Raw genomic sequence first — 144179 nt, forward strand, 5'->3', positions numbered from 1 at the left:
ATAGACTAACACTACTCATAGACTCAACACTACCCACAGACTCAACACTACCCATAGACTAAACACTGCACCATAGACTCAGCACTGCACCATAGATTCAACACTGCACCATAGACTCAACACTGCACCATAGACTCAACACTACACCATATACTCAACACTGCTACACCATAGACTCAGCACTGCACCATAGACTGAGCACTGCAACATAGACTCACCACTGCACCATAGACTCAACACTATACCATAGACTCAACACTGCACCATAGACTCAGCACTGCACCATAGACTCAACACTGCACCATAGACTCAACACAGCACCATAGACTCAACACTGCTACACCATAGACTCAGCACTGCTACACCACAGACTCAACACTGCTACACCATAGACTCAGCACTGCTACACCGCAGACTCAACACTGCTACACCATAGACTCAGCACTGCTACACCATAGACTCAGCACTGCTACACCATAGACTCAGCACTGCTACACCACAGACTCAACACTGCTACACCATAGACTCAACACTGCTACACCACAGACTCAGCACTGCTACACCATAGACTCAGCACTGCTACACCATAGACTCAGCACTGCTACACCACAGACTCAACACTGCTACACCACAGACTCAGCACTGCTACACCATAGCCTCAGCACTGCTACACCATAGACTCAGCCCTGCTACACCATAGACTCAGCACTGCTACACCACAGACTCAGCACTGCTACACCATAGACTCAGCACTGCTACACCATAGACTCAACACTGCCACACCATAGACTCAACACTGCTACACCATAGACTCAGCACTGCTACACCATAGATTCAGCACTGCTACACCATAGACTCAGCACCGCTACACCATAGACTCAGCACTGCTGCACCATAGACTCAGCACTGCTACACCATAGACTCAGCACTGCTATACCACAGACTCAACACTGCTACACCATAGTCTCAGCACTGCTACACCACAGACTCCACACTGCACCATAGACTCAGCACTGCTACACCATAGACTCAGCACTGCTACACCACAGACTCTGCACTGCTACACCATAGACTCAACACTGCTACACCATAGACTCAACACTGCTACACCATAGACTCAGTACTGCTACACCATAGACTCAGCACTGCTACACCATAGACTCAGCACTGCTACACCATAGACTCAGCACTGCTACACCACAGACTCAACACTGCTACACCACAGACTCAACACTGCACCATAGACTCAGCACTGCACCATAGACTCAACACTGCTATACCATAGACTCAGCACTGCTACACCATAGACTCAGCACTGCACCATAGACTCAGCACTGCACCATAGACTCAACACTGCTATACCATAGACTCAGCACTGCTACACCATAGACTCAGCACTGCACCATAGACTCAGCACTGCACCATAGACTCAACACTGCTACACCATAGACTCAGCACTGCTATACCATAGACTCAGCACTGCTACACCATAGACTCAACACTGCACCATAGACTCAGCACTGCACCATAGACTCAGCGCTACACAATAGACTCAACACTGCACCATAGGCTCAACACTGCACCATAGACTCAGCACTGCCCATAGACTCAACACTGCACCATAGTCTCAACACTGCACCATAGACTCAACACTGCACCATAGACTCAACACAGCACCATAGACTCAGCACTGCCCCATAGACTAACACTACTCATAGACTCAACACTACCCACAGACTCAACACTACCCATAGACTAAACACTGCACCATAGACTCAGCACTGCACCATAGATTCAACACTGCACCATAGACTCAACACTGCACCATAGACTCAACACTACACCATATACTCAACACTGCTACACCATAGACTCAGCACTGCACCATAGACTGAGCACTGCAACATAGACTCAGCACTGCACCATAGACTCAACACTATACCATAGACTCAACACTGCACCATAGACTCAGCACTGCACCATAGACTCAACACTGCACCATAGACTCAACACAGCACCATAGACTCAACACTGCTACACCATAGACTCAGCACTGCTACACCACAGACTCAACACTGCTACACCATAGACTCAGCACTGCTACACCACAGACTCAACACTGCTACACCATAGACTCAGCACTGCTACACCATAGACTCAGCACTGCTACACCATAGACTCAGCACTGCTACACCACAGACTCAGCACTGCTACACCATAGACTCAACACTGCTACACCACAGACTCAGCACTGCTACACCATAGACTCAGCACTGCTACACCATAGACTCAGCACTGCTACAACACAGACTCAACACTGCTACACCACAGACTCAGCACTGCTACACCATAGCCTCAGCACTGCTACACCATAGACTCAGCCCTGCTACACCATAGACTCAGCACTGCTACACCACAGACTCAGCACTGCTACACCATAGACTCAGCACTGCTACACCATAGACTCAACACTGCCACACCATAGACTCAACACTGCTACACCATAGACTCAGCACTGCTACACCATAGATTCAGCACTGCTACACCATAGACTCAGCACCGCTACACCATAGACTCAGCACTGCTGCACCATAGACTCAGCACTGCTACACCATAGACTCAGCACTGCTACACCACAGACTCAACACTGCTACACCATAGACTCAGCACTAGTACACCATAGACTCAACACTGCTACACCATAGACTCAACACTGCTACACCACAGACTCAGCACTGCTACACCACAGACTCAGCACTGCTACACCATAGACTCAACACTGCTACACCACAGACTCAGCACTGCTACACCATAGACTCAACACTGCTACACCATAGACTCAGCACTGCTACACCACAGACTCAACACTGCTACACCATAGACTCAGCACTGCTATACCACAGACTCAACACTGCTACACCATAGACTCAGCACTGCTACACCATAGACTCAACACTGCTACACCATAGACTCAGCACTGCTACACCACAGACTCAACACTGCTACACCATAGACTCAGCACTGCTACACCATAGACTCAGCACTGCTACACCATAGACTCAGCACTGCTACACCATAGACACAGCACTGCTACACCACAGACTCCACACTGCACCATAGACTCAGCACTGCTACACCATAGACTCAGCACTGCTACACCACAGACTCAGCACTGCTACACCATAGACTCAACACTGCTACACCATAGACTCAACACTGCTACACCATAGACTCAGTACTGCTACACCATAGACTCAGCACTGCTACACCATAGACTCAGCACTGCTACACCATAGACTCAGCACTGCTACACAACAGACTCAACACTGCTACACCACAGACTCAACACTGCACCATAGACTCAGCACTGCACCATAGACTCAACACTGCTATACCATAGACTCAGCACTGCTACACCATAGACTCAGCACTGCACCATAGACTCAGCACTGCACCATAGACTCAACACTGCTATACCATAGACTCAGCACTGCTACACCATAGACTCAGCACTGCACCATAGACTCAGCACTGCACCATAGACTCAACACTGCTACACCATAGACTCAGCACTGCTATACCATAGACTCAGCACTGCTACACCATAGACTCAACACTGCACCATAGACTCAGCACTGCACCATAGACTCAGCGCTACACAATAGACTCAACACTGCACCATAGACTCAACACTGCACCATAGACTCAGCATTGCCCATAGACTCAACACTGCACCATAGTCTCAACACTGCACCATAGACTCAACACTGCACCATAGACTCAACACAGCACCATAGACTCAGCACTGCCCCATAGACTAACACTACTCATAGACTCAACACTACCCACAGACTCAACACTACCCATAGACTAAACACTGCACCATAGACTCAGCACTGCACCATAGATTCAACACTGCACCATAGACTCAACACTGCACCATAGACTCAACACTACACCATATACTCAACACTGCTACACCATAGACTCAGCACTGCACCATAGACTGAGCACTGCAACATAGACTCAGCACTGCACCATAGACTCAACACAGCACCATAGACTCAACACTGCTACACCATAGACTCAGCACTGCTACACCACAGACTCAACACTGCTACACCATAGACTCAGCACTGCTACACCACAGACTCAACACTGCTACACCATAGACTCAGCACTGCTACACCATAGACTCAGCACTGCTACACCATAGACTCAGCACTGCTACACCACAGACTCAGCACTGCTACACCATAGACTCAACACTGCTACACCACAGACTCAGCACTGCTACACCATAGACTAAGCACTGCTACACCACAGACTCAGCACTGCTACACCATAGACTCAACACTGCTACACCACAGACTCAGCACTGCTACACCATAGACTAAGCACTGCTACACCACAGACTCAGCACTGCTACACCATAGACTCAACACTGCTACACCACAGACTCAGCACTGCTACACCATAGACTCAGCACTGCTACACCACAGACTCAGCACTGCTACACCATAGACTCAGCACTGCTACACCACAGACTCAGCACTGCTACACCATAGACTCAACACTGCCACACCATAGACTCAACACTGCTACACCATAGACTCAGCACTGCTACAGCACAGACTCAACACTGCTACACCATAGACTCAGCACTGCTACACCACAGACTCAACACTGCTACACCATAGACTCAGCACTGCTACACCACAGACTCAACACTGCTACACCACAGACTCAGCACTGCTACACCATAGCCTCAGCACTGCTACACCATAGACTCAGCCCTGCTACACCATAGACTCAGCACTGCTACACCACAGACTCAGCACTGCTACACCATAGACTCAGCACTGCTACACCATAGACTCAACACTGCCACACCATAGACTCAACACTGCTACACCATAGACTCAGCACTGCTACACCATAGATTCAGCACTGCTACACCATAGACTCAGCACCGCTACACCATAGACTCAGCACTGCTGCACCATAGACTCAGCACTGCTACACCATAGACTCAGCACTGCTACACCACAGACTCAAAACTGCTACACCATAGACTCAGCACTAGTACACCATAGACTCAACACTGCTACACCATAGACTCAACACTGCTACACCACAGACTCAGCACTGCTACACCACAGACTCAGCACTGCTACACCATAGACTCAACACTGCTACACCACAGACTCAGCACTGCTACACCATAGACTCAACACTGCTACACCATAGACTCAGCACTGCTACACCACAGACTCAACACTGCTACACCATAGACTCAGCACTGCTATACCACAGACTCAACACTGCTACACCATAGACTCAGCACTGCTACACCATAGACTCAACACTGCTACACCATAGACTCAGCACTGCTACACCACAGACTCAACACTGCTACACCATAGACTCAGCACTGCTACACCATAGACTCAACACTGCTACACCATAGACTCAGCACTGCTATACCACAGACTCAACACTGCTACACCATAGACTCAGCGCTGCTACACCACAGACTCAACACTGCTACACCATAGACTCAGCACTGCTACACCATAGACTCAGCACTGCTACACCATAGACTCAGCACTGCTACACCACAGACTCCACACTGCACCATAGACTCAGCACTGTTACACCATAGACTCAGCACTGCTACACCACAGACTCAGCACTGCTACACCATAGACTCAACACTGCTACACCATAGACTCAGCACTGCTACACCATAGATTCAGCACTGCTACACCATAGACTCAGAACTGCTACACCACAGACTCAACACTGCTACACCACAGACTCAACACTGCACCATAGACTCAGCACTGCACCATAGACTCAACACTGCTATACCATAGACTCAGCACTGCTACACCATAGACTCAGAACTGCTACACCACAGACTCAACACTGCTACACCACAGACTCAACACTGCACCATAGACTCAGCACTGCACCATAGACTCAACACTGCTATACCATAGACTCAGCACTGCTACACCATAGACTCAGCACTGCACCATAGACTCAGCACTGCACCATAGACTCAACACTGCTACACCATAGACTCAGCACTGCTATACCATAGACTCAGCACTGCTACACCATAGACTCAACACTGCACCATAGACTCAGCACTGCACCATAGACTCAGCGCTACACAATAGACTCAACACTGCACCATAGACTCAACACTGCACCATAGACTCAGCACTGCCCATAGACTCAACACTGCACCATAGTCTCAACACTGCACCATAGACTCAACACTGCACCATAGACTCAACACAGCACCATAGACTCAGCACTGCCCCATAGACTAACACTACTCATAGACTCAACACTACCCACAGACTCAACACTACCCATAGACTAAACACTGCACCATAGACTCAGCACTGCACCATAGATTCAACACTGCACCATAGACTCAACACTGCACCATAGACTCAACACTACACCATATACTCAACACTGCTACACCATAGACTCAGCACTGCACCATAGACTGAGCACTGCAACATAGACTCACCACTGCACCATAGACTCAACACTATACCATAGACTCAACACTGCACCATAGACTCAGCACTGCACCATAGACTCAACACTGCACCATAGACTCAACACAGCACCATAGACTCAACACTGCTACACCATAGACTCAGCACTGCTACACCACAGACTCAACACTGCTACACCATAGACTCAGCACTGCTACACCGCAGACTCAACACTGCTACACCATAGACTCAGCACTGCTACACCATAGACTCAGCACTGCTACACCATAGACTCAGCACTGCTACACCACAGACTCAACACTGCTACACCATAGACTCAACACTGCTACACCACAGACTCAGCACTGCTACACCATAGACTCAGCACTGCTACACCATAGACTCAGCACTGCTACACCACAGACTCAACACTGCTACACCACAGACTCAGCACTGCTACACCATAGCCTCAGCACTGCTACACCATAGACTCAGCCCTGCTACACCATAGACTCAGCACTGCTACACCACAGACTCAGCACTGCTACACCATAGACTCAGCACTGCTACACCATAGACTCAACACTGCCACACCATAGACTCAACACTGCTACACCATAGACTCAGCACTGCTACACCATAGATTCAGCACTGCTACACCATAGACTCAGCACCGCTACACCATAGACTCAGCACTGCTGCACCATAGACTCAGCACTGCTACACCATAGACTCAGCACTGCTATACCACAGACTCAACACTGCTACACCATAGTCTCAGCACTGCTACACCACAGACTCCACACTGCACCATAGACTCAGCACTGCTACACCATAGACTCAGCACTGCTACACCACAGACTCTGCACTGCTACACCATAGACTCAACACTGCTACACCATAGACTCAACACTGCTACACCATAGACTCAGTACTGCTACACCATAGACTCAGCACTGCTACACCATAGACTCAGCACTGCTACACCATAGACTCAGCACTGCTACACCACAGACTCAACACTGCTACACCACAGACTCAACACTGCACCATAGACTCAGCACTGCACCATAGACTCAACACTGCTATACCATAGACTCAGCACTGCTACACCATAGACTCAGCACTGCACCATAGACTCAGCACTGCACCATAGACTCAACACTGCTATACCATAGACTCAGCACTGCTACACCATAGACTCAGCACTGCACCATAGACTCAGCACTGCACCATAGACTCAACACTGCTACACCATAGACTCAGCACTGCTATACCATAGACTCAGCACTGCTACACCATAGACTCAACACTGCACCATAGACTCAGCACTGCACCATAGACTCAGCGCTACACAATAGACTCAACACTGCACCATAGGCTCAACACTGCACCATAGACTCAGCACTGCCCATAGACTCAACACTGCACCATAGTCTCAACACTGCACCATAGACTCAACACTGCACCATAGACTCAACACAGCACCATAGACTCAGCACTGCCCCATAGACTAACACTACTCATAGACTCAACACTACCCACAGACTCAACACTACCCATAGACTAAACACTGCACCATAGACTCAGCACTGCACCATAGATTCAACACTGCACCATAGACTCAACACTGCACCATAGACTCAACACTACACCATATACTCAACACTGCTACACCATAGACTCAGCACTGCACCATAGACTGAGCACTGCAACATAGACTCAGCACTGCACCATAGACTCAACACTATACCATAGACTCAACACTGCACCATAGACTCAGCACTGCACCATAGACTCAACACTGCACCATAGACTCAACACAGCACCATAGACTCAACACTGCTACACCATAGACTCAGCACTGCTACACCACAGACTCAACACTGCTACACCATAGACTCAGCACTGCTACACCACAGACTCAACACTGCTACACCATAGACTCAGCACTGCTACACCATAGACTCAGCACTGCTACACCATAGACTCAGCACTGCTACACCACAGACTCAGCACTGCTACACCATAGACTCAACACTGCTACACCACAGACTCAGCACTGCTACACCATAGACTCAGCACTGCTACACCATAGACTCAGCACTGCTACAACACAGACTCAACACTGCTACACCACAGACTCAGCACTGCTACACCATAGCCTCAGCACTGCTACACCATAGACTCAGCCCTGCTACACCATAGACTCAGCACTGCTACACCACAGACTCAGCACTGCTACACCATAGACTCAGCACTGCTACACCATAGACTCAACACTGCCACACCATAGACTCAACACTGCTACACCATAGACTCAGCACTGCTACACCATAGATTCAGCACTGCTACACCATAGACTCAGCACCGCTACACCATAGACTCAGCACTGCTGCACCATAGACTCAGCACTGCTACACCATAGACTCAGCACTGCTACACCACAGACTCAACACTGCTACACCATAGACTCAGCACTAGTACACCATAGACTCAACACTGCTACACCATAGACTCAACACTGCTACACCACAGACTCAGCACTGCTACACCACAGACTCAGCACTGCTACACCATAGACTCAACACTGCTACACCACAGACTCAGCACTGCTACACCATAGACTCAACACTGCTACACCATAGACTCAGCACTGCTACACCACAGACTCAACACTGCTACACCATAGACTCAGCACTGCTATACCACAGACTCAACACTGCTACACCATAGACTCAGCACTGCTACACCATAGACTCAACACTGCTACACCATAGACTCAGCACTGCTACACCACAGACTCAACACTGCTACACCATAGACTCAGCACTGCTACACCATAGACTCAGCACTGCTACACCATAGACTCAGCACTGCTACACCATAGACACAGCACTGCTACACCACAGACTCCACACTGCACCATAGACTCAGCACTGCTACACCATAGACTCAGCACTGCTACACCACAGACTCAGCACTGCTACACCATAGACTCAACACTGCTACACCATAGACTCAACACTGCTACACCATAGACTCAGTACTGCTACACCATAGACTCAGCACTGCTACACCATAGACTCAGCACTGCTACACCATAGACTCAGCACTGCTACACAACAGACTCAACACTGCTACACCACAGACTCAACACTGCACCATAGACTCAGCACTGCACCATAGACTCAACACTGCTATACCATAGACTCAGCACTGCTACACCATAGACTCAGCACTGCACCATAGACTCAGCACTGCACCATAGACTCAACACTGCTATACCATAGACTCAGCACTGCTACACCATAGACTCAGCACTGCACCATAGACTCAGCACTGCACCATAGACTCAACACTGCTACACCATAGACTCAGCACTGCTATACCATAGACTCAGCACTGCTACACCATAGACTCAACACTGCACCATAGACTCAGCACTGCACCATAGACTCAGCGCTACACAATAGACTCAACACTGCACCATAGACTCAACACTGCACCATAGACTCAGCATTGCCCATAGACTCAACACTGCACCATAGTCTCAACACTGCACCATAGACTCAACACTGCACCATAGACTCAACACAGCACCATAGACTCAGCACTGCCCCATAGACTAACACTACTCATAGACTCAACACTACCCACAGACTCAACACTACCCATAGACTAAACACTGCACCATAGACTCAGCACTGCACCATAGATTCAACACTGCACCATAGACTCAACACTGCACCATAGACTCAACACTACACCATATACTCAACACTGCTACACCATAGACTCAGCACTGCACCATAGACTGAGCACTGCAACATAGACTCAGCACTGCACCATAGACTCAACACTATACCATAGACTCAACACTGCACCATAGACTCAGCACTGCACCATAGACTCAACACTGCACCATAGACTCAACACAGCACCATAGACTCAACACTGCTACACCATAGACTCAGCACTGCTACACCACAGACTCAACACTGCTACACCATAGACTCAGCACTGCTACACCACAGACTCAACACTGCTACACCATAGACTCAGCACTGCTACACCATAGACTCAGCACTGCTACACCATAGACTCAGCACTGCTACACCACAGACTCAGCACTGCTACACCATAGACTCAACACTGCTACACCACAGACTCAGCACTGCTACACCATAGACTAAGCACTGCTACACCACAGACTCAGCACTGCTACACCATAGACTCAACACTGCTACACCACAGACTCAGCACTGCTACACCATAGACTCAACACTGCTACACCACAGACTCAGCACTGCTACACCATAGACTCAACACTGCTACACCATAGACTCAGCACTGCTACACCACAGACTCAACACTGCTACACCATAGACTCAGCACTGCTATACCACAGACTCAACACTGCTACACCATAGACTCAGCACTGCTACACCATAGACTCAACACTGCTACACCATAGACTCAGCACTGCTACACCACAGACTCAACACTGCTACACCATAGACTCAGCACTGCTACACCATAGACTCAGCACTGCTACACCATAGACTCAGCACTGCTACACCATAGACACAGCACTGCTACACCACAGACTCCACACTGCACCATAGACTCAGCACTGCTACACCATAGACTCAGCACTGCTACACCACAGACTCAGCACTGCTACACCATAGACTCAACACTGCTACACCATAGACTCAACACTGCTACACCATAGACTCAGTACTGCTACACCATAGACTCAGCACTGCTACACCATAGACTCAGCACTGCTACACCATAGACTCAGCACTGCTACACAACAGACTCAACACTGCTACACCACAGACTCAACACTGCACCATAGACTCAGCACTGCACCATAGACTCAACACTGCTATACCATAGACTCAGCACTGCTACACCATAGACTCAGCACTGCACCATAGACTCAGCACTGCACCATAGACTCAACACTGCTATACCATAGACTCAGCACTGCTACACCATAGACTCAGCACTGCACCATAGACTCAGCACTGCACCATAGACTCAACACTGCTACACCATAGACTCAGCACTGCTATACCATAGACTCAGCACTGCTACACCATAGACTCAACACTGCACCATAGACTCAGCACTGCACCATAGACTCAGCGCTACACAATAGACTCAACACTGCACCATAGACTCAACACTGCACCATAGACTCAGCATTGCCCATAGACTCAACACTGCACCATAGTCTCAACACTGCACCATAGACTCAACACTGCACCATAGACTCAACACAGCACCATAGACTCAGCACTGCCCCATAGACTAACACTACTCATAGACTCAACACTACCCACAGACTCAACACTACCCATAGACTAAACACTGCACCATAGACTCAGCACTGCACCATAGATTCAACACTGCACCATAGACTCAACACTGCACCATAGACTCAACACTACACCATATACTCAACACTGCTACACCATAGACTCAGCACTGCACCATAGACTGAGCACTGCAACATAGACTCAGCACTGCACCATAGACTCAACACTATACCATAGACTCAACACTGCACCATAGACTCAGCACTGCACCATAGACTCAACACTGCACCATAGACTCAACACAGCACCATAGACTCAACACTGCTACACCATAGACTCAGCACTGCTACACCACAGACTCAACACTGCTACACCATAGACTCAGCACTGCTACACCACAGACTCAACACTGCTACACCATAGACTCAGCACTGCTACACCATAGACTCAGCACTGCTACACCATAGACTCAGCACTGCTACACCACAGACTCAGCACTGCTACACCATAGACTCAACACTGCTACACCACAGACTCAGCACTGCTACACCATAGACTAAGCACTGCTACACCACAGACTCAGCACTGCTACACCATAGACTCAACACTGCTACACCACAGACTCAGCACTGCTACACCATAGACTCAGCACTGCTACACCATAGACTCAGCACTGCTACACCACAGACTCAACACTGCTACACCATAGACTCAGCACTGCTACACCATAGACTCAACACTGCTACACCATAGACTCAGCACTGCTACACCATAGACTCAACACTGCTACACCATAGACTCAGCACTGCTATACCACAGACTCAACACTGCTACACCATAGACTCAGCGCTGGTACACCACAGACTCAACACTGCTACACCATAGACTCAGCACTGCTACACCATAGACTCAGCACTGCTACACCATAGACTCAGCACTGCTACACCACAGACTCCACACTGCACCATAGACTCAGCACTGCTACACCATAGACTCAGCACTGCTACACCACAGACTCAGCACTGCTACACCATAGACTCAACACTGCTACACCATAGACTCAACACTGCTACACCATAGACTCAGTACTGCTACACCATAGACTCAGCACTGCTACACCATAGACTCAGCACTGCTACACCATAGACTCAGCACTGCTACACCACAGACTCAACACTGCTACACCACAGACTCAACACTGCACCATAGACTCAGCACTGCACCATAGACTCAACACTGCTATACCATAGACTCAGCACTGCTACACCATAGACTCAGCACTGCACCATAGACTCAGCACTGCACCATAGACTCAACACTGCTATACCATAGACTCAGCACTGCTACACCATAGACTCAGCACTGCACCATAGACTCAGCACTGCACCATAGACTCAACACTGCTACACCATAGACTCAGCACTGCTATACCATAGACTCAGCACTGCTACACCATAGACTCAACACTGCACCATAGACTCAGCACTACACCATAGACTCAGCGCTACACAATAGACTCAACACTGCACCATAGACTCAACACTGCACCATAGACTCAGCACTGCCCATAGACTCAACACTGCACCATAGTCTCAACACTGCACCATAGACTCAACACTGCACCATAGACTCAACACAGCACCATAGACTCAGCACTGCCCCATAGACTAACACTACTCATAGACTCAACACTACCCACAGACTCAACACTACACCATATACTCAACACTGCTACACCATAGACTCAGCACTGCACCATAGACTGAGCACTGCAACATAGACTCAGCACTGCACCATAGACTCAACACTATACCATAGACTCAACACTGCACCATAGACTCAGCACTGCACCATAGACTCAACACTGCACCATAGACTCAACACAGCACCATAGACTCAACACTGCTACACCATAGACTCAGCACTGCTACACCACAGACTCAACACTGCTACACCATAGACTCAGCACTGCTACACCATAGACTCAGCACTGCTACACCATAGACTCAGCACTGCTACACCACAGACTCAGCACTGCTACACCATAGACTCAACACTGCTACACCACAGACTCAGCACTGCTACACCATAGACTAAGCACTGCTACACCACAGACTCAGCACTGCTACACCATAGACTCAACACTGCTACACCACAGACTCAGCACTGCTACACCATAGACTCAGCACTGCTACACCACAGACTCAGCACTGCTACACCATAGACTCAGCACTGCTACACCACAGACTCAGCACTGCTACACCATAGACTCAACACTGCCACACCATAGACTCAACACTGCTACACCATAGACTCAGCACTGCTACAGCACAGACTCAACACTGCTACACCAAAGACTCAGCACTGCTACACCACAGACTCAACACTGCTACACCATAGACTCAGCACTGCTACACCATAGACTCAGCACTGCTACACCATAGACTCAGCACTGCTACACCATAGACTCAGCACTGCTACACCACAGACTCCACACTGCACCATAGACTCAGCACTGCTACACCATAGACTCAGCACTGCTACACCACAGACTCAGCACTGCTACACCATAGACTCAACACTGCTACACCATAGACTCAACACTGCTACACCATAGACTCAGTACTGCTACACCATAGACTCAGCACTGCTACACCATAGACTCAGCACTGCTACACCACAGACTCCACACTGCACCATAGACTCAGCACTGCTACACCATAGACTCAGCACTGCTACACCACAGACTCAGCACTGCTACACCATAGACTCAACACTGCTACACCATAGACTCAACACTGCTACACCATAGACTCAGTACTGCTACACCATAGACTCAGCACTGCTACACCATAGACTCAGCACTGCTGCACCATAGACTCAGCACTGCTACACCACAGACTCAACACTGCTACACCACAGACTCAACACTGCACCATAGACTCAGCACTGCACCATAGACTCAACACTGCTATACCATAGACTCAGCACTGCTACACCATAGACTCAGCACTGCACCATAGACTCAGCACTGCACCATAGACTCAACACTGCTATACCATAGACTCAGCACTGCTACACCATAGACTCAGCACTGCACCATAGACTCAGCACTGCACCATAGACTCACCACTGCTACACCATAGACTCAGCACTGCACCATAGACTCAGCGCTACACAATAGACTCAACACTGCACCATAGACTCAGCACTGCACAATAGACTCAACACTGCACCATAGACTCAACACTGCACCATAGACTCAGCCCTGCCCATAGACTCAATACTGCACCATAGTCTCAACACTGCACCATAGACTCAACACTGAACCATAGACTCAGCACTGCACCATAGACTCAACACTGCACCATAGACTCAACACAGCACCATAGACTCAGCACTGCCCCATAGACTAACACTACTCATAGACTCAACACTACCCACAGACTCAACACTACCCATAGACTAAACACTGCACCATAGACTCAGCACTGCACCATAGATTCAACACTGCACCATAGACTCAACACTGCACCATAGACTCAACATTACACCATATACTCAACACTGCTACACCATAGACTCAGCACTGCACCATAGACTGAGCACTGCAACATAGACTCAGCACTGCACCATCGACTCAACACTATACCATAGACTCAACACTGCACCATAGACTCAGCACTGCACCATAGACTCAACACTGCACCATAGACTCAGCACTGCACCATAGACTCAACACTGCACCATAGACTCAACACTGCACCATAGACTCAACACTGCACCATAGACTCAGCACTGCTACACCACAGACTCAACACTGCTACACTATAGACTCAGCACTGCTACACCACAGACTCAACACTGCTACACCATAGACTCAGCACTGCTACACCATAGACTCAGCACTGCTACACCATAGACTCAGCACTGATACACCACAGACTCCACATTACACCACAGACTCAGCACTGCTACACCATAGACTCAACACTGCTACACCATAGACTCAACACTGCTACACCATAGACTCAACACTGCTACACCATAGACTCAGTACTGCTACACCATAGACTCAGCACTGCTACACCATAGACTCAGCACTGCTACACCATAGACTCAGCACTGCTACACCATAGACTCAGCACTGCTACACCACAGACTCCACACTGCACCATAGACTCAGCACTGCTACACCATAGACTCAGCACTGCTACACCACAGACTCAGCACTGCTACACCACAGACTCAACACTGCTACACCACAGACTCAACACTGCACCATAGACTCAGCACTGCACCATAGACTCAACACTGCTATACCATAGACTCAGCACTGCTACACCATAGACTCAGCACTGCACCATAGACTCAGCACTGCACCACAGACTCAACACTGCTACACCATAGACTCAGCACTGCTATACCATAGACTCAGCACTGCTACACCATAGACTCAACACTGCACCATAGACTCAGCACTGCACCATAGACTCAGCGCTACACAATAGACTCAACACTGCACCATAGACTCAGCACTGCACAATAGACTCAACACTACACCATAGACTCAACACTGCACCATAGACTCAGCACTGCCCATAGACTCAACACTGCACCATAGACTCAACACAGCACCATAGACTCAGCACTGCCCATAGACTCAACACTGCACCATAGTCTCAACACTGCACCATAGACTCAACACTGAACCATAGACTCAGCACTGCACCATAGACTCAACACTGCACCATAGACTCAACACAGCACCATAGACTCAGCACTGCCCCATAGACTAACACTACTCATAGACTCAACACTACCCACAGACTCAACACTACCCATAGACTAAACACTGCACCATAGACTCAGCACTGCACCATAGATTCAACACTGCACCATAGACTCAACACTGCACCATAGACTCAACACTACACCATATACTCAACACTGCTACACCATAGACTCAGCACTGCACCATAGACTGAGCACTGCAACATAGACTCAGCACTGCACCATAGACTCAACACTGCACCATAGACTCAGCACTGCACCATAGACTCAACACTGCACCATAGACTCAACACAGCACCATAGACTCAACACTGCTACACCATAGACTCAGCACTGCTACACCACAGACTCAACACTGCTACACCATAGACTCAGCACTGCTACACCACAGACTCAACACTGCTACACCATAGACTCAGCACTGCTACACCATAGACTCAGCACTGCTACACCATAGACTCAGCACTGCTACACCACAGACTCAGCACTGCTACACCATAGACTCAACACTGCTACACCACAGACTCAGCACTGCTACACCATAGACTAAGCACTGCTACACCACAGACTCAGCACTGCTACACCATAGACTCAACACTGCTACACCACAGACTCAGCACTGCTACACCATAGACTCAGCACTGCTACACCATAGACTCAGCACTGCTACACCACAGACTCAACACTGCTACACCATAGACTCAGCACTGCTACACCATAGACTCAACACTGCTACACCATAGACTCAGCACTGCTATACCACAGACTCAACACTGCTACACCATAGACTCAGCGCTGGTACACCACAGACTCAACACTGCTACACCATAGACTCAGCACTGCTACACCATAGACTCAGCACTGCTACACCATAGACTCAGCACTGCTACACCACAGACTCCACACTGCACCATAGACTCAGCACTGCTACACCATAGACTCAGCACTGCTACACCACAGACTCAGCACTGCTACACCATAGACTCAACACTGCTACACCATAGACTCAACACTGCTACACCATAGACTCAGTACTGCTACACCATAGACTCAGCACTGCTACACCATAGACTCAGCACTGCTACACCATAGACTCAGCACTGCTACACCACAGACTCAACACTGCTACACCACAGACTCAACACTGCACCATAGACTCAGCACTGCACCATAGACTCAACACTGCTATACCATAGACTCAGCACTGCTACACCATAGACTCAGCACTGCACCATAGACTCAGCACTGCACCATAGACTCAACACTGCTATACCATAGACTCAGCACTGCTACACCATAGACTCAGCACTGCACCATAGACTCAGCACTGCACCATAGACTCAACACTGCTACACCATAGACTCAGCACTGCTATACCATAGACTCAGCACTGCTACACCATAGACTCAACACTGCACCATAGACTCAGCACTACACCATAGACTCAGCGCTACACAATAGACTCAACACTGCACCATAGACTCAACACTGCACCATAGACTCAGCACTGCCCATAGACTCAACACTGCACCATAGTCTCAACACTGCACCATAGACTCAACACTGCACCATAGACTCAACACAGCACCATAGACTCAGCACTGCCCCATAGACTAACACTACTCATAGACTCAACACTACCCACAGACTCAACACTACACCATATACTCAACACTGCTACACCATAGACTCAGCACTGCACCATAGACTGAGCACTGCAACATAGACTCAGCACTGCACCATAGACTCAACACTATACCATAGACTCAACACTGCACCATAGACTCAGCACTGCACCATAGACTCAACACTGCACCATAGACTCAACACAGCACCATAGACTCAACACTGCTACACCATAGACTCAGCACTGCTACACCACAGACTCAACACTGCTACACCATAGACTCAGCACTGCTACACCATAGACTCAGCACTGCTACACCATAGACTCAGCACTGCTACACCACAGACTCAGCACTGCTACACCATAGACTCAACACTGCTACACCACAGACTCAGCACTGCTACACCATAGACTCAACACTGCTACACCACAGACTCAGCACTGCTACACCATAGACTCAGCACTGCTACACCACAGACTCAGCACTGCTACACCATAGACTCAACACTGCCACACCATAGACTCAACACTGCTACACCATAGACTCAGCACTGCTACAGCACAGACTCAACACTGCTACACCATAGACTCAGCACTGCTACACCACAGACTCAACACTGCTACACCATAGACTCAGCACTGCTACACCATAGACTCAGCACTGCTACACCATAGACTCAGCACTGCTACACCATAGACTCAGCACTGCTACACCACAGACTCCACACTGCACCATAGACTCAGCACTGCTACACCATAGACTCAGCACTGCTACACCACAGACTCAGCACTGCTACACCATAGACTCAACACTGCTACACCATAGACTCAACACTGCTACACCATAGACTCAGTACTGCTACACCATAGACTCAGCACTGCTACACCATAGACTCAGCACTGCTACACCACAGACTCCACACTGCACCATAGACTCAGCACTGCTACACCATAGACTCAGCACTGCTACACCACAGACTCAGCACTGCTACACCATAGACTCAACACTGCTACACCATAGACTCAACACTGCTACACCATAGACTCAGTACTGCTACACCATAGACTCAGCACTGCTACACCATAGACTCAGCACTGCTGCACCATAGACTCAGCACTGCTACACCACAGACTCAACACTGCTACACCACAGACTCAACACTGCACCATAGACTCAGCACTGCACCATAGACTCAACACTGCTATACCATAGACTCAGCACTGCTACACCATAGACTCAGCACTGCACCATAGACTCAGCACTGCACCATAGACTCAACACTGCTATACCATAGACTCAGCACTGCTACACCATAGACTCAGCACTGCACCATAGACTCAGCACTGCACCATAGACTCACCACTGCTACACCATAGACTCAGCACTGCACCATAGACTCAGCGCTACACAATAGACTCAACACTGCACCATAGACTCAGCACTGCACAATAGACTCAACACTGCACCATAGACTCAACACTGCACCATAGACTCAGCCCTGCCCATAGACTCAATACTGCACCATAGTCTCAACACTGCACCATAGACTCAACACTGAACCATAGACTCAGCACTGCACCATAGACTCAACACTGCACCATAGACTCAACACAGCACCATAGACTCAGCACTGCCCCATAGACTAACACTACTCATAGACTCAACACTACCCACAGACTCAACACTACCCATAGACTAAACACTGCACCATAGACTCAGCACTGCACCATAGATTCAACACTGCACCATAGACTCAACACTGCACCATAGACTCAACATTACACCATATACTCAACACTGCTACACCATAGACTCAGCACTGCACCATAGACTGAGCACTGCAACATAGACTCAGCACTGCACCATCGACTCAACACTATACCATAGACTCAACACTGCACCATAGACTCAGCACTGCACCATAGACTCAACACTGCACCATAGACTCAGCACTGCACCATAGACTCAACACTGCACCATAGACTCAACACTGCACCATAGACTCAACACTGCACCATAGACTCAGCACTGCTACACCACAGACTCAACACTGCTACACTATAGACTCAGCACTGCTACACCACAGACTCAACACTGCTACACCATAGACTCAGCACTGCTACACCATAGACTCAGCACTGCTACACCATAGACTCAGCACTGATACACCACAGACTCCACATTACACCACAGACTCAGCACTGCTACACCATAGACTCAACACTGCTACACCATAGACTCAACACTGCTACACCATAGACTCAACACTGCTACACCATAGACTCAGTACTGCTACACCATAGACTCAGCACTGCTACAACATAGACTCAGCACTGCTACACCATAGACTCAGCACTGCTACACCATAGACTCAGCACTGCTACACCACAGACTCCACACTGCACCATAGACTCAGCACTGCACCATAGACTCAACACTGCACCATAGACTCAACACAGCACCATAGACTCAACACTGCTACACCATAGACTCAGCACTGCTACACCACAGACTCAACACTGCTACACCATAGACTCAGCACTGCTACACCACAGACTCAACACTGCTACACCATAGACTCAGCACTGCTACACCATAGACTCAGCACTGCTACACCATAGACTCAGCACTGCTACACCACAGACTCAGCACTGCTACACCATAGACTCAACACTGCTACACCACAGACTCAGCACTGCTACACCATAGACTAAGCACTGCTACACCACAGACTCAGCACTGCTACACCATAGACTCAACACTGCTACACCACAGACTCAGCACTGCTACACCATAGACTCAGCACTGCTACACCATAGACTCAGCACTGCTACACCACAGACTCAACACTGCTACACCATAGACTCAGCACTGCTACACCATAGACTCAACACTGCTACACCATAGACTCAGCACTGCTATACCACAGACTCAACACTGCTACACCATAGACTCAGCGCTGGTACACCACAGACTCAACACTGCTACACCATAGACTCAGCACTGCTACACCATAGACTCAGCACTGCTACACCATAGACTCAGCACTGCTACACCACAGACTCCACACTGCACCATAGACTCAGCACTGCTACACCATAGACTCAGCACTGCTACACCACAGACTCAGCACTGCTACACCATAGACTCAACACTGCTACACCATAGACTCAACACTGCTACACCATAGACTCAGTACTGCTACACCATAGACTCAGCACTGCTACACCATAGACTCAGCACTGCTACACCATAGACTCAGCACTGCTACACCACAGACTCAACACTGCTACACCACAGACTCAACACTGCACCATAGACTCAGCACTGCACCATAGACTCAACACTGCTATACCATAGACTCAGCACTGCTACACCATAGACTCAGCACTGCACCATAGACTCAGCACTGCACCATAGACTCAACACTGCTATACCATAGACTCAGCACTGCTACACCATAGACTCAGCACTGCACCATAGACTCAGCACTGCACCATAGACTCAACACTGCTACACCATAGACTCAGCACTGCTATACCATAGACTCAGCACTGCTACACCATAGACTCAACACTGCACCATAGACTCAGCACTACACCATAGACTCAGCGCTACACAATAGACTCAACACTGCACCATAGACTCAACACTGCACCATAGACTCAGCACTGCCCATAGACTCAACACTGCACCATAGTCTCAACACTGCACCATAGACTCAACACTGCACCATAGACTCAACACAGCACCATAGACTCAGCACTGCCCCATAGACTAACACTACTCATAGACTCAACACTACCCACAGACTCAACACTACACCATATACTCAACACTGCTACACCATAGACTCAGCACTGCACCATAGACTGAGCACTGCAACATAGACTCAGCACTGCACCATAGACTCAACACTATACCATAGACTCAACACTGCACCATAGACTCAGCACTGCACCATAGACTCAACACTGCACCATAGACTCAACACAGCACCATAGACTCAACACTGCTACACCATAGACTCAGCACTGCTACACCACAGACTCAACACTGCTACACCATAGACTCAGCACTGCTACACCATAGACTCAGCACTGCTACACCATAGACTCAGCACTGCTACACCACAGACTCAGCACTGCTACACCATAGACTCAACACTGCTACACCACAGACTCAGCACTGCTACACCATAGACTCAACACTGCTACACCACAGACTCAGCACTGCTACACCATAGACTCAGCACTGCTACACCACAGACTCAGCACTGCTACACCATAGACTCAACACTGCCACACCATAGACTCAACACTGCTACACCATAGACTCAGCACTGCTACAGCACAGACTCAACACTGCTACACCATAGACTCAGCACTGCTACACCACAGACTCAACACTGCTACACCATAGACTCAGCACTGCTACACCATAGACTCAGCACTGCTACACCATAGACTCAGCACTGCTACACCATAGACTCAGCACTGCTACACCACAGACTCCACACTGCACCATAGACTCAGCACTGCTACACCATAGACTCAGCACTGCTACACCACAGACTCAGCACTGCTACACCATAGACTCAACACTGCTACACCATAGACTCAACACTGCTACACCATAGACTCAGTACTGCTACACCATAGACTCAGCACTGCTACACCATAGACTCAGCACTGCTACACCACAGACTCCACACTGCACCATAGACTCAGCACTGCTACACCATAGACTCAGCACTGCTACACCACAGACTCAGCACTGCTACACCATAGACTCAACACTGCTACACTATAGACTCAACACTGCTACACCATAGACTCAGTACTGCTACACCATAGACTCAGCACTGCTACACCATAGACTCAGCACTGCTGCACCATAGACTCAGCACTGCTACACCACAGACTCAACACTGCTACACCACAGACTCAACACTGCACCATAGACTCAGCACTGCACCATAGACTCAACACTGCTATACCATAGACTCAGCACTGCTACACCATAGACTCAGCACTGCACCATAGACTCAGCACTGCACCATAGACTCAACACTGCTATACCATAGACTCAGCACTGCTACACCATAGACTCAGCACTGCACCATAGACTCAGCACTGCACCATAGACTCACCACTGCTACACCATAGACTCAGCACTGCACCATAGACTCAGCGCTACACAATAGACTCAACACTGCACCATAGACTCAGCACTGCACAATAGACTCAACACTGCACCATAGACTCAACACTGCACCATAGACTCAGCCCTGCCCATAGACTCAATACTGCACCATAGTCTCAACACTGCACCATAGACTCAACACTGAACCATAGACTCAGCACTGCACCATAGACTCAACACTGCACCATAGACTCAACACAGCACCATAGACTCAGCACTGCCCCATAGACTAACACTACTCATAGACTCAACACTACCCACAGACTCAACACTACCCATAGACTAAACACTGCACCATAGACTCAGCACTGCACCATAGATTCAACACTGCACCATAGACTCAACACTGCACCATAGACTCAACATTACACCATATACTCAACACTGCTACACCATAGACTCAGCACTGCACCATAGACTGAGCACTGCAACATAGACTCAGCACTGCACCATCGACTCAACACTATACCATAGACTCAACACTGCACCATAGACTCAGCACTGCACCATAGACTCAACACTGCACCATAGACTCAGCACTGCACCATAGACTCAACACTGCACCATAGACTCAACACTGCACCATAGACTCAACACTGCACCATAGACTCAGCACTGCTACACCACAGACTCAACACTGCTACACTATAGACTCAGCACTGCTACACCACAGACTCAACACTGCTACACCATAGACTCAGCACTGCTACACCATAGACTCAGCACTGCTACACCATAGACTCAGCACTGATACACCACAGACTCCACATTACACCACAGACTCAGCACTGCTACACCATAGACTCAACACTGCTACACCATAGACTCAACACTGCTACACCATAGACTCAACACTGCTACACCATAGACTCAGTACTGCTACACCATAGACTCAGCACTGCTACACCATAGACTCAGCACTGCTACACCATAGACTCAGCACTGCTACACCATAGACTCAGCACTGCTACACCACAGACTCCACACTGCACCATAGACTCAGCACTGCTACACCATAGACTCAGCACTGCTACACCACAGACTCAGCACTGCTACACCATAGACTCAACACTGCTACACCATAGACTCAACACTGCTACACCATAGACTCAGTACTGCTACACCATAGACTCAGCGCTGCTACACCATAGACTCAGCACTGCTACACCATAGACTCAGCACTGCTACACCACAGACTCAACACTGCTACACCACAGACTCAACACTGCACCATAGACTCAGCACTGCACCATAGACTCAACACTGCTATACCATAGACTCAGCACTGCTACACCATAGACTCAGCACTGCACCATAGACTCAGCACTGCACCACAGACTCAACACTGCTACACCATAGACTCAGCACTGCTATACCATAGACTCAGCACTGCTACACCATAGACTCAACACTGCACCATAGACTCAGCACTGCACCATAGACTCAGCGCTACACAATAGACTCAACACTGCACCATAGACTCAGCACTGCACAATAGACTCAACACTACACCATAGACTCAACACTGCACCATAGACTCAGCACTGCCCATAGACTCAACACTGCACCATAGACTCAACACAGCACCATAGACTCAGCACTGCCCATAGACTCAACACTGCACCATAGTCTCAACACTGCACCATAGACTCAACACTGAACCATAGACTCAGCACTGCACCATAGACTCAACACTGCACCATAGACTCAACACAGCACCATAGACTCAGCACTGCCCCATAGACTAACACTACTCATAGACTCAACACTACCCACAGACTCAACACTACCCATAGACTAAACACTGCACCATAGACTCAGCACTGCACCATAGATTCAACACTGCACCATAGACTCAACACTGCACCATAGACTCAACACTACACCATATACTCAACACTGCTACACCATAGACTCAGCACTGCACCATAGACTGAGCACTGCAACATAGACTCAGCACTGCACCATAGACTCAGCACTGCATCATAGACTCAACACTGCACCATAGACTGAACACTGCACCATAGACTCAACATTGCCACCCTTAGACTCAACACTGCACCATAGACTCAACACTGCACCATATACTCAACACTGCATCATAGACTCAACACTGCATCATAGACTCAACACTGCCCATAGACTCAACACTGCACCATAGACTCAACATTGCCACCCATAGACTCAACACTGCACCATAGACTCAACACTGCACCATAGACTCAACACTGCACCATAGACTCAACACTGCCCATCGACTCAACACTACCCATAGACTCAACACTACCCATAGACTCAACACTGCCCCATAGACTCAACACTATCCATAGACTCAACACTACCCATAGACTCAACACTGCCCCATAGACTCAACACTATCCATAGACTCAACACTCCCCATAGACTCAACACTACTCATAGACTCCACACTACCCATAGACTCAACACTGCCCCATAGACTCAACACTATCCATAGACTCAACACTCCCCATAGACTCAACACTACTCATAGACTCCACACTACCCATAGACTCAACACTGCCCCATAGACTCAACACTGCCCATCGACTCAACACTACCCATAGACTCAACACTACCCATAGACTCAACACTGCCCCATAGACTCAACACTATCCATAGACTCCACTCTACCCATAGACTCAACACTACCCATAGACTCAACACTACCCATAGACTCAACACTGCACCATAGACTAAACATTGCCACCCATAGACTCAGCACTGCCCCATAGACTCGACACTCCACCATAGACTGAACAGCTCAGTGGGGCCTTACCACCTGGGATCAAACCCGCGGGATGAGTGCGCGCACGACTCTCCGAGTGTCGTGTGCCCAGGGTTCGAGCGAGCGAGCGCGTGGGTGGGTGAGGCTCCTCCGGCCTCGAGACTCCGGCCTCACGGAGCGACGGAGGCTCTAGGAGGAGATCATCCCGGCCGTGAGATGTCGCGTCATAGAGGGGCCGACGAGCCGCGGGGACACCCTGCTGCCGCTACCGGTGAGCAGTCCTCGAGGTGCACCTAGCCTGGCACTAGCGGCCGTGGTGGTGGCGGTGACGGTCCCCCCTAGCGAGCGGCGGTTGTTGCTGGATACTGTCTCTGCGTTTGCTTGCTTCACGCCGCAATTTCACGGAGAGTGGTAGCAGGAGCAGCAGCAGGAGTAGTAGCAGCAGCGTCAGCAGCATCAGCAACTAGCAGCAGTAGTTGCAGCAGCAGCATCAGCAGCATCAGCAGCTAGCAGCAGTAGTTGCAGCAGCAGCAGCATCAGCAGCAGCATCAACAGCAGCAATAGCAACAGTGGCGGCAGCATCGTCTTGAGCCTCTCGCACCGCTGGGTTTCCGCTCGGGACAGAAGGCGTGGAGGTGGAGTCCCCTTCTCTGCCCATGGAGCCGCTGGTGAAGCGAGAGGAGGAGGAGCCGGGCGGTGAGATGTGGCCGCCCGTGAAGGCGGAGAGAGAAGACGCCGGTGGTGAGTGGCGGCGGTCCTTGGTGGTGACAGCGGTGGTGAGTCCGGCGAAATGACCCTCGACCTCCTCGGTGGTGCCGGATGGTGACGCTGCGGTGAACGATGCCATGGGGGGAGGGCCGATTTCCATTCGGCTGCACCCCTCATGGCATTCATAGCCACCACAGTGGCCGATGTGGGCTCTGGATAGGCTCGAGAGGCTGGTAACCCCTCCGCCTTCAATTCAATGACCACTGAACTATGTGGGGAAAAAAAAAAATTGAACGAAGCTTGTGCATGGAGGCTGCGGGGGCACAGGTGTCTGTGGCGTCTCCTGGCCAAACCCCATTTGGCGGAGCCAGGAGACTGAATCCCGACGCCCTCAGGGTGCCTTTGGAAATGGCAGAAAGCCACTGCGGGTGGCCACGTGGAAAATTTGAATGCTCACCGTGGAGGAGAGGCTGCCACTCCTCTGTCGGGAGCTGGACTTGTACCACCCTGGATCTCTGCGGTATATAGGAGGCCCGGTAGACCGGCTCTGGCTCCTGCCACCATGAGGGGTGGACAGTCCTCTTCTCGGGGCAGGCGACTGCCGAACAACAGGGAATGGCTCTTCTTCTGAACAAAATAATGAAGGGGGTGTGGGAGTGTGGAGGTGAGGTGTGGGAAGCTGTAAACCCCAGGTTACTTTGGGCTCGCCTTCCCATCAAACGGAGGCGAGGAGTGGTGGTCGTGGTTACTTATGCCCCCTATAAAGATGAACATCAGTGGAGGAATGCAGGCAAGGCCGATGAGTCAGATGCCTTCTATGACCTCCTGTCACAGGTGCTAGCTAAAGTGGCCCCTCGGGATAGTCATCCTGTTGGGCAACTTTAATGCCCGAGTGGGTCGTGATGCTGGCACCTTGGCTGGAGTGATAGGAAGGCATGGGCCATGTAAGTTAAATAACAACAGTAGGAGGCTGCTAGACTTTTGTCCAGCCCATGGGCACGTAATTGCCAACATGATGTTCTGGTATTGGCGTATCCACACAACATCATGGATGCACACCGGGTCCAAGCAAGAACATCTGCTGGACTATATACCGATGGAACAGCGGATGCAAGTCCATGTCCTTGATGCCAGGACCTACCGTGGAGCTGATCTGCCCACTGTCCATCGGCTTGTCATCTCTGAAATTCACCGGCTATTCTTCCACTCAGGTGGTCGGTGTCCATCTAGGATCCCATTCAAACCTACAGTGGCCTGGTCTCTGTTTAGGCATGTGGTGGCTGGGCATGCAGGCTATGTGACCCAGCCAACACAGCCTTGCCTGCCAGAGGAGCTCACCAATGGGACTTTGTCCAGATCTTTCAAGGATTTTTGAGCTCCTCACACAATCCAGCCTGGTTAAACCCAGGATGGATCGTAGGTAAGCCAGCCTAAATGTTTCTAACCGGCGAAAATTTTTCATTAGGGAGGTCCACGTTTCGCAAGCGTAGAGAAGGGAGGGCATGACTGTGGCCGAGAAGACCTGAAGTTTCGTGTGGAGCGACAGACCACGTAGCTTCCACGCGGCGTTACGCAACCAATGAAAAGATAATGCCGCTCAACTCATTTGGAGTGAGACCTCTGCTGTCAAACCGGAGCCGGTCATGAGCACACTGCCCAGGTATAGGCAACTCAGGCAGGTGCTTAGTTTTGGTGCGGCTGATGGTAAGGCCCCACCTCTTAGTGGCACGCTCCAGGTTCAGCAGCAGCACCTTCAACTCCTCCTCTGAATGAGCAGCAATTACCAAATCATCGGTATACATAACGTGGTTGACCAATATGGAGCCATCCCTTGACCGCACCCGGGCATCGATCAGCCTCCCATTGTATCTGTACCAGATGGAAATTCCTCTGGTACAGCTATCAAAGGCTTCACCAACTACGTGGTCGAAAAATATGTTAAATAATGTGGGAGCCACAGGACATCCCTGTCGTACCCCAAGGTGAACAGGGAATGGCTCCGACTCCCGGCCACGTAGTTTTACCCGGGCCCGCTCACCATCATGAAGGTCCTTAATGATCGTGAGCAGAGGGTCAGGGACTCCGAAAGTACGAAGAACAACCCACAGCTCAGGCCTACTGATGGTATCATAGGCCTTGACCAGGTCAATAAAGCAGAGATGTGGGTCTTGTTGGAATTCCCTACACCTCTGCTGTAGCAAACGGACGCAAAATATGGCATCTGTGCAGGACCGCCCTTTCCTGAAACCACATTGGGGCTCTGCAAGCCTCTCCTCAGAGCATGCCTGACAAGGCGATGTTGAATAATACTCTTGTCAGGACCTTTTCCGGCACATTGAGGAGTGAGATGCCCCTGTGGTTGTTACAGTCTGTGCGGTCCACCTTCTTAAAGAGGGGGACCACAAGGGCATCTTTCCAATCCTGTGGAACCCGTCCAGTGTTCCAGATTGTTGTTATGATGTCATGTAGGGCAGTCTGTGCATAAACGCCACCCTCCCTCAGCATTTCGCTTGGGAGATCGTCTCTACCCGGTGCCTTTCCTGGTCTCAGACTTTGGATTGCGTTTAGTACTTCCTCAACAGATAGCACCTCATCCAGCCACTCACAGGGGGTGACTTCTTCCTCCGATATTTGAGGCACCGCAGCCTCAGCAGGGTTATCCCCACTTTATCCCACGATGTTTTCCATGTCGAGGGATTTCACCTCTCCCAGGACTTCACAGAAATGCTCAGAAAATCTGCAAACCTGTTCCTGCGGGTCGGAGATTGGATCACCGTTTTTTTCTCTAATGATGGTCATAGGTGTGGCACTGCAGGTCACTTTTTTGATGGAGTTAAACAAGGATTTGTGATCGCGGGCCATTGAGGCAGACTCCATCTCCTCAGCAACCCGCGACCACCACCCATCCTTGCAGCGCCCCACGGCTCTCCGAACCTCCGAGTGAAGACTGCGGTAAGCCTCCTCATTTTCTGACGTGGGATGCGGTAGATGATTAGAGTGGGCCTATCGCTTTTTCTTAGCCATCCTGAACAGCTCCTCTGTCAGCCAGGGTCTCTTGGGGAGGTCTGGACCGCATACCGAAAGCAGCCATTGCAGCTGCATGAGTCACAGTCCTAAACCTCGCCCATTTACCCTCGACATCTGGAGGAGTGGGGAACGATGCCAACCCCAGCCGCAAGCGATGATGAAATTCTCGCTTGCAACTTTCATCAGCTAGCTGAGACCAGGCCACCTTAGGTGTGAATGGGGTCCTGGGTGTACACCCACCACCAGAGTAGAAAAATGGCAGGTGCATCTTACAGATGACAAGTCGATGGTCAGAGGGCAGATCAGCTCCCCGGTAGGTCCTGGTGTCAAGGACATGGGCTCGCATCCGCTGGTCCGTCACTATGTAGTCCAGCAGATGTTCTTGCTTGGACCCGGCATGCATCCATGATGTTGTGTGGATGCACCGATGCCGGAACAGCGTGTTGGTAATTACAAGCCCATGGGCTGCACAAAAATCTAGCAGCCTCCTACCGTTGTTATTGAGCTGATCTGGCCCATGCTTTCCAATCACTCCAGATCAGGTGCCAGCATCATGACCAACTCGGGCATTGAAGTCACCCAACAAGATGATTCTATCCCGAGGGGCCACTTTAACTAGCACCTGTGACAGGAGGTCATAGAAGGCATCTTACTCATTGGCCTTGCCTGCATCCCTCGACGGATGTTCGTCTTCTGTGGGGGCATAAGTAACCACGACCACCACTCCTCGCCTCCGGTTGATGGGAAGGCGAGCCCAAAGTAGCCTGGGGTTTACAGCTTCCCACACCTCACCGCCTCGCTCCCACGCCCCCTTCATTCTTTTGTTCAGAAGAAGAGCCACTCCCTGTTGTTTGGTATTCTCCTGCCCCGAGTAGAGGACTGTCCACCCCTCATGGTGGCAGGAGCCAGAGCCGGTCCACCGGACCTCCTGAATACCACAGAGATCCAGGCAGTACCATTCCAGCTCCCGACAGAGGAGTGGTAGCATCTCCTCCGCAGTGAGCGTTCGAACATTCCACGTGGCCATCCGTAGTGGCTTTTTGTTGTTCCTTGAGGAGCCCCGAGGGTAAAGATTGAATCTCCTGGCTCCGCCAAATGGGGGTTGGCCAGGAGACGTCATAGATGTCTGTCCCTCCAGGGCCTCCGGCACAAGCTTATTAGATATTTTTCACGTGGTTTTGTGGTAATTTATTGAAGGTGGAGGGGTTACCAGCCCCCCGCACACGTCCAGAGCCCCCATTTAGCCGCTGTGGTGGTTACAAACGCCTTGAGGGGAAAGGCCAATCGGAATTGGCCCTCCCCCCCCCACAGCACTCTCCACGACAATGTTGCCCGTCCGGAACCACGAGGTGGTGGGGGGTTGTTTTTGCCGGACACGCACACAGACACACACACACATATACACACAAACACACACAAACATACACACACAGACACACACCCACATAGAAACACGGACCAATACAGACACACACATACATACACACATAAATAGACACAGACATACACACACACACACAGAAACAGAGACCAACACAGACACACACAGACAAACAGACACACACAATCACCCAGACACACACAGAATCAAACACTAAACCATCCCCCATCCAACCAGAAAAATCCCCCATCTGAGGGCATCAACTGATTATTCCAGAAGCCACTCGGCCATCGTGAAGGCCATCGCAAACACAGGTGGCCGATATCACGTGGACATTTTACATTGGCGGAAATAATCTCAAATTTTCTCAAATAATCTCTCTGAAATAATCTCAAATAATCTCTCAAATGATCTCTCTCAAATAATCTCTCAAATGATCTCAAATAATCTCCAGTAATCTCTCTCAAATTATCTCAAGTAATTTCTCAAATAATTTTAAATAGTTTCTCTCAAATAATTTATCTCAAATTATCTCAAATAATCTTTCCAATGATCTCTCTCAAATAATCTCTGAAATAGTCTCAAATAATCTCTTTCAACTAATATCTCTCAAATTATCTCAAATAGTCTCCAATTATCTCTCTCAAATAATCTCTCAAATTCTCTCGAATCATCTCAAATAACCCCTCTCAATCTCTAACATGCGGCACCTCCCAATAGGCCCCCAGGCCTCTCCTTCTGCCTCCCCTTCCCCAGACCACAGGGAGCCCCTCCGCATTATCAAGGTCAAGCCGGAGGAGCTCGAAGTGCGAGGATGGGGCACCGCCGACCCCGCCGACCCCGCCGACCCCAACGGGTGGGGCTCTGACGCCCGTGGCCACGCCCCCGCCGGGTGGGGCCCTGACGCCCGTGGCCACGCCCCCGCCGTGACGCGCCACCGGGAGGAGACGCAGCGACCGCGCGGAGGCCGGGCGGGAGATGTGGCGGAGATCGAGGTCGAGGTGGAGGAGGAGGAGCGAGGTGGGCACCGTGGCTAGGGAGATGTTGACTACCTCGCCTGGTGTGCAGGAGGGCGTGGGTTCGATCCCGACCCTGACCATGCCTGCTGCTGTCTATTTGGAGTCTGCGTCTCTCTGACACTATACACTACACTACTATACTATACACCACACTACACACTACACTATACACTACACTACTATACACTACACTATACACTACACTATACACTACACTATACACTACACTACACGATACACTACACTACACACTACACTACTATACACTACACTATACACTACACTACACACTACACTACTATACACTATACACTACACACTACACTACTACACACTACTATACACTACACTATACACTACACACTACACTATACACTACATACTACACTACACTACACACTAAACTATACACTACACTACTATACACTACACTACACACTACACTACACACTACACTACACACTACACTACACACTACACACTACACTACACTATACACTACACTATACACTACACTATACACTACACACTAAACTATACACTACACTATACACTACACTATACACTACACTATACACTACACTATACACTACACTATACACTACACTATACACTACACTATACACTACACTATACACTACACTATACACTACACTATACACTACACTATACACTACACTATACACTACACTACTACACGATACTTTGCAACCCTCGCAGGGCGGCCGCGTCCCCCCAGGCCTCGGGCCAAGCGAGTCTTCCTCAGCCTCGGGCAGAAGATGGAGGTGCTGCGGGCGATGGCGTCTCCGGGCGGACGGCCGCTCCAGAGCATCGCCGCCGACTTCAACGTCGGCTACACCACGGTGCGGGACATCCGCGACAGCGCGCCCAAGATCGCGAGGCTCTTCGGCGAGCTGCAGGGCGCCGGGGCGGCGAGGCGCCGTGTGGCCGGCGGCCGCGGCACCGCCGCCCCGAGCGAGGCCGTCGACCGCGAGCTGCACGCCTGGCTCCTCGAGCGGCTCGCCAGGGGGCACCCCGTCAGCGGCCCCATGCTGTGCCACAAGGCCAGGGCCCTGCACCAGAGGCTCCGGGCCGCCGCCGCTGTTGTCGCTGGGGGAGGGGGCGGTGGAGGAGGTGGAGGAGGAGGGGGAGGAGGAGGAGGAGGGGGAGGAGGAGCGTCCGAAGAGCCTTTCGTGGCCAACCAGGGGTGGCTGCGCTCCTTCAAGGAGCGCCACGGCGTCCGCCGGCTCTCGGCGGCCGCCGGCGACGGGGCGCCCGGCGCCGACGCGGAGGCCGCCGGGGCCTACGCGGCGCGCTTCCGGGCCCTGGTGGAGGCCCGGGGCCTGGGCCCGTCGCAGGTGTACGACGCAGACGAGACGGGCCTCCTGTGGAAGGCGCCGCCCCCCAAGGTCCTTGCCCGCCGGGGCGGCGGCGCCGGCGGGCGCAAGGGGCGCCTCGCCCTCCTGGCCTGCGCGAACGCTTCGGGCACGCACCGCCTGAGGCTCGCCTGCGTGGGCGAGTCGCGGCGGCCGCGGGCCCCGAGGGACGCGGCCGCGGCCCCCCTGCCGCCCGTCCGCTACTACGGGCGGCGGGGGGCGCGGCTGGACGGCGCCACGCTCGGCCGCTGGTTCTTCGGCCGCTTCGTGCCCGAGGTCCGCCGGCGCCTCCGCCGTCGGGGCCTCCCCGAGCGCGCCCTCCTCCTCCTCCTCGACGACGGCCGGGCCGGGCGGGCCCCGCTGCGCACCGCCGACGGGGCCTTCGCCGCCGAGCTCCTGCCGCCGGGCGTCGCCCCGCCGATGCGCCGGGGCGGGGCGCTGGCGCTGCTCAAGCGGCGGTACCGGAGGGACCTGCTGGGGAAGCTGCGCGCGGCGGCCGCGGCCGCGGTCGCCGGCGACGGCGGCCGCGGCGGGGACCCCCGCGATGTCGCCGGCCGCTTCTGGGGCGGCCTCACGGTCGGGGACGCCCTCGTCGGCGTCGCCGCCGCCTGGCGCTCGCTGCGGAGCGACGGCCTCCGGCGCTGCTGGCGGGCGCTGTGGCCGGACGGGTTCCACGACCCTCCGGCTCCGCCCGCTGCCGCCGCCGCGTCGGAGGCGCGGGGGGGCGGAGACGGCGGCGGAGACGTTAGAGATGACTACGGCGGAGACGTTAGAGACGACTACAGCGGAGACGTTATAGACGGTGGCGGAGACGACTACGGCGGAGACGTTAGAGACGACGACGGAGACGTTATAGACGGTGGCGGAGACGTTAGAGACAGTGGCGGAGACGTTAGAGATGACTACGGCGGAGACGTTAGAGATGGCGGGGGAGACGACTACAGCGGAGACGTTAGAGATGACTACGGCGGAGACGTTAGAGATGGCGGGGGAGACGACTACAGCGGAGACGTTAGAGACGACTACGACGGGGGAGACGACTACGGCGGAGACCGGTCCCAGGCTGCGGAGCTCGGGCGTTTGGCCCTCGAATGCCTGGAGCTCCTCCGCGCCGTGCCGGGCTGCGACGGCGCCAGCCTCGAGGACGTCACCGATTGGCTCTCGTCGAGGGACTCGTCGGTCCGCGCGTGGCACGAGCGGACCGACGACGAGGAGGAGGATGAGGAGGATGAGGAGGATGAGGATGAGGAGGAGCTGACCGACGGAGGCCACGGAGGCCCCGCGGCGGCGTGGAGGCGCGTGGCGGCCACGAGGGCCTGCGACACTCTCCTCGACTACCTGGACAAGGATCCGCTGCCCGAGTTGGAGCAGAGGAAGCTCCTCCTGCAGATCATGCGGAACGAGATTCAGCAGACGCCAAGCGCCGCCAACGGCGTTTAGCGGGGACGGGGCCCCCGGGGCCTGGCCCCGGTGGATCGTGGGTCAGAGATGGCCGGGCCTGAAACGAGGCTCAAAAGAAAGCTGCCTCTGGTGTGGACCAATCAGTTTCAAAGGCAATGCATCATCATCGTGTACTACCAGAGTGTGTGTGTAGTGTGTAGCGTATAGTGTAGTGTATAGTGTAGTGTATGGTGTAGTGTATAGTGTAGTGTAATAGTGTATAGTGTAGTGTGTAGTGTATAGTGTAGTGTATGGTGTAGTGTATAGTGTAGTGTATAGTGTGGAGTGTATAGTGTGTGGTGTATAGTGTATAGTGTGTGGTGTATAGTGTATAGTGTGTGGTGTATAGTATAGTAGTGTATAGTGTAGTGTATAGTGTAGTGTTGTGTGAAGCATAGTGTATAGCGTAGTGTAGAGTGTAGTGTAGTGTATAGTGTAGTGTATAGTGTGTAGTATATAGTGTAGTGTATAGTGTAGTGATAAGCGTAGTGTATAGTGTAGTGTATAGCGTAGTGTATAGTGTAGTGTAGTCTGTAGTGTAGTGTATAGTGTAGTGTAGCATATAGTGTAGTGTATAGTGTAGTGATAAGTGTAGTGATAAGCATAGTGTATAGCGTTGTGTATAGTGTAGTGTATAGCGTAGTGTAGAGTGTAGTGTAGAGTGTAGTGTAGTAGTGTACAGTATAGTATATAGTGTAGTGTATAGTGTAGTGTATATTGTAGTATATAGTGTATTGTATAGTGTAGTGTATAGTGTAGTGTATAGTGTAGTGTATAGTGTGTAGTGTATAGTGTAGTGTATAGTGTAATGTATAGTGTAGTGTATAGTGTGTAGTGTATCGTGTAGTGTAGTGTATAGTGTAGTATATAGTGTAGTGTAGGGTGTAGTGAAGTATAGTGTAGTGTATAGTGTAGTGTATAGTGTAATATATAGTGTAGTGTATAGTGTAGTGTAGAGTGTAGTGAAGTAGTGTATAGTGTAGTGTATAGTGTAGTGTATAGTGTAGTAGTGGAGTGTTTTTTGTTTGCATGTTCACCACAAAGTACCGTTTGTGGCTAATGTAGTAACTTAATTCCATGCAACAGGTTTCTGTTTGGTGATTTAACATCATAATATAACTCGTGTTGTATTACCGCCAGAAAGGGTCAAACCACTGAACACATTGAGGCATTGGCAAGGGTGGGGGGAGGGGAGTCCCCATGATGTACCTGTCATGGCCGTTTGGAAAATAAACATGCTCCAAATCGCTGTAAACCATCGTCATTGTAGCAGTGTGCTGCTGCTGTGGTTCAAAGTTGCACATTTTGACGTGACGTCATATTCCCCCCCCCCTCCTCGTCACATATCGTCACTAATGTCTGACCCTCCCCACCCACCCCTAGGTGCGTGACGTCATTCATGGGCGGCCTCTAAACTTATTTCTTTCGGTAAAGTCACCACCACGTAGAATGAGATTAAAATAATAAAATAAAACTATAAAATTCTCACGACGTTTCGGCCACAACACAGGTTTGTTCCTTTCACCTGAAGAAGGCCACTTGTGTTGTGGCCGAAACGTCGCGAGAATTTTATTGTGTTATTTTATTATTTTATTCTCATTCTACGTGGTGGTGACTTTACCGAAAGAACCAAAGAAGATGAATCCCTGCAGTCACGAAAGGTTTAAATCGACAATTTACCAGCCCCTAAACTGTAACAAGATACAGCCCACTACGTCATCGTGACAACCCCTTTGTCTAAATGTGACGGTGAACTTTAGCCACGGCTACTCTACATGTGGCCTGTCTCGTTGCATTCGTTGCGATATATCGTAGTATCGCCATATCGCACGATATATCGTGGTATCGTCATATCGTGCGATATATCGTAGTATCGTCACGCACGCTATATCGTAGTATCGTCATATCGCACGATATATCGTAGTATCGTCACGCACGATATATGGTAGTATCGCCACACCGCACGATATATCGTAGTATCGTCATATCGCACGATATATCGTAGTATCGTCACATCGCACGATATATCGTAGTATCGTCATCGCACGATATATCTTAGTATCGTCACATCGCACGATATATTGCAGTATCGTCACATCGCACGATATATCGTAGTATCGTCACAGCTCACGATATATCGTAGTATCGCCACGTACGATATATCGTAGTATCGTCATATCGTACGATATATCGTAATAGCGTCATATCGCACGATATATCGTAGTATCGTCATATCGCACGATATATCGTAGTATCGTCATATCGCACGATATATCGTAATATCGTCATATCGCACGATATATCGTAGTATCGTCATATCGCACGATATATCGTAGTATCGTCATATCGCACGATATATCGTAGTATCGCCACGTACGATATATCGTAGTATCGTCATATCGTACGATATATCGTAATAGCGTCATATCGCACGATATATCGTAGTATCGTCACATCGCACGATATATCGTAGTATCGTCATATCGCACGATATATCGTAATATCGTCATATCGCACGATATATCGTAGTATCGTCATATCGCACGATATATCGTAGTATCGTCATATCGCACGATATATCGTAGTATCGTCATATCGCACGATATATCGTAGTATCGTCATATCGCACGATATATCGTAGTATCGTCATATCGCACGATATATCGTAGTATCGTCATATCGCACGATATATCGTAGTATCGTCATATCGCACGATATATCGTAGTATCGTCATATCGCACGATATATCGTAGTATCGTCATATCGCACGATATATCGTAGTATCGTCACGCACGATATATCGTAGTATCGTCATATCGCGCGATATATCGTAGTATCGTCACATCTCACGATATATCGTAGTATCGTCATATCGCGCGATATATCGTAGTATCGTCATATCGCACGATATATCGTAGTATCGCCACACCGCACGATATATCGTAGTATCGTCATATCGCACGATATATCGTAGTATCGTCATATCGCACGATATATTGTAGTATCGCCACGTACGATATATCGTAGTATCGTCACGTACGATATATCGTAGTATCGTCACATCGTACGATATATCGTAGTATCGTCACATCGCACGTTATATCGTAGTATCGTCACATCTCACGATATATCGTAGTATCGCCACTTACGATATATCGTAGTATCGCCATATTGCACGATATATCGTAATATCGTCATATCGTGCGATATATCGTAGTATCGTCACGTTTGATATATCGCAGTATCGTCACATCTCACGATATATCGTAGTATCGACATATCGTGCGATATATCGTAGTATCGTCACATCTCACGATATATCGTAGTATCGTCATATCGTGCGATATATCGCAGCGTCGTTATAATCGTGCTATGTATCTCGGCATCGGGTACGATCCCGCGATATATCGGAGTATCGTCATATCGCGCACATGTATCGTACGATACATATCGTGGTATCGTATGATACATATCGTGGTATCGTACGATACATATCGTGGTATCGTACGATATATATCGTGGTATCGTACGATACATATCGTGGTATCGTACGATACATATCGTGGTATCGTACGATATATATCGTGGTATCGTACGACATATATCGTGGTATCGTACGATATATATCGTGATATCGTACGATACATAACGTAGTATCGTACGATATATATCGTGTATCGTACGATATATATCGTAGTATCGTACGATATATATCGTGGTATCGTACGATACATATCGTAGTATCGTACGATATATATCGTGTATCGTATGATATATATCGTAGTATCGTACGATATATCGTGGTATCGTACGATATATATCGTGGTATCGTACAATATATATATCGTAGTATCGTACGATATATATCGTAGTATCGTATGATATATCGTAGTATCGTACGATATATAGTAGTATCGTACGATATATATCGTGGTATCGTACGATACATATCGTAGTATCGTAGTATCGTACGATATATAGTAGTATCGTACGATATATATCGTGGTATCGTACAATATATATCGTAGTATCGTACGATATATATCGTAGTATCGTACGATATATATCGTAGTATCGTACGATATATATCGTGGTATCGTACGATACATATCGTAGTATCGTACGATATATACAGTAGTATCGTACGATACATATCGTGGTATCGTACGATATATATTGTGGTATCGTACGATATATATCGTAGTATCGTACGATATATATCGTGGTATCGTACGATATATATCGTGGTGTTGCGATAATCGTGAGCCAGACACGAGGACCCGGATCCACGAGGACCCGGTTCCCTCCCCCCTCCTCCTGGGAGACTTCAAACAACAAAACTCGTCCAGACACAGCGAGGGCGGAGAGAGACGAGGTGGTGAGGAGGAGACGAGGTGGTGAGGAGGTGGTGAGGAGGTGGTGAGGAGGTGGTGAGGAGGTGGTGAGGAGGAGAAGGAGGAGACGAGGTGGTGAGGAGGTGGTGAGGAGGTGAAGAGCACGACGAAGTGGTGAGGAGAGGACGAGGTGGTGAGGAGGGAACGAGGTGGTGAGGACGAGACGAGGTGGTGAGGAGGGGACGAGGTGGTGAGGAGGGAACGAGGTGGTGAGGAGGAGCAGGAGGAGAGTGAAGAGATTGCGGCGAGGAGCACAGCGAGCCCCAGGGAGCAGCAGCAGCAGCGTGGTGGTGGTGGTGGGGCGAAGACTAAAAGAGGTACGAGGTGGAGAAGAAGACGACGACGAGGAGACGACGAGGAGGAGGAGGGGAGGAGGTCCTCGTGCTACCATGGTCAACCATCTCCACCTCCTCCCGGTCGTGTCGCTTCTTCTGTCGGTGCTCGCCGTGGAGTGCTCCGTGAACATCTTCATGAGCGAAGACGAGGTGAAGAAGCTGTTGGGTGAGTCGCCGCCTCCACCTCATCATCGTCTTCTTCATCATCATCGTCTTCATCATCATCGTCTTCATCATCATCATCGTCTTCGTCGTCATCATCATCAGGCCCGCCTCGTTAATCACCGTCCCCGCTATTCGGGCCGCTACGTAGGCCGCGATGAGACCACGGCGCTCGGATAGCGCCTCGTGCCGGGCAGGGCGCGCCTCGGCCGGTAGGGGCCGGAACGCCGAGCCGGGGTCTCAAAGTCGCGGTTCTGTGCGTGCGTCTGTGCGCGTGTGTACACCCCGGTGGGTCTTCGCGATTATTTTTAATGTTGTGTTTTGTTTATGGGGTTTACATTTAGTTGTTGTTGTTGCGGGTTGTTCGTCTTGCCTCTGTGAGCGCGCCGTGCGTGGCTGTGTGTGCGACTCGGTCTCCCCTAGGTCGACTCAGCCTCAAATTAGTACCCGGGGCGGTGCGTAGTAAACATCGCCACTGGGGAGACAAAGGCGGCCGGGCGTGGTGCTGGCCACCCACCCCCTCGTGTGCCGTGCCGGCCTTCATAACTGCTGCTGCTACTCGCTAACAGCACTTGCCCCTACAGCCTGTCAAGGCTACACGGGGGACATTTGTCTTTGTTTTCACGTGTGCACGTAGATATGTGTAGACATTGTGCGTGTACGTGTCTGTATACGTGTAGTACGTGTGTGTGTACTTGTGTGTACCTGTGCGTGTATTTACGTATGTGTATGTGTACTTGTGTGTGTACCTGTGTGTGTACCTGTGTGTGTATTTGTGTATGTATGTACCTGTTTGTGTGTGTCTACCTGTTTGTGTGTGTGTACCTGTGTGTGTATTCGTGTGTATTCGTGTGTACCTGTGTGTGTGTGTGTACCTGTGTGTGTGTACCTGTGTGTGTATTCGTGTGTACCTGTGCGTGTGTTCGCATGTGTGTGTATGTACCTGTGTGTGTGTACCTATTTGTGTGTGTGTACCTGTGTGTGTATTCGTGTGTACCTGTGTGTGTCTGTGTGTGTATTCGTGTGTGTGTGCATTCGTGTGTTTATTCCTGTGTGTGTACTTCTGTGTGTGTTCGTGTGTGTGTATCCAGCTTTAAATGTGTACCTGTTACGGTGCGTAGTAAACATCGCCACTGGGGAGACAAAGGCGGCCGGGCGTGGTGCTGGCCACCCACCCCTTCGTGTGCCGTGCCGGCCTTCATAGGTGGTGCTACTCGCTAACATCACCTGCCCCAACAGTCTGTTAAGGCTACACGGGGGATCTTTGTCTTTGTTTCGATGGTGATGATGTGGTGCTGGGGTTGCTGACGATGGTGGTGATCGTGGTGGTGATATTGATGGATCTCTCTCTCTCTGCCTTGTGTCTAAAGGAACCAGCGAGACGTGTCTGCCTTTAATATCATTTATTAGCTCTTCAAGGGCGAGTGAGAGAGGTCTCGCTGAGACTAAAAATAAACTATACGAGGCTTTGACCTTGCGTTTAAATAAGTGCGGGTGAAAACGGCCAATACTTGGATTGCCCCCACACAACGCAACATCGACGCCTGTAGACTTACATAGAGACCCAAAGAGGCTCTCTGAGCCAGTAGACTTGTTACCCCAAAGATTAGCGCTTGAACACACACACACACGGGCTCACGGACTTGCGCAGAGACCCATAGACTCATGTTCAGACCCATAGACTCACACAGAGACCCATAGCATAGAACTTGACACCCATAGAACTTGCACAGAGACCCATAGAACTTGCACAGTGACCCATAGAACTTGCACAGAGACCCATAGAACTTGCACAGTGACCCATAGAACTTGCACAGAGACCCATGGAACTTGCACAGAGACCCATGGAACTTGCACAGAGACCCATAGAACTTGCACAGTGACACATAGAACTTGCACAGAGACCCATAAAACTTGCACAGAGACCCATAGAACTTGCACAGAGACCCATAGAACTTGCACAGAGACCCATAGAACTTGCACAGAGACCCATAGAACTTGCACAGAGACCCATAGAACTTGCACAGAGACCCATAGAACTTGCACAGAGACCCATAGAACTTGCACAGAGACCCATAGAACTTGCCACCCATACAACTTGCACAGAGACCCACAGAACTTGCCACCCATAGAACTTGCACAGAGACCCATAGAACTTGCACAGAGACCCATAGAACTTGCCACCCATAGAACTTGCACAGAGACCCATAGAACTTGCCCCCCATAGAACTTGCACAGAGACCCATAGAACTTGCCACCCATAGAACTTGCACAGTGACCCATAGAACTTGCACAATGACCCATAGAACTTGCACAGAGACCCATAGAACTTGCACAGAGACCCATAGAACTTGCACAGAGACCCATAGAACTTGACACCCATAGAACTTGCACAGAGACCCATAGAACTTGCACAGTGACCCATAGAACTTGCCCAGAGACCCATAGAACTTGACACCCATAGAACTTGCACAGAGACCCATAGAACTTGCACAGAGACCCATAGAACTCACACAGAGACCCATAGAACTCACACAGAGACCCATAGAACTTGCACAGTGACCCATAGAACTTGCCACCCATAGAACTTGTGCAGTGACCCATAGAACTTGCACAGAGACCCATAGAACTTGCACAGAGACCCATCGAACTTGCACAGTGACCCGTAGAACTTGCACAGAGACCCATAGAACTTGCACAGAGACCCATAGAACTTGCACAGTGACCAATAGAACTTGCACAGAGACCCATAGAACTTGCACAGAGACCCATAGAACTTGCACAGAGACCCATAGAACTTGCACAGAGACCCATAGAACTCACACAGAGACCCATAGAACTTGCCACCCATAGAACTTGCACAGAGACCCATAGAACTTGCACAGAGACCCATAGAACTTGCCCAGAGACCCATAGAACTTGACACCCATAGAACTTGCACAGAGACCCATAGAACTTGCACAGAGACCCATAGAACTCACACAGAGACCCATAGAACTCACACAGAGACCCATAGAACTTGCACAGTGACCCATAGAACTTGCCACCCATAGAACTTGTGCAGTGACCCATAGAACTTGCACAGAGACCCATAGAACTTGCACAGAGACCCATCGAACTTGCACAGTGACCCGTAGAACTTGCACAGAGACCCATAGAACTTGCACAGAGACCCATAGAACTTGCACAGTGACCAATAGAACTTGCACAGAGACCCATAGAACTTGCACAGAGACCCATAGAACTTGCACAGAGACCCATAGAACTTGCACAGAGACCCATAGAACTCACACAGAGACCTATAGAACTTGCCACCCATAGAACTTGCACAGAGACCCATAGAACTTGCACAGAGACCCATAGAACTCGCACAGAGACCCATAGAACTTGCCACCCATAGAACTTGCACAGAGACCCATAGAACTTGCACAGAGACCCATAGAACTTGTACAGAGACCCATAGAACTTGCCACCCACAGAATTTGCACAGTGACCCATAGAACTTGCACAGTGGCATTAACTCACAGATAAACGCAAATACGTGTGCATAGATCCTAGACTTGTACACTCACTCAAAAGGCAAAGATACCCATTATAGCCTGAACAAATTGTTCCGGAAAGTGCTGTTAGCAAGCACTTATGAAGGCCGGCACAGCATACGAGGGGGTGGGTGGCCAGCACCACGCCCGGCCGCCTTTGTCTCCCCAGCGGCGATGTTTACACACCGCACCAGGTACTCATTTGAGGCCTTGACCAACAGGAGCCCCAGGACCAGTTCAGATAATCGTCACTGGTGCTGGTGCCCTTGAGCAGGTATCGAACTCTTGTTCCTGGGTTCGTAGCGCAGCGTAGTGCGAACCCCTGCACGCGGAGAGAGGTTTCGGCTAGCACAGGTTCCAACAGACTCACACAGGGACCCGCAGATTTGCTCAAATACCCCATACACTCAGTGAGACACAGGCTTGCACAGGTACCCATAGGCAATGTTAACTGCCTCGCCTGGTATGCAGGAGCTTGTGGTTTCCATCCCGACCCTGTGACGCATTCTGTCTGGAATGCTCTTCCGAATATGAGGTTGGCCACTGGGAGCTGCGATGCACTTTTAAATCATCATCTAAGCTTGACAAACTCGTGTCTTTAGAACTGCTTGTTGTGTTTAGTGTTGTCCCCCCCACAACCTCCAATTGGCGTGGTTGGTTACGTGCCGGTGGTGCGAAAGAATTCTAGATTTGAAGCTTTCGTGACTGCAAGGATCCATACTCTTTGGTTCTGTTCGGTAAAGTCACGTCTTTTACCTACGCGACTTTACCGAATAGAACCAAAGAGTATGGTGCGAAAGAAGTTCAGCGTGCGTGCGTAGAGCAATCCGCAAAACTGTGATTGTGTCTGCAGGGCACTTTAAGTGATGCCGTGAATCATAATTTTCATCGCACCAGCTACCAGGTACCTTCATCCTGCGTGCAGAGGATTTTTATTCCGCAAAGTGTGGCGGGCTGACTTAGCGGAACGACGCGAGTGCAAGAGGTGATCCGGGTCGCATCGACAAGATGAAAAAACTAAGTAAATCCACAAGAGGATTTTTTGGTTTAGATCTCGTCAATATAATTGTCGTTGAACCCGCCAACACCCGGGTGATATTGGTCACGAATGCCTACGTGTTGTAGCTGAATAAAGTTCTGGAATGCCGCAGATGGGAACGGGAGAAAAGAGAATGACCGTTGTCGCAGGACAGATCAACTGCGTAGCGCAAACGTCGACCAATATATAAATGAACTGAAAAAAGTTGACTCCTCAACTGCGTTAACCACGGCCATGGAATTGAACGCGTAGCTGCTGAAGTTAGTGGCGCGGTGAGCAATGCCACTGTGTCCCCTTCACCACTCCTCCCTGGCGTTCGTTCATTCGTACCGATTGACTGCACAAAATGTGAAAAATCGGTCACTGGGTAAAACCCGGTAAGCATTTTTTTGGTGTGAAATCGGAGCGTTAATTTTCGTTGCCCTCCCGCACCGCCGATTATCACGGTTGGCTACGTACGATGTGAAAGAAGTTCAACGTCGAGCACCTATTGGGTCGAGGCTCAAAAGAAAGCCGTCTCTTGGTGTGGACCAATCAGCTTCAAGGACAATGCATGTATTATCATAGTATGTTTTTTTGTTTGCATTTTGACTGCAGGTATTGTGCTTAATGCAGTAACATGAATCCTCGTAAAAAGGTTTCAGTTTTGTTGCCAGAAAAAAGGGGAAAACCCCTATTATTACATTAAGGTCAACGTACATAGCACGGTTGGCTACGTACGGTGCTTGCTAACAGCACTTGCCCCAACAGCCTGTTTAGGCTACACGGGAGATCTTCGTCACTTGTTGTCAATTCCTCGTGGCTCAATGCTGGTGGCAGGTGCTCGCCATTTGCTGCACTGGTTGAAACCCGGCAGGCCATGTCCTGGTTTTCCAATGAGAGTGGTGGGCCATTGTAAAGTATCAAGTAAAATATACTGTTTTTATTTGACCAGGTAAGGCCCCGCAGCAGTATGTTAATACTATACGGGGGGGATCGTTGTTTTTGGTGGTGTGGTGAGATGATAGTGGTAGTAGTGGATGTGGTGGTGCGGTGTTGGTGGCATAGCGGTGGCGGTGGTACAGTAATGGTGTTGTATGTACGTTGAACTTCTTTCGAACCGTTCGTAGCTAACTTTGCTAATATGGAGGTACGGGGGGACGGACAACAATACTATGCACAAAGAGCCGTTTTAAAGAAGCGAGTTTGTCATTCTAGATGGTGATTCAAAAGTGTGTAGCTCCAGTTACTTCCTAATATCGGAAGGAAGAGCGTTCCAGGCGGCCGCAGAAGCGCGTCTAAAAGTGCCGTGCAGTGCAGTGGCCGTCTTGAACTAAACTACTCAACTGTTTTTTAAACATTTTTTTTACCTGATAAGGGTCCTGCTGAGCTTCAGAAGCGATCCGGCCATCACAAATGATAGCTCAACCAAGAGGTGGCTTGTCGCCATCGTCGTCGTCGTGCGGACATTTATAGCGGCAGCCAAAAACCAAAACCGCGTGATGTTTATTCTAAATGGGGGAAAACCGGAGGACCCGGAGAAATATCCACACCACCACGGGGAGAGAGAGAGAGATGCAAACTACAAATATACAGCAGCAGGCGTCAGGGTCAGGATCAGGATCGAACCCCACGACCTCCTGCATACCAGGCGAGGTAGTTGACAGCTACCTAGCCAGCCGTGGCTGCATTGTGTGCCAGCATCGGTCCTCCAAACGTCACGAATTTGAAAGAAAAAAGAACGGGCGCGAGTTACTCAAACGGGATCGCACGCGGCAGCGCCGTCGGCCCCCCTCCCTGGCTGATGCCACTGCAGGCCGATCGCCCGCCGTTGTCAGAGTTTCTGGGGCGCCGATACCAGTACACGCCAAACTACCGTGGCGGTGAAATCGGGCGGAAGTGGCGGGAGACGTTGGTTTTGAGACCCGCCGCGGGCCGTGCCGCCGGAGAGCGAAGGTGCCGCGCTGGAGCCCCGGCGCCGGCGGCGTGGGCGGCGGATTGAAGCGTTTAGAGAGGGCGAGGCGACGTTGGGGCTTGGTGCAATTACACACGGCGGGGCGGGGGGGGGGGCAGGAAGAGATGGCCATCCGAGACTGTCGATGGTGCCGATTGGCGACGAGCGAGGGGGCGAGCGATTTGAGCGGGCGGGGGATTCAGCGAGTGAGTGGGCTCACAGGCAACGCCGTCGCGAGCACGAGCTTGCGAACAGATGGGAGCTGCGGGTGTCTCCGGTGACTTACGTGGTGGTGGAGCGGTGGTGGTGGAGCGGTGGTGGTGGTGGAGCGGTGGTGGGGGGAGCGGTGGTGCGGGAGCGGTGGTGGGGGAGCGGTGGTGGTGGTGGAGCGGTGGTGGTGGGAGCGGTGGTGGGGGGAGCGGTGGTGGGGGAGCGGTGGTGGTGGGGGGAGCGGTGGTGGTGGGGAGCGGTGGTGGTGGGGAGCGGTGGTGGGTGGAGCAGTGGTGGGGGGAGCAGTGGTGGGGGGAGCGGTGGTGGGGGAGCGGTGGTGGGGGAGCGGTGGTGGGGGAGCGGTGGTGGGGGAGCGGTGGTGGGGGAGCGGTGGTGGTGGTGGAGCGGTGGTGGTGGTGGAGCGGTGGTGGGGGAGCGATGGTGGGGGGGGGAGCGGTGGTGGTGGAGCGGTGCCATCCCATTGGCCCGGCTCTCGGCCTTTCATCCGTTTTGTGTGCCTCTCATCATTATCGGGGAATCAAGTTTAACCGCATCTCCTAGAGCCACGAAACTCTCCCCCCCCCCCGCGGAGCGAACACACCCGGGAGATGCAGCCGGTAGGTCATAAAAAAAGTGAAGCGTGTTGGGGGGGGCCCGTGGGCGAGACGTTTGGAGAGGCTGTGGGTCGAGCTGATGACCCGTCTCATCGTCCGCTCGTCGCTCGGGGCAGGGCCTGGGTGGGGGGGGGGCAGAGCGTTTGGTGCGCACCCCGGCGGGGTCACCGGTCTCGTTTCGGGGGTCTCGTCACCGGTGAGGAGGCGCTCGCCGTGATGGAAGCGCGCCGCCGGTGCCGTCACGGAAGGAGCAACCGTGGCCGGGCCGACTCCGGCCGTGGCTTCTGGGCCCGGCCGTCGAACGAAGACGGAGGCCGCCGCGCCATCGCCGCGCTGGCGCTTCCGGACGCGCTTCTGCGGCCGTCTGGAACGCTCTCGCCTTCCGATGTTGTCGGTAGCCTCTGGAGCTGCGCGCTTTTAAAATTGTCGTCGAGATTGACGAACTGATTTTTTTTTAGAACTGCTGTTTTTGTGTTTAGGTTGTTGTTGTCCTTCCCCTCCACCCCTCCTCCTGCACCGCCAGTTAGCGCGGTTTGCGACGTATGTACGTACACGTGTTTCAAATGATGTTAGTATCTTCCTGTATTGTTTAAATATTACAAAGTACGTTTTTTGGGTGAAAAGGGGGGGGGGGGGGTTAACTTTCGATGCTGTCGGACCGAATCAAGCCTTTGAGCGAGCATTACCGAGACTCGCTTGATGACCACATCGCTTGGCAATCGGTCCCGTGGAACCAATCACCCTCGTTAAGAGGAGGAGGATGAGGTTATCCAGGACAAAGACAAAGATCCCCCGTGTAGCCTTAACAGACTGTAGGGGCAAGTGCTGTTAGCGAGCACCTATGAAGGCCGGAACGGTACACGAGGGGGTGGGTGGCCAGCACCACGCCCGGCCGCCTTTGTCTCCCTAGTGGCGATGTTTACGACACACCGCACCAAGTACTCATTTGAGGCTGAGTCGACCTAGGGGAGGCCGGGACCGGTTCAGATAATCGTCACTGGTGTTGGCCGTGAGCGGGAATCGAACCCGGGTCGCCAGGTTAATAGCGCAGTGCGCTAACCGCTACACTACCGCTCCCCAGGACAAAGACAAAGACAAAGATCCCCCATATAGCCTGAACAGACTGTAGGGGCAAGTGCTGTTAGCGAGCACCTATGAAGGCCGGAACGGTACACGAGGGGGTGGGTGGCCAGCACCACGCCCGACCGCCTTTGTCTCCCCAGTGGCAATGTTTACACACCGCACCAGGTACTCATTTGAGGCTGAGTCGACCTAGGGGAGGCCCGGGACCGGTTCAGATAATCGTCACTGGTGTTGCCCGTGAGCGGGAATCGAACCCGGGTCGCCAGGTTCATAGCGCAGCGCGCTAACCGCTACACTATCGCTCCCCCAGGACACACACACACACCTACACACACACCTACACACACACACACCTACACACACACCTACACACACACACACCTACACACACACACACCTACACACACACACCTACACACACACACCTACACACACCTACACACACACACGCGCGTGCTGTAACGGACTAAGAGGCCAGAGGAGGTGCGATTGAGGAGGCTTTGAGCGGTGTGTGCTGCTCGCCCTCGTTAGCTCCTGCCGATATGTGAAGCGGCAGCTTCGACCAAATCATTTGTTCCACTTGCGTGTTGGTCTCCTCTAAGTCGACTCAGCCTCAAACGAGTACCTGGTGCGGTGTGTAAACATCGCCAAAGGGGAGACAAAGGCGGCCGGGCGTGGCGTTGGCTACCCCACCACCACCTCGTGTGCCGTTCCGACCTGAGGTGCCACTCGCTAACGGCACTTGCCCCAACAGTCTGTTCAGGCTATACGGGGGGAGCTTTGTTTTTTTTGGGGAGCTGTAGTGCCGTGGGTAAGCGCTGCCCGGCGACCCGGGTTCGATTCCTGCTCACGGACACAAACACCGGTCGAGTCAGTCTCAAACGAGCACCTGGCGCGGTGTGCAGTAGAGCGTCGCCACCGGGGAGACAAAGGCGGCCGGGCGTGGTGCTTACCACCCGCTCCCCTCGTCGCTCTCACAGCACTTGCCACGATCGCTTGTTAAAGGTTATTTATACGGGGGGATCTTTGTCTTCATCTTAGTTTGCTGTGTAGGAAAGCGGTGGGCAGGAGTGGGTTTGTGCTCCCTGCCGAGTTGGGTTTACCCGGTGCGGTGTGTTTAGTACTCGAGTCGGGGAGACAAAGGCGGCCGGGCGTGGCGCTGGCCGAGTGCGCCGTGCCGGCTTTAATAGGCGCTCGCTTACGGCACTTGCCCCGGCAAATCTGCTTGACTATAGAGGGGTTTGGGGAATCTTTGTCTTTGTGTGTACACACAGCGATTGTCTTTTGTGTACACACAGCTGTTGTGTTTGTGTGTACACACAGCGGTTGTGTTTGTGTGTACACACAGCGGTTGTGTTTGTGTGTACACAGCTGTTGTCTTTGTGTGTACACACTGCGATTGTCTTTGTGTGTACACACAGCGGTTGTGTTTGTGTGTACACAGCTGTTGTCTGTGTGTGTACACACAGCTGTTGTCTTTGTGTGTACACACAGCTGTTGTCTTTGTGTGTACACACAGCTGTGGTCTGTGTGTGTACACACAGCCGTGGTCTGTGTGTGTACACACAGCCGTTGTCTCTGTGTGTACACACAGCGGTGGTCTTTGTGTGTACACACAGCTGTTGTCTTTGTGTGTACACACAGCGGTTGTCTCTGTGTGTACACACAGCGGTTGTCTCTGTGTGTACACACAGCTGTTGTCTTTGTGTGTACACACAGCTGTTGTCTTTGTGTGTACACACAGGGGTTGTCTTTGTGTGTACACACAGGGGTTGTCTTTGTGTGTACACACAGCTGTTGTCTTTGTGTGTACACACAGCTGTTGTCTTTGTGTGTACACACAGCTGTTGTCTTTGTGTGTACACACAGCTGTTGTCTTTGTGTGTACACACAGTGGTTGTCTTTGTGTGTACACACAGCGGTGGTCTTTGTGTGTACACAGCTGTGGTCTTTGTGTGTACACACAGCGGTGGTCTTTGTGTGTACACACAGCTGTTGTCTTTGTGTGTACACAGCTGTTGTCTATGTGTGTGCACAGCCGTTGTCTCTGTGTGTACACACAGAGACAACGGCTGTGTACACACAGAGACAACCGCTGTGTGTGCACACAGCGGCTGTGTACACACAGAGACAACCGCTGTGTGTGCACACAGCGGTTGTCTCTGTGTGTACACAGCCGTTGTCTCTGTGTGTACACACAGAGACAACGGCTGTGCACACACAGCGATTGTCTTTGTGTGTACACACTTGTGCTCGGAGACGAGTCTCAACTGCAGGCCGCGGCGGAGGTGGCGAGTGACGTCTGAGCCGGGGGCGTCTCTCCGCTAGGTGGACTCGGCCTTGAAACCGGTAGCCCATGCGGAGTGTAAACACCGGCCACGGGGTTGACCCGGGAGCACCCCTGGCACGCGTGGAGCTCGCCACACCACCACCCACTCAGGTCCCCCTGCCTGCTCCGGCCTTAATAGGCGCTCGCTAATGGCACTTGGCCCCGACATTCTGCGTGGTTTACACGGGGGATCTGCTTGTGTGTGTGTCTGGGTGTCTGCGTGCGTGCGCGTGCGTGTGTGTCTGCGTGTGTGTGTGCGTCTGTGTGCGTGCGTCTGCGTGCGTGCGTGTGTCTGTGTGCGTGTCTGCGTGCGTCTGCGTGCGTGTGCGTGCGTGTGTCTGCGTGCGTGCGTCTGCGTGCATGTGTCTGTGTCTGCGTGCGTCTGCGTGCGTGTTTGTGTGTCTGCGTGCGTGCGTGTGTCTGTGCGTACGTGTCTGCGTGCGTGCGTGTGTGTGTGTGTGTGTCTGTGCGTGCGTGTGTGCGTCTGCGTGCGCGTGTGTCTGTGTGTGCGTGCGTGTGTCTGTGTGCGTGCGTCTGTGTGTGCGTGCGTCTGTGTGTGCGTGCGTCTGTGTGTGCGTGCGTGTGTCTGCGTGCGTGTGTGTGTCTGCGTGCGTGTGTCTGTGTGTGCGTGCGTCTGTGTGTGCGTGCGTGTGTCTGTGTGTGCGGCGTTGGGGGATGCGCCAACCGCGCCGAGCCAGCGGCCGCAACGGGGCCCCTCAAAAGCCTCGCTTCAAACTCGTCCGTGGTCGTGCGACGCCCGCGACCGCTGCGAGTGGTCTCGCCTGCTCACAAGTCAAATAGGAAGCAGTTTCGAGTGACGCGGGGGTCTCGTGCGTTGCTTGGGTTGCTTTGGCCTGCCGTGAATTCCCACGCGACGGTGGGGGGGGGAGGAGGGGCGGGGGCGGCCCAGCTTCGGGCCAGGTCGCTTCTGAAAAATAAGCGTGAATAATCTCGATTTGAAGCTTTCGTCACTGCAGGAATCCATACTCTTGGGTTCTTTCGGTAAAGTCATCACGTAGTAGGTAGAAAATAAAATAAATCTCGACGTTTCGGGAGCAACACAACAAGCGCTCGTCATCATGAATGGTTGAGCGCGGGGGGGGCTTTGCCTGGTAAGGTAAAAATAATGGTTTCGTTTTATTGGTGCAGGTCATTTTTGTTGCACTCCTATCACGCCTTTGTCCTCTTTGTTGTTGTAACGTTCTGATCCCGTGCGCCTACTGGACATCTGTGATCGGAGAGCTTCACAGCTTTTCGGATTCCTCATGCAGCATAAATACATATCGTGATTCTGAGCTCGTTGATGGGCTCGGCCCGGTGACCGATGGCTCGCGTCGAGATCCATGGACTCGCACGGAGACCTGCAGACCCGCATGAAGACTAAAGTATTTTTAGAGAGACCCACAGGCTCACGTTGTTGTGATTCAGCCGGGTTCTCAGGCGTAACAGGTCGGTGTCTCAGCACGGTCACCGATGGCTCGGACAGAGGACCCATAGACTCGCTCGGAGACCAGCAGACTCGCATAGAGACCCACAGACTTTCACATATACCCCGTACACTCGCAGAGACGCATAGGCTTGCACAGGTACCTGCAGATTCGCACGTGGACCCACACTCGCACAGGGATCCAGAGACTCGTAGGTTCACTGTGACCAGCTTGTGCTGAAGCCAGTCTCTCTCAAGGGATGCGAGTTGGGGTGTGTCTCAGTCTACCGAGAAAGTCTTTGAAGTGCAATACAACAGCCCTTTGTGAATCTACTGCTGGATGAAGGCCTCCCCAAACTCCATGTCGTCACGGTGGAGAGATGTTTACTCCCTCGCCTGATATTCAGGAGGTCGTGGGTTCGATCCTGACCCTGACGCCTGCTTTATATTTGGAGTTTGTGTCTCTCTCTCCCCGTGGTCGCGTGGATTTTTCTCCGGGTCCTCCGTTTTTTCCCCTCCACATTTTATAATCGACATCACCACGCGTTTAGAGTTTGGCTACTACTATAACTTTTCACGATGATGATAAGCCACTTCGTTGAGCCATCATTTGTGGTGGCTGGGTCGCTTCTGAAAAAGAGCTACACAGCTGTTAAAATAAAAAAAGTTTAGTTTTTATTGTCGGTCATTGGGGGTTGTTTGACCATACTTCACCGTGCTGGTTAAAGCAGATTGTTGAAGGGCGTTCACCACCGATGATAGCCGTGGTGCGCTAACAGCTGTGCCGCCGCTCCCGGAGGCTGTACACAGACACACTGGTAGCGGCGACGCTGTTGGAAGTAATTCTGGTTGATGGTGGCAGTTGTGGTGGAGTTGTTGACGGTGCGTGGTGATGAGGTAGTGGTGTTGTCGGCATTGTTGGCGATAGTGGTGGAGTCCTTCACTGTGCGTGGTGGTGGTGGCGGCGGCGGTGGTGGTGATGACGATGAAGAGGTGGTGGAGTAGTTGGCAATATTTGTGGCAGTGGTGGAGTCGGTGATGGTTAGTAGTGGTGGTGCCGGCGATAAAGTGGCGGGCGGTGTTGGTGGCGGCGTTGTGGTGGCGGTGGGGTTGTTGACTGTGGGCAGCGTTGGTGGTAGTGGTGGTGCCGGCGATGAAGTGGCGGTGGTGGTGGACACCGCCTGTTTGCCCTCAGTCTGGAATTCCCGCTTGTAAAAACCGTGGAGGAGGAATGGTCATCATCATCATCTTCGCTCGCTTCAGGAATGTGACGATGGCGCGCCACTCGCTCACGCCGGGGGGAGCCAGGGTATGGGGGGGTGGAACCGGGGGGGGGGGTTGGGGGGGATTCGGGGGGGGGGGCTGCCGCTGCTTCTCCACCACAGTCAGTGCCGAGTGGCTCACGGTTCACAATGGGCGTGTCTGTGTGTCTGTACGTCTGTGTGTCTGTACATCTGTGTGTTGAACTTCTTTCGCACCACCTTGCGTAGGCGACCGTGGCTAATCGGGGGTGCGGGGTAAGAATAACGAACTCCAAACACAACAACAGCAACAACAACAAGAAGATGAAGAAGCAGTTTGAACAAAATGAGTTTGTTCAATCTTCAGATGGTTTAAAGGTGGCAGAGCGGCCAAGTGGGCTTCCTAATATCGGAAGGAAGAGAGCGTTCCAGACGGCCGTGGAAGCGGTCCCCCGTGAGCGCCGCGCGGTGCGGTGACCACCGTTTTTGTTCGATGGCAGAGCCACGAAGCCGACGCTGTTGCTGCTGCTGCGAGGAAGACAGGAGTTCGCGTGGCCGATGGTTTCATGTTCCCTTGACGAGATTGGCGAGTGGAGAGATGTTAACTTCCTCACCTGGTATACAGGAGGTCGTGCCTTCGATCCCGACCCTGACGCCTCTAGATCTGGAGTTTGCGTGTCTCTCTCTGCCTGTGGTTTGCGTGGATTTTTCTCCAGATCCTCCGGTTTCCCCCTCCGCATTTAGAATCAACGTCGCACTTTTATAGAGTACTAGCGTTAAGTACCCGGCGTTGCCCGGGTAAAAAATATATTTCAAAACTTCTCTTAAAAACCTTAGATATACATAAATAGATTCTAAGGTATTGTGAAAGCCCGGTGGGCTGTTTGTCCATTTCTCCACCAACAAAATTATAAGAGGCTTGCACAAGTCCAAAAAGTTATAGAAAGTGGGGGGTAAATAGTTGATCTCAAAGGTTTCCGAAAATTGCCGACCCCTCCCCCTCAAAAAAATATTGACCCTCACGTAGGTATATATACCTATACACCATACATACAACAGAGTAAGTAGTATCTCTTGACTCTGTAGTTGTATCTCCTGACTGTACAGTAGTATCTACTGAGCCAGTAGTAGCTGCTGACTGTTTAGTAGTATTTACTGACTGGTAACTACTGACTGTAGTAGTATCTACCGACTCTATAGTCATAACAACTAACTCTACCATAGTATATGCTGACTCTATAGTAGTATCCACTGACTATAGTAGTATCTACTAACTCTAGCAGTATCTACTCTATAGTAGTATCTACTGACTCTCGTAGCTAATGACCGTAGTAGTATCTACTGACTGTATAGTAGTATCTACTTACTGTAGCAGTATTTACTGACTGTAGTGGTATATACTGACTGTTTTAGTATCTACTAACTCTATATAGCAGTAATTACTATCACTACAGCAGTGCATACCGACTGTGGTGGTACCTGCTATCACTACAGCAGTGCATACTGACTGTTGTGGTACCTATGATTACAGCAGTGCATACTGACTGTGGTGGTACCTGCTATGACTGCAGCGTTGCATAATGACTGTGGTGGTATCCTGCTATGACTACAGCAGTGCATACCGACTATGGTGGTATCCTGCTAAGACTACAGCAGTGTATGCTGACTGTGGTGGTATCCTGCTATGACTACAGCAGTGCATGCTGACTGTGGTGGTATCCTGCTATGACTACAGTAGTGCATGCTGACTGTGGTGGTATCCTGCTATGACTACAGCAGTGCATGCTGACTGTGGTGGTATCCTGCTATGATTACAGTAGTGCATGCTGACTGTGGTGGTATCCTGCTATGATTACAGCAGTGCATGCTGACTGTGGTGGTATCCTGCTATTACTACAGTAGTGCATGCTGACTGTGGTGGTATCCTGCTTTCACTACAGCATTGCATGCTGACTGTGGTGGTATCCTGCTATGACTACAGCAGTGCCTACTGACTGTGGTGGTATCCTGCTATGACTACAGCAGTGCATGCTGACTGTGGTGGTATCCTGCTATAACTACAGTAGTGAATGCTGACTGTGGTGGTATCCTGCTATAACTACAGTAGTGCATGCTGACTGTGGTGGTATCCTGCTCAGAGTACAGCAGTGCATACTGACTGTGGTGGTATCCTGCTCAGAGTACAGTAGTGCATACTGACTGTGGTGGTATCCTGCTTTCACTACAGCATTTCATACTGACTGTGGTGGTATCCTGCTATGATTACAGCAGTGCATACCGACTATGGTGGTTCCTGCTATGATTACAGCTTTCACTACAGTAGTACATGCTGACCCATTCACTCATCATACACTAATTCACTCATCATACACTCACTCATCATATGATGACTCACTCACACATCATACACTCAATCACACTACCACTGACTCACTCAAACATCATACACTCAATCACACTACCACTGACTCACTCACACATCATACACTCAATCACACTACCACTGACTCACACATCTTACACTCACTCAGACTACCACTGACTCACTCACACATCATACACTCACTCACACTACCACTGACTCACTCACACATCATACACTCACTCACACTACCACTGACTCACTCACACATCATACACTCACTCACACTACCACTGACTCACTCAAACATCATACACTCACTCACACTACCACTGACTCACTCACACATCATACACTCACTCACACTACCACTGACTCACTCACACATCATACACTCAATCACACTACCACTGACTCACTCACTCATCTTACACTCAATCACACTATCACTGACTCACTCACACATCATACACTGACTCACTCACACATCATACACTCAATCACACTACCACTGACTCACTCACTCATCTTACACTCACTCACACTACCACTGACTCACTCACACATCATACACTCACTCACACTACCACTGACTCACTCACACATCATACACTCACACATCATACACTCACTCACACTACCACTGACTCACTCACACATCATACACTCACACATCATACACTCACTCACACTACCACTGACTCACTCACACATCATACACTCAATCACACTACTACTGACTCACTCAAACATCATAGACTGGGAGCGTCGTGCTACCAGCTATGGCTGCAGTTTGGTCGTACATGTTATTTATATCGTTTATTGTTAAAAGAGAATCACAGTTGCTATGATTAATGTTTTTTTAGCTGTATTTTGGTGATTTAGAAAACATATGGTTAATCTATCTTATGGTCGTTATTGTTTGACTTGCATCACACAGGGATTTGAGCACAGCGTTGTAACACGGTGTCTTTTGGATGTGCTGGTTTATCCAGGTTCTGTTGCGCGTCGTCGCTTCAAGACGATTCTAAAGAAATCTACAACCTTCGATTCCTTTGCGCGATTTAAAGAATCGATTATTGGTTCTTTCGGTAAAGTCACGTAGAAGGGAAGCAATATATTTGTATTATTTTGTTGTTTCCCTTCTACGTGGTGACTTTACCGAAAGAACCAAGAATATGGATCCCTGCAGTCACGAAAGCTTTAAATAAAAATTTAAATGAATGAGTTATATTTTGTTTTCTATAAATAAATAAATACACCCTTTAAAAATAAATAAATTTATGCGGACCGACACACCTGATGACGACCGTTTGTGTTATGGTCGAAACGTCGTGAGAATTTTTTTTGTTTTATATACATTTTATTATTTTATTGTTTCCCTTCAACGTGACTTTACCGAAAGATCTAAGAATATTAATGAGTTATCTTTTCATTTGTGTATTAAGTTTTAAGACGTTTTAAAATATATCTATTTTCCCGCTAGTAGCAGTATATATCGACTCCATAGCACAAAGTACTCACCTGACAGAGTGCCGTGACGAGGCCTAGTCCCGTGCAGAGCCCCCGGCCTCGCCTAGATTGCCCGGCCGGCCGAGGCTGTGGGCTGGGCCGCTCTGCCCCCCCCCCCCCCCCCCACAATAATCCTACTTAATCGCTATAATTTTAGTATCTACCGAGCCTATAATAGCAAGTGCACACATTGGGGGTGGAGGGGGAGAGAAGAGGACGTGACACTTTGATGAATTTACCTCAATGAGAAATGGCGTCCGCCCTCCGGCGTCCGTGTGTTGCCAGGGGCAACGCGCAGCAGCGAGCCGGTCGGTAAAAGTAAATAAATAAGTAAAGATGAATCGCGCTAAATCGTTAATGAAACCACTTTTAAAGTTTAGAGATGGGAAAACGAAACAGCCTATTCCCCACCGAGGGGGGCCCCGGGGGCGTGTCGCCCGGCAAATTTATTTCTACGCGAACCCTAAGGTCCTAGAGTCAGATCCCCAGCAAGCGAGCGTACGCAGACAGAGGGACAGACAGACGGACAGACGGACAGACGGACAGACAAAAATGCCTTTTATAGGTTAGATTTGACTGCTCTAAATTTCCACGTGATGATTGATGATAAGTCACTTCGTTGAGAAGCTATCGTTTTTTTTGCGGTAGCTAGGTGGCTTCTGAAAAAGAACTACTACGTAGCTCAATGGGCCTCACACCCGGTAAAATAAACTAAAATGGTTTTAGTTTCGTGTGTTCATTTGTGCCAAGAAGTTCACCTCCCCTGCTGTCCCACCACCTATCACGTGTAGATTCTGTACCACGTGCAGGCGAACAAACTTTTAAAGCGTATATGTTCGGACGTTTGTTGAATTTATTTCACACCGTACGTAGCCAACCGTGCAATGCATGTATGTTGAACTTCTTTCACACCATACGTAGCAAACTGCTATGTATGTATGTTGAACGTATTTCACACCGTACGTAGTCAACCATGCAATGAATTGGTCGAGTGACATTTTCATCTGTTGCGTAACGCTGTGCGGAAGCTACCTGGTCTGTTGCTCCGCACGAAGCTTCGGGTCTTCTCGGCCACGGTCATGCCCTCCCTTCTCTACGCTTGCAAAACGTGAACCCCCCCCCAAATGGAACATCTTCGCCGGTTAGAAACATTTAGGCTGGCCTGCCTACAATCTATGCTGGGTTTAACCAGGCTGGATTGTGTGAGGAGCTCACAAATCCTTGAAAGATCTGGGCGAGGTCCCATCGTCGGTGAGCTCCTCCGGCAGGCGAGGCTGCGTTGGCTGGGTCATGTAGCCTGCGTGCCCAGCCACCGCGTGCCCAGCCACCGCGTGCCCAGCCACCGCGTGCCCAGCCACCGCGTGCCCAGCCACCGCGTGCCCAGCCACCGCGTGCCCAGCCACCGCGTGCCCAGCCACCGCGTGCCCAGCCACCGCGTGCCCAGCCACCGCGTGCCCAGCCACCGCGTGCCCAGCCACCGCGTGCCCAGCCACCGCGTGCCCAAGCAGCTTCTGTTCGGCTGGATAAGAGGGGGCTAAGCAGGCGCGGCACGGGCTAGAGAAGAGATGGAATGATGCGGGACAGGACAACGTGGAGCCGAGTGGATGACTGGTAAGCGGTGGTGGAGGCAGTCGCCCTCCAACAACAACGGAGGGCAGGGCAATGCTCACAACAACGAGCAGAGCGCCAGGTGGCTAAAACACAGCAAGTTGGCACAGTCGGAGGCACAGGTGGTGCCATCTGACAGTCGTCGTCAGTCACTGTGCCCATTGCCCCTGGGTCTGCCCTGTGACCTCCTGCCAGCGGGCATTCGACACTTCACGTGGCCTCAACGTGCACATAGCCTGGCACAAGCATCGTGGTGACGTCACCACCACTTAGTGACGAATGGCGGTTGTTGTTATGTATATGTAGTGTATAGTGTTGGTGTGTGTGTGTGTATATAGTGTAAGTGTGTTGGTGTGTGTAGTGTATGTATCGTGTGTGTGTAGTGTAAGTGTGTGTGGTGTGTGTGTGTATATAATGTAAGTGTGTGTGTTTGTGTAGTGTGTGTGTATATAGTGTAAGTGTGTGTGTAGTGTATGTATCGTGTGTGTGTGGTGTGTGTGGTGTGTGTGTGTATATAATGTAAGTGTGTGTGTTTGTGTAGTGTGTGTGTAGTGTGTGTATAGTGTAAGTGTGTTTGTGTAGTGTGTGTGTATAGTGTAAGTGTGTTTGTGTAGTGTGTGTACGTAGTGTGTGTGTGGTGTATAGTGTGTATAGTGTACGTGTGTATATGTCGTGTTTAGTGTGTAGTGCGTGGTGTAATCGTATATAGTGTGTATGATGTGTGTGGTTGCGTGTGGTGTGGTTGTGTGCAGTGTATAGTATGCGTGTGTAGTGTGTGGTGTAAGTGTGTATAGTGTAAGTGTGTGTGTATGGTGTGTAGTGTGTGTGTGTATGTAGTGTAAGTGTGTGTGGTGTATAGTGTGTATAGTGTTAGTGTGTGTGTATATGTCGTGTGTAGTGTGTGGTGTGGTTGTGTGGTGTAAGTGTGTGTGGTGTATAGTGTGTATAGTGTTAGTGTGTGGTTTGGTTGTGTGGTGCGTGTGTATGTAGTGTATAGTATGCATGTGTAGTGTGTATAATGTGTGTGTAGTGTGGTTGTGTGTAGTGTGTGGTTTAAGTGTGTGTAGTGTATAGTGTAAGTGTGTGTGGTTGTGTGTAGTGTGTGGCGTGGGTGTGTGCAGTGTATAGTATGCGTGTGTAAGTGTGTATAGTGTTAGTGCGTGTGTGTAGCGCACACACTGTCGCTGATGAATGTGTGAAAATAATTCGGCTCTCCTTCCGTGTTTTCTCTGCTATAATTGATCTCTGCCTTTGTTTATTTTCCCGTGCCCTGGAGTGGCTGCTGCCCGGCCGCCACTGCAGCTGTCCTGGAGCTCTGACGGCTCAGCTCACTGGGGCCTCCACAAACGCACCGGCACCTCCACCCCAAAGCCACGCACGCACTCCCCTGGGGACAGCGAGGGGGTGTCAGGGACGACGAGGTGGTGGTGGTGTGTAACACGAGGAAGTGGTGGTGTGAGTAGCTAGGAGGTGGTGGTGGTGGTGTGAGTAGCTAGGAGGTGGTGGTGGTGGTGGTGGTGTCAGTAGCGAGGAGGTGGTGGTGGTGTGTAACACGAGGAGGTGGTGGTGTGTAACACGAGGTGGTGGGTGGTGGTGTGTAACACGAGGAAGTGGTGGTGTGAGTAGCTAGGAGGTGGTGGTGGTGTCAGTAGCGAGGAGGTGGTGGTGGTGTGTAACACGTGGAGGTGGTGGTGGTGTGTAACACGAGGAGGTGGTGGTGGTGTGTAACACGAGGAGGTGGTGGTTGTGTGTAACACGAGGAGGTGGTGGTGGTGTGTAACACGAGGAAGTGGTGGTGTGAGTAGCTAGGAGGTGGTGGTGGTGGTGTCAGTAGCGAGGAGGTGGTGGTGTGTAACACGAGGTGGTGGTGGTGGTGTGCAACACGAGGAGGTGGTGGTGGTGTGAGTAGCTAGGTGGTGGTGGTGTCAGTAGCGAGGAGGTGGTGGTGTGTAACACGAGGAGGTGGTGGTGGTGTGTAACACGAGGAGGTGGTGGTGGTGTGTAATACGAGGAGGTGGTGGTGTTAGTAGCTAGGAGGTGGTGGTGGTGTCAGTAGCGAGGAGGTGGTGGTGTGTAACACAAGGAGGTGGTGGTGGTGTGTAACACGAGGTGTGGTGGTGGTGGTGTGTAACACGAGGAGGTGGTGTGTAACACGAGGAAGTGGTGGTGTCAGTAGCGAGGAGGTGGTGGTGTGTAACACGAGGTGGTGGTGGTGGTGGTGTGAGTAGCTAGGAGGTGGTGGTGGTGTCTAACACGAGGTGGTGGTGGTGTGAGTCACGAGTAGTAGTAGGAGGAGGTGGTGGTGCTTGTGAGGATGGTGTTACACTTTCTCTTTACTGCATTGCCGTTTGCAGGTAATTTGAACCACTCCGATGGCCTGCACACTGAGGCATGTGTGTGTGTTCGTGTGTGTGCACGCGTGTGTGTGTGTGTACGTGTGTGTGTGCACGCGTGTGTGTGCGCTTATGTGTGTACGCGTTTGTGTGTGTGCGCGTGTGTGTGTGCGTGTGTGTGTGCGCGCGTGTGCGTGTACGTGTGTACGCGTGTGTGTGTACGTGTGTGTGTACGCGTGTGTGTGTACGTGTGTGTGTACGTGTGTGTGTGTGGAGCCGTGCTTTGCCCACTGGGCCATGTACCGGGTCGCGACGTCAGTTTGATTCTCGGCACAGCTCAAATCAGAAGTGGCCGGTGATGCTGGAGCTGGTGCTTGTGTTTGTGATTTCCCATCTGCGTGTGGTGTGTGTAGTGTGTGTGTTGTGTAGTGTGGTGTAGTGTGTAGTGTGTCTGTTGTGTAGTGTCAGTAGAGTGTATAGTGTGTGGTGTCTGTAGTGTGTTGTGTAGTGTGGTGTCTGTATAGTGTGTGTGTAGTGTGTGTGTTGTGTAGTGTGGTGTGTGTAGTGTGTGTGTTGTGTAGTGTGGTGCGTGTAGTGTGTGTTGTGTAGTGTATAGTGTGTTTGTTGTGTAGTGTCAGTAGTGTATAGTGTGTGGTGTCTGTAGTGTGTTGTGTGGTGTCTGTGTAACACGAGGTGGTGTCTATATAGTGTGTGTGTTGTGTAGTGTGGTGTCTGTGTAGTGTGTGTGGTGTCTGTATAGTGTGTGTGTTGTGTAGAGTGTGTGGTGTGTAGTGTAAGTAGAGTGTATAGTGTGTGGTGTCTGTGAGTGTGTGTAGTTGTGGGGAGCGATAGTGTAGCGGTTAGCGCGCTGCGCTATGAACCTGGCGACACGGATTCGATTCCCGCTCACGGTCAACACCAGTGACGATTATCTGAACCGGTCCCGGGCCTCCCCTAGGTCGACTCAGCCTTAAATGAGTACCTGGTGCTGGCCACCCACCCCCTCGTGTACCGTTACCGGCCTTCATAGGTGCTCGCTAACAGCACTTGCCCCAACAGTCAGTTTGTCTTTGTTGTGTGTAGTGTGTGTGGTGCACCTGGCCTGGCACAGACGCCGTGGTGACGTCACCATCACTTAGTGAAGAATGGCGGCTATTGGTGTGTGTGTAGTGTATTGTGTATGGTGTGTATAGTGTGTGTAGTGTATTGTGTGTGTTGTGTGTAGTGTGTAGTGTATTTTGTGTTGTGTGTAGTGTATAGTATGTAGTGTAATGTATAGTGTAGTATATAGTGTTTAGTGTAGTATGTAGTGTATAGTATAGTGTGTAGTGTATAGTATGTAGTGTATAGTGTGTGTAGTGTGTACACTTTAATGTAAACATTGATGCACTTCACCTACCGTGGATTGCCTCACTGAGTCTCAAGGAATATGTTCCGGGAGTGTCCAGCGACATTGGCAGATTCCTTTTAAAAATGTGAATTACACAAACTTCACTCACTCACTCGCTGTTGTTACTCAGTCTTACAAAAGACAAAGCTCCCCCGAGTAGCCTTAACAGACTGTTGGGGCAAGTCCTGTTAACGAGGCCGGCACGTCACACGAGGGGGTGGGTGGCCAGCACCACGCCCGGCCGCCTTTGTCTCCCCATTGGCGATGCTTACTACACACAGTGCCCAATTCTTATATTTGAGGCCGAATCGACCTAGGGGGAGGCCCAAGACCGTTTCAGGTAATAGTCACCGGTGTTGGCCGTGAGCGTGAATCGAACTCTAGTCTCCGGGTTCGTAGCACTATGCGCTAACCGCTACACCACCGCTCCTCACACTCTTTTACACACACTCACACACTAACACACTCGCACACTAACGTAGGCACACAAAGGTAAAAGACAAAGATCCCCCGTGTAGCCTTAACAGACTGTAGGGGCAAGTGCTGTTAGCGAGCACCTATGAAGGCCGGAACGGCACACGAGGGGGTGGGTGGCCAGCACCACGCCCGACCGCCTTTGTCTCCCTAGTGGCGATGTTTACTACACACCGCACCAGGTACTCATTTGAGGCTGAGTCGACCTAGGGGAGGCCCGGGACCGGTTCAGATAATCGTCACTGGTGTTGGCCGTGAGCGGGAATCGAACCCGGGTCGCCAGGTCCATAGCGCAGCACGCTAACCGCTACACACACACACACACGCTCACACACACACGCACACACACGCTCACACACACACGCTCACACACGCTCACACACACACGCTCACACACACACGCTCACACACGCTCACACACACACACGCTCACACACACTCACACACACACGCTCACACACACACGCTCACACACGCTCACACACACACGCTCACACACACTCACACACACACGCTCACACACACACGCTCACACGCTCACACACACGCACACGCTCACACACACGCACACGCTCACACACACGCGCTCACACACACGCTCGCACACACACACTCGCACACACACACGCTCACACGCTCACACACACGCACACGCTCACACACACGCACACGCTCACACACACGCTCACACACACACGCTCACACACACGCACACGCTCACACACGCACACGCTCACACACACTCACACGCTCACACACACACACGCTCACACACACGCTCGTACACACACGCTCGCACACACACACACGCTCGCTCACACACACGCACACGCTCACACACACGCACACGCTCACACACACGCGCTTACACACACGCTCGCACACACACACTCGCACACACACACGCTCACACGCTCACACACACGCACACGCTCACACGCTCACACACACACGCACACGCTCACACACACGCACACGCTCACACACACGCTCACACACACACGCTCACACACACGCACACGCTCACACACGCACACGCTCACACACACTCACACGCTCACACACACACACACGCTCACACACACGCTCGTACACACACGCTCGCACACACACACACGCTCGCTCACACACACGCACACGCTCACACACACGCACACGCTCACACACACACGCTCACACACACGCACACGCTCACACGCTCATACACACGCTCACACACGCTCACACACAATCACACCCACACCCAGGGCAAGCAACTCCAATCGGAGAGGCGACCGAGTTGGGAATCAAACCCAGGCGCCTCTTGCTGTGAGGCCCGAGTGTGAGCGCTGTGCCACCTCCCCTGAGCACGGTTGGCTGCTTACGGTGCAGAAGAAGTTCAGTGTACACATACAGACGCGTTGTGACGGAGGGGTGGCTAATGGTGGCCAACGCGTGGTGATTCCCCCATGTCGGACGTAACGGGAAGTGTCTGTGTTGTGCGTGTGTTGTGTGTGTGATGTATGTGGTGTGTGTGATGTGTGTGTGATGTATGTGGTGTGTGTGATGTGTGTGTGTGATGTGTTGTGTGTGATGTGCGTGTGTGTGATGTGTGTGTGTGATGTGCGTGTGTGTGATGTGTGTGTGTGATGTGCGTGTGTGTGATGTGCGTGTGTGTGATGTGCGTGTGTGTGTGATGTGCGTGTGATGTGCGTGTGTGTGTGTGATGTGCGTGTGATGTATGTGGTGCGTGTGATGTATGTGATGTGTGTGATGTATGTGGTGTGTGTGATGTGTGTGTGATGTATGTGATGTATGTGGTGTGTGTGATGTGTGTGATGTGCGTGTGTGTGATGTGTGTGTGTGTGTGATGTGTGCGTGTGTTGTATGTGTGTTGTGACGAGCGTGTTTGTTGTGTGGTGTGATGTGTGTTGTGTGTGGCATGAGTGTTGCCTGCGTGTTGTGCGTGTGTTGTGTGTGTTGTGTGCGTACGGGACACGTGCTCTGTCCCCCCCCCTGCAAGCATCAACGTCAACACAGAGCCAACAAGGGTTGTGGGAGGTAGGGTGGAAGTGACGAGGTGGTAGGTGGGTGCCATGTGGGGTTCCTGATGGCCGTGTCGGACACCGCTGAGATCCTGGGTATACAGGAGGTCGCGGGTTCGATCCCAACCCTGACGCCTGCTGTGTATTTGGAGTTTGTGTCTCTCTCTCATCATCATCATCGTGGCTAGGAGATGTTGACTACCTCGCCTGGTATACAGGAGGTCGTGGGTTCGATCCCAACCCTGACGCCTGCTGTGTATTTGGAGTTTGTGTCTCTCTCTCATCATCATCATCGTGGCTAGGAGATGTTGACTACCTCGCCAGGTATGCAGGAGGTCGCGGGTTCGATCCCAACCCTGACGCCTGCTGTGTATTTGGAGTTTGTGTCTCTCTCTCATCATCATCATAGTGGCTAGGAGATGTTGACTACCTCGCCTGGTATACAGGAAGTTGTGGGTTCGATCCCAACCCTAACGCCTGCTGTATATTTGGAGTTTGCGTGTCTCTCTCATCATCATCACAGTGGCTATGAGATGTTGACTACCTCGCCTGGTGTACAGGAGGTCGTGGGTTCGATCCCAACCCTGATGCCTGCTGCTGTATATTTGGAGTCTGCGTGTCTCCCTCTCCACGTGGACGCGTGGATTTGTCTCCGGGTCCTCCGGTTTTTCCCCTCCACGTTTAGAATCGACGTCATGCACTCAGAGTATTTGGCTGCTACTAAAAATGTCCAAATGCCTGAGCTATCGTTTGTGGCTAAGTCGCTTCTGAAAAGGAGCTACAAAGCTCAGTGGGCCGTGCCGCGGTGATTAAACAGGGTCCTCATGTGCATCAAGTTGCAGGTCTCGGTCCAGTAACCCGTACTTTATATAGAGACCCATAGACTTGCACAAAGACTCGTCGACTTAACACGGAGATTTGGACTCGCAGATACCTATATAGACCTACACAGAGACCTTTGGACCCTTTGACTCACACTGAGACCCATAGACTCGCGCATGGAGACCCATAGACTCGCATGGAGACCCTTTGACTCACACTGAGACCCATAGACTCACGCATAGAGACCCATAGACCCGCATATAGACCCATAGACTGACACAGAGACCCCTACACTCACATATATACCCATAGACTCACATATAGACCAATAGACTTGCATAAAGACCCATAGATTCACATACACCCATAGACTCACATAGAGACCCATAGACTCACGTATAGACCCCTACACTCACATAGAGACCCATAGACTCACATATAGACCCATAGACTCACATATAGACCCATAGACTCACATATAGACCCCTACACTCACATAGAGACCCATAGACTCACATAGAGACCCATAGACTCGCATGTAGACCCATAGACTCACATATAGACCCATATACGTGCATAGACCCGTAGACTCACATAGACACCCATAGACTGACACAGAGACCCATAGACTTGCATAAAGACCCATAGATTCACATACACCCATAGACTCACATAGAGACCCATAGACTCACGTATAGACCCCTACACTCACATAGAGACCCATAGACTCACATATAGACCCATAGACTCACATGTAGACCCATAGACTCACATATAGACCCATATACGTGCATAGACCCGTAGACTCACATAGACACCCATAGACTGACACAGAGACCCATAGACTTGCATAAAGACCCATAGATTCACATACACCCATAGACTCACATAGACACCCATAGACTCGAATAGAGACCCATAGGCTCATATATAGACCCATAGTCTCACATATAGACCCATAGACTCACATATAGACCCCTACACTCACATAGAGACCCATATACTCGCATAGAGACCCATAGACTCACATATAGACCCATAGACTTGCATAGACCCGTAGACTCACATAGAAACCCATACACTCACATAGAGACCCATAGACTTGCATAAAGACCCATAGATTCACATACACCCATAGACTCACATAGAGAGCCATAGACTGACACAGAGACCCATAGACCCGCATAGAGACCCATAGACCCGCATAGAGACCCATAGACCCGAATAGAGACCCATAGACTCGCATTGAGACCCATAGACTCCCATAGAGACCCATAGACTCACATAGAGACCCATAGGCTCACATAGAGACCCATAGACTCACATCTAGATCCATAGACTCACATAGAGACCCGTAGACTCGCATAGAGACCCGTAGACTCGCATAGAGACCCATAGACTCGCATAGAGACCCATAGACTCGCATAGAGACCCATAGACTCACATATAGACCCACAGACTCTCATAGAGACTCATAGACTCACATAGACACCCCATAGACTCACACAGAGATCCATATACTCACATAGAGACCCATAGACTCACATAGAGACCCACAGACTCACATAGAGACCCATAGACTTATAAAGAGACCCATAGACTCACATAGAGGCCCATAGACTTACATATAGACCCATAGACGTGCATAGACCCGTCGACTCACATAGACACCCATAGACTGACACAGAGACCCATAGACTTGCATAAAGACCCATAGCTTCACATACACCCATAGACTCACATAGAGACCCATAGACTGACACAGAGACCCATAGACCCGCATAGAGACCTATAGACTCGAATAGAGACCCATATACTCGCATAGAGACCCATAGGCTCGCATAGAGACCCATAGACTCACATATAGACCCATAGACTTAAAAAGAGACCCATAGACTCACAGAGACCCATAGACTTACATCGAGACCCATAGACTCACATAGAGACCCATAGACTTACATCCAGACCCATAGACTCACATAGAGACCCATAGACTTACATAGAGACCCATAGACTCACATAGAGACCCACAGACTCACATAGAGACCCATAGGCTCACATAGAGACCCATAGACTCACATAGGCTGAGTTGTGGTTCTATGGAGTTCTCAAGTGCAGCGAGTTGACGGCCTCAGCCCGGTCACCTGGAAGAGGGAGGAGGGAGGGCGGGAGCAGAAGCAGGAAGGGGGTCTGTGGAGGAGAGGGGTAGGGGGGTGTAGGTAGGGGGTAGGAGGAGCAGGGGGATAAGAAGGGGGGTAGGAAGGGGGTGGTAGGAGGAGGGGGTGGGAGGAGGAGGAGGAAGGGGGTAGCCATCCTTTCCTGCAGCCCCACGTCGCATTAAGATTATAGGGGGATGGAGAGGGTGACCCTCCACTCTGCACGCACTGGTATGTGAGTGGGTGAGGGGTGAGCGGGGTGTGTATGTGAGTGGGTGAGGGGTGAGCGGGGTGTGTATGTGAGTGGGTGAGGGGTGTGTAGGTGTGTATGTGAGTGTGTGAGGGGTGAGCGGGGTGTGTATGTGAGTGGGTGAGTGGGGTGTGTATGTGAGTGAGTGAGGGGTGTGTATGTGAGTGAGTGAGCTGTGAGTGGGGTGTGTATGTGAGTGGGTGAGGGGTGTGTATGTGAGGGGTGTGTATGTGAGTGGTGAGCGGGGTGTGTATGTGAGTGGGTGAGGGTGAGCGGGGTGTGTATGTGAGTGGGTGAGGGGTGAGCGGGGTGTGTGGGTGAGGGGTGAGCGGGGTGTGTAGGCGAGTGGGTGAGGGGTGAGAGGGGTGTGTATGTGAGTGGGTGAGGGTGAGAGGGGTGTGTGGGTGAGGGTGAGCGGGGTGTGTATGTGAGTGGGTGAGGGGTGAGCGGGGTGTGTTTGTGAATTGGTGAGGGGTGAGCGGGGTGTGTATGTGAGTGGTGAGAGGGGTGTGTAGGTGAGTGGGTGAGCGGGGTGTGTGGGTGAGTGGGTGAGGGATGAGCGGGGTGTGTATGTGAGTGGGTGAGCGGGGTGTGTATGTGAGTGGGTGAGCGGGGTGTGTATGTGAGTGGGTGAGCGGGGTCTGTATGTGAGTGGGTGAGGGGTGAGTGGGGTGTGTATGTGAGTGAGTGAGGCGTGTGTATGTGAGTGGGTGAGGGGGGTGTATGTGAGTGGGTGAGGGGTGTGTATGTGAGTGGGGTGTGTATGTGAGTGGGTGAGTGGGGTGTGTATGTGAGTGAGTGAGGGGTATGTGAGTGGGTCAGGGGTGAGCAAGGTGTTTATGTGAGGGGTGTGTGGGTGAGTAGGTGTGTGTGTGTACGTGTGTGGGGAGCGGTAGTGTCGCGGTTTGCGCGCTGCACTACGAACCTGGCCATCTGACTTCGATTCCCACTCATGGCCAATACCCAGTGACAAAGATCCCCCGTGTAGCCTTAACAGACTGGAGGGGCAAGTGTTGTTAGCGAGCACCTATGAAGGCCGGTAACGGCACACGAGGGGGTGGGTGGCCAGCACCACGCCCGACCGCCTTTGTCTCCCTAGTGGCGATGTTTACACATCGCACTAGATACTCATTTGAGGCCGAGTCGACCTAGGTGAGGCCCGGGACCGGTTCAGATAATCGTCACTGGGTGTTGGCCGTGAGCGGTAATCGAACCCGGGTCGCCAGGTTCACAGCGCTGCGTAGCGCTGACCCGCTACACCACCGCTCCCCACACACACACACGCACACAGAGGCATACCTTTAATACGTTAATATCACTGACACGCACATTGTGATACGTTCACGGCCTTTTGTAAATCCACCGCTGGATGTCAGCGATCCCGTGGTATCGCTGACGACTCCTCGACCGTTGCACCCCGGCCCATTCCTTAATGGGTGCTCGCTGACAGCACTTGCCCCATCAGCCCCGCGGGGATGTCCGGCGGCGGCGGCGGCGGGGTGCTTCGAGTCCGTGGGTCCCTGCAGTCGGAATGCACAGCGGCGTCGCCTCCTCATTCACGACCTTGACATCGCCGGAATTTTGGCTCTCCGCGAATCGCATCTGGAACTCCCGACACGACTTCTGCATCGAGAGAGAGAGATATATAAAGTGATGAGATATAACATGACGAGAGATAAAGCGACGAGAGATAAAGTGACGAGAGATAAAGTGACGAGAGATAAAGCGATGAGAGATAAAGTGACGAGAGATAAAGTGACGAGAGATAAAGTGACGAGAGATAAAGTGATGAGAGATACAGTGATGAGAGAGAAAGCGACGGGAGATAAAGCGACGGGAGATAAAGTGATGAGAGATAAAGTGATGAGAGATAAAGTGACGAGAGATAAAGCGATGAGAGATAAAGTGATGAGAGATAAAGTGACGAGAGATAAAGCGACGAGAGATAAAGTGATGAGAGATAAAGTGACGAGAGATAAAGCGACGAGAGATAAAGTGACGAGAGATAAAGTGACGAGAGATAAAGTGACGAGAGATAAAGTGACGAGAGATACAGTGATGAGAGAGAAAGCGACGGGAGATAAAGCGATGAGAGATAAAGTGATGAGAGATAAAGCGACGAGAGATAAAGTGGTGAGAGATAAAGTGATGAGAGATAAAGTGATGAGAGATAAAGTGATGAGAGATAAAGTGATGAGAGATAAAGTGATGAGAGATAAAGTGACGAGAGATAAAGTGACGAGAGATAAAGTGATGAGAGATAAAGTGATGAGAGATAAAGTGACGAGAGATAGTGATGAGAGATAAAGTGATGAGAGATAAAGTGATGAGAGATAAAGTAACGAGAGATAAAGCGACTAGAGATAAAGTGATGAGAGATAAAGCGACGAGAGATAAAGTGATGAGAGATAGTGATGAGAGATAAAGCGACGAGCGAGATAAAGCGACGAGAGACAAAGCGACGAGCTGTATTATTTACGTGATTATTTAATGTCATTTATTAAACCAAAGTGCTATTGACGAGCACCTCCGGAAGGTTTCCCTCGCGACTACCAAGGGGATTCTCTACTACGCATCATCCATGTTGACAATATCTTTGGGTGTGGAGCGGTGGGGGAAGAGATGACGATCACGGTCGTGGCGGTGATCATGCGAGGAGGAAATTCCAGAGTGGAGCCGTGCGAGGGAAGAAGCAGAGGGAGGAGTAGTGTGGCCTGCAGTGTGGCGGACTCGTGGGTGGGTGGGTGAGTGAGAGAATAGGTGAGTGAGTGGGGAGAGATTGGGTGAGCCGGTGGGTGAGTAAGTTGGAGAGACTATGGGTGAGTGGATGGGTAGGTGAGTGTCTGAATGAGCGAGTGAGGGAGTGGGTGACTGAGCGGGTGAGTGGATGGGTAGGTGAGTGTCTGAATGAGCGAGTGAGTGTCTGAATGGGTGAGTGAGGGAGGGAGTGAGTGAGTGAGTGACTGAGCGGGTGAGTGGATGAGTGTGTCGTGACCTGCATTGTGGTGAGGTGAGTGAGTGAGCGGGTGGGTGAGTGGATGAGTGTGTCGTTGTAATCTGCATTGCGGTGAGTGAGTGAGCGAGTGAGTGGATGAGAAGTTGTTTGTGATCTGAAGTGTGGTGAATGGGTGAGCGAGCGAGCGGGTGAGTGGATGTGTTGTGACCTGCAGTGTGGTGAGGTGAGTGAGCGGGTGAGTGGATGAGTGTGTTGTTGTGATGATCTGCATTGTGGTGAGTGAGCGAGTGAGTGGATGGGCGTTCTTTGTGATCTAAAGTGTGGTGAATAGGTGAGCGAGTTAGTGAGTGAATGAGCTGGTGAGTGGATGAGTGTGTTGTGACCTGCATTGTGGTGATGTGAGTGAGCGGGTGAGTGAATGAGCGGGTGAGTGTGTTGTTGTGGCCTGCAGTGTGATGATGGATGAGACTCAACAATCCACAGCTTATTTCGGAAGCCACTGGGAACTCTTCTCAACCAAGATTCAAAACGCATTTTTTCAGAAATGCTTTGTGTATGTTTCGTTAAGACTGTGTAAGAACCTCCTGGTTACTACACCAGCCCACAGGGGATTATTGTGTCCGTCCGTCGTGCATCAAAAAATGGGAGGGGTGGGGCTGGGTGGAGAGGGGAGGGTGGGGAGGGGCTGGGTGGGGAGGGGAGGGGCTGGGTGGGGAGGGGAGGGGCTGGGTGGGGAGGGTGGAGAGGGGCTGGGTGGGGAGGGTGGCGAGGGGAGGGGCTGGGTGGGGAGGGTGGGGAGGGGCTGGGTGGGGAGGGTGGGGAGGGGAGGGGCTGGGTGGGGAGGGGCTTGGTAGGGGGTGGGAGGGGCTGGTGGGGAGGGAGGGAGGGGCTGGGAGGGGCTGGGTGGGGAGGGGCTGGTCACCCCGTGGTGCCCTTATAAAACTCAACGTTTCACCTACTCACGCCGGCTTGTGCGCGCCCTCACAGTGGGGCATATTGTGCGGGACACCCCACGTGGTGGTGCCGCCGTTGACCCTGGCCACTGACCGAGCAACCCAACGTTCCTACTACCAGCTCCCTCCGCGGGAGAACGTGTCAAGTCAAATGTATAACGTGGCATTCCATCCCAGGATCCCGATGCGTGATGCATGAAAAGCAGGAAGTGGAAAACAGAACCCAGGTGGCAACGCGACCGAACTGGAGAGAGGGAGGGGGGCAAGGCCACTTTAAAGGGATGGGGTTTCAGAGCGAACGAAAATACATCAAGCGGCTCCAGATCGCCCCCGTTTCAAGCGGTGAAAGCTTCCAGTTTTGTCCTTCCCACCCCGCACCTCCGATGAGTGCCATTGTCCCCGTGTGGTGGTGTGAGAGGAGTTACACGTGGTGGTGTGAGAGGCGTTACGTGTGGTGGTGTGAGAGGAGTTACGTGTGGCGGTGTGAGAGGCGTTACGTGTGGTGGTGTGAGAGGCGTTACACGTGGTGGTGTGAGAGGCGTTACGTGTGGTGTTATGAGAGGCGTTACGTGTGGCGGTGTGAGAGGGGTTACACGTGGCGGTGTGAGAGGCGTTACACGTGGCGGTGTGAGAGGCGTTACGTGTGGTGGTGTGAGAGGCGTTACGTGTGGCGGTGTGAGAGGCGTTACACGTGGCGGTGTGAGAGGCGTTACACGTGGTGGTGTGAGAGGCGTTACGTGTGGCGGTGTGAGTGGAGTTACGTGCGGCGGTGTGAGAGGGGTTACGTGAGGCGGTGTGTGAGGAGTTACACGTGGCGGTGTGAGAGGCGTTACGTGTGGTGGTGTGAGAGGCGTTACGTGTGGTGGTGTGTGAGGAGTTACACGTGGCGGTGTGAGAGGGGTCACGTGTGGCGGTGTGAGAGGGGTCACGTGTGGCGACAGTCGCCTTGGGAGTGGCAGTGTCGGAGTGACACGGGGGGGGCAGCTTGTGCTCGCTGGCGCTGACCGCGACGGGCTCGTGGACTGGTGGTGGTCTGATGATGGCGACCTGGCCGGGCCCCGTCACCGTCATCGCCGTCACCGCCGCCGTGTCGAGTTGTACAGCAGCAATCCAAATGCTCTAAAACGCGTGACGTTCATCCTACGTATGTAGGGAGGGGTGGGGGCGTCGAGGGGGTCCGGCGGTAATTATCCCTGCAGTGACTAATGAAGGCGGAGGGGGTGGAGAAGGGACGTTGGGGGTGTGTGGAGTGGGGGGGGGTCTCGATCGCTGACTCCCGGGGCTCCGATTAGCACGGTTGGCTTCGGTGGTGGTGGTGGTGATTGTAGTGGTGTGGTGAGATGGTGGATGTCGTGTTGTGGTGTATGTGTGTGTTGAACTTCTTTCGCACCACTGTACGTTGCCGACCGCGCTCAACGGAATTGCGGGGCAAGGATAACAAACAAAACACTAAAAATCTGTTTCTGAGGAAGTGAGTTTTCAATCTCGGTGGATTTAAAAGTGCATAGCTCCCAATGGCTTCCTAAATAAGCCGCTGATTCGTCCACCCGTGTTGAAGAGTCGGCCTGGAGCAGACGCCGACCGTTTAGTCGCATCCATCATCACAACAACTCATTCACAAACTCACTCATTCACAAACTCACTCATTCACAAACTCACTCATTCACAAACACACTCACTCACCACAATGCAGGCCACAACAACTCACTCATTCACAAACTCACTCATTCACAAACACACTCACCCACTCACTCACCACAATGCAGGCCACAACAACTCACTCATTCACAAACTCAGTCATTCACAAACACACTCACCCACTCACACACCACACTGCAGGTCACAACAACTCACTCATTCACAACTCACTCATTCACAAACTCACTCATTCACAAACACACTCACCCACTCACTCACCACAATGCAGGTCATAACAGCTCACTCATTCACAACTCACTCATTCACAACTCACTCATTCACAAACACACTCACCCACTCACTCACCACAATGTAGATCACAACAACTCACAACTCACTCATTCACAAACACACTCACCCACTCACTCACCACACTGCAGGTCACAACAACTCATTCACAACTCACTCATTCACAAACTCACTCATTCACAAACACACTCACTCACTCACCACAATGCAGGTCACAACAACTCATTCACAACTCACTCATTCACAAACACACTCACCCACTCACTCACCACACTGCAGGTCACAACGACTCACTCATTCACAAACACACTCACCCACTCACTCACCACAATGTAGATCACAACAACTCACTCATTCACAAACACACTCACCCACTCACTCACCACAATGCAGGTTACAACTCACCCACTCATTCACAAACACACCCACTCACCACACTGCAGGTCACAACAACTCACTCATTCACAAACACACTCACCCGCTCACCCACCCACCCGCTCACCGACCCACTTCCTCAATATCGTACGGGGCAAAAGAGTCCTCACGGCCGAGGCGCCACCCCCCCCCCAGCCTCCCACCCCCCCCATCCTTACCCCCCCCCCTCGCGTCACTGGTTGGCAGGAGACGTCGGTGCGGGCGCAGACCCACGGTGAGGCTGGGAGCGCCAAGCGGCCAGCGACCGTCGGCGCTGTCAGAGTTGGTGATGGATATTGAGGTTGACCGCGTTCCGTCGAGTTGAGCCGAGGTCATCGTTCTGGGTTCAGAGCTTTGTGGGGGAGAGAGAGGGACCCGGTTTGATGTGGTGGAGGAGGAGGGAATTCCGCAGCTGAGACACGGAGAGAAGCGAGGTCGACCTGCAGTGGTGGTGAGTGGGTGAGTGGGTGAGTGAACGATTGAGTGGGTGGGTCGGTAGGGGAGTGAGTTAGTGGGTGAATGAGTGGGTGAGTGAACGAGTGAGTGAGTGGGTGGGTAGGGGAGTGAGTTAGTGGGTGAGTGAACGAGCGAGTGAGTGGGTGGGTAGGGGAGTGAGTTAGTAAGTGAGTGGGTGAGTGAACGAGCGAGTGAGTGGGTGGGTAGGGGAGTGAGTTAGTAAGTGAGTGGGTGAGTGAACGAGCGAGTGAGTGGGTGGGTAGGGGAGTGAGTTAGTGGGTGAATGAGTGGGTGAGTGATCGAATGAGTGGGTGGGTAGGGGAGTGAGTTAGTAAGTGAGTGGGTGAGTGAACGAGCGAGTGAGTGAGTGGGTAGGGGAGTGAGTTAGTGGGTGAATGAGTGGGTGAGTGAACGAGTGAGTAGGTGGGTGGGTAGGGGAGTGAGTTAGTAAGTGAGTAGGTGAGTGAACGAGTGGGTGAGTGGGTGGGTAGGGGAGTGAGTTAGTGAGTGGGTAAGTGAGTGAACGAGTGGGTGAGTGGGTGGGTAGGGGAGTGAGTTAGTGAGTGGGTAAGTGAGTGAACGAGTGGGTGAGTGGGTGGGTAGGGGAGTGAGTTAGTGGGTGAATGAGTGGGTGAGTGAACGAGTGTGTGAGTTGGTTGGTAGGGAAGTGAGTTAGTAAGTGGGTAAGTGAGTGAACGAGTGGGTGAGTGGGTGGGTAGGGGAGTGAGTTAGTGGGTGAATGAGTGGGTGAGTGAACGAATGTGTGAGTGGGTGGGTAGGGGAGTGAGTTAGTAAGTGGGTAAGTGAGTGAACGAGTGTGTGAGTGGGTGAGTGAAAGAGTGAGTTAGTGGGTACATGAGCGAGTGAGTGAGTGAACGAGTGTGTGAGTAGGTGGGTGGGGGAGTGAGTTAGTCAGTGGACGAGTGAACGAGTGTGTGTGTGCGAGTGGGTGGGTGTGGGAGTGGGTGAGTTTGTGAGTGGGTGGGACAAGTCAGTGAGTTAGGGGGAGTGTTCTGGTTATTCATAGGCGCTGCTACTCGCTAGCAGCACTTTCCCCCCAGTCTGTTAAGGCTATATCGGGGATCTTTGTCTTTGTTTGTGGTTCGGGTTTGATAGGCCGCCCTGGTCATGACCGCAGTGTGTTGTATTGAAACGTAGGCCATCGTGTGCCAGCGTCAGGGTATAGCCTGAACAGACTTTTGGGGCAAGTGCTGTTAGCGAGCAGCACCTTTGAAGGCCGGCACACGAGGGGGTAGGGTGACCAACACCGCTCCCGGGCCCCCTTTGTCTCCCCAGTGGCGATGTTTACTACACACCGCACCAGGTTACTCATTCGCCGACCTAGGGAGAGGCCCAGAAACCGGTACAGATAATCGCCAGTGGTATTCGTGGCCGTGAGCGGGAAGCGAACTTGGGTGGCCGGGTTCATAGGGCAGCGCGCTAACCGCTCCACGCCCGCTTCCCGCACACCCACAGTGGCAAATCATTGCCCCCTACTGGCATCATACTTGGCGGCCGCCTGCAGGCCCAGGTTTACCACCTCCTGCCGCACAGGGGCAGCTGCCGCCACTGCGGGTTGCCGTTTTATAATCGGAGACGTGAATATCATCATTGTGATCGCTCTTGATTGTTTAGCCAGGAAAGCCTCACCGAGTCTCTTGACTCCTCTGCGCCTTCCAACCCGAGATGGGCCCGGCACTGCGCGCCACGGTGGCTAGGAGATGTTGACTACCTCGCCTGGTATACAGGAGGTCGTGTGTTTGATTCCAACCCTGACGCCTGCTGCTGTATATGTGGAATTTGCGTGTCTCTCTCTCTCTCATCATCATGGAAGCTAGGTAAATGTTAACTACCTCGCCTGGTATGCAGGAGGTTGTGGGTTCGATCCCGGCCCTAACGCCCGTTGTATATCAGGAGTTTGCGTGTCTCTCTCTCTCTCTTTCTCTCTCCCCATGGTCATGTGGATTTTTCTCCGGATCCTCCGGTTTTTCCCCTACCACATTCAGAATCGACGTCACGCATTTAGATTATTTGGCTGCTATAAATCCGCCACTTGGTTGAGCTGTCATTTGTGATGGCCGGGTCACTCTGTAAAAAGAGCTCGTAGCTCAATCGGGGCCTTACACCTGGCAAAATATAAAAAAAGAGTTTCTAATTTAGTTTATTAGCCCTGACGTGTGCTGCGTGAGTGGGTGGAGGGGGGGGGGGTTGACCCTTGTCCGTGCGCGGAACGGCGCTACAAACCCCATCGACTCTGCGGCCGACTCTGGCCAGGATGATCCCGTCAGCCGCTGGGGAAGACGAAGGCCCAACACCGCCCCCCCCCCCTCCCCGCCTCTCGTGTGCAGTGCCGGCCCCGGTAGGTGCCCCCTCTGCCAGTGTGTTGGCAAGGCTACACGGGGGACCTTTGCCTGTGTCGCGCGCAGGGCTGAAGGCGCAGCTGTACTACGTGCGGGATGGCGTCGTCTGCCAGAACGCCTTCTCCTTCGTGCTGCCTGTGCCGGGGGACATGGGCAGCCTGCACTTCACCTGGCACGCGTCCACGCCGGTGGGCGGCACGCTGCGCCGGCGCTGGCACCGGCACCGACACCGGCACCGACACCGGCACCGACACTGACACCGACACCGTCACCAACACCGTCACTGTCACTGTCACCGACAATGTCACCGTCACCTACACCGTCACCGACACCGACACCGTCACCGACACTGTCACTGACACCGTCACCGACACCGTCACCGTCACCGTCACCGACAATGTCACCGACACCGTCACCGTCACCGGCACCGACACTGTCACTGTCACTAGTCCCACCCACTTCGTTTATGACCATTGAGCTGCACCCATTTTAAACATTTTAAACATTTAAAACATTCTGTCTCAGCAGCTTTCCTCTTGTCTCCTCCTGATGACGGTCGCTTGTGTTGTGATCGAAACGTCGTAGTTTTTGGTTATTTTCTTTCAACCTATCAGCGTGACTTTACCGAAAGACCCAAAGAAGAAGACGAAGAAGAAGATGATGATGTTGATGTTATTGATGGTATTGATGGTGGTGGTGGTGGCCAATGGTGGTGGTGGCTGCAGGTGGAGTACAGGCTGGGGTTCCAGGTGGACGATCCGATCGCCATGGACCCCCCAACGGTGAACGTCACGTGGAACGGAGAGGTGCCCAGACTCCCCTCCGGTACGGGACACACAAGTGCAACATGCAGGACACGTACGGGTTGTACATGTACAGCGTGTCTCACCGTGTCTCACCGTGTCTCACCGTGTCCCCTTGTCTCACCGTGTCTAACCATGTCTTACCGTATTCCCGTGTCTCACCGCGTCTCACTGCGCCTCACAGCGTCCCACCACGTCTCACCGTGTCTCACCATGTCTCACCATGTCTCACCGTGTCCCCGTGTCTCACCGTGTCCCCGTGTCTCACCACGTCTCACCGTGTCTCACCATGTCTCACCATGTCTCACCGTGTCCCCGTGTCTCACCACATCTCACCTTCTCTCACCATGTCTCACCATGTCTCACCGTGTCCCCGTGTCTCACCACGTCTCACCGTGTCGCACCACGTCTCACCTTGTCTCACCGTGTCTCACCGTGTCCCCGTGTCTCACCTTGTCTCACCGTGTCCCCGTGTCTCTCCACGTCTCACCGTGTCTCACCACGTCTCACCTTGTCTCACCACGTCTCACCTTCTCTCACCGTGTCTCACCGTGTCTCACCGTGTCCCCGTGTCTCACCGTGTCCCTGTGTCTCACCGTATCCCCGTGTCTCACCGTGTCCCCCGTGTCTCACCGTGTCCCCGTGTCTCACCATGTCCCTGTGTCTCACCGTGTCCCTGTGTCTCACCTTGTCTCACCGTGTCCCCGTGTCTCACCATGTCCCTGTGTCTCACCGTGTCCCCGTGTCTCACCACGTCTCACCTTGTCTCACCGTGTCCCCGTGTCTCACCTTGTCCCTGTGTCTCACCGTGTCCCCGTGTCTCTCCACGTCTCACCGTGTCTCACCACGTCTCACCTTGTCTCACCACGTCTCACCTTCTCTCACCGTATCCCCGTGTCTCACCGTGTCCCCGTGTCTCACCGTGTCCCTGTGTCTCACCACGTCTCACCTTGTCTCACCGTGTCTCACCGTGTCCCCGTGTCTCACCGTGTCCCTGTGTCTCACCGTATCCCCGTGTCTCACCGTGTCCCCCGTGTCTCACCGTGTCCCCGTGTCTCACCGTGTCCCTGTGTCTCACCACGTCTCACCTTGTCTCACCGTGTCCCCGTGTCTCACCGTATCCCCGTGTCTCACCTTTGTCTCACCGTGTCCCCGTGTCTCACCGTGTCCCCGTGTCTCACCGTATCCCCGTGTCTCACCACGTCTCACCTTGTCTCACCACGTCTCACCTTCTCTCACCGTGTCTCACCGTGTCCCCGTGTCTCACCGTGTCTCTGTGTCTCACCGTGTCCCCGTGTCTCACCGTGTCCCCGTGTCTCACCGTGTCCTCGTGTCTCACCGTGTCCCCGTGTCTCACCTTGTCTCACCGTGTCTTACCTTGTCTCACCTTGTGTCCCCGTGTCTCACCACGTCTCACCTTGTCTCACCTTGTCTCACCGTGTCCCCGTGTCTCACCGTGTCTCACCGTGTCTCACCGTGTCCCCGTGTCTCACAGTGTCTCACCGTGTCACACCACGTCTCACCTTGTCTCACCACGTCTCACCTTGTCTCACCTTGTCTCACCGTGTCTCACCACGTCTCACCTTGTCTCACCTTGTCTCACCGTGTCCCCGTGTCTCACCGTGTCTCACCGTGTCACACCACGTCTCACCTTGTCTCACCACGTCTCACCTTGTCTCACCGTGTCTCACCACGTCTCACCTTGTCTCACCTTGTCTCACCGTGTCCCCGTGTCTCACCGTGTCTCACCACGTCTCACCGTGTCTCACCACGTCTCACCGTGTCTCACCACGTCTCACCGTGTCTCACCACGTCTCACCTTGTCTCACCTTGTCTCACCGTGTCTCACCGTGTCTCACCACGTCTCACCTTGTCTCACCTTGTCTCACCGTGTCCCCGTGTCTCACCGTGTCCCCGTGTCTCACCACGTCTCACCTTGTCTCACCTTGTCTCACCGTGTGTGCCCCCCGTGTCCCAGTGTTCCGCGTGACCCTGCCCTGCACGGGCCGCGTTGAGAGCGACGTGGCACTGCTCATGCAGCTGAACCTCACCTCCACCGCCACCTCCACCGCCACCTCCACCGCCACCGCCACCGCGGCCGGGAAAAACGTCACCACCCTCAACTTCAAGCGGCGGAAATCCTGCTCCCGACGTACGCGCACGCACGCACGCACGCACTCATACACGCGCACACACACACACGTACACGCACGCACGCACGCATGCACACGCGCGTCCTGTCTCGTCTCCTCAACCCCCTACCTGTCCGCATAACCGCCTGTCCAGTTATCCGCCTTTACCCTTAACCGCCCGTCCAGTTAACCGGCTGTCAGCGTAACTTCCTGTACGCGTGACCTCCTGTACACGTGACCACCTGTACACGTGACCACCTGTACACGTGACCACCTGTACACGTGACCTCCTGTACACGTGACCTCCTGTACACGTGACCACCTGTACACGTGACCACCTGTACACGTGACCTCCTGTACACGTGACCTCCTGTACACGTGACCTCCTGTACGCGTGACCTCCTGTACACGTGACCTGTACACGTGACCTCCTGTACACGTGACCTCCTGTACACGTGACCTCCTGTACACGTGACCACCTGTACACGTGAACTCCTGTGCGCGTGACCTCCTGTACACGTGACCTCCTGTACACGTGACCGCCCCCCCTCTGTGTTCTCTGCAGAAGCCGAACTGGATGAGGGACCACTCGGTCCATCCACCGGTGAGAAACCGGACACACGCACATGCACGCACACACACGCGCACGCACGCACACACGCGCACGCACGCACACACTTGCAAGCACACACACGCACACACACACGCACACACATGCACACACATGCAAGCACACACACACACACACGCACGCATACATACGTACGCACACACACGCACGCACGCGCATCCACACACGCACCCAAACGCACGCCGCCGCTTGTTATTGTGGTTGTTGTTGCGATTACTGTGGTGGTGCCCCCGCCGCTTGTTGACGTTGTTGTTGACGTTGTTGATGTTGTTGTTGACGTTGTTGTTGACGTTGTTGTTGTTGACGTTGTTGTTGTTGACGTTGTTGTTGACGTTGTTGTAGTCGTTGTTGTTGTTGTTGTCCTCGTTGTTGTTATTGTTGTCGTTGTTGACGTTGTTGTTGTCCTCGTTGTTGTTGTTGACGTTGTTGTTGTTGACTTTCTTGACGTTGTTGACGTTGTTGTTGTTGTTGTTGACGTTGTTGTTGTTGTTGACGTTGTTGTTGTTGTTGACGTTGTTGTTGACGTTGATGTTGTTGACGTTGTTGTTGACGTTGATGTTGTTGTTGTTGTTGACGTTGTTGTTGTTGTTGACGTTGTTGTTGTTGACGTTGTTGTTGACGTTGTTGTTGTTGACGTTGTTGTTGTTGTTGACGTTGTTGTTGACGTTGTTGTTGTTGTTGACGTTGTTGTTGTTGTTGTTGACGTTGTTGTTGTTGACGTTGTTGTTGTTGTTGTTGACGTTGTTGTTGTTGACGTTGTTGTTGTTGTTGACGTTGTTGTTGACGTTGTTGTTGTTGACGTTGTTGTTGTTGACGTTGTTGTTGTTGTTGACGTTGTTGTTGTTGTTGACGTTGTTGTTGTTGTTGACGTTGTTGTTGTTGTTGACGTTGTTGTTGTTGTTGTTGACGTTGTTGTTGTTGTTGACGTTGTTGTTGTTGACGTTGTTGTTGTTGACGTTGTTGTTGTTGTTGTTGACGTTGTTGTTGTTGTTGTTGACGTTGTTGTTGTTGTTGACGTTGTTGTTGACGTTGTTGTTGTTGACGTTGTTGTTGTTGTTGACGTTGTTGTTGTTGTTGTTGACGTTGTTGTTGTTGACGTTGTTGTTGTTGTTGACGTTGTTGTTGTTGTTGACGTTGTTGTTGTTGTTGACGTTGTTGTTGTTGTTGACGTTGTTTTTGTTGTTGTTGACGTTGTTTTTGTTGTTGTTGACGTTGTTGTTGTTGACGTTGTTGTTGTTGACGTTGTTGTTGACGTTGTTGTTGTTGTTGTTGACGTTGTTGTTGTTGACGTTGTTGTTGTTGACGTTGTTGTTGACGTTGTTGTTGTTGACGTTGTTGTTGTTGTTGACGTTGTTGTTGTGTCCGCGCCACCAGACGGGCACGGTGCGACGGCGGTGGTGGCGGCGGCGACGACGTCCACGCGCGTCTTCTACATCAGCGTGGGCGTCTGCTGCGCCGTCATCTTCCTGGTGGCGCTCGTCCTGGCGCTGCTGCACATCCACAGCATGAAGAAGGTGGAGGAGGACAGGTGAGGCGTGAGTGCGCAGCAGCCCTCGCCCGTGTGTGCCGCGTGTGTGGACCGTGTGTGAACCGTGTGTGTGTGGACCGTGTGTGGACCGTGTGTGTGCCGCGTGTGTGTGTGTGCCGCGTGTGTGGACCGTGTGTGGACCGTGTGTGTGTGGACCGTGCATGTGCCGCGTGTGTGCCGTGCATGTGCCACGCGTGTGTGGACCGTGTGTGCCGTGTGTGGATCGTGTGTGTGCCGTGTGTGTGCGCGTGTGCGCCTGTGCCGTGCGCGTGTGCCATGTGTGTACGTTTATACTACTTGTGTGTGTGTGTGTGTGCACCGTGTGTTTATACCGCGTGTGTGTGTACTGTGTATTTATGCTATGTGTGTGTGTGTGTACCGTGTGTGTATATACTACATGTGTGGTTGTACCGTGTGTGTATATACTACGTGTGTGTGTACCGTGTGTATATACTACGTGTGTGTGTGTACTGTGTGTTTATACTACGTGTGTGTGTGTACTGTGTGTTTATACTACGTGTGTGTGTACCGTGTGTATATACTACGTTTGTGTGTACCGTGTGTGTGTACCGTGTGTATATACTACGTGTGTGTGTGTACCGTGTGTATATACTACGTGTGTGTGTGTGTATATACTACGTGTGTGTGTGTGTGTACCGTGTGTATATACTACGTGTGTGTGTGTACCGTGTGTTTATACTACGTGTGTGTGTGTACCGTGTGTATATACTACGTGTGTGTGTGTACCGTGTGTATATACTACGTGTGTGTGTACCGTGTGTATATGCTACGTGTGTGTGTGTGTGTACCGTGTGTATATACTACGTGTGTGTATGTACCGTGTGTGTGTACCGCGTGTTTATACTACGTGTGTGTGTACCGTGTGTGTACCGTGTGTATATACTACGTGTGTGTGTGTACCGTGTGTATACTACGTGTGTGTGTGTGTACCGTGTGTATATACTATGTGTGTGTATGTACCGTGTGTGTGTACCGCGTGTTTATACTACGTGTGTGTGTACCGTGTGTGTACCGTGTGTATATACTACGTGTGTGTGTGTGTACCGTGTGTATACTACGTGTGTGTGTGTACCGTGTGTATACTACGTGTGTGTGTGTGTACCGTGTGTTTATACTACGTGTGTGTGTGTACCATGTGTATATACTACGTGTGTGTGTGTACCGTGTGTATATACTACATGTGTGTGTGTACTGTGTGTGTGTGTACTGTGTGTTTATACCGCGCGTGTGTGTACCGTGTGTATATACTACGTGTGTGTGTGTACCGTGTGTATAGACTATGTGTGTGTGTGTGTACCGTGTGTATATACTACGTGTGTGTGTACTGTGTGTATATACTACGTGTGTGTGTGTACCATGTGTATATACTATGTGTGTGTGTGTGTACCGTGTGTATATACTACGTGTGTGTGTGTACCGTGTGTATATACTACGTGTGTGTGTGTTCCGTGTGTGTGTACCATGTGTATATACTACGTGTGTGTGTGTACCGTGTGTATACTACGTGTGTGTGTATATACTACGTGTGTGTGTATCGTGTGTGTGTGTACCGTGTGTATATACTACGTGTGTGTGTGTACCGTGTTTTTATACTACGTGTGTGTGTGTACCGTGTGTATATGCTACGTGTGTGTACCGTGTGTATATACTACGTGTGTGTACCGTGTGTATATACTACGTGTGTGTGTATACCGTGTGTATATACGTGTGTGTGTACCGTGTGTTTATACTACGTGTGTGTGTGTACCATGTGTATATACTACATGTGTGTGTGTGTGTACCGTGTGTATATACTGTGTGTGTGTGTACCGTGTGTATATACTATGTGTGTGTTTATACCGTGTGTGTGTACCGTGTGTATATACTACGTGTGTGTTTATACCGTGTGTGTGTGTGTACCGTGTGTATATACTACGTGTGTGTGTGTGTACCATGTGTATATACTACGTGTGTGTTTATACCGTGTGTGTGTGTACCGTGTTTATATACTACGTGTGTGTTTATACCGTGTGTGTGTGTGTACCGTGTGTATGTACTACGTGTGTGTTTATACTGTGTGTGTGTACCGTGTGTATATACTACGTGTGTGTTTATACCGTGTGTGTGTGTGTACCGTGTGTATATACTACGTGTGTGTTTATACTGTGTGTGTGTGTGTACCGTGTGTCCCGCGTGCAGCCTGTTTGACAGTGAGAGCACCCAGGGGCTGTCTCAGCCGTCCACACAGACCACGCAGTGCCTCCGTGCGGACACTCCCAACAACGCAGCGCCCATCACCAGTACGATGTCATCACCCCTCACGTCACCCCTCACGTCACCCCTCACCTCACCCCTCATGTCACCTCACGTCACCCCTCACGTCACCCCTCATGTCACCCATCACCCCTCACGTCACCCCTCACGTCACCCCTCACGTCACCCCTCACGTCACCCCTTGTGTCACCCCTCACGTCACCCCTCACGTCACCCCTCACGTCACCCCTCACGTCACCCCTTGTGTCACCCCTTGTGTCACCCCTCACGTCACCCCTTGTGTCACCCTCACGTCACCCCTTGTGTCACCCCTCACGTCACCCCTCTTGTCACCCCTCACGTCACCCCTCACGTCACCCATCACGTCACCCATCACGTCACCCCTCACGTCCCCCCTTGTGTCACCCCTTACATCACTCCTCACATCACTCCTCGTGTTGCTCCTGACACCTTTATGTGGTTATGTGGTTATAGCAAACATGATCCCTTGTATAAAGGTGTCAGTTTTTGTGCCAGCTAAAAGGGTAAAAACCTATTACTATATCTTGTTACTGGCAAAGGAGGTCTTTTAGTGTAAAGGCTTACCCCGAGCTCTCAATACTCTGATAGTGCGCTGTTTTTGAGTTGTACGTCTTATGGTGTCATCTGGTCCAACACCAGTGGAGACTAGGCTCTAAGAAAAGCCGTCTCGGGTGTGGATCAATCAAATTCAAGGACAGTGCCAATATCATTATCAGAGTTGTCTCTTTTTGTTTGCATTTTGACTACTTGTGTTGTGGTTATTGCAAACATGATCCCCTTGTATAAAGGTGTCAGTTTTTGTGCCAGCTAAAAAGGGTAAAAACCTATTACTTTAGTTTTTCTTTTTTACCTACGTGACTTTACCAAGAGAACCATAGAGAATATTTGTTGAACTCCTTTCGCACCGTACCTAGCCATCTGTGCTCATCCGAGGTGCGGTAAACACGCGGATGATTATGACGATGGTGATGACGTTGATGATGATGAACCAGAAGATGGATTCTGGCTTAGCAACCATTGGAAGGATTTGATAAACCATTTCGGGTCTTAATTGAGTGATCACGCTTACGGTGACTTTCAGACCGCATCCATTATTTTTCGTCTCCCCCCCTCCTCTTTTCCGAACATAGATGGACTCGTCCATCTGAATAAACTGTCAAATCGCTCTCCGTGGTGCTAACGTTAAAAATAACCGCCACTTTTTTCAAATTTTCTTGCTGTGGTTTTCACACCTAATGATGATTGCTTGTGTTGCAGTCGAAACGTCGTGAGAATTTTATTGTTTTATATTTTTTATTATTTATTGTCTCCCTTCTACGTGGTGGTGACTTTACCGAAAGAACCAAGAATATGAATCCCTGCAGTCACGAAAGCTTTAAATCAAAAGATGATGAACCACTTTGTTGAGCTGTCATTCGTGACGGCCTGGACACTTCGCAGCAGTGCACTGGGGGGGGGGGGCGGGGGGGGGGCCTTACGTCTGCTGAAATAAAACAAAATAGTTTAAGAGTTTCTAGCCTCCACAACAGAACCTCGGGGCAAGTGCTGTTATCGAACAGCAGCAGCAGCAGCAGCGCCTATGAAGGCCGGCACGGCGCACGATGGGGTGGGTGGCCAGCACCCCCGGGCCGCCTTCGTCTCCCCAGTGGCGATGTTTACTAGAAATGTTGCGCGCAGTTTTAAGAGTGCACCTCCGTGGGGCAGCGCCAAGCGAGGGTCGTGGGCCCCGTACCTGACCCGGCCCCCCCTGCTCACCGGGCCCGGGGCCCTCGCGACACCCTGGAGCCGGAGGCTGAGTGAGCGTTGCCATGCTGTGGCTGCCACCCCCGTCGCTGAACGATCGCTGCCCAGGCCCTCTTAACGGCGCTGCCCCTCTGACCGACGTCCCTGCCCCCTGCACCTTCGCCCTGCCCCCCCCCTCCCCCGCCTCCGAGTAGACTACCCGAGCCTGAAGATTGAGAAGAACGACCTGAAGCCGCTGAACCTGCCGGAGGCGAAGAGTCGCGTGCGGGACATCGCGGTGGCGCGCGAGAGAGTCACGCTCAAGCAGGTGCTGCAGGAAGGTACGCGCACACACACACACACAGATATACACACACACACACAGATATACACACACACACACAGATATACACACACACAGATATACACAGACGCACACACACACGCAGATATACACAGACGCACGCACACACACAGATATACACAGACGCACGCACACACACAGATATACACATACGCACGCACACACACACACACACGCAGATATACACAGCCGCACGCACACACACACACGCAGATATACACAGACGCACGCACACACACACACGCAGATATACACAGCCGCACGCACACACACACAGATATACACAGACGCATGCACACACGCAGATATACACAGCCGCACGCACACACACACAGATATACACAGACGCATGCACACAGATATTCACAGACGCACACACACCCACACGCAGATATACATAGACGCACGCACGCACACACACGCAGATATACATGCACGCACACACACACACACGCAGATATACACAGACGCACACACACACGCAGATATACACAGCCGCACGCACATGCACACACACACAGATATACATAGACGCACGCACACACACAGATATACACAGAAGCACGCACACACACAGACATGCAGACACACACGCAGATATACACAGACGCACACACACACACGCAGATATACACAGCCGCACGCACACACACACAGATATACACAGACACACACACAGATATACACAGACGCACGCAAACACGCAGATATAGACAGACGTACGCACACACACACATACATACACAGACGCACGCACATACACACAGACATACACAGATGCAGGCACACACACACACAGATATACACAGATGCACGCACACACACAGACACGCAGACACACACACAGATATACAGACGCACACACACACACAGACACGCAGACACACACACAGATATACACAGACGCACACACACACACAGATATACATAGACGCACGCACACACACACACAGATATACACAGACGCACGCACACACACACACACAGATATACACAGACGCACGCACACACACAGATATACACAGCCGCACACACACACACACAGATATACACAGACGCATGCACAACACACAGATATACACAGACGCACACACACACAGATATACATAGACGCACGCACACACACACACACAGATATACACAGACGCAAGCACACACGCAGACAAACACAGATATACACAGATGCACACAGACACGCAGACACACAGACACACACAGATATACACAGACACACACACACACAGATATACACAAACGCACACAGACACACACACACAGATATACACAGACGCACACACACATGCAGACACACACACACACATATACACAGACGCACGCAGACACACACACAGACATACACACACGCACACACACACACGGACACGCAGACACACACACAGATATACACAGACGCACGCACACACGCAGACACACACACAGATATGCACAGACGCACGCACACACTCAGACATGCACACACACACACAGATATACACAGACGCACGCAGACACACACGCAGATATACACAGACGCACGCACACACGCATGCACACACGCAGACACACACACAGATATACACAGACGCACACAGACACGCAGACACACACACAGACATACACACAGACATACACAGACGCACGCACACACGCAGACACGCAGACACACACATACAGATATAAACAGACGCACGCACACACGCAGACACACACACAGATATACACAGATGCACACAGACAGACAGACACACACAGACAGACGCACACAGATACAAAAAGACAAAGACAAAGATCCCCCGTGTAGCCTTAACAGACTGTAGGGCTGTTAGCGAGCACCTATGAAGGCCGGCACGGCACACGAGGGGGTGGGTGGCCAGCACCACGACCGGCCGCCTTTGTCTCCCCAGTGGCGATGCTCACACATCGCACCAGGTACTCATTTTAGGCTGAGTCGACCTAGGGGAGGCCCGGGACCGGTTCAGATAATCGTCACTGGTCTTTGCCGTGAGCGGGAATCGAACTCGGGTCGCCAGGTTCGTAGCACAGCGTGCTAACCGCTACACTATCGCTCCCCATTACAGACACACACACAGACAACAACAACCGCCATTCGCCACTAAGTGGCGGTGACGTCACCACGATGCTTGTGCCAGGCCATGTGCACGTTAAAGCCACGTGAAGTGTCGAATGCCCGCTGGCAGGAGGTCACGGGACAGACCCTCAGGTGCCATGGGTCGACTGACTGTGATGACCGGCCGATGCACCACACACACACAGACACAGACACAGGTGCCCCGTGTAGCTCACACCGACTGGTTGAAGCAAGTGCTGTGAGCGAGCAGCACACGAGGGGCTGGGTGGCCAGCGCCACGCCCGGCCGCCTTTGTCTCCCCAGTAGCGATGATTACTTTACACTGCACCAGCTGCTCATTTGAGGCTAAGTCGACCTTGGAAAGACCCAGTGCCAGATTCAGACGATCGTCACCGGTGTTGGTGGCCGTGAGCGGGAATCGAACCCGGCTCACTGGGTTCGTAGCGCAGCGTAGCGCTAACCGCTGCACCACCGCTCCCCACTCGCGCACACGCCCACAGCTGCTTGCTTGACGGCCGGCGCGTGCGTGCACGGTGGTTGTCGCGGTTAGCGCGCCGCGCCATGAACCCCGCTACTCGCTTGAGACAGCACTTGCCCCAACAGTCCGTTAAGGCTACGCTGTTGGATCTTTGTGTTGGTGGCGACAGGGACGTTTGGCAGGATCTACCACGGTGTGCTCCTCGATGAGAAGGACCCCAAGGTGGAGAAGGAGGTGTTCGTCAAAACCGTCAACGGTACGTAGCCAGCCGTGGTCGACGGTTCTCAGCGCAGCGCGCTAACCGCTGCACCGCCGCTCCCCGTGCACTCAAAACGCGCACACGGTGGCAAATCATCGGCCCCGGCTGGCAGTAGAGTCGGCGCCCGCCTGCAGGCCGAGAGTCCTCCTCCTGCCACACAGGGGACAGCTGCTTGTGAAGAGTGTCATCATTGTGATCCCTCGTGATTGTTCAGCCCGAGTCCCTTGACTCGTCTGCGTCTTCCAACTCGAGATGGGGCCCGCTGGCCCTGAGCGGGATTCCAACTCGGGCCGCCGGGTTCACGGCGCGTTGGCCGCTCCGCTACCACTCCCCGTTCTGTGGCGAACGCACGCACGCACACACGCACACACGCACGCACGCACGCACGCACGCACACGCGCAGGCACACACGCGCACACATGCACGCACACACATGCACACACACACATGCACACACACGCACACGCGCAGGCACACACACACACACACATAGCACACACACGCACACAAGCACACACACGCGCACACATGCACACACACGCACATGCACACACACGCACACATGCACGCACACGCGCAGGCACACACACACACGCACACACACACACGCACACACACACACACACGCGCACGCACACACGCGCACACACACACGAACACACATGCACACACACACACACGCGCAGGCACACACACGCACGTCTTCTTCAGCCATGGTCGATCCGCTGCTGGACGAATGGCCCCCACAATCCTCCGCAGCCTCCCACGGATCTTTCGCCCAGCGCCTGCATAAACAATTTTTATTTTTTATTTTTTACCAGGTGACTGAGCTACGTAGCTCTCTTTCAGAGAGCGATCCTGGCCGTCACAAATGATAGCTGAGCGAAGTGGCTTATCATCGTGTGGAAATTTAAAGCAATAGCCGAATGCTCTGAGCGCGCGCTGATAATGCTAAACGTGGAGGGAAAAACTGGAGGGCACGGAGGAAAATCCACGCGACCATGGGGGAAGAGAGCGAGAGGGGGACAGGCGAGCTCCAAATATACAACAGACATCAGGGTTGGTATCGAAGCCACGACCTCCTGTACACCGGGCAAGATAGTTAACATCTCGCCAATCTCTCCATCTCCTCGGCAAACACGCGGAGAGGGGGGATGTATCTGAGGCCTGTGACCCCCCCTATGTGACCCTGTGACCCCCCCACCTGTGTGACCCTGTGACCCCCCCGTGTGACCCTGTGACCCCCCTGTGTGACGCTGTGACCCCACCTGTGTGACCCTGTGACCCCCCCTGCGTGACCCTGTGACCCCACCTGTGTGACCCTGTGACCCCCCCCTGTGTGACCCTGTGACCCCCCCCCGTGTGACCCTGTGACCCCCCTGTGTGACCCTGTGACCCCCCCTGTGTGACCCTGTGACCCCCCCTGTGTGACCCTGTGACCCCTCCTGTGTGACCCTGTGACCCCCCCTGTGTGACTCTGTGACCCCCCTGTGTGACCCTATGACCCCCCCTGTGTGACCTTGTGACCCCCCCTGTGTGACCCTGTGACCCCCCCGTGTGACCCTGTGACCCCCCTGTGTGACCCTGTGACCCCCCCTGTGTGACCCTGTGACCCCCCCTGTGTGACCCTGTGACCCCTCCTGTGTGACCCTGTGACCCCCCCTGTGTGACTCTGTGACCCCCCTGTGTGACCCTATGACCCCCCCTGTGTGACCTTGTGACCCCCCCTGTGTGACCCTGTGACCCCCCCGTGTGACCCTGTAACCCCCCTGTGTGACCCTGTGACCCCCCCTGTGTGACCCTGTGACCCCCCCTGTGTGACCCTGTGTGACCCTGTGACCCCCCCGTGTGACCCTGTGACCCCCCCCCCCCCCACAGAGCACGCCTCCGAGGTTCAGATTGTCCTCATGCTCACGGAGAGCTGCAAGCTACGAGGGCTGCACCACCGGTGAGACGCGGGGGGCAACATCGGGTTAGCGCGGTGTGCCACGTACGGTGGTGCGGAACAAGTTCAACACCCAGACACGCAGACGTACAGACGTGCATACACACAACGCTACACCATCATCATCATCTCACCAGTCGTGTAGTCGTTAGCGCTACGCTGCGCTACGAACCCAGTGACCCGAGTTCGACTCCCGCTCACGGCCAACACCCAGTGAGGATTATCGGAACCGGTACTGGGTCTCCTCTAGGACGACTCGGCCTCAAATGAGCACCTGGTGCGGCGTGTGAACATCGCCACTGGGGAGACAAAGGCGGCCGGGTGTGGTGCTGGCCACCCCCTTGTGTGCTGTTCCGGCCTTCATAGGGGCTACTCGCTACCAGCACTTGCCCCAATAGTCTGTTAAGGTTATATGGGGGATCTTTGTCTTTGATGGTGGAGATGGTGATGACGGTGGTGACGATGATAACAATGATGGCAGTAATGATGATGGTGATGATGACGGTAATGGTGATGGTGACGGAGATGGTATTGATGATGATGACGGTGGGGATAATAGTGATGATGACGGTGATGATGGCGGTGGTGATGATGATGATGGTAATGGTGATGATGGTGGTGATGATGATGATGATGGGTTGTGTGTGTGATGGTGATGGTGACTGTGTGTGTGATGATGGTGACTGTGTGTGATGGTGATGGTGAGTGTGTGTGTGATGGTGATGGTGAGTGTGTGTGTGATGATGATGGTGACTGTGTGTGTGATGGTGACTGTGTGTGTGTGATGGTGACTGTGTGTGTGTGATGGTGACTGTGTGTGTGATGATGATGGTGACTGTGTGTGTGATTATGGTGACTGTGTGTGTGATGGTGACTGTGTGTGTGTGATGGTGATGGTGAGTGTGTGTGTGATGATGATGGTGACTGTGTGTGATGATGGTGAGTGTGTGTGTGATGATGATGGTGACTGTGTGTGTGATGATGGTGACTGTGTGTGTGATTATGGTGACTGTGTGTGTGATGATGATGGTGACTGTGTGTGTGATGGTGACTGTGTGTGTGTGTGTGTGATGATGATGGACTGTGTGTGTGATGATGGTGACTGTGTGTGTGATGATGATGGTGACTGTGTGTGTGATGGTGAGTGTGTGTGTGTGATGATGGTGAGTGTGTGTGTGATGATGGTGACTGTGTGTGTGTGTGTGATGATGGTGACTGTGTGTGTGTGTGTGTGATGATGGTGACTGTGTGTGTGTGATGATGGTGACTGTGTGTGTGTGTGTGATGATGGTGACTGTGTGTGTGTGATGATGATGGTGACTGTGTGTGTGTGATGATGGTGACTGTGTGTGTGTGATGATGATGGTGACTGTGTGTGTGTGTGATGATGGTGACTGTGTGTGATGGTGACTGTGTGTGTGATGATGATGGTGACTGTGTGTGTGATGATGACGGGTTGTGTGTGTGTGTGTGATGGTGACTGTGTGTGATGGTGACTGTGTGTGATGGTGACTGTGTGTGTGTGTGATGATGATGGTGACTGTGTGTGTGTGATGGTGACTGTGTGTGTGATGGTGACTGTGTGTGTGATGGTGACTGTGTGTGTGTGATGGTGATGGTGACTGTGTGTGTGTGATGGTGATGGTGACTGTGTGTGTGTGATGGTGATGGTGACTGTGTGTGTGTGTGTGTGATGATGACTGTGTGTGTGTGTGATGGTGATGGTGACTGTGTGTGTGTGATGGTGACTGTGTGTGTGTGTGATGATGACTGTGTGTGTGTGATGGTGATGGTGACTGTGTGTGTGTGATGATGACTGGTTTTTTGTGATGGTGACTGTTTGTGTGTGTGATGATGGTGACTGTGTGTGTGTGTCTGATGATGGTGACTGTGTGTGTGTGTAATGATGATGGTGACTGTGTGTGTGTGATGGTGACTGTGTGTGTGTGACGATGGTGATGATGGTGAGTGTGTGTGTGACGATGGTGATGATGGTGACTGTGTGTGTGTGTGATGGTGAGTGTGTGTGATGATGATGGTGACTGTGTGTGTGATTATGGTGACTGTGTGTGTGATGGTGACTGTGTGTGTGATGGTGATGGTGAGTGTGTGTGTGATGATGATGGTGACTGTGTGTGTGATGATGGTGAGTGTGTGTGTGATGATGATTGTGACTGTGTGTGTGATGATGGTGACTGTGTGTGTGATGATGGTGACTGTGTGTGTGATGATGATTGTGACTGTGTGTGATGATGATGGTGACTGTGTGTGTGATGATGATGGTGACTGTGTGTGTGATGGTGAGTGTGTGTGTGTGAGATGATGGTGACTGTGTGTGTGTGTGATGATGGTGACTGTGTGTGTGTGTGTGATGATGGTGACTGTGTGTGTGATGGTGACTGTGTGTGTGATGGTGAGTGTGTGTGTGAGATGATGGTGAGTGTGTGTGTGTGATGGTGAGTGTGTGTGTGTGATGATGATGATGGTGACTGTGTGTGTGTGTGATGATGATGGTGACTGTGTGTGTGTGATGGTGAGTGTGTGTGTGTGATGATGATGATGTTGACTGTGTGTGTGTGTGATGATGTTGACTGTGTGTGTGTGTGAGGATGGTGAGTGTGTGTGTGTGATGGTGAGTGTGTGTGTGTGTGATGATGATGATGTTGACTGTGTGTGTGTGTGATGATGTTGACTGTGTGTGTGTGTGTGATGATGGTGAGTGTGTGTGTGTGATGGTGAGTGTGTGTGATGATGATGATGATGATGGTGACTGTGTGTGTGTGTGTGTGATGATGGTGAGTGTGTGTGTGTGTGTGATGGTGAGTGTGTGTGTGTGATGATGTTGAGTGTGTGTGTGTGTGATGGTGAGTGTGTGTGTGATGATGATGTTGACTGTGTGTGTGATGATGGTGAGTGTGTGTGTGTGATGATGGTGAGTGTGTGTGTGTGTGATGATGGTGAGTGTGTGTGTGATGATGTTGACTGTGTGTGTGTGATGATGGTGAGTGTGTGTGTGTGATGGTGAGTGTGTGTGTGTGATGGTGATGATGTTGACTGTGTGTGTGTGATGGTGAGTGTGTGTGATGATGATGATGTTGACTGTGTGTGTGTGTGAGATAATGGTGAGTGTGTGTGTGATGGTGAGTGTGTGTGATGATGATGATGATGGTGACTGTGTGTGTGTGTGTGATGATGGTGAGTGTGTGTGTGTGTGATGGTGAGTGTGTGTGTGTGATGATGTTGAGTGTGTGTGATGGTGAGTGTGTGTGTGATGATGATGTTGACTGTGTGTGTGATGATGGTGTGTGTGTGTGATGATGGTGAGTGTGTGTGTGTGATGATGGTGAGTGTGTGTGTGATGATGTTGACTGTGTGTGTGTGATGATGGTGAGTGTGTGTGTGTGATGGTGAGTGTGTGTGTGTGATGGTGATGATGTTGACTGTGTGTGTGTGTGTGATGGTGAGTGTGTGTGTGATGATGATGTTGACTGTGTGTGTGTGTGAGATAATGGTGAGTGTGTGTGTGATGGTGAGTGTGTGTGTGATGATGATGATGTTGACTGTGTGTGTGTGAGATAATGGTGAGTGTGTGTGTGTGATGGTGAGTGTGTGTGTGTGATGATCATGTTGACTGTGTGTGTGTGTGATGATGGTGAGTGTGTGTGTGATGGTGAGTGTGTGTGTGTGTGATGATGATGATGTTGGCTGTGTGTGTGATGATGGTGAGTGTGTGTGTGTGTGATGGTGAGTGTGTGTGATGATGATGATGTTGACTGTGTGTGTGTGATGGTGAGTGTGTGTGTGTGTTGATGGTGACTGTGTGTGTGTGTGAGATAATGGTGAGTGTGTGTGTGTGATGCTGAGTGTGTGTGATGATGATGATGATGTTGACTGTGTGTGTGATGGTGAGTGTGTGATGATGATGATGTTGACTGTGTGTGTGATGGTGAGTGTGTGTGATGATGATGTTGACTGTGTGTGTGATGGTGAGTGTGTGTGATGATGATGATGGTGAGTGTGTGTGTGTGATGGTGAGTGTGTGTGTGTGATGATGTTCAGTGTGTGTGTGTGATGATGATGTTGACTGTGTGTGTGTGTGATGATGTTGAGTGTGTGTGTGTGATGGTGAGTGAGTGTGTGTGATGGTGAGTGTGTGTGTGTGATGATGATGATGATGTTGACTGTGTGTGTGTGATGATGGTGAGTGTGTGTGTGATGATGATGATGATGATGTTGACTGTGTGTGTGTGATGATGGTGAGTGCGTGTGATGATGATGATGTTGACTGTGTTAGTGTGTGTGTGATGGTGTGTGTGTGTGTGATGGTGATGTTGACTGTGAGTGTGTGTGTGATGGTGAGTGTGTGTGTGTGTGATGATGATGATGTTGACTGTGTGTGTGTGATGATGGTGTGTGTGTGTGATGATGATGATGTTGACTGTGTGAGTGTGTGTGTGATGGTGAGTGTGTGTGTGTGTGTGATGATGGTGAGTGTGTGTGTGATGGTGAGTGTGTGTGTGTGATGATGATGATGATGTTGGCTGTGTGTGTGTGTGATGATGATGATGATGTTGGCTGTGTGTGTGTGCGTGATGAGGAACCTTCTGCCGATCTGTGCGGTGTGCGTGGACGACGGCGAGCGTCCCCTCGTGCTGCTGCCGCTCATGAGCTGGGGCAACCTGAAACTCTTCCTTCGCCAGTGCAAGCTGGCCGAGGCCAACAACCCACAGGTGGCCAACAACAACAACAACAACACCACCAACAACAACAACACAGGCATCAACAACAACAATAACACCGACAACAACAACAACACAGGCATCAACAACAACAATAACACCGCCAACAACAACAACACAGGCATCAACAACAACAACAATAACACCGACAACAACAACAACACAGGCATCAACAACAACAACAACACTGCCAACAACAACAACACAGGCATCAACAACATCAATAACACCGACAACAACAACAACACCGCCAACAACAACAACACAGGCATCAACAACAACAATAACACGACAACAACAACACTGCCACCAGCAATAATAACAACAACAACAATAATAACACCGCCTACAACAACGCTGCCAACAAAAACAACACGGCCAACAACACCAACAACACCACTACCGGCAACAACAATAACAAAAACAATCATGACAACACCGCCAACAACGACAACAACACTACTAACAACAACAACAACAACACTGCCAACAACAACACCACCAACGATAATACCACCAACACCACCAATTACGACAACAACACCACCATCACATCCACAGGGTTGCTAAACCCCCCTACAGGTGTACTCACCTGGACACCACCGCGACCACACCAGTAGCAACGCCAACACCGCTACCACCACCACCACAACTACCACTGCCGGTATCGCGAGCACCACCATCGTCACCGCCACCGCCAGCACCACCAACAGCCGCCAGCGCCGCCCGTTGAGGGAAGTAAAGAGGCCTTGGGTAGGACGCGCCGTGGCTAGCGGGATCCGTAATCGCAGTCGTTGGGGGTTGGCGCGCGTGAATCTCAATGCGTCGTCACATCCGCTGCCGCCAACGTCACCCGACGCGTCCATTTTTAGTCTGGGGGGGTTTGTCACGTGAACAAAACGTGGCCAGTCCGTAGCCAGTTGTGGCTGTGTTGTCGGGAGAGGTGGAACCCGCTGCAGCGCTTGCTGTTCGAGTAGCCGCGACTGTTTCGCCGGCTGTTACGACACCGACGGCGACAACCAGCGGCAGCTTCATCGGGGGGGGGGGTGGGGCACAGTCGGAGTGGTGATGCATTTGTATTCACCTCTGCCGTGCACGGCATTGTTGCGTTTGCGCCTCGCTTGTGCAATTCCCTGCCGTTTGGGGAAATCCGTTTCACCGACAGTGTGGATGAATTTCGATTTGAAGCTTTCGTGAGTTGCAGGGATTCATCTTCTTTGGTTCTTTCGGTAAAGTCACGTAGAATGAGAATAAAATAATAAATTAATAAAATAACACTAAAATTATCACGACAGCTCTGTCGTCCCGACAGATCTGTTCCTTTCACCTAAAGAAGGCCACTTGTGTTGTGGCCGAAACGTCATGAGAATTTTATCGTGTTATTTTATTAATTTATTATTTTATTCTCATTCTACGCGACTTTACCGAAAGAACCAGAGAAAATGTGGATACATTTTGATTTAAAGCTTTCGTGACTGCAGGGATTCATATTCTTGGTTCTTTCGGCAAAGTCACCACGTAGAAGGGAAACAATAAAATAATAAAAATATAAAACAATACAATTCTCACGACGTTTCGACTAGCAACACAAGCAATCATCATCAGGTGTGAAAACCACGGGCAAGAAAATTTGGATAACTTTTAACGCGCCTGTCTAAAACAAAACCACGTCCTTCCTAAGTCCGTTCATTCTATTCAGCTCTACATTCTTGTAATCTTACAAGACGCCTTGAGACATCAAGTGGAAGGCGCCTTACAAACAAATGTAAATAATAATCATGATCAGTATTGATCACGAAGGTATGCCGACGCGTTGTGCGACGAGGCGATGATAGCCGATGGTGAGGAGCGTGATGGGAGAATCGGCCAAGGGGCGCGATGTGCTTTTTGCCGATTGCACGGGCCGCCACGGAGATGGAGCCGCGGAATTACTTTGCGTGGAAGATTTCGCCCGCGATGGGTTGTTGCGGATTGTAGAGGCCGTTCATCCAGTCGTGGATTATTCCGGGCTGATGACGGTGTGCGTGCGTGTGTGTGCGTGCGCGCGTACGTGTGTGCGTGTGTGTGTGGGTGCGTGCGTGTGCGTGTGTGTGCGTGTGTGCGTGCGTGTGTGTGTGTGCGTGTGTGTGCGTGCGTGTGTGTGTGTGTGCGCATGCGTGCGTGTGTGTGTGCGCGCGTGCGTGTGTGTGCGTGCGTGTGTGTGTGTGCGTGCGTGTGTGTGCGTGTGTGTGTGTGCGTGTGTGTGTGTGTGCGCATGCGTGCGTGTGTGTGTGCGCGCGTGCGTGTGTGTGCGTGCGTGTGTGTGCGTGTGTGTGCGTGCGTGTGCGTGTGTGTGTGTGCGTGCGCGTGCGTGTGTGCGCGCGTGTGTGTGCATGCGTGTGCGTGCGTGTGTGTGTGTGTGTGCGTGTGTGTGTGCGCGTGCGTGTGCGTGTGTGTGTGTGCGTGCGTGTGCGTGTGTGTGTGTGCGTGCGTGTGCGCGTGTGTGTGCGTGTGTGTGCGTGCGTGTGCATGCGTGTGCGTGTGTGTGCGTGTGTGCGCGTGCGTGTGTGCGCGCGTGTGTGTGCATGCGTGTGTGTGTGTGTGCGTGTGTGCGTGTGCGCGCGTGTGTGTGTGCGCGTGCGTGCGTTCGGCACAGAATGGCGAGTGGTGGTGCAGCGGTTAGCGCAATGCTCTATGAACCCGGCGACCCGCGTTGCATACCCGGTTATCTGAACCGGTCATGGGCCTCCCCTAGGTCGACTCAGCCTCAAATGAGTACCTGGTGCGGTGCGTAGTAAACATCGCCACTGGGGAGACAAAGGCGGCCGTGCGTGGTGCTGGCCACCCACCCCCCTCGCGTGTGCCGTGCCGGCCTTAATAGGTGCTCGCGAACCGCACTTGCCTCGAACAGTGTGTTGACGCTATGTGGGGGATCTTTGTCTTTGTGTTCATCACAGAGCCTATCGCAGCAAGACCTGGTGAACATCGCCATCCAGATAGCGTGCGGCATGAGCTACCTCACCAAGCGAGAGGTGGTACACCGTGACCTCGCTGCCAGGAACTGCGTGTAAGCTCACCCCCCCCCGTAAGCTCATCACATGCGTGTGCCCCTCCCCGCCACCGTGTGACATCACCTTGTGTATCGTGTGGGGAGTGTGGGGAGTTGTTTAAACATCGCCACTAGGAGAGACTCAGGCGGCCGGGCGTGGTGCTGGCCAATCGCGCCCTCGTGTGCCGTGCCGGCCTTCATAGGCGCTGCTGCTCGCTAACAGCACTTGCCCCTACAGTCTGTTGAGGCTACACGGGGGATCTTTGTCTTTTGTGTGGGAAGCGGTGGCAAAGCGGTTAGCACGGCGACCTGAGTTAGATTCCTGCTCGTGGCCACCAACACCGGTGACGATTATCTGAACCGGTCCTGGGCCTCCCCTAGGTCGACTCAGACTCAAATGAGTACCTGGTGCGGTGTGTAGTGAACATCGCCGATGGGGAGACAAAGGCGGCCGGGCGCGCTGCTGGCCACCCACCCCCTCGTGTGCCGCAGTGCCGGCCTTGATCAGTGCTGTGCTCGCTAACAGCACTTGCCCCAACGGTCTGTTGAGGCTACACGGGGGATCTTTGTCTTTGTGTGCGTGCAGCATTGACGAGGGCCTGCACGTGAAGATCACGGACACGGCGCTGGCACGTGACCTCTTCCCCATGGACTACCACTGCCTGGGGGACAACGTGAACCGGCCCGTCCGCTGGATGGCCCTCGAAGGGCTCCTCCACCACGACTTCTCCCCCGCCAGCGACGTGGTATGACCCATGACGCTCCCTACCACCCCCCATCCCCCACCAGAGACGTGGTATGACCCATGACGCTCCCTACCCCCCCTCGTCCCCCACAGCAACGTGGTATGACCCATGACGCTCCCTACCCCCCTCGTCCCCCACAGCGACGTGGTATGACCCATGATGCTCCCTACCACCCCTGTCCCCCACAGCGACGTGGTATGACCCATGACGCTCCCTACCCCCCCTCGTCCCCCACAGCGACGTGGTACAACCCGTGACGCTCCCTACCACCCCCCGTCCCCCACAGCGACGTGGTATGACCCATGACGCTCCCTACCACCCCTCGTCCCCCACAGCGACGTGGTATGACCCATGACGCTCCCTACCACCCCTGTCCCCCACAGCGACGTGGTATGACCCATGACGCTCCCTACCCCCCCCCGTCCCCCACAGCGACGTGGTATGACCCATGACGCTCCCTACCACCCCTGTCCCCCACAGCGACGTGGTATGACCCATGACGCTCCCCACCACCCCTGTCCCCCACAGCGACGTGGTATGACCCATGACGCTCCTCACCGCCCCTGTCCCCCACAGCGACGTGGTATGACCCATGACGCTCCCTACCCCCCCCCCCACAGCGACGTGGTACGATCCGTGATGCTCCCTCTACGGTGACGCGGTGGGAGCTGTGTCTAGAGTGTGTGTGTGTTACTCTGTGTGTGTTACTGTGTGTGTGTGTTACTCTGTGTGTGTGTGTCTAGAGTGTGTGTATGTTACTCTGTGTGTTACTGTGTGTGTGTTACTCTGTGTGTGTGTGTGTGTCTAGAGTGTGTGTGTGTTACTCTGTGTGTGTGTTACTGTGTGTGTGTGTGTGTTACTCTGTGTGTGTTACTCTGTGTGTGTTACTCTGTGTGTGTTACTCTGTGTGTGTTACTCTGTGTGTGTGTGTTACTCTGTATGAGTGTGTTACTCTGTGTGTGTGTTACTCTGTGTGTGTTACTCTGTGTGTGTTGCTCTGTGTGTGTGTTGCTCTGTGTGTGTGTGTTGCTCTGTGTGTGTGTGTTGCTCTGTGTGTGTTGCTCTGTGTGTGTGTGTTGCTCTGTGTGTGTTACTCTGTGTGTGTTACTCTGTGTGTGTGTTGCTCTGTGTGTGTTGCTCTGTGTGTGTTGCTCTGTGTGTGTTACTCTGCGTGTGTTACTCTGTGTGTGTTACTCTGTGTGCGTGTTGCTCTGTGTGTGTGTTACTCTGTGTGTGTGTGTTACTCTGTGTGTGTTGCTCTGTGTGTGTGTTACTCTGTGTGTGTGTTGCTCTGTGTGTGTGTGTTGCTCTGTGTGTGTGTGTTGCTCTGTGTGTGTGTTTTGCTATGTGTGTGTGTGTTGCTCTGTGTGTGTGTGTGTTGCTCTGTGTGTGTGTGTTACTCTGTGTGTGTGTGTTACTCTGTGTGTGTGTTACTGTGTGTGTGTGTTAATCTGTGTGTGTGTTACTCTGTGTGTGTGTGTTACTCTGTGTGTGTGTTACTCTGTGTGTGTTACTCTGTGTGTGTGTGTTACTCTGTATGTGTGTTAAACAACCCCCTACCTCCTCGCGGTGCCGGACGGGCAACTCTGTCGTGGACAGTGCTGTGGGGGGAGATCCAATTTTGATTGGCTCCTCCCCTCATGGCATATGTGTCCACCACAGGGGCTAAACGGGGGCTCTGGACGGGTGCGAGGGGCTGGTAACCCCTCCACCTTCAATTAATTACCACGAAACCACGAGTTAAACTGAAATATGTAACTAATAAGCTTGTGCCGGAGGCCCCGGGGGGCCAGGCGTCTATGACGTCTCCTGGCCAAACCCCAATTGGCGGAGCCAGGAGATTGAATACCTACCCTCGGGGCTACTCCAGAAACAACGAAAAGCCACTACGGGTGGCCACGTGGAATGTTCGAACGCTCACTGCGGAGGAGAGGCTGCCACTCCTCTGTCGGGAGCTGGACCGGTACCGCCTGGATCTATGCGGCATTCAGGAGGTCCGGTGGACCGGCTCTGGCTCCTGCCACCATGAGGGGTGGACAGTCCTCTACTCGGGGCAGCAAACTGCCAAACAACAGGGTGTGGCTCTTCTTTTGAACAAAAGATTGAAGGGGGCGTGGGAGCGTGGCTGTGAGGTGTGGGAAGCTGTAAGCCCCAGGCTACTTTGGGCTCGCCTTCCCATCAACCGGAGGCGAGGAATGGTGGTCGTGGTTACTTATGCCCCCACCGAAGATGAACATCCGTGGAGGGATGCAGGCAAAGCCGATGAGTCAGATGCCTTCTATGACCTCCTGTCACAGGTGCTGGCTAAAGTGGCCCCTCGGGATAGAGTCATCATGTTGGGTGACTTCAATGCCCGAGTTGGTCATGATACTGGCACCTGGTCTGGAGTGATTGGAGGGCATGGGCCAGATGAGCTCAATAACAACGGTAGGAGGCTGCTAGATTTTTGTGCAGCCCATGGGCTTGTAATTACCAACACGCTGTTCCGGCATCGGCGCATCCACACAACATCATGGATGCATGCCGGGTCCAAGCAAGAACATCTGCTGGACTACATAGTGACGTACCAGCGGATGCGAGCCCATGTCCTTGACACCAGGACCTACCGTGGAGCTGATCTGCCCTCTGACCATCGACTAGTCATCTGTAAGATGCGCCTGCCATTCTTCCACTCCGGTGGTGGGTGTACACCCAGGACCCCATTCCGACCTAAAGTGGCCTGGTCTCAGTTATCTGATGAAAGTTGCAAGCGAGAATTTCATCATCGCTTGCGGCTGGGATTGGCATCGTCCCCGACTCCTCCTGATGTCGAGGGTAAATGGGCGAGGTTTAGGACTGTGACTCATGCAGCTGCAATGGCTGCTTTGGGTACGCGGTCCAGACCTCCCCAGAGACCCTGGCTGACAGAGGAGGTGTTCAGGATGGTTGAGAAAAAGCGACAGGCCCACTGCCATCGGCTACAGAATCCCACGTCAGAGAATGAGGAGGCTTACCACAGCCTTCGCTCGGAGGTTCGGAGAGCCGTGAGGCGCTGCAAGGATGGGTGGTGGTCGCGGGTTGCTGAGGAGATGGAGTCTGCCTCAGTGGCCCGTGATCACAAATCTCTATTTAACTCCATCAAAAAAGTAACCTGCAGCGCCACACCTATTGCCATCATTAGGGGAAAAAACGGTGATCCAATCTCCGTACCCCAGGAACAGGTTTGCAGATTTGCTGAGCATTTCTGTGAGGTCCTGGGGGAGAGAAAATCCCTCAGCCAGGAAAACATCGTGGCATAAAGTGAGGATGACCCTGCTGAGGCTGCGGTGCCTCAAATATTGGAAGAAGTCACCCCCTGTGAGTGGCTGGCTGAGGTGCCATCTGTTGAGGAAGTACTGAAGGCGATCCGGAGTCTGAGACCAGGAAAGGCAGCGGGCAGAGATGATCTCCCAAGCGAAATGCTGAGGGAGGGTGGCGTTTGCGCACAGACTGCCCTATATGACATCATAACAACAGTCTGGACCACTGGACGGGTTCCGCAGGATTGGAAGGATGCCCTGGTGGTCCCCCTTTTTAAGAAGGGGGACCGCACAGACTGTAACAACTACAGGGGCATCTCACTCCTCAGTGTGCCGGGAAAGGTCCTGGCAAGGATTATTCAGCATCGCCTTGCCAGGCACGCTGAGGAGAGGCTTGCGGAGCCCCAATGCGGTTTCAGGAAAGGGCGGTCCTGCACAGATGCCATATTTTCTGTCCGTCTGCTACAGCAGAGGTGTAGGGAATTCCAACAAGACCTGCATCTCTGCTTTATTGACCTGGTCAAGGCCTATGATACCATCAGTAGGCCTGGGCTCTGGGTCGTTCTTCGTGCTTTTGGAGTACCTGACCCTCTGCTCACGATCATTAAGGACCTTCATGATGGTGAGCGGGCCCGGGTAAAACTACGTGGCCGGGAGTCAGAGCCATTCCCTGTACACCTTTGGGTGCGACAGGGATCTCCTCTGGCTCCCACATTATTTAACATCTATTTTGACCACGTAGTTCGTGAAGCCTTCAATAGCTGTACCGGGGGAATCTCCATATGGTACAGATATAATGGGAGGCTGATCGATGCCCGGGTGCGGTCAAGGGATGGCTCCCTATTGCTCAACCACGTTATGTATGCTGATGATTTGGTAATAGCTGCTCAGTCAGAGGAGGAGTTGGAGACGCTGCTGCTGAGACTGGAGCATGCCACTAAGAGGTGGGGCCTTACCATCAGCCCCACCAAAACTAAGCACCTGCCTGGGTATTTTGTACCATCGGACACTCCACCCCCACAACTCCCGATCGGTGATGGGGCAGTTGTGGAGAGAGTGGAGAGTTTCCCATACCTGGGCAGTGTGCTTATGACTGGCTCCAGTTTAGCAGCAGAGGTCTCACTCCGAATCAGTCGAGCGGCAATATCTTTTCATCGGTTGCGTAACGCTGTGTGGAAGCTACCTGGTCTGTCGCTCCGCACTAAGCTTCAGGTCTTCTTGGCCACAGTCATTCCCTCCCTTCTCTACGCTTGCAAAACGTGGACCCCCCTAATGGAACATCTTCGCCGGTTAGAAACATTTAGGCTGGCCTGCCTACGATCCATCCTGGGTTTAACCAGACTGGATTGTGTGAGGAGCTCACAAATCCTTGAAAGATCTGGGCAAGGTCCCATCGGTGAGCTCATCCTGCGGGCAAGGCTGCGATGGCTGGGTCATGTAGCCCGCATGCCGAGCCACCGCATGCCGAAACAGCTTTTGTTCGGCCGGATTGAGGGGGCAAAGCGGGTGCGGCACGGGCTAGAGAAGAGATGGAGTGATGTGGTACAGGAGGACGTGGAGCTGAGTGGACTTGCCGATGACTGGTACCAGCGGTGTCAAGATCGGCCTCTGTGGAGGAGGCTCGTGAAGGATGCTACTGGGCAGTTGGAGGTAGTCGCCCTCCAACAACAACGAAGGGCGGAGGAGCGACGCTCACAACAACGAGCGGAGCGCCGGGTAGCCAAAGCACAGCAGGTTGGCACAGTAGGGGGCACAGGTGGTGCATCAGCCAGTCATCTCAGTCAGTCGACCCGTGGCACCTGGGTCTGCCCCGTGACCTCCTGCCAGCGGGCGTTCGACACTTCATGTGGCCTCAGGGTGCACATAGCCTGGCACAAGCGTCGTGGTGACGTCACCGCCACTTAGTGGCGAATGGCGGTTGTTGTGTGTTACTCTGTGTGTGTGTTACTCTGTGTGTGTTACTCTGTGTGTGTTACTCTGTGTGTGTGTGTGTTACTCTGTGTGTATGTGTGTTACTCTGTGTGTGTGTTACTCTGTGTATGTGTGTTGCTCTGTGTGTGTCTGTTACTCTGTGTGTGTGTTACTATGTGTGTGTTACTGTGTGTGTGTTACTCTTGTGTGTGTGTTACTCTGTGTGTGTGTTACTCTGTGTGTGTTACTGTGTGTGTGTGTGTGTGTTACTCTGTGTGTGTGTTACTGTGTGTGTGTGTTACTCTGTGTGTGTGTTACTGTGTGTGTGTGTTACTCTGTGTGTGTGTTACTCTCTGTGTGTGTGTTACTCTGTGTGTGTGTGTTACTCTGTGTGTGTGTGTGTGTGTTGCTCTGTGTGTGTTGCTCTGTATGTGTTACTCTGTGTGTGTTACTCTGTGTGTGTGTGTTACTCTGTGTGTGTGTTACTCTGTGTGTGTTACTCTGTGTGTGTGTTGCTCTGTGTGTGTGTGTTGCTCTGTGTGTGTGTGTTGCTCTGTGTGTGTGTTGCTCTGTGTATGTGTGTGTTACTCTGTGTGTGTGTTACTCTGTGTGTGTGTGTTACTCTGTGTGTGTGTTACTCTGTGTGTGTTACTCTGTATGTGTGTTACTCTGTGTGTGTGTTACTCTGATGGGGCAGTTGTGACCAGCTCTGGTTTGACAGCAGAGGTCTCACTCCGAATCAGTCGAGCGGCATTATCTTTTCATTGGTTGTGTAATGCTGTGTGGAAGCTACAGTAAGGGAAAAAAGTATTTGATCCCCTGCTGATTTTGTACTTTTGCCCATTGACAAAGAAATTATCAGTCTATAATTTTAATGGTAGGTTTATTTGAACAGAGAGAGACAGAATAACAACAAGAAAATCCAGAAAAACGCATGTCAAAAATGTTATAAATTGATTTGCATTTTAATGAGGGAAATAAGTATTTGCCTCCCTCTCAATCGGAAAGATTTCTGGCTCCCAGGTGTCTTTTTATTCAGGTAACGAGCTGAGATTAGGAGCACACTCTTAAAGGGAGTGCTCCTAATCTCAGCTTGTTACCTGTATAAAAGACACCTATCCACAGAAGCAATCAATCAATTAGATTCCAAACTCTCCACCATGGGCAAGACCAAAGAGCTCTCCAAGGATGTCAGGGACACGATTGTAGACCTACACAAGGCTGGAATGGGCTACAAGCCCATTGCCAAGCAGCTTGGTGAGAAAGTGACAACAGTTGGTGCAATTATTCGCAAATGGAAGAAACACAAAAGAACTGTCAATCTCCCTCAGCCTGGGGCTCCATGCAAGATCTCACCTCGTGGAGTTGCAATTATCATGAGAACGGTGAGGAATCAGCCCAGAACTACACAGGAGGATCTTGTCAATGATCTCAAGGCAGCTGGGACCATGGTCACCAAGAAAACAATTGGTAACACACTACGCCGTGAAGGACTGAAATCTGCTCAAGAAAGCACATATACATGCCCGTCTGAAGTTTGCCAATGAACATCTGAATGATTCAGAGGACAACTGGGTGAAAGTGTTGTGGTCAGATGAGACCAAAATGGAGCTCTTTGGCATCAACTCAACTCGCCGTGTTTGGAGGAGGAGGAATGCTGCCTATGACCCCAAGAACACCATCCCCACCGTCAAACATGGAGGTGGAAACATTATGCTTTGGGGGTGTTTTTCTGCTAAGGGGACAGGACAACTTCACCGCATCAAAGGGACGATGGACGGGGCCATGTACCGTCAAATCTTGGGTGAGAACCTCCTTCCCTCAGCCAGGGCATTGAAAATGGGTCGTGGATGGGTATTCCAGCATGACAATGACCCAAAACACACGGCCAAGGCAACAAAGGAGTGGCTCAAGAAGAAGCACATTAAGGTCCTGGAGTGGCGTAGCCAGTCTTTAGACCTTATTTCCATAGAAAATCTGTGGAGGGAGCTGAAGGTTCGAGTTACCAAATGTCAGCCATTACAATTATAGACTGATCATTTTTTTGTCAGTGGGCAAACGTACAAAATCGGCAGGGGATCAAATACTTTTTTCCCTCACTGTACCTGGTCTGTCGCTCCACACGAAGCTTTGGGTCTTCTCGGCCACGGTCATTCCCTCCCTTCTCTACGCTTGCGAAACGTGGACCCCCCTAATGGAACAACTGCGCCAGTTAGAAACATGTCAGCTGGCCTGCCTACGATCCATCCTGGGTTTAACCAGGCTGGATTGTGTGAGCAGCTCACAAATCCTGATAAGATCTGGACAAAGTCCCATCGGTGAGCTCCTCCGGCAGGCAAGGCTGCGTTGGCTGGGTAATGTAGCCCACATGCCCAGCCACCACATACCTAAACAGCTTTTGTTCGGCCGGATCGAGGGCGTTAAACGGGCGCGGCACGGGCTAGAGAAGAGATGGAGGGATGTGGTATAGGAGGACGTGGAGCTGAGTGGACTTGCCGATGACTGGTAGCAGCGGTTTCAAGATCGGCCTCTGTGGAGGAGGCTCGTGAAGGATGCCGCTACTGGGCAGTTGGAGGCAGTCGCCCTCCACCAACAACGGAGGGCGGAGGAGCCACGCTCACAACAACGAGCGGAGCGCCGGGTGGCTAAAGCACAGCAAGTTGGCACAGTAGGGGGCACAGGTGGTGCATCAGACAGTCATCTCAGTCGACCCGTGGTACCTGGGTCTGCCCCGTGACCTCCTGCCAGCGGGCGTTCGACACTTCACGTGGCCTTACCGTGCACGTAGCCTGGCACAAGCGTCGTGGCGACGTCACCGCCACTTAGTGGTGAATGGCAGTGGTTGTGTTTTACCCCTGCGTGTGTATTTAGCCTTCGTCACTTCACGTGGCCTCAAAGTGCACCTGGCCTGGCACAGGCGCTGTGGTGACATCACCGTCACGTAGTGGCGAATTGGCGCGTATTGGTATTGCGTGTGTGCAGTGGGAGCTGTGTGTCCAGAGTGTGTGTGTGTTCCTGTGTGTGTGTGTGCAGTGGGCGTTTGGTGTGACGCTGTGGGAGTTGATGACGCTGGGCCAGACTCCCTACGCTGACATCGACCCCTTTGAGATGGCGGCCTACCTCAAAGATGGCTTCCGAATCCCCCAGCCCTGCAACTGCCCCGACGAGCTGTACGGAGACAATCACACGCACCGCACTACTGCACCACACCGCACTACTGCACCACACTCCATTAACCACACTGCACTACCACACTCACCGCACTACTGCACCACACCGCACTACTGCACCACACTCCATTAACCACACTGCACTACCACACTCACCGCACCAGTGCACCACACCGCACTACTGCACCACACTCCATTAACCACACTGCACTACCACACGCACCGCACTACTGAACGGGACAAGCCGACGCAAGCGCCACACCACACGCACCGCACCACACCAAACGCACCGCACCATACCGCACTACATTGCACTCACCACACTGCATTGCACTCACCACACTGTACTCACCACATTGCACTACCGCACTACATTACACTCACCACACCGCACTACTGCACCACACTGCATTACCGCACTACATTACACTCACCACACCGCACTACTGCACCACACCGTACTCACCACACTGCACTAACGCACTACATTACACTCACCACACCGCACTACTGCACCACACTGCATTAACCACACTGCACTTCCGCACTGCACTCAACACACTGCACAACTGCGCCACACCACACCATACTCACCACACTGTACTACCACACCGTACTCACCACACTGTACTACCACACCACACCGTACTCACCACACTGTACTACCACACCACACCGTACTCACCACACTGCACTACCACACCACACTGCACTACCACACCACACCGTACTCACCACACCATACTCACCACACTGCACTACCGCACCACACCGTACTCACCACACTGCACTACCACACCACACCGTACTCACCACACTGCACTACCACACCACACCGTACTCGCCACACTGCACTACCACACCGTACTCACCACACTGTACTACCACACCACACCGTACTCACCACACTGCACTACCACACCACACTGCACTACCACACCACACCGTACTCACCATACTCACCACACTGCACTACCACACCGTACTCGCCACACTGCACTACCACACCGTACTCACCACACTGCACTACCACACCACACCATACTCGCCACACCGTACTCACCACACTGCACTACCACACCGTACTCACCGCACTGCACTACCACACCACACCGTACTCACCGCACTACCACACCACACCGTACTCACCACACCGTACTCACCACACCACACCGTACTCACCACACTGCACTACCACACCACACCGTACTCACCGCACTACCACACCACACCGTACTCACCACACTGCACTACCACACCACACGGTACTCACCACACTGCACTACCACACCACACTGTACTCGCCACACTGCACTACCACACCACACCGTACTCGCCACACTGCACTACCACACCACACCGTACTCGCCACACTGCACTACCACACCACACCGTACTCACCACACTGCACTACCACACCACACCATACTCGCCACACTGCACTACCACACCACACCGTACTCACCACACTGCACTACCACACCACATGGTACTCACCACACTGCACTACCACACCACACCGTACTCGCCACACTGCACTACCACACCACACCGTACTCGCCACACTGCACTACCACACCACACCGTACTCACCACACTGCACTACCACACCACACCGTACTCACCACACTGCACTACCACACCACACCATACTCACCACACTGCACTACCACACCACACCGTACTCACCACACTGCACTCCCACACCACACCGTACTCGCCACACTGCACTACCACACCACACCGTACTCACCACACTGCACTACCACACCACACCATACTCGCCACACTGCACTACCACACCACACCATACTCACCACACTGCACTACCACACCACACCGTACTCACCACACTGCACTACCACACCACACCGTACTCACCACACTGCACTACCACACCACACCGTACTCGCCACACTGCACTACCACACCACACCGTACTCGCCACACTGCACTACCACACCGTACTCGCTACACTGCACTACCACACCACACCGTACTCACCACACTGCACTACCACACCACACCATACTCGCCACACTGCACTACCACACCACACCGTACTCGCCACACTGCACTACCACACCACACCATACTCACCACACTGCACTACCACACCACACCATACTCACCACACTGCACTACCACACTACACCGTACTCACCACACTGCACTACCACACCACACCATACTCACCACACTGCACTACCACACCATACTCACCACACTGCACTACCACACCACACCGTACTCACCACACTCCACTACCACACCACACCGTACTCACCACACTGCACTACCACACCACACCATACTCGCCACACTGCACTACCACACCACACCGTACTCGCCACACTGCACTACCACACCGTACTCGCCACACTGCACTACCACACCACACCGTACTCGCCACACTGCACTACCACACCACACCGTACTCACCACACTGCACTACCACACCACACCGTACTCACCACACTCCGCCATATTGCCTCCACAGAGCGCACTGCAGCGATGTGGTGGTGTAAAGATGATGAGGTGATGACGTGGTGATGACGTGGTGATGGTGATGGTAATGATGGTGGTGATGGTGGTGGTGCGGATGTGGTGATGATGGTGTGGTGATTGTGGTAGTGATGATGATGGTGTGGTGGTGATGGTGGTGATAATGGTGATGATGATGGTGTGGTGATGGTGTGGGGGTGGTGGGGGTGATGGTGATGATGGTGTGGTGACGGTGTGGTGATGGTGCTGTGACGGTGCGGTGATGGTGCGGTGACGGTGTGATGACGGTGTGGTTACGTGACGGTGTGGTGACGGTGTGGTAATGACGGTGACGGTGTGGTAATGACAGTGATGGGGTGGTGGTGATGGGGTGGTGGTGACGGTGATGGGGTGGTGGTGACGGTGATGGGGTGGTTGTGATGGTGATGGGGTGGTTGTGATGGTGTGGTGATGGTGTGGTAATGACGGTGATGGGGCGGTGGTGACGGGTGATGGGGTGGTGGTGACGGTGATGGGGTGGTGGTGACGGTTTGGTAATGACGGTGATGGGGTGGTGGTGACGGTGTGCAGGTTTGCAGTCATGGCGTGCTGCTGGGCGCTGGACCCAGAGGAGAGGCCGAAGTTCACTCAGCTGGTGCAGTGCCTCACCGAGTTCCACGCGGCGCTCACCGCCTACGTGTGAGCTCACCGCTCACCACCGACGTGTGAGCTCACCGCTCACGTGTGAGCTCACCGCTCACGTGTGAGCTCACCGCTCACCACCGACGTGTGAGCTCACCGCTCACGTGTGAGCTCACCGCTCACCACCGACGTGTGAGCTCACCGCTCACGTGTGAGCTCACCGCTCACCGCTCACGTGTGAGCTCACCGCTCACCACTACGTGTGAACCTGACAACTCACGGCTCTGGTGTGAGCTCACTGCTCACCACTCGCATGTCAGCTGACCGTCTTCGTGCGAGCTCACCGCTCGCCACGTACATTTGAACTCGCTACTCCCGGCTCATGGCCCTATGCTCGCCGCTCTTGTGCGAGCTCTCCACTCGTCGCCCACCGCTCGAGTGTCAGCTCACCGCTCGAGTGTCAGCTCACCGCTCGAGTGTCAGCTCACCGCTCGCCACTCGTGTGTGAGCTCACCCTGTTATCCTTTAACTCCCATCTGGGTTCCCGCTGATATCTCGTCACGCCGTTGACTTTTCTCATCTCGGGAGCTGTGAGCGGGGCAAGGGGTGACCCTGCACAGAGAGTGGACGCAGGGGGCGGTGTGGGGCGTGGAGATCAGACGTGGGTGGAGGTTTCACGGGGTGACGCAGGTCACGGGGCGACGAGTCAGAGGTGAAGGGTCAGGGGGCGACGAGTCAGAGGTGAAGGGTCAGGGGGCGATGCAGCTCAGAGGGCGACAAGTCACGGGTGAAGGGTCAGGGGGCGATGAGTTGGGTGGTGATGCCAGTCAGCGGGTGAGGCGGGTTACGTGGTGATGCAGGTCAGGGGGGGGGTGGTGTCGGCGTGGGAGGTGGATGCCGCCGGGTAGGGGGTGGTTGCGGTGGCGCTGGGTGGACACCGAGGCCGGCCTCCCTCGTCGTCCCGCCCCTCGTGTCTCTCAGCGCTCGCTCCTTACGCTCGCTCTGCTTTGTCGTTTTTGTTTTTAATACATCACACACACACACATATATATCTCTACACTTCACTCCTTCGTGAGAGACTTTTGTGTAGAATCGTGGGGGGGGGGGCGGCGACCGCGCGTGAGGTCACGGGGGGCTCGGAGGTCACGGGGGTTCGGAGGTCACGGGGGTTCGGAGGTCACGGGGGGCTCGGAGGTCACGGGGGTTCAGAGGTCACGGGGGTTCAGAGGTCACAGGGGGCTCGGAAGTCGCGCCACTCCGGCGAGCGGAGGTCACGCGCGGACGCCGAGGCCGGCAAGAATTAAATGAAAAAATATAATATTAATAAATAAATAATGCTGATAATCGGCCGCTCCGGCGAAACGCTGGGGGGTTACGTGCAGCCGGCCACGTGGCGGAAGTGACGCGTTGCCATGGCGGGAGTGACACGTTGCCATGACGAGGGACACGTTGCCATGGCGGGAGTGACGCGTTGCCATGGCGGGAGTGACACGTTGCCATGGCGGGAGTGACACGTTGCCATGACGGGAGTGACACGTTGCCATGGCGGGAGTGACACATTGCCATGGCAGGAGTGACGCGTTGCCTTGGCGGAAGTGACGCGTTGCCATGGCGGGAGTGACACGTTGCCATGGCGGGAGTGACACGTTGCCATGGCGGAAGTGACGTTGCCATGGCGGAAGTGACACGTTGCCATGGCGGGAGTGACGCGTTGCCATGGCGGAAGTGACGCGTTGCCATGGCGGAAGTGACACGTTGCCATGGCGGGAGTGACACGTTGCCATGGCGGGAGTGACGCGTTGCCATGGCGGAAGTGACGCGTTGCCATGGCGGAAGTGACACGTTGCCATGACGGGAGTGACACGTTGCCATGACGAGTGACACGTTGCCATGGCGGGAGTGCCGCGTTGCCATGGCGGGAGTGACACGTTGCCATGGCGGCAGTGACACGTTGCCATGGCGGGAGGGCCAGCGCTGAGCGAGGGCGATGATCCGCTGCCGGGGGGGGTAGAAGGTGGGGGGCCAGACGTGGGGGGGAGGGAGAGGGGTGAGGTAAAGGTGGGGGTGGGGGGTAGAGGTGGGGGGCGTGATAGAGGTGGGGGCGGGGTAGAGGTGGTGGGGGGGGGTAGAGGTGGGTGGGGTGGAGGAGGTGGTGGTGTAGAGGTGGTGGGGGGGGTAGAGGTGGGGGGTAGAGGTGGTGGGGGGGGGTAGAGGTGGGGGGCGTGATAGAGGTGGGTGGGGTATAGGAGGTGGTGGTGTAGAGGAGGTGGTGGGTGGGGTAGAGGTGGGGGGTAGAGGAGTGGGGGGGGGGTAGAGGAGGAGGTGGTGGTGTAGAGGAGGTGGTGGGTGGGGTAGAGGTGGGGGGGGGGTGGTAGAGGAGGTGGTGGGTGGGTGTAGAGGAGGTGGTGGGTGGGTGTAGAGGTTGGTTTGCGTGTCTCGTTGGGCCCTCTCTCGTCTCGTTGCGTGGTGGCTGGAGGGGGTTTGGGGTCGAGTCTCGCCAGGGTTTGAGCGGCCTTCACCGACGGCGCCTTGAGGATGGACGTGGACGCGGCAGCCGCCGCCGACTATTTAGGAGCCGACTATCGATGTTGTAACCGCGTGCGTGTATAATAATAATATTGTAATAATATTGTAATAATTATAATTACGAGTTTGACTCATCGTCCGCGCGGGCGTTAAGGCACTACCACTAGAGTACAAAGGGTACTGCGCCTTGACCCATCCGAGAGAAAGCAAAACGTAACAATACACGTCCCGTGTTATTTGTTACCACCCCTTGCGTTCGGCCTCACACTCAGCGACCGAGGGTTGTAGGCGCCTCGTCGGGTGGGTGGGTGGGTGCGTGGGGGGGTGCGTGCCAAGTTTGGGGGGTGGTGGGGGGGTCAGTGGGTGGGGGGGTCAGTGGGTGGGGGGGTTAGTGGGTGGGGGGGTTAGTGGGGGGAAGGGCAGCAGAGGTCGCGCTACGGCCGCCCGTGGCGTCACCTGGGCCACGCGGAGAGTCGTCGGGGTCACGGTTAAGGTCAAGGTCACGTGCCTGGGGCTGGCTCGGCAGGGGAACGTGGAGTGAGCGTTGATGAGGGGGAGTATTGTTGGGTGGCTGAGTGTGTGGGGTGAGTGTGTGACGTTGAATTGCGTGGGGCGAGGGTGCAGGTGTGAGCGGTGAGAATGTGAGATGTGGGGTGAGTGTACTGTGCTTGGGGTGGGCGTGCTGTGTGGGTAAGGTGAGTTTTGCTGGGTGAGTTTTAGTGGTGAGTTTTGCTGTGGTCATGTTACTTGAGTGTGGGGTGAGTGCGGGGTTGAGTGAGTTCAGTGTGGGTGAGCATGGGGCGACTGTGACAAGTGTGAGTGAGGGTGTGTGATGAGTGAGGGTCTGTTTGGTGAGTTTTGGGTGAGTGCAAAGAGTGCTGGATCGGCGTCAAATGAGTGCTGGCAACCCTTGGGTGAGCCCGAGGTGAGGGTGGTTAGGGTGGTGGAGTTGGCATGAGCTTGGGATTTTGCTTGAGTGTGGGGGCGAATGTTGTGGGGGTGAGTGTGGAGCGAGTGCTGGTGAGCGTGGGGCGAGTGCTGGTGAGTGTGGAGCGAGTGCTGGTGAGTGTGGAGCGAGTGCTGGTGAGCGTGGGGCGAGTGCTGGTGAGCGTGGGGCGAGTGCTGGTGAGCGTGGGGTGAGCGCTGGTGAGCGTGGGGCGAGTGCTGGTGAGCGTGGGGTGAGCGTGGGGTGAGCGCTGGTGAGCGTGGGGCGAGTGCTGGTGAGCGTGGGGTGAGCGCTGGTGAGCGTGGGGTGAGCGCTGGTGAGTGTGGAGCGAGCGCTGGTGAGCGTGGGGCGACTGCTGGTGAGCGTGGAGCGAGTGCTGGTGAGTGTGGGGCGAGTGCTGGTGAGTGTGGAGCGAGCGCTGGTGAGTGTGGAGCGAGCGCTGGTGAGTGTGGAGCAAGCGCTGGTGAGTGTGGGGCGAGTGCTGGTGAGCGTGGGGCGAGTGCTGGTGAGTGTGGAGCAAGCGCTGGTGAGTGTGGGGCGAGTGCTGGTGAGTGTGGAGCGAGCGCTGGTGAGTGTGGAGCGAGCGCTGGTGAGTGTGGAGCAAGCGCTGGTGAGTGTGGGGCGAGCGCTGGTGAGCGTGGGGCGAGCGCTGGTGAGCGTGGGGCGAGTGCTGGTGAGTGGAGCGACTGCTGGTGAGTGTGGTGCGAGCGCTGGTGAGCATGTGGTGAGTGGGGCTAGTGCTTGTTAGTGTGGAGTGAATACTGGTGAGCATGGGGCTGGTGAGTGGAGGCAGGGCATGGTGAGCGTGGGGTGAGTGCGTGGTGAGCACGTGGGGGGGGGAAGGGGCGAGCGCTGGAGCTACCCAGCATTCCAGTGGTGCGCGCTCGCGTATTTAATCTCAGCCCCGTGGTCGCTGGGACGGTAACTGTGAATATGGGCCACTCCGTCCATCACTATTTGTACGTGTACTATGTTATTATTATTACTACCACGGTCAACACGACGAGCACGACGATGATGATATTCCCTTTTTTATCGCTAACGGGACAGAACTCCAAGTCATTTTTTTTTAGTTTCTCCCATCCCCTGATCGGCTGCTTTTTGTTAGATGCTGTCTCTTGGTCTCTCTGTGTCTCTGTCTCTCTCTGTCTCTCTCTGTCTCTCACTCTGTCTATCTCTCTGTGTCTCTCTGTCTCTCTCACTCTCTGTGTGTCTCTGTCTCTCACTCTGTCTCTCTTTCTCTCACTCTCTGTCTATCTCTCTGTGTCTCTCTGTCTCGCTCTCACTCTCTGTGTGTCTCTGTCTCTCTCTGTCTCTCACTCTGTCTCTCTCTGTCTCTCTATCTCTCTGTCTATTTCTGCCTCTTACTCGCTGTCTATCTCTCTGTCTCTCTCTGTTTATCTCTCTGTCTCTATCTCTCTGTCTCTCTCTATGTCTCTCTCTCTCTCCCCTCATTGCGACCGCCCCTCAGTGTAAACAAATGTACACAGTCTCTCCCGTAGCCAAACGCTGCGGTGACCTCCAGTGGAGGTTGGCACACTGCACGTTGCCATCGGCCGTGTGGCTCAGCCGAATCTCGCCAGGGGTAACAGACTTGGTGCATCTCCTGCGGTGCCAGGGAGGATCTGCCCCACCGGTACTCACACTGCCAGCGGCTCAAACCAATGTTCCGCCTTTTGGGGGAAATCTTCAGGAAACTGGGGGTACCTTTCTACAACAGCAGCTTCGTATATGGGGTGGTGCCTTACCTGGCTAACAAGCGCCATGACCTCTGTCTCTCTGTCTCTCTCTGTCTCTATCTGTCTCTATCTCTCTGTCTATCTGTCTATCTCTCTGTCTCTCACTCTCTGTCTATATCTCTCTGTCTATCTCTGCGTTTCTCTCTGTCTATCTCTCTCTGTCTCTCACTCTCTGTCTATCTCTCTCTGACTCTCTACGTGTCTCTCTATCTCTGTCTATCTCTCTCTACGTCTCTATCTCTCTGTCTGTCTCTCTCTGACTCTCTACGTGTCTCTCTATCTCTGTCTATCTCTCTCTACGTCTCTATCTCTCTGTCTGTCTCTCTGTCTATCTGTCTCTCACTCTGTCTATATCTCTGTCTATCTCTGCGTTTCTCTCTGTCTATCTCTCTGTCTCTCACTCTCTGTCTATCTCTCTCTACGTCTCTCACTCTCTGTCTATCTCTCTCTGACTCTCTCTATCTCTGTCTATCTCTCTCTACGTCTCTATCTCTCTGTATATCTCTACGTGTCTCTCTATCTCTGGCTATCTCTCTCTACGTCTCTATCTCTCTGTCTATCTCTCTCTGACTCTCTCTGACTCTCTCTATCTCTGTCTATCTCTCTACGTCTCTATCTCTCTGTCTATCTCTACGTGTCTCTTTATCTCTGTCTATCTCTCTACGTCTCTATCTCTCTGTCTATCTCTACGTGTCTCTGTCTCGCGCGCGCACGCAGAGCTTTTATCTCAGCGTCGTTTGTACAAAAAAATGAGATGCAAAATAAAAAAAATTACGAAAAACCTTCGAGCTCTTCCTCTTCTTCCACCTCCTCGTCCACCTCGTCATTATCCCGGCGCCTTATTTCTTCCGTAGACGCAGAGCAACGGCTACAATGTCACATGCAGGTGGCACGCTTTCTCTGTCGTGTGGCTGATGTAGATGTAACCGGCTCGCCCTATTGCTCTCCTCGCCGGTGACCGTAACGAGGGGACAGGCCGGTAAATAAATAAAGACAATAACGACAGACGAGTTTGGAGGCGACGAGTGGATTCTCTGCTTTGTGCTCTGCCCTCTTGAGGATCGAGCGACTCCACCGGGGTGACAGCAGAGGGTTGTGGAACTGCGTCTCGTTATTTCCAAGTGTCCTTCTCTCCTCTTGAGAATCTCGTGACCCCACGACCCAGGGTTGTGCAACTGCGTCTCGTTATATCCCAGCGGTCTTCTGTGATTATGACCAGATGCACAGCAATCGACGCCACATCCAGACACCACCTCACTGCTCAATTGCTGCTGGTTGGGATTGAGGGCAAGTGTTAATATTCTGCACCCATGCCCGAATCACTATTTATAACATTATTAAAATCGTCTTTAATTACACGAACATTTTTTTGTTGTTGTTCCTGGGTAGTAAGTGTTATTTCCTAATTGCGTATGCCTCAAAAGTACAGAAAATGGCTATTATTCCCCACAAACTTTGCTTTTGTGACCAGGACAGTGATATTTTGAAATTTGACCTATTTGCCAGAACATTCCAGATAGATTCAGTGCTGAGTAAACTTGGAGTAACTTTTGGAACAGTCTAGAACTTTCCAGTAATATAAATAGTAGTATAAATACAGGGGCCTTAAACCCACCAGTTCAGTTTAGTTCCAGCTGCCTAAGTGGATACATATCTGCATTTTTCCGAGATGGCATCAAGAGGCTGCAAGCATCCTGCAGACGCATTTTGCTATGTCTGCAGCCAATTTATCAAGACAAGAGCGAGAAAGAAAATACTCTGTGGAAGCATCTGCTAAGATGTGTGAGGCCTACAAGGCATATGTCGGCATGCCTGTCGGGGATCAAGACAAACCCTGGGCACCTCGTTTCACCTGCGAGCAATGCAACAAAAACTCTGGAAGGTAAGATGGACAATTGTTGCTTGGAATTTTACGTTATAAAATTTGTGAAAACGTTTAAAATTGTTGAAGTTTTTAATTCTAAAATGTTTTACAATTTTCAATGTTATTGAAAAAATATATATCACGTATGAAAAATATTGCGAGAATTTCTTACACATTTGTCATGGGTGAAATAAATGTATTTTTGTAGGATGGTACAAAGGGGAAAAGAGAGCCATGAAGTTCGCTATCCCAACAACTTGGTGGGAACCCACTGACCACTCGAGCAACTGCTACTTCTGCATGGTGGACCCTTCCAAACGTCGGACTGGCAAGAATGCACCTGCTATCACGTATCTGGACCTTCATCCATCGCCCCGGTGCCACACTGCCATGAGCTTCCCGTACCCACTCCTCCGGAGAGAGAGCAGCCGTCATTAGAAGAGAGCAGCAAGTCAGAGAGCAAGGAAGGCGTAGATCCAGATGACAATTTCAGAGGTGGAGCTGAGGAGAGAAACCCATACTACCCCAACCAAAAAGACCTCAACGACTTGATCAGAGATCTTGGTGTCACCAATTAAAATGCCGAGCTTTTGACGTCTAGGCTCAAGCAGTGGAACTTGGTGGATGAAAGTGTGCAAGTCGCAGATCAGAGGAAGCATCACCAACCTTTTTGCAGCTTCTTCACCCTTCAAGATGGGTTCTGCTTCTAACTACAATGTGACCAGTCTGTCCGAGGCAATCGGAATTGCCTGTAACCAGAATGAGTGGCGCCTCTTCATTGACAGCTCATCCAGGAGCCTCCAAGCCGTGCTGCTCCATAATGGTAACAAGTACCCGTCTCTTCCGCTGGCTGACTCGGTGCACCTCAAAGAGGGAGGATTACAACAGCATCAAGACCTTGATGGACGCCTTTAAGTATGATGAGTACGGTTGGGAGGTCATCGGAGACTTCAAAATGGTGGCATTACTGATGGGTCTCCAAGGTGGTTTTACCAATTTTCCCTGCTACCTTTGCCTTTGGGACAGCAGGGACACCAAGGCGCGCTACCACAGGCAGGACTAGCCACAGCGGACCGAGTTCTCTGTGGGGAGGAACAACGTCGTGGGAGCCACTGGTGGACCCCCGGAAGGTGCTGATGCCACCACTGCACATCAAATTGGGCCTCATGAAACAATTTGTCAGAGCTGTAGATAATGAGTCGGCAGCCTTCAAGTACGTTCAAGACTTCTTCCGTAAGCTGAGGCAAAGGTCAAAGCCGCTGTCTTCGTCAGACCACAGATAAAGAAGATCCTGGAGTGCAATGAATTCCCCAAGAAGCTCACTAGTAAGGAGAAAGCGGCTTGGGACAGCTTTGTCGCAGTGGTTAGTGGATTCTTGGGCAATCGCAAGGTCAAAAACTACGTGGAGCTGGTTGAGACTCTGGTGAAGAACTATGGCACAATGGGCTGTAGGATGTCCCTCACAGTCCATATCCTTGATGCTCATCTTGATAAATTCAAGGAGAACATGGGATTGTACTCGGAGGAACAAGGCATGCGCTTCAACCAGGATTTAGTGGACTTTGAACGCCGCTACCAAGGACAGTATAACGGGAACATGATGGGAGACTACATTTGGGGGCTGATGCATGAAAGTTATTTTTAAGTATAATCGTAAATCTCGAAAAAACTACTCCTAAATCATTTTTAGTATTTTTTGTATTACTTTAGTATAAATATGTTCATTTCGATTCATATGTTGTTATTTTCTGACTTTATGTGAACGAAAAGACACAAATTTGCCCGTTTTCTCATTGAAAATGGGTTGATTTTACAATATCACGGTCCTAGTCACAAAAGCAAAGTTTGTGGGGAATATTAGCCATTTTCTATACTTTTGTAGTGGAATAAATATGCACATGGGGGTAAATGGTGAGATCGCGCGGGGGCAGGAGAGTACGGGTCATATTGGGACAGCCAGGTGCGATGGTTGGACCGATGAGGTAATGATTAGGCCAATTAAGCTAGGGAGCCAGAGACGGCTGTGATTGGCTGGTGTTGTCAGGGCTGAAGTGTGATTGGCTGGTGTTGTAAGGGCCGAAGTGGCGTCTTAATGTCTGGGCAAGGAACAGGTGCACGAGGACGCGGAGCTTCGGTGGGACGCGGGCTAATTAATTGGGGAATAATGAGAACGGGGATAAATTGGGGAGACGCGAGGATAGAGGGGAGTTGGATTCGGGGACTGGACGAGGCAAGACGTGGAGCGGAGCTGAAGTGAAGGCAGCCAGCAGTAGAGAGAGGGAAGCGTAGCTGGAGCGGAAGCAGCCAGCAGTGGGGAGAGCACAGTGAGAGCGGAGAGCAGAGATGAAGCAGCCAGCAGTGGAGAGAGCAGAGTGATAGTGGAGATAACGGAGAAGCAGTGATAGTGGAGATAACGGAGAAGCAGTGATAGTGGAGATAACGGAGAAGCAGTGACAGCGGAGCTGACGGAGAAGCAGTGATTGGAGAGGCAAAGGCGGCGAGTGAGTCGAGTGAGCCGTGGCAAGCAGGGGAACTGAAGCATTGAGGACATGTGGAGAACTGTAAATAAAGCGGTGTTGGAAGACAAAAGTTGTCCGAGTGAAATCAACCACTACACTTTTTAGGCACAATTATGAAATAACTACCCAGGAATAAATTGCGTTGCATAATGTTATCAGAAGGTTAATCTTCAATATATTTACTATCATTAAACAAAGCAGCTAGTTAACATTACTTAATACCTATCAGTTAATTCATATTAGAATGACAGTAATTATTAAACAGTTATATAAAGCTAAATTTTGACTTAGTTATATAAAGCTGTTTTAGCGGAGCTGTAAATCTGTGTTACCTGGACAGCGTCCATCCGCGTCTGAATAGATGCCCTGTACCGTGAATTTATTACTCCACTGGTGAGCGTGGCCTACTGTGTAGTCACCTGAGTGTATGGGTCCAATGCATGGTCATCATTAGCTCCATTTGTAGTGGCGTAACGCGCGCAGGGTTTGCAAACAGCAGTTGCATTCATGTACGGGGTTGCAAACAGTGAGGTCAGGTCAGGACAAGCAGGTGTGAGCGTGTGGTCTGGGAGACAGCAGACAGAGAGACGCCAGCAATTCGGGAAAGAGGCAGTGATTGGCTGGCTGCAAATGCAAACGCGGGGTAGGCGCCAGGGAGGCGAGAGATAGAGGCGATAAGGGGGTTAGCACGTGCAAGAAACGCCGGAAGGACGCCGGCTTAATTAGGGCCACCTGAGGGCACTTAATAAGGAGGGGGATAAAAGTGGATCGTGTGAAGCAACGTGTTGGGTTGGTTGGAGATGAAGAAGTGAAGAGAATTCAAGACAAGTCCGGGATCTCGCCCTCCACACCTCGTCCTCCCCAGCGGTGTTAGCTGATCCCCCGCTGGGGGGCACAGGCGAGGTTGGAGCTAGTGGAGTATACAGAGAGAGAGAGTCCGTGACAGGTTAGCAGAGTGGGGAGTAACAGGCTAGCGGAGCTAGAGAGAGTAAGCTCGAAGTAGCAGGCTCGCAGAGGAAGAGTTCATGACAGGAGTGTACGTGGTGTCGAACGTGAGGAGCATCCGTGTGGGATGCTGAGAATAAGTGACACAGGAGAGAGAAAAAGACGAAGTTGTCCGCGTGAATAAACACCACACAATTCAAATTGATAAATAATTATAGTGCGATGAATTACATTAAGCCCATATCGGCTACACCCCCCCCCCCCACCTGAACCTCACAGCACTCCTACTTAATAAAACAAATCAGAACTCCCTAAGCATCTCTTACGACAGAGGCCACTCGACCTCGCTGGTACAACACCAACACGAGACGACCCAGCATCTGGACCCAAGTTTACTTGTAGGACTGGCCTCCTTATCTCACAGCTTAGTAGCTACTCGCTTTCCGAGTACGGAGAACATCGGGGATACTCTTTGGTTCTATTGGGTAAAGTCTCGTAGGTAAAAAAATAAAATAACAAAAATCACGACGTTTCGGCCACAACACAAGCGGCCTTCATCAGGTGAAGGGACGAAACTGTCTGGAGGACAGCGCTGGAGTGAAAAAAGCCACGCTCAGATCACGACCTTTAAGCTGTGTGAGAAGAAACAAAGCGCCTTGACAAAGGAATTAGCATATAATTTAGCATTGAAATGGCTGAGTGATTAGCTTGTGACTGGTCACAGAAATGGCTATGTTAAAGTTAAAGCATACACATCCGTAAAGGCCCCCCTTGACAAAGGAATTAACATAGAATTTAGCATTGAAATAGCTAAGTTAAAGTATACACATCCGCAGAGGCACCCCTTGACAAAGGAATTAGCATAGAATTTAGCATTGAAATAAGCTAATCACTCAGCTATTTCAATGCTAAATACTATGCTAATTCCTTTGTCAAGGGGTGCCTCTGCGGATGTGTATACTTTAACTTAGCTATTTCAATGAGCCATTTCAATGCTAAATTATATGCTAATTCCTTTGTCAAGGCGCTTTGTTTCTTCTCACACAGCTTAAAGGTCGTGATCTGAGCGTGGCTTTTTTCACTCCAGCACTGTCCTCCAGACAGTCTCGTCCCTTCACCTGATGAAGGCCGCTTGTGTTGTGGCCGAAACGTCGTGATTTTTGTTATTTTATTTTTTACCTACGTGACTTTACCCAATAGAACCAAAGAGTATGGATCCTTGCAGTCACGAAAGCTTTAAATCTAGAACATCAGGGATGATCAGTCCCCAGTGTCTCCTCAGTTGAATGTGGCGCCTTAAACCCCCAACTGAACGTGGTCACTTTTCTGCGTGAGCCTCACGACGCTTTTTGGATCACCAAATGAACCTCATGGCGGTACCCCGGGGTTCCATGGTTGCCCCCGGCTCTCGCGTAATGTCCGTGATGCAGTCAATTTTGAGTCTGTTGATGGTCGGCGATGCGGCAGTCGACTCATCTCGACGAGCTGTACACATCGCGGAGTGTGGCACTGATTTCGGATTGATTGGTACCCCAGTCGCGGAGTGAAGTAACACCCCTGGAAAAAAACTGCGTCCCAGAAATAAAATGTTTAATTGCCCCAGTCATTTTGTATTATTTGACACCTGGGCTACTGCCATAAGGATCAAATAACCTACCCCTGTGAACAGGTGATAGGGCAAGAACAGATGAAAAGAAAAATGTGAATACTAAGTACAACAAAAATCATGAAATTCTCAACAAATCTGATAATAGCTGCCCAGATTTAGGATCGATTGCGATTTTTCTACGCCACAAATCCTTGTCGCATAGAACATGTCTATGTAGCATTGTCTCAATTAGTCGGGTTATTGGCCGCACTTCCCTTCCTGACCTTGTTCTATATGAACCCCCTTGGCGCTCGAGCTACATTGCCACTAGTACCCAAGTCCCTGCCAGAGATGGGCTATGAAACGCGAGTCTCATTTTGTCGAGAATTATCCGGATCAACTCGAGTTCCCAATGCTTGTTTCTTGGGCACTCGCATCTCCTGGAGCCACAGTACCTGCAACCAAACACAAATCACTGCGCCCGTGAACAGAATGACCGATCCCATCCTGAGACTCCTGAGTAGTTCCATCTTCAGTATCCTGCAGCACCCACGATATTGTGCGCTCAAAAGGCTCTTCATTCTCTAATGAAGCAACTGAGCCCTCAGCTCCTCTCAGTGGCAAATACACAACGCTCTGGTTCAGAGCCACTTTCTACATCACTGGATTCTGATACACTCACAGAATCGAGCTCTCAAGTAATTTCTTCACCAGACTCAAAGTCCACCACAGGTAAGAAATTAACTCCAAGCAAAAGTGTTCGGTGCACGACCTTTGCATTGCCCACCGGGTCCACAACCTTGTACATATGTGGCTCTGTGGGTTCCTATCTGCTACTAAGTAAAGAACTGGCTCCTACCTGTCGGCAAGTTTTCTACGGCCTCGCCTTTGTTGGCATGATGCACTTGGTCACACACTCTCTTAAGGAACCCTTGGCCCTCTTGTAGTCCGTGGCTTGTTGCCGTTGTTCCTTCAAAGCGTGGCTTTGAGCAATGGCCGTGGCCTCTTTCAGGTCTGACACCAAGGACCTCGCATTAGTGCTGTAGTCTGTCACGAGCGGTTCGTCTAATACATTGCTGGAGACAGCATCCACCGGCAGACGTGGGACACGGCCAAACATGAGTTAGAAAGGGGCCTATCCCATTGTCTACATGGACCGTCGCATTATATGCGAATGTGAGTCTGCACTTACTTAGGCCACTTGTACTTGGCCCTCAATGGCAGCGTCCTTGGAGTGTGATTCAATCTTGATTTGAAGCTTTCATGACTGCAGGAATCCATACTCTTTGGTTCTTTCGGTAAAGTCACGTAGGTAGGTATAAAATAAAATAGATCACGACGTTTCGATCGCAACACAACAAGCGGTCGTCCTCAGGCGGAAAAAAATATTTACCGAAAGAACCAAATCATCGGCACTGCAAAAGGCACAGATTTCCTTTTCCTATTCAACCACTGGCGAAGATTTGTTGCAGAAGCGTTGCAGCATACGTGTGGGGCCCACATCTTGTCATGATCTCCAATTTTGCCGCCAAAATAAAGGTGATAGGCTTTCTCAACCATAGTGGTTATACTGCGCTTTTGTGTTGCGAAAGTCACTTCACCACAAACATAGCAAAAGTTATATTCTTGGTTCTTTCGGTAAAGTCACGTAGAAGGGAAACAAGAATATGAACCCCTGCAGTCACGAAAGCTTTAAATCAAAACATGGCAAACGTTATCTGCTTTGTTCACACAAGTACGAGGCATCTCGGCTCACTTTGGCTCAACAGAATTGTGTCACTTTGCAAAATCAAACACTGACAAATAAGAAAGCACGACACTGTATGATTTCTAGAGGTGGTATAGGGCAATTCGTTCAGCAGAGGGATGTAAGCCTAGTTATGATTGCATCAACCATGACTTCTAGGAATAACATGCTGCAATTCATATCATGTATGATGCAATAGCAGGTTCAGGTTGCATCATTCATTTTTTGCTCAAAAAGTAAGGACTGTCCAAACCCAGTTATAGATTTATTCATAGATCCTGTCAAAGATGTATTTTAGTCATTGCTGGTTTAAATTGAGATCCCTTCTTCTTTGGTCCTTTTGGTAAAGTCACGTAGAATGAGAATAAAATAATAAATTGATAAAATAACATAATAATATTCTCACGACGTTTCGGCCACAACACAAGCGGCCTTGATGAAAGCCGCTTGATGAAGGCCGCTTGTGTTGTGGCCGAAACGTCGTGAGAATATTATTGTGTTATTTTATTTTATCAATTTATTATTTTATTCTCATTCTACGTGACTTTACCGAAAGAACCAAAGTCACGAAAGCTTTAAATCGAAATCCCTTCCCTTTATAACTCACTTATCCTCCGCCATTCCCAAGTCCAGGGTCGTATATACCGACCCAGTAGGATATCTTGAAAGCTAGAGCCAATCAACAATTTTAAGTATAATTTTCATTCTCAGTGACCCAGAATTAGTAAAGTTGGACTACATTTATTTAGGAAGCATTTTGGCTGTAGACCAGTGTAATTATACATTTGATCAATTACATTAAGCCCATAGACAGCATAGCAGCACCGACGATGAAGGCCGGCATGGTGGCACACGACGGTGGTGGGGTGGCCAGCACCACAACCTTTGTCTCAGTGGCTAGGAGATGTTGACTACCTCGCCTGGTATACAGGAGGGCGTGGGTGAGATGTTGACTACCTCGCCTGGTATACGGGAAGGCGTGGGTTCGATCCCGACCCTGACGCCTGCTTCTGTATATTTGGAGTTTGCGTGTCTTTCTCCCCGTGGTCCAGTTTTTCCCTCCACGTTTAGAAGATTTGCGTGCTGTTCATTTCCACACGACGACGATGACGACGACGACGATGATGATGATGATGGCGATGATGATGATGAGCCACTTCAATGAGCTATCGTTTGTGATCGCCAGGTCGCTTTTGAAAAGGATCTCCACAGAATATTTCCATTTTGAAAGAAAAAAAACACGTGCTTCAAATCGTTTTAAACTATTATCATTGTGGTGCGTGTTTAATGTGGCGCTGCACTCTGATGTTGTAGGAGAAAACATTTATTAAACACATTCTCCTGCGGAGGGAGCTGGTAGGAACGTTGGGTTGCTCGGTCAATGGCCAGGGTCCACGGCACCACCACGTGGTGTGTTCCGCACAATATGCCCCACTGTGAGGGCGGGCACAAGCCGGCGTGAGTAGGTGAAACGTTGAGTTTTATAAGGGGGGCACCACGGGGTGACCAGCCCCTCCCCACCCTCCCCTCCCCACCCAGCCCCTCCCCACCCTCCCCACCCAGCCCCTCCCCACCCTCCCCACCCACCCCCCACACCCAGCCCCTCCCCACCCTCCCCACCCAGCCCCTCCCCACCCAGCCCCACCCAGCCCCTCCCCACCCTCCCCACCCAGCCCCTCCCCACCCTCCCCTCCCCACCCAGCCCCACCCCTCCCATGTTTGGATGCACGACGGACGGACACAATAATCCCCTGTGGGCTGGTGGTGGTGTAACCAGGAGGTTCCTACACAGTAAAAGGAGGCGTTGGAAAGCTTACATTTAGCATACAATTCACTTGAAAATATTCAACGTCGAACTAAAACTGCAGATGTTCAGAATATTATATTGAAATTATCGTATAATTATAAAATATTAAAAGTAATTATAAATATAAGAAAATAACAATCATTAAAAAAAATTCAAAATGTATGCTTCTCCATTCTCCCATGGAGAAGCAAAATGCTCCTTCATGGAATAAATAACAGGTGACCTTAGTAAATTAATATAATCAAATAGTTAATAATAAAAATTAATTTAAAAATTAGTGTTGTTATAACAATTCTATATTTATTTAAATTTGCGCCTTTTGATGTGACGTCACATTTCTCAAACTCCCCCCCCACCCTCGTCACACATCGTCACAAATGTCTGACCCCCCACCCCCCTAGGTACGTGACGTCATTTATGGACGGCCCCTTACCTAATATAAAATAGTTTTAGTTTTTTTCAGTATCAGTCTCTCCATTGGCGATGTTTACTACGCACCACACCGGGTCCTCATTTGAGGCTGAGTCGACCTAGGGGAGGAGAGACCCAAGTTAATCGTCACTGGTTGTTGGTGGCCGTGAGCGGGATTCGAACTCGGGTCGCCGGGGTACGGAGCCCAGCGCTGCTATCCGCCACCGCTCCCCACACAGACAAAGATCCCCCGTGTAGCCTTAACAGACTGTAGGGGCAAGTGCCGTTAGCGAGTAGCAGCTATGAAGGCCGGAACGGCACACGAGGGGGTGGGTGGCCAGCACCACGCCCGACCGCCTTTGTCTCCCCAGTGGCGATGTTTACACCGCACCAGGTACTCATTTGAAGCTGAGTCGACCTAGGGGAGGCCCAGGACCGCTGGTGTTGGCCGTGAGCGGGAATCGAACTCGGGTCATCAGGTTCGTAGCGCAGCGTTACACCTTTGCTCCCCATAAGTGGGGCAAGTGCCCACACACTCACACACACACACGCGAACACACACACTCTCACACCCACTCACCCACACACACTCACATCCACACACACACTCCCTCTCACACTCACCCACACACTCACGCACACTCACCCACACACCCACCCACACACTCACCCACAACAACAACCGCCATTCGCCACTAAGTGGCGGTGACGTCACCACGACGCTTGTGCCAGGTCATGTGCACCTTGAGGCCACGTGAAATGTCGAACGCCCGCTGGCAGGAAGTCACGGGGCAGACCCAGGTGCCACGGGTCGACTGACTGAGATGGCTGGCTGATGCACCACCTGTGCCCCCTACTGTGCCAACCTGCTGTGCTTTAGCCACCCGGCGCTCCGCTCGTTGTTGTGAGCGTCGCTCCTCCGCCCTCCGTTGTTGTTGGAGGGCGACTGCCTCCAACTGCCCAATAGCGTCCATCACGAGCCTCCTCCACAGAGGCCGATCTTGACACCACTGCTACCAGTCATCGGCAAGTCCGCTCAGCTCCACGTCCTCCCGTACTACATCACTCCATCTCTTCTCTAGCCCGTGCCGCGCCCGTTTAGCCCCCTCGATCCGGCCGAAGAAAAGCTGTTTCGGCATGCGGTGGCTGGGCATGCGGGCTACATGACCCAGCCAACGCAGCCTTGCCTGCCGGAGGAGCTCACCGATGGGACCTTGCCCAGATCTTTCAAGGATTTGTGAGCTCCTCACACAATTCCGCCTGGTTAAATCCAGGATGGATCGTAGGCAGGCCAGCCTAAATGTTTCCAACCGGCGAAGATGCTCCATTAAGGGGGTCCACGTTTCGAAAGCGTAGAGAAGGGAGGGAATGACCGTGGCCGAGAAGACCTGAAGCTTAGTGCGTGCGGAGCGACAGACCAGGAAGCTTCCACACAGCGTTACGCAACCGATGAAAAGATATTGCCGCTCGACTGATTCGGAGTGAGACCTCTGCTGTTAAACTGGAGCTGGTCATAAGCACACTGCCCAGGTATGGGAAACTCTCCACTCTCTCCACAATTGTCCCATCACCGATTGGGAGTTGTGGGGGTGGAGTGTCCAATGGTATAAAATACCCAGGCAGGTGCTTAGTTTTGGTGGGGCTGATGGTAATGCCTCATCTCTTAGTGGCACGCTCCAGTCTCAGCAGCAGCGTCTCCAACTCCTCCTCTGAATAAGCAGCTATTACCAAATCATCGGCATACATAACGTGGTTGAGCAATAGGGAGCCATCCCTTGACCGCACCCGGGCATCGATCAGCCTCCCATTATATCTGTACCAAATGTTGATTCCCCCGGTACAGCTATTGAAGGCTTCACGAACTACGTGGTCAAAATAGATGTTAAATAATGTGGGAACCAGAGGACATCCCTGCCGCACCCCAAGGTGTACAGGGAATGGCTCTGACTCCCGGCCACGTAGTTTTACCCGGGCCCGCTCACCATCATGATCGCGAGCAGGGGGTTAGGGACTCCAAAAGCACTAAGAACAACCCAGATCCCAGGCCTACTGATGGTATAATAGGCCTTGACCAGGTCAATAAAGCAGAGATATAGGTCTTGTTGGAATTCCCTACACCTCTGCTGTAGCAGACGGAGAGAAAATATGGCATCTGTGTAGGACCGCCCTTTCCTGAAACCGCATTGGGGCTCCGCAAGCCTCTCCTCAGCGTGCCTGGCAAGGCGATGTTGAATAATCCTTGCCAGGACCTTTCCCGGCACACTGAGGAGTGAGATGCCCCTGTAGCTGTTACAGTCTGTGCGGTCCCCCTTCTTAAAGAGGGGGACCACCAGGGCATCCTTCCAATCCTGCGGAACCCGTCCAGTGGTCCAGACTGTTGTTATGATGTCATATAGGGCAGTCTGTGCACAAACGCCACCCTCTCTCAGCATTTCGCTTGGGAGATCATCTCTGCCCGCTGCCTTTCCTGGTCTCAGACTCCGGATCGCCTTCAGTACTTCCTCAACAGATGGTACTTCAGCCAGCCACTCACAGGGGGTGACTTCTTCCAATATTTGAGGCATCGCAGCCTCAGCAGGGTCATCCTCACTTTGTGCCACGATGTTTGCCTGGCTGAGGGATTTTCCCTCCCCCAGGACCTCACAGAAATGCTCAGCAAATCTGCAAACCTGTTCCTGGGGATCGGAGATTGGATCCCCATTTTTTCCCCCAATGATGGTAATAGGTGTGGCGCTGCAGGTTACTTTTTTGATTTAGTTAAATAGAGATTTGTGATCGCGGGCCACTGAGGCGGACTCCATCTCCTCAGCAACCCACGACCACCACCCATCCTTGCAGCGCCTGACGGCTCTCTGAACATCCGAGCGAAGGCTGCGGTAAGCCTCATTCTCTGACGTGGGATTCTGTAGCCAATGACAGTGGGCCTGTCGCTTTTTCTCAACTATCCTGAACACCTCCTCTGTCAGCCAGGGTCTCTGGGGAGGTCTGGACCGCGTACCCAAAGCAGCCATTGCAGCTGCATGAGTCACAGTCCTAAACCTCGCCCATTTACCCTCGACATCAGGAGGAGTGAGGGACGATGCCAATCCCAGCCGCAAGCGATGATGAAATTCTCGCTTGCAACTTTCATCAGATAACTGAGACCAGGCCACTTTAGGTTGGAATGGGGTCCTGGGTGTACACCCACCACCGGAGTGGAAGAATGGCAGGCGCATCTTACAGATGACTAGTCGATGGTCAGAGGGCAGATCAGCTCCACGGTAGGTCCTGGTGTCAAGGACATGGGCTCGCATCCGCTGATCCGTCACAATGTAGTCCAGCAGATGTTCTTGCTTGGACCCGGAATGCATCCATGATGTTGTATGGATGCGCCGATGCCGGAACAGCGTGTTGGTAATTACAAGCCCATGGGCTGCGCAAAAATCTAGCAACCTCCTACCGTTGTTATTGAGCTGATCTGGCCCATGCCCTCCAATCACTCCAGACCAGGTGCCAGCATCATGACCAACTCGGGCATTGAAGTCACCCAACATGATGACTCTATCCCGAGGTGCCACTTTAGCCAGCACCTGTGACAGGAGGTCATGGAAGGCATCTGACTCATCGGCTTTGCCTGCATCCCTCCATGGATGTTCGTCTTCGGTGGGGGCATAAGTAACCACGACCACCACTCCTCGCCTCCGGTTGATGGGAAGGCGAAGCCAAAGTAGCCTGGGGCTTACAGCTTCCCACACCTCATCGCCATGCTCCCACGCCCCCTTCATTATTTTGTTCAAAAGAAGAGCCACACCCTGTTGTTTGGCAGTCTGCTGCCCCGAGTAGAGGACTGTCCACCCCACATGGTGGAAGAAGCCAGAACTGGTCCACCGGACCTCCTGAATGCCACAGAGATCCAGACGGTACCGGTCCAGCTCCCGACATTGGAGTGGCAGCCTCTCCTCCGCAGCGAGTGTTCGAACATTCCACGTGGTCATCCATAGTGGCTTTTCGTTGTTTCTGGCGGAGCCCCGAGGGTAGATATTCAATATCCTGGCTCCACCAATTGGGGTTTGGCCGGGAGATGTCATAGACGCCTGTCCCCCCAGGGCCTCCGGCACAAGCTTATTAGTTACATATTTCAGTTTAACTCGTGGTTAAGTGGTTATTAATTGAAGGTGGAGGGGTTACCAGCCCCTCACACCCGTCCAGAGCCCCCGTTTAGCCACTGTGGTGGACACAGACGCCATGAGGGGAGGAGCCAATCGGAATTGGCCCTCCCCCCACAGCACTGTCCACGACAGAGTTACCCGTCCGGCACCGCGAGGAGGTAGGGGGTTGTTTTGCCGGACTACCACCCACACACACACACCCACACAAACTCACCCACACAAACTCACCCACACAAACTCACCCACACAATCTCACCCACACAAACTCACCCACACAAACTCACCCACACAAACTCACCCACACAAACTCACCCACACAAACTCACCCACACAAACTCACCCACACAAACTCACCCACACAAACTCACCCACACAAACTCACCCACACAAACTCACCCACACAAACTCACCCACACAAACTCACCCACACAAACTCACCCACACAAACTCACCCACACAAACTCACCCACACAAACTCACCCACACAAACTCACCCACACAAACTCACCCACACAAACTCACCCACACAAACTCACCCACACAAACTCACCCACACAAACTCACCCACACAAACTCACCCACACAAACTCACCCACACAAACTCACCCACACAAACTCACCCACACAAACTCACCCACACAAACTCACCCACACAATCTCACCCACACAAACTCACCCACAAAAACTCACCCACACAAACTCACCCACACAAACTCACCCACACAAACTCACCCACACAAACTCACCCACACAAACTCACCCACACAAACTCACCCACACAAACTCACCCACACAAACTCACCCACACAAACTCACCCACACAAACTCACCCACACAAACTCACCCACACAAACTCACCCACACAAACTCACCCACACAAACTCACCCACACAAACTCACCCACACAAACTCACCCACACAAACTCACCCACACAAACTCACCCACACAAACTCACCCACACAAACTCACCCACACAAACTCACCCACACAAACTCACCCACACAAACTCACTCACCCACACAAACTCACCCACACAAACTCACCCACACAAACTCACCCACACAAACTCACCCACACAAACTCACCCACACAAACTCACTCACCCACACAAACTCACTCACCCACACAAACTCCTCCTCACCCACACAAACTCCTCCTCACCCACACAAACTCCTCCTCACCCACACAAACTCCTCCTCACCCACACAAACTCCTCCTCACCCACACAAACTCCTCCTCACCCACACAAACTCCTCCTCACCCACACAAACTCCTCCTCACCCACACAAACTCCTCCTCACCCACACAAACTCCTCCTCACCCACACAAACTCCTCCTCACCCACACAAACTCCTCCTCACCCACACAAACTCCTCCTCACCCACACAAACTCCTCCTCACCCACACAAACTCCTCCTCACCCACACAAACTCCTCCTCACCCACACAAACTCCTCCTCACCCACACAAACTCCTCCTCACCCACACAAACTCCTCCTCACCCACACAAACTCCTCCTCACCCACACAAACTCCTCCTCACCCACACAAACTCCTCCTCACCCACACAAACTCCTCCTCACCCACACAAACTCCTCCTCACCCACACAAACTCCTCCTCACCCACACAAACTCCTCCTCACCCACACAAACTCCTCCTCACCCACACAAACTCCTCCTCACCCACACAAACTCCTCCTCACCCACACAAACTCCTCCTCACCCACACAAACTCCTCCTCACCCACACAAACTCCTCCTCACCCACACAAACTCCTCCTCACCCACACAAACTCCTCCTCACCCACACAAACTCCTCCTCACCCACACAAACTCCTCCTCACCCACACAAACTCCTCCTCACCCACACAAACTCCTCCTCACCCACACAAACTCCTCCTCACCCACACAAACTCCTCCTCACCCACACAAACTCCTCCTCACCCACACAAACTCCTCCTCACCCACACAAACTCCTCCTCACCCACACAAACTCCTCCTCACCCACACAAACTCCTCCTCACCCACACAAACTCCTCCTCACCCACACAAACTCCTCCTCACCCACACAAACTCCTCCTCACCCACACAAACTCCTCCTCACCCACACAAACTCCTCCTCACCCACACAAACTCCTCCTCACCCACACAAACTCCTCGCCCACACAAACTCCTCGCCCACACAAACCCACCCACAAGAGACAAAGATCCCCCATATAGCCTGAACAGACTGTAGGGGCAAGTGCTGTTAGCGAGCACCTATGAAGGCCGGAACGGTACACGAGGGGGTGGGTGGCCAGCACCACGCCCGACCGCCTTTGTCTCCCCAGTGGCAATGTTTACACACCGCACCAGGTACTCATTTGAGGCTGAGTCGACCTAGGGGAGGCCCGGGACCGGTTCAGATAATCGTCACTGGTGTTGGCCGTGAGCGGGAATCGAACCCGGGTCGCCAGGTTCATAGCGCAGCGCGCTAACCGCTACACTATCGCTCCCCACACAGACTCACCCACACACACTCACCCACACACACACCCACCCACACACATTCACTCACTCACACACACACTCACCCACACACACCCACTCACACTCCCACACACACACTCACCCACACACCCACACACGAACCCACACACACACCCACCCACACATCCACCCACACACTCACCCACACACACTCACCCACACACACATCCACCCACACACATTCACCAACACACACTCACCTACACACACACTCTCACACAGTAACCGTGTCGTACGCGCGTAATTCTACATTCATGTTTTACTTTGAACGCAGATACCTTTATAGACTGGTTAATGTTGTATGTCTGCAGTACGCAGAGTAGTACTCTTTATATTATAACCATCATCAATACGATACACCATTGTAAATAATACAGGATACATACACACAAAGACAAAAGTTCCCCATATACAGACCGGCGGGTCAAGTGCTGTTTGCGTGCACCAATGTGGATCGGCACAGCTGATGTTTTACGCACCACATCAGGTATTCATTTGAGGCTGAATCAACCTAGGGGAGGCCCACAATATTGGTTGAGAGCGGGAATCGAACTCTGGTCATCAGGTTTCGTCACGCAGTGTGCCAACCATTGCACCACCGCTCCCCACGAACACCTTCACACGAACACCTTCACACGAACACCTTCACACGAACACCTTCACACGAACACCTTCACACGAACACCTTCACACGAACACCTTCACACAAACACGTTCACACGAACACGGGGACATGCACAGATACACAACGGCCCTGCATGGGGTCTTTCTACTGGGTGCCACCAGGGCTGGACGTGGTGGAGTTGGGGTGAGCGGTGTCGGTGCTAACGGTTGAGTTGGACTCCCAGACCAGTTCTTCTTCCTTAGACCCGAGACCCGTGTGAGTTGTTACTGCTGCAGCTGCTGCTGGGTCTGCTGCTGCTGCTGCTGTTGATGCTGAGAACAATGTTCCCGCGACTGATAACTTTTCTGATATTTCTGCTGATGATTCTTCGCCTGATGATGATCCAGCTCCTGCTGCTGATGACCCTGCTGATGCTGCTGATGCTGCTGCTGATCCTGCTGATGACCCTGCTTCTGCTGATGCCGATCCAGCTCCTGCTGCTGCTGCTGCTGCCGATCCTGATGATAATCCTGCTGCTCCCGTCTTTCCTCCTCTTCCTTTCCCTCGCCTTCCTCCTTTGGCTGCGGTCCCCCCATCACCCCTTCCACCTCCTCCTGCTCCTGCTCCTCCTCCTCCTGCTCCACCACCACCTCCCCCTTCTGCTCCACCACCACCTCCTCCTGCTCCACCAACACCTCCTGCTCCACCAACACCTCCTCCTCCCCCACCGCCATCGGCACCACCGCCCCCACCTGCTCGCCCATACCTCACCACCTCCCCGAACACGTGCTCCCTGACCCCGGCGCCGAAGTTGCACGACATGAATTGGCAGAACTGCTCCATGAGGGGGTCGAGGGGGGTCTCGGACGTCCCCTGGCTCAGCCCCTGGCGGACGATCTCCCGCGAGTACTGCCGCGTGTAGAAATCCAGCAGCTCGGTAGTGGCGCCGTCGCCCACACCACCACCACCAGCAGCACCGCCACCACCACCAGCAGCACCACCACCGCCACCGCCAGGAGCGCCGCCCCCCTCCATCCCGGCCGCCATGAAGCGGTAGAAGTCCCCGGCGAGGTCCCGGCCGCCCCCTTCGTCGGCGAGGAAGGAGCGGCGCTTGCGGCCGCGCGGCCTGGCGCTGTCTCCCGCAGGCGGCATTAGGGGGGTCGGGGGGAACGGGCGGTGGGGGGCGCAGGGACCCTGGGACCTCCGGTGGGCACGGGATGTAGTGGCCTCACCGTCTGTGACGGTCTGCGTGTCTGTGACGGTCTGTGTGTCTGTGACGGTCTGAGTGTCTGTACCGGTCTGTGTGTCTGTGTCAGTCTGAGTGTCTGTGTCAGTCTGTGTGTCTGTGACGGTCTGTGTGTCTGTACCGGTCTGTGTGTCTGTGTCGGTATGAGTGTCTGTACCGGTCTGCGTGTCTGTACCGGTCTGTGTGTCTGTGTCAGTCTGTGTGTCTGTGTCAGTCTGCGTGTCTATACCGATCTGTGTGTCTGTGTCAGTCTGAGTGTCTGAACCGGTCTGTGTGTCTGTGACGGTCTGTGTGTCTGTGACGGTCTGTGTGTCTGTGACGGTCTGCGTGTCTGTACCGGTCTGTGTGTCTGTGACGGTATGAGTGTCTGTGTCAGTCTGTGTGTCTGTACCGGTCTGTGTGTCTGTGACGGTCTGTGTGTCTGTGTCAGTCTGAGTGTCTGAACCGGTCTGTGTGTCTGTATCGGTCTGTGTGTCTGTGACGGTGTGTGTGTCTGTACCGGTCTGTGTGTCTGTGACGGTCTGTGTGTCTGTACCGGTCTGTGTGTCTGTGACGGTCTGTGTGTCTGTGACGGTCTGTGTGTCTGTACCGGTGTGTGTGTCTGTACCGGTCTGTGTGTCTGTGTCAGTCTGAGTGTCTGTGACGGTCTGTGTGTCTGTGTCTGTACCGGTCTGTGTGTCTGTGTCTGTACCGGTCTGTGTGTCTGTGTCTGTACCGGTCTGTGTGTCTGTGACGGTCTGTGTGTCTGTGACGGTCTGTGTGTCTGTGTCGTTCTGTGTGTCTGTGACGGTCTGTGTGTCTGTGTCTGTACCGGTCTGCGCGTCTATACCGGTCTGAGTGTCTGTGACGGTCTGAGTGTCTGTACCGGTCTGTGTGTCTGTGACGGTCTGTGTGTCTGTACCGGTCTGTGTGTCTGTGTCTGTGTCAGTCTGTGTGTCTGTGACGGTCTGAGTGTCTGTACCGGTCTGTGTGTCTGTGACGGTCTGTGTGTCTGTGACGGTCTGTGTGTCTGTGTCAGTCTGAGTGTCTGTGACGGTCTGTGTGTCTGTGACGGTCTGTGTGTCTGTGACGGTCTGAGTGTCTGTACTGGTCTGTGTGTCTGTGACGGTCTGTGTGTCTGTGTCAGTCTGAGTGTCTGTGACGGTCTGTGTGTCTGTGACGGTCTGTGTGTCTGTGTCTGTACCGGTCTGTGTGTCTGTACCGGTCTGTGTGTCTGTACCGGTCTGTGTGTCTGTGACGGTCTGTGTGTCTGTGACGGTCTGTGTGTTTGTGACGGTCTGTGTGTCTGTGACGGTCTGTGTGTCTGTGTCTGTACCGGTCTGTGTGTCTGTGTCTGTACCGGTCTGTGTGTCTGTACCGGTCTGTGTGTCTGTGACGGTCTGTGTGTCTGTGACGGTCTGTGTGTCTGTGACGGTCTGTGTGTCTGTGACGGTCTGTGTGTCTGTGTCAGTCTGAGTGTCTGTGACGGTCTGTGTGTCTGTGTCAGTCTGTGTGTCTGTGACGGTCTGTGTGTCTATACCGGTCTGTGTGTCTGTGTCTGTACCGGTCTGAGTGTCTGTGACGGTCTGAGTGTCTGTACCGGTCTGTGTGTCTGTACCGGTCTGTGTGTCTGTGTCAGTCTGTGTGTCTGTGACGGTCTGTGTGTCTGTGACGGTCTGTGTGTCTGTACCGGTCTGTGTGTCTGTACCGGTCTGTGTGTCTGTGTCTGTACCGGTCTGTGTGTCTGTGACGGTCTGAGTGTCTGTACCGGTCTGTGTGTCTGTGTCTGTACCGGTCTGTGTGTCTGTGACGGTCTGTGTGTCTGTACCGGTCTGTGTGTCTGTGTCAGTCTGAGTGTCTGTACCGGTCTGTGTGTCTGTGACGGTCTGTGTGTCTGTACCGGTCTGTGTGTCTGTGTCAGTCTGAGTGTCTGTGTCAGTCTGTGTGTCTGTACCGGTCTGTGTGTCTGTGTCAGTCTGTGTGTCTGTGACGGTCTGAGTGTCTGTACCGGTCTGTGTGTCTGTGTCTGTACCGGTCTGTGTGTCTGTGACGGTCTGTGTGTCTGTGTCGGTCTGAGTGTCTGTGTCAGTCTGTGTGTCTGTGGCAGTACCGGTCTGCGTGTCTGTGTCTGTACCAATCTGGGTGTCTACACGACACTGCTCAACCATGCCGCTCTGTCTGTCTGACACAGTCTGTCTCTCAGCACGGCGCTGTTGCATCTCTGCACCGGTCTGTCCGTCTGTAGCGCCCTGTCCCTCCACCCCACCATGTCCCCCCACAGCTGTCCCACCACCCTGTGCCCCCCGGACCCCCCGTGGATTGTGGGGGTCCCCCCCTCTCCCACCGTGCCCGCCGGCGGTGCCCCTGTGCCGTTGGCGCGAACCTCCCAACCGCACGGGGCGCATCCTGCGCCAGCTGGCGGGCTTCTCCGCTGCGGCCGCTGCACCGGCGGCACCGCCACTGGCACCACCACCACCACCGCCAAGACCGCCACCACCAAAACTATCACCACTGGCACCACCACCACCACCGCCAAGACCGCCATCACCAAAACCACCACTGGCACCACCGCTTGAAACATGACCACCACCACCACCAAAACCACCACCAAAACCACCACCACCAAGACCGCCACCACCAAAACCACCAGTGGCACCACCACTTGAAACATGACCACCACCAACATCACCACCACCACCGCCAAGACCGCCACCACCAAAACCAACACCACTTGAAACATGACCACCACCACCAACACCGGCACTCGCAGCAACACCACCACCGGCAATGGCACCATATCCACCGCCACCACTACCACAATCAACACCGCCACCACTACCACAGAAGGTGGTGGTTACGAGCTCTGGGTGAGGAGTGGTGGTGGTGAGCTCTGGGTGAGGAGTGGTGGTTGTGGTGAGCTCTGGGTGAGTGGTGTTGGTGGTGAGCTCTGGGTGAGTGGTGGTTGTAGTTGTGGTGAGCTCTGGGTGAGTGGTGGTGGTGGTCGTGGTGGTGAGCTCTGGGTAAGTGGTGGTGGTGAGCTCTGGGTGAGTGGTGGTGGTGGTGGTGAGCTCTGGGTGCGTGGTGTTGGTGGTGAGCTCTGGGTGAGTGGTGGTGGTGGTGAGCTCTGGGTGAGTGGTGGTGGTGGTGAGCTCTGGGTGAGTGGTGGTGGTGAGCTCTGGGTGAGTGGTGGTGGTGGTGAGCTCTGGGTGAGTGGTGTTGGTGGTGAGCTCTGGGTGAGTGGTGTTGGTGGTGGTGGTGTTGGTGGTGAGCTCTGGGTGAGTGGTGTTGGTGGTGAGCTCTGGGTGAGTAGTGTTGGTGGTGAGCTCTGGGTGAGTGGTGGTGGTGAGCTCTGGGTGAGTGGTGTTGATGGTGTGGGGCCCTGAGTGGGCCCCTCCCTGCGTCCCCTCCCTGCCTCCCCTTCGCGAGCCCCCACTGCTGGCCCCCCCGGCAGCCCCCTCTCCCCTCACCAGGGTCCCGCCACCCCCCAGGGGTGAGGGCCCCGGTGGAGCGGCGTGCGAGCCCCCGGGCCCCATCGCCGCAACCGGGACCCTCAACGCCGCCAGCTCCTCCCGCAGGAGGCTCACCACCTGGGTGAGGATGGCGGCAGCGGCGGCGGCGATGGTGGAGAATGGGATGGTGGCGCATTGAGCCGTGATGGAGCCCGAGACGATGGCGGTGGGTTGAGCGGTGGAGGTGCTGGTGCTGGCGGAGGTGATGGTGGTGGTGTCACCCCGGGCGGGGGAGTCGTCGCCGTGGCCACGAGTTTCCTCCTCCCGCTCTCGGAGGCCACCAGAGCCCCGCGCCCCGCCGTCCCAGCTCTGCACGATGATCCGCACCACCTCCCTCGCCACGCCAGGCACCTCCTGCCCCGTGGCCCAATCGGGGGACCCTCCCACGGCGGGGCCTGCCGCGGCCCGCACTGCCCGCTCCCCCACGGTGCCCAGCAGATCCCCCGGTGACCCGGGGCCCCCTCCGTCCTCGGCTAACATGAGTTCGATCCCCTGCACGAGTAGCTCACACGCCACCCTCCGCTTCCACGTGTCCGCCGCCGGTGCCACGGGGAGGTCGTCCAGGAGGTCCCCTCTGGTCCTGTGTCCTTCCTCCTGCTCCTCCTCATCTTCATCCTCTCCCTGTTGCTTCCCCTCTTTCTCCCCCACCTCTTTCTCCTCCTCATGCGTCCCACCGAAGCCCACCGCACCGGCAACACAAGCCGCTCCCTGGAGGACCTTTGCCAAACTGAATAGGCCGCCACCAACGCCACCACTGCCATCATCGTCTTCATCACCACCACCGCCATCATCGTCTTCATCACCACCAGCAGCAGCAGCGGCTGCCTCGTCAGTGGCCCCAAACAGCAGGCCCGGAGTCCCCAAGGCGGCAACCAGCCCTCCGGCCTCCAGTAGGGTTGAGCTGACGGCGTGCGTGCAGCTGTGGCACAGCATCGTGGACAGGCGCCCGTACGCCTCGAGCCCAGCTCCCCCAGTACTCGTGGCGACAGCAGCAGCAGCAGCAGCGCCGCCGCCGCCGGCCGGTGGCTCGGTCCCCACGTCGGCCGCGGCCCTGCGGCCGGGCCCCAGCGCGGAGGCCCCGTGGGCCGTTGGCACAGAGGACGCCACCCCGGCAGCGGCCGCCAGGGCCACGGCTACGACCCCGGGGGCCGCGGCGAGCGGGGAGGGGCTGGGAGGCCGCGAGGCGGCCGGGGTGGAGTCGCCCTCGGAGTGGTGGCGAGTGATGTCGGGCGAGGACGACGACGACGACGACGAGGAGGAGGATGCACGCAGCACGGTGATCTTTGGCAGGCTGGACCCCTGCATCGCCAAGGACTCGGGGCCCGAGATGCTGAGGGCCGCCCGCGGCGAGAAGCTGCGGCCCCCGCACGACAAGTACATGAAGGCCTCCTGCACCACGGACTCGGAGAGGTCCTTGGCGTAGACCCTCACCGATCCCTCCTCTTCCTCCTCCGCCTCGTCCGCCTCGTCCCCCTCGTGCCGCTCGTCACCGGCGGCCCCACTGTTGGTTGCTCCCTGGCCGGGCAGGATGAGGGAGAGGAGCTGTTTGGAGGCTCCGAGCGATGCGAGGGCGTCGAGCAGGGCGGCGCGCACCGCCCCCACGACCTCCGCGTCCGCCACTTTGAACTTCTGGAGCGATCGGTGGAGGGAGGCCCACAGCAGCTCAGCGAACTCCACCTTGGGTTTCCGTGTGGCTCTGTGGCCACCACCACCACGATGACCACCACCATGACCACCACCACGATGACCACCACCAGGTGTCACCGCCACCACCACTGGGGGCTTCTGCCCATCACCACCACCGGCAGCGCCCAGAGGATCCAGACGTGGAGGTCTCCAGAGCAGAACGTGGAGAAGGCGCAAGACGCTTGTCCACATGGCCATGAACCACCCCGCAACACCTCCTCCTCCACCACCACCTCCTACTCCACCACCTCCTCCTCTACCACCACCTCCACCACCACCACCACCTCCTCCACCACCTCCACCACCACCTCCTTCTCCATCACCTCCTCCTCTACCACCTCCACCACCACCACCACCACCTCCTTCTCCACCACCACCTCCACCACCACCTCTTACTCCACCACCTCCTCCTCTACCACCTCCACCACCACCTCCTTCTCCACCACCTCCTCCACCACCACCACCTCCTTCTCCACCACCTCCTCCTCTACCACCTCCACCACCACCACCTACTCCACCACCTCCTCCACTACCTCCACCACCTCCTCCACCACCTCCTCCTCTATCACCTCCACCACCACCACCTCCTCCTCTACCACCTCCACCACCAACGCCTCGCCGGCCGACCCTGGACTCGGACGGCCCTACACTGGGGCTCTCCATGCTCGCCCCCACAAGGGCCCGGCGGCCCGGCAAACCGGGGCCTGCGGCGTCCACCACGGGCAGAGAGCAGCGGTGCTGCTGGCATGTGGCCGGCCCTCCGGACGCTCCTCCACGTTCCGTCTCCTCCTCCTCCTCTTGTTGCTCACCACCACCAACATCGTCGTCATCGTCGTCTTCATCCTTGTCGTCGTCAGCTTTGGCGATGTGTCCACTGCCACCACCGCCACCACCGCCATCACCGCCGCCACCGCCGCCATCACCACCACCACCACCAAGAGGGGAGGAGGAGGCTGAGGGACAAGGAACCTCCTGGCCCAGACGTTTGGCCACGGGGCAGAGGCAATGGTGAGGCAGCAATGTAGAGGAGGAGGTGGAGGAGGTGTTTGGCTCGAGCGATTTCAGGAATCTCTCCTCCTCATCGCCATCGTCGGGGCCTTGGTTGCGAGTGGATATGAGAGGGTGGCGCTCCAGGGGCATGGCTGTCTCTCTGTGTCTCAGTGTCTCAGTGTGTCTCTGTGTCTCAGTGTGTCTGTGTCTCAGTGTCTCAGTGTGTGTGTGTCTCTCTGTGTCTCAGTGTCTCAGTGTGTGTGTGTCTCTCTGTGTCTCTGTGTCTCAGTGTGTGTGTGTCTCAGTGTCTCTCTGTGTCTCAGTGTCTCAGTGTCTCAGTGTGTGTGTGTCTCTCTGTGTCTCAGTGTCTCTGTGTCTCAGTGTGTGTGTCTCAGTGTCTCAGTGTCTCTGTGTCTCAGTGTGTGTGTGTCTCTCTGTGTCTCAGTGTCTCAGTGTGTGTGTGTCTCTCTGTGTCTCTGTGTCTCAGTGTGTGTGTCTCACTCTGTGTCTCAGTGTGTGTGTGTCTCTCTGTGTCTCAGTGTCTCAGTGTGTTTCTCTGTGTCTCTGTGTCTCAGTGTGTGTGTGTCTCTCTGTGTCTCAGTGTGTGTGTGTCTCTCTGTGTCTCAGTGTCTCAGTGAGTGTGTGTCTCTCTGTGTCTCTGTGTCTCAGTGTGTGTGTGTGTCTCGATCTATGTCTCTGTGTCTCAGTGTCTCTGTGTCTCAGTGTCTCAGTGTGTCTCTCTGTGTCTCTGTGTCTCAGTGTGTGTGTCTCTCTGTGTCTCTGTGTCTCAGTGTCTCTGTGTCTCAGTGTCTCAGTGTGTGTGTGTCTCTCTGTGTCTCAGTGTCTCAGTGTCTCAGTGTGTGTGTGTCTCACTCTGTATCTCTGTGTCTCAGTGTGTGTGTGTCTCGCTCTATGTCTCTGTGTCTCAGTGTCTCTGTGTCTCAGTGTGTGTGTGTCCCTCTGTGTCTCAGTGTATCTGTGTCTCTGTGTCTCTGTGTCTCAGTGTGTGTCTCTCTGTGTCTCAGTGTGTGTGTGTGTCTCGCTCTGTGTCTTTGTGTCTCAGTGTGTGTGTGTGTCTCCGTGTCTCAGTGTGTGTGTGTCTCACTCTGTGTCTCAGTGACTCTGTGTCTCAGTGTGTGTGTGTGTCTCTCTGTGTCTCTGTGTCTCAGTGTGTGTGTGTGTCTCGCTCTGTGTCTTTGTGTCTCAGTGTGTGTGTGTCTCTGTGTCTCAGTGTGTGTGTGTCTCACTCTGTGTCTCAGTGTCTCTGTGTTTCAGTGTCTCTGTGTCTCAGTGTCTCAGTGTGTGTGTGTCCCTCTGTGTCTCTGTGTCTCAGTGTATGTGTGTGTCTCGCTCTGTCTTTGTGTCTCAGTGTGTGTGTGTGTCTCCGTGTCTCAGTGTGTGTGTGTCTCACTCTGTGTCTCAGTGTCTCTGTGTCTCAGTGTCTCTGTGTCTCTGTGTCTCAGTGTCTCTGTGTCTCAGTGTCTCAGTGTGTGTGTCTCTCTGTGTCTCTGTGTCTCAGTGTGTGTGTGTGTCTCCGTGTCTCAGTGTGTGTGTCTCACTCTGTGTCTCAGTGTCTCTGTGTCTCAGTGTCTCAGTGTGTGTGTGTGTCTCTCTGTGTCTCTGTGTCTCAGTGTGTGTGTGTGTGTCTCGC

General features: G+C 52.5%; 2 protein-coding genes across 2 annotated transcripts in view; both read left to right on the plus strand.

Moving 5' to 3' along the window:
- Positions 1-39440: 39440 nt before the first annotated feature.
- RYK (receptor like tyrosine kinase) lies at positions 39441-112861 on the plus strand. The gene is made up of 15 exons (XM_032980276.2): positions 39441-40076; positions 77570-77691; positions 78229-78328; positions 80285-80458; positions 81004-81042; positions 82444-82597; positions 84797-84897; positions 86830-86955; positions 89715-89801; positions 91683-91752; positions 96347-96479; positions 99425-99534; positions 100103-100262; positions 108485-108621; positions 111697-112861. Exons 1-15 carry the CDS (start codon positions 39965-39967, stop codon positions 111806-111808), a joined length of 1737 nt encoding a protein of 578 aa, XP_032836167.1. The 5' UTR covers positions 39441-39964; the 3' UTR covers positions 111809-112861.
- A 29338-nt stretch (positions 112862-142199) lies between these two features.
- Positions 142200-144179, plus strand: part of LOC142906369 (uncharacterized) — an 11599-nt gene continuing 9619 nt past the window's right edge. Inside the window, exon 1 of the mRNA XM_076054027.1 lies at positions 142200-142273. Within this exon, the coding sequence (XP_075910142.1) occupies positions 142200-142273 (74 nt within the window). The remainder of the gene's footprint in view (positions 142274-144179) is intronic.

Source organism: Petromyzon marinus, chromosome 64 (assembly GCF_048934315.1).
Source record: "Petromyzon marinus isolate PM22_M1 ecotype Great Lakes invasive population chromosome 64, UKy_Petmar_22M1.pri1.0, whole genome shotgun sequence".
Lineage (NCBI taxonomy): Eukaryota > Metazoa > Chordata > Hyperoartia > Petromyzontiformes > Petromyzontidae > Petromyzon > Petromyzon marinus.

What these genes read in the sequence shown, in the direction of transcription:
- RYK (XM_032980276.2), top strand. Translation starts at nt 39,965, where the DNA reads ATGGTCAACCATCTCCACCTCCTCCCGGTCGTGTCGCTTCTTCTGTCG. An exon ending in CGAGGTGAAGAAGCTGTTGG is followed by an intron (nt 40,077 to 77,569) that starts GTGAGTCGCCGC and finishes TGTCGCGCGCAG; the next exon opens with GGCTGAAGGCGCAGCTGTAC. An exon ending in CCGAGGCCAACAACCCACAG is followed by an intron (nt 96,480 to 99,424) that starts GTGGCCAACAAC and finishes TGTTCATCACAG; the next exon opens with AGCCTATCGCAGCAAGACCT.